Source organism: Arvicanthis niloticus, chromosome 23 (genome assembly GCF_011762505.2).
Source record: "Arvicanthis niloticus isolate mArvNil1 chromosome 23, mArvNil1.pat.X, whole genome shotgun sequence".
In the NCBI taxonomy this organism is placed as follows: domain Eukaryota; kingdom Metazoa; phylum Chordata; class Mammalia; order Rodentia; family Muridae; genus Arvicanthis; species Arvicanthis niloticus.
The window spans coordinates 14,155,713-14,299,891 of record NC_133430.1 but is presented as its reverse complement, the minus strand read 5'-3'; the positions used below and the strand labels follow the sequence as shown (position 1 = coordinate 14,299,891).

At 45.8% G+C, this 144,179-nt stretch overlaps 1 protein-coding gene across 3 annotated transcripts; it reads right to left on the bottom strand.

The window, feature by feature from the left end:
* Nucleotides 1-82,381: 82,381 nt before the first annotated feature.
* Nucleotides 82,382-141,833, bottom strand: Dicer1 (dicer 1, ribonuclease III). Of its 3 annotated transcripts, XM_076921280.1 has the most exons (29): nt 141,692-141,830; nt 129,397-129,462; nt 128,321-128,418; nt 122,831-123,018; nt 122,043-122,205; nt 121,138-121,268; nt 120,140-120,274; nt 119,364-119,524; nt 115,255-115,423; nt 113,364-113,836; nt 106,208-106,340; nt 104,491-104,733; nt 103,660-103,814; nt 102,105-102,237; nt 101,259-101,334; nt 100,280-100,419; nt 98,809-98,988; nt 98,493-98,706; nt 98,152-98,305; nt 97,070-97,252; nt 96,705-96,810; nt 96,050-96,225; nt 94,370-95,150; nt 91,112-91,267; nt 87,137-88,007; nt 85,342-85,610; nt 83,196-83,358; nt 83,017-83,092; nt 82,382-82,710 (listed from the first exon to the last, which is right to left on the bottom strand). In XM_076921280.1, the coding sequence occupies exons 4-29, from the start codon at nt 122,972-122,974 to the stop codon at nt 82,545-82,547; spliced, it is 5,751 nt and encodes a 1,916-aa protein (XP_076777395.1). In that variant the 5' UTR covers nt 122,975-123,018; nt 128,321-128,418; nt 129,397-129,462; nt 141,692-141,830; the 3' UTR covers nt 82,382-82,544. The 3 variants fall into 3 exon arrangements, with proteins under 3 accessions (XP_076777395.1, XP_076777394.1, XP_076777393.1); XM_076921279.1 differs by lacking the exons at nt 128,321-128,418; nt 129,397-129,462 and having other exon boundaries at nt 141,692-141,833; XM_076921278.1 differs by lacking the exons at nt 128,321-128,418; nt 129,397-129,462; nt 141,692-141,830 and having other exon boundaries at nt 122,831-122,959.
* Nucleotides 141,834-144,179: the final 2,346 nt, after the last annotated feature.

Here is a 144,179-nt window from a genome sequence, read left to right as displayed (position 1 = left end):
ATATGTATGTATGTGTATATGTGTGTATGTATGTGTATGTATGTGTGTATGTATGTGTGTATGTATGTGTGTATGTATATATGTATGTATGTTTGTATTGTGTGTATGTATATGCATATGTATGTATGTATGCATGTATGTATGCGTGTATGTATGTATGCGTGTATGTATGTATGTGTGTATATATGTATGTATGTGTGTGTATGTATGTGCATATGTATATATGTGTGTATGTATGTGTGTGTGTATGTATGTATGTATGTGCATATGTATGTATGACATGAAGGGGGTGGAAAGGTCAGATCTGGGAGGAGTTAGGAGTAAGAGTAGGAAGGCAAATATGATCAAAGTATGTTGTATTCAATTATGAAATTCTCAAAGAATTAATTACAATATTACTTTAAAAAATGAACCATCACACCACATACTTCCACAAGGTGTCAAATTGCTACTACGTGTGAATTAAACAGATTATGTTAGACATGGTGGTGTGGGCCTGTTGTCTCAGTGCTCAGAAGGCTGAGGCAGGGGGAGCACAAGTTCAAGGCCAGAGTGGGCTACATTGCAAGATTCAGATGAGGCTGCGCTTCAGAGAGGACATGAATGCTTGCCGAGCAGAAGAAGCAAGGGCAAGTTCTATCCCCAGTACTTAAAGGAAGAAAAAGAGAGAGAATAAGATTTAAAAAGATTAACCATTAAATTAACTCCAGTACAAAAAAATTAAAAAAAAAAAAAAAAACAAAAACAAAAACTCAGCGACCACAAGAAAATGACCAGGAAAGCTGGGATAAACTAAGCAGTTGACTACAAAGTAATAATTTAAAATACTAAGACAGGAACCCACAGCAGCAGCCACTCACAGAACAGAGCACAAGCGCATGCATGCGCATACACGCACTGACGCAAACCAAGATTGGTCGTCATGGGAAAGGCCCTCTGGGGAGCAAGGCTGGATTGAAGGATCAGATTAACTCCAGGTTTGACAGTGACGCAGTCACTTTTACAGCGGCAGCACCTAGTAGAGAATGCCATTGTGCGCTATTTGCATAATTAATAACATTTAAAAATTAACCACTGTGAACATAACTGGGAATCCAAGCAACTTCATTCCGAGAGCCTGAACCACAACCAGAAACCAAAGCCTGTAGGAGAGATGAAGCCAGCCCACGCCCACAAAGGAGGGAGTGCGGTGGGGGGGCGGGGGGGGGGCGCTGCGCGCTCACTGAGTGGGGGAGGTTGTGCTCAATTTGGTGGAGTTTCACCAACAGTTTGCTTGTACTTTCAATGACTCCCTGAAGCCCATGCGCTGAAATCTTCATCTCCAATTTAATAGGTTATGAGGTGGGATCCTGCAGGGACAAGAGGGCCATGAGGGCTTTGCCCTTAAGAAGGGACTGGTGGCATTAGCATGGGTTAATTCCCATCGGAGTGGGCTGTTGATAAAAGAATAGATTTCCTCCTCCTCTCCTTTCTTTCCTGTCTCCTTCCTTCTCTTTCCCGTGATGCCTTCTGCCACACTGCCGTGGCACGCATATTAGTATGCTATGAGGAGCTCGCACCCTCTCCACGCTGGACTTCCCACATCCCAGCACCTTGAGCCACATAAGGGTCTGCTTACTATCGGTGGCCAAAAAGTGCTATTCTGTGACGACATCTCAAAAGAGACTAAGCCAATGTTCCTACCACAGCACACGGCTTCCTTCAGCCGTGGCCACTGAGCTATTTTCTCAGCCACGGAGTTTGCGCCATAGTATACCCCTTGAGTCTTCCTGGTTGTGGCAGCCTCGGGAGCTAAGGCAAGCCCGGAGCTGGACAGGATCCACATAGGACTGCTCTCTTGGTGTCCAGGGGGTCTTGGGAGAGTGGAGCTCCATGTTCTGTGGCTATATGCTGTGAACTTTGCCTTCAGCTAAGTCTGTAAACAGCGTAGCCTCCGCATGACCCCCACGCTTCCCTCCTGTTAATGATTAGGAAAACCCCCACGTGCTCACATGGGCAAACGCATGCTGTGACCAAGTCCCCCCCCACCACCACCACCACCTTTCTTTGCTTTATGTGAACTATTTGGACCTAATTCTTTAGTTTCTTTTTCTCTCAAAAAGAATGGCTAATATTTCATGGGAAAAGATAAGATCTTGGTTTAATATAGTTAACTTCAATTGACCTTGAACCGAATCTACAAATTTCTTCGGGGTGACCTCTTCTTCGACGCTTGATACACATTCACAAATCAATGAACTGAGAAGATTCCCATTTAGATAACTGGTCCAATTGAGGCTCCAAAATAGAGGCAGATGGCCGGGGCTGGGGAGCAGAGTGGCCAAACGGGGGCTTCGTGAAGTAACACGGAGTTCGAGGATAACAGGATGGCAAGCCCTTGGAACTGTAGGATGCAGAGCTGGAGGTGACCCCATGGATGAAGTGTGACAAATGACAGAACTTGGAGATCGTTGAGGAAGGGGCTTTGAATCAGTCACTTCCAGCATCAAGATGGCACACAGTAGGGCGCTGTAAATATTTCTTAGGTGAACAAAGGGATGAGGAAGCAGAAAGGAGGCGGAGGGACTGAAGACGGCTGTCAACGTTCTTGAACAAGGACCCAAGTTCAATCCCCAAACCCACATAAAAATAAATAAATAGCTGGGCATAGTGATATGAGCTTGTAATCCCAGCACTAGGGAAATGGAGGCAGGTGGACCCCAGCAGCTTGCTGCCCAACCAAGCTCCAGGCCAGTGAGGTACCCTGTCTCAAAATTAAAAACAAAACAAAACAAACATAACAAACAAACATGGTGTTCAGCATCTGAGAATGACAGCTCAGATTGTTTTCTGATCTCCACATGTATGACCATGAGTGCACTTCACAGAGATGCACACACTCACACACATACATATACACACACAAACACACACATACACTACACAGACTCACATACACTACATACACATGCACACACTCATACTACACAGACATACACATAACACTACACACATACACACACATACACTACACACATATACACACTCTCATATATACTACACACACATGCACATACTCACATACACTACACACATGCACATGCACACACTCACACTACACAGACATACACATAACACTATACACATACACACATATACACACACTCATATACACTACATGCACATGCATGCACACACTCACATACACTACACACACATGCACACACATATGCTACACACACATGCACACACTCATACTACACAGACATACATATAACACTACAGACATACACACACATACACTACACACATATACACACACTCATATATACTACACACACATGCACATACATACACTACACACATGCACACACTCACATACACTACATGCACACACTCACACTACACAGACATACACATAACACTATACACATACACACATATACACACACTCATATACACTACATGCACATGCACACACTCACATACACTACACACACATGCACACACATATGCTACACACACATGCACACACTCATACTACACAGACATACATATAACACTACACACACACACATGCACTACACACATACATGTACACACATACACACATTCACATACACTACACACACATGTACACACTCACATACACTACACACGCATGCACACACTCATACTACACAGACATACACATAACACTCCACACATACACATACATATACATAGACACACATACACTACACATGCATACACACACACTCACACACATACACTACACTATACTACACATACACATAAACACACACACGCACAGAGGTAACAGGAGGATTGATTCATTCACTCATTCACTTGTTGGTTTTCTCTTCAATGCTCCAGTGCATCCTTCCTGTATGTCAGACTCCATGTCACACATAGATACGTAAACTATATCCCACCCTAAGAGGCCTAAACTTAGATGGTTACTGGGCACTCAGGAGGGTCTTGGGAGGAGGTCCTGTCTTCTCTCTCCTTGACTCACCTAGGCTACCCCCTTTAGGGAACTCTGTCTCCAGGACCTAGAAGCCTGGGTTGCAGAGGGGTGGCATTGGGTAAAGAGTTAGCTTGTTGCTGAGTCTACAAACCCACAATAAGAAAGGGGAAAAATAGCACTCAACGCTCAGTCATCTGTGCTCTCTTTCTATAGATGGATCTCAGTTAAGACTGTACTCTGTTCTATATGTAACAGTGGTTCTAATGGACACTGAGATGTAAAGGAATAGCAGTGTAAGTATCCAATCATTCCCCCTGAAGGTGGTAAGCGAGGACCCTTGACTGTCAACCCTGTCTCCTGCCTGCCCTCCTAGAAGAGTTTCTGTGGTAGCTGAAAAGATGGCCCACAGAGTGATGACCTTTACTGCCAAATACGTTTAGAGAACAGTCGTTTAAAAGCTACCTCAATAGTTGGCTTTATTGCGGGCCTTCTCAGAGCGTGATTACAGCAAAACTGAGGGCACACCGCCATGGGAGCCAAGTTGGATGGAGATCTTAACAGAGTTAACTGTAGACTCCTTCTGGATAAACCCTGACCCAGCCTAAAGCCAGCAGGGTACAGATGAGGTCAATGGGAAGACACCTAGCACCACAGACTGACCCTCAGACTGGTGACACTCCAAGGACCTGGCTTGCCTGTGCTCCGGTCTTCACATTTTTTTTTTTTTTTTTTTTTTTTTTTTTTTTTTTTTTTTTTTTGGTTTTTCGAGACAGGGTTTCTTTGTATAGCCTTGGCTGTCCTGGAACTCACTAGGTAGACCAGGCTGGCCTCGAACTCAGAAATCCGCCTGCCTCTGCCTCCCAAGTGCTGGGATTAAAGGCGTGTGCCACCACTGCCCGGCTTTCACTTCACATTTTTATCACATGGAGCTGTCCTTGGCCACATCTTCCAGTCATCACTCTTTCCCTATCCCTTTGTCCTCCCTCTGGGCACAGAGCCGGGGTAAACTCACTCCTGACCCCACGGCAGGAACAGAGCAGACATGGCAGAGGGAGTAGAGCGCGCTCTTGTTTGGAAATGTCCCCCAGCCAGCAAGGCTGAGGCTCAGTAGAGGGTTGGAGCTTTTCAGGGAATGTGGACAAACTAGGGGGACTGGGATGTCACTGTATCTGAAAGCAATGCTCGGATCACACAGTTCCTTCTGTCCCTTTCTGAGTCTCTGCTCCACAGACACACCTCTTCCAGTCTGAAAATTCACCTGCTTGCCTCCCCAGTCTTCACTCTGACACTCTTGACTCGTCTTTACCAAGGGTTCTTTTCATTACCTCATACTCTGTCCCGTTGGCAGGTGGTCCCCAGGGCCAGGCCCTTGGCTTTGCTCTCTTCCGTGTCCCCAGCATGCCGGCACTAGTTCTGTGCCACACTGCTTGTGCACAGTGGATACCATAGCCTCACAGAGGGTGATACAGCTGAGAAGCCATGCCACGATATCATTCCCAGAAGCTGTGAGAGAAGCATTATATTTCAAGGTGCATTCAAGATACATCTCTGATAGCACCTCTCTGACAGGGATGGGAAGATTAAAACATCCCAGACTAAGAGACGTGATTCATAGGCAGAAAGAAAGTCCAGCAAGTGCTTTGCTCAATTGTGGGGAAGAAATCTCGCAGGTGGAGGGAAGACAGAGTCCGGCGGCCGGGTCCCATGGCGGTCTGACATCAGGGTCCCGGGCGGGCTTCCCACACCGCCAGCGGAGGGTCCCACATTGGTACAGCCGCCTCGGGCTGGCGGTGGGCGGCTCAGGTTTCCAAAGGCTGGGAACCTGGCGGTGGCAGATCAAGCCACCCGTGGAGTCCAGTTTTCCAAAGCTTTTATTGTTCATGACATGGTAAATGGATGTAGGTGGTATGCGCTTCCCGGCCAAAGGCCAGGGGAGCCTAACTTTATAGGGAGGGAAAAAGGGGGAGGGAATAACTTAATTAGCTACGCCCCTGGCCTTTAGATAACTCATTAATATTTAAATCTCTGGAGGTGGAGACCTCTACCTGTGCTACTTGATTGAAGGTTGCAGGTTAAATGGAGTTACCTCGTCCAAGGCCCAACACTCAATGTATGTGGTTTTATTGTTGTTGTTGTTGACAATGTCTTCAGGCACCAATGATGCGCCACTCACTGTCCCTTTTGTCTCCCATGTGACCCACGACACCAGTCATCAGGTCCCTTAGGAATGTTATTGAGCCAAATTTCTCCTTTACCATTCAAAGACACAGAACCGCTTCACACACACCCCCCCCCCCCCAAAAAAAACAGCACAGAATCCCACGCCAGAACTCCCCAATTAAAGCACCAAATGTCTGGACTGGATCCTGGGCTCCCAGACAGCCAACTAGATGGTTGCTCCCATCTCGATGAGGTCATCCACCAAGACAGGAGCAAGCCACGTGATTGCTTTTGGTCAAGGTGACTCTGTCTCCCTTGAGTCCCTTTACATCTCACAGATTAGTTGTGGAGCTTTACAACCTTTCCCCATCAAAACCAAACAAACACATAACCTTATATTTTACATGCACCTAAACATTTTTTTCCTCAAACACACTTACTGTTTCTATCTTCCTAAGCAAGAGTAGATTCCAAGTCACAGACATGGCATGCTGTAGTAAATTAAGGTTACCTGAATGTAGACTTTTAACTATAAACCCCCTTTCTGTTATAATTCTCTAAGACCTTGAATGGGTGAACATTTTTTTATATAAACCAAGAAGGGAGGGGGAGGTATTCAAAGAGCTAGATAGACATCTGTCATCGTGGTTTGAATAAAAATGGCCCAAATATGCTCATAGAAAGTGGTACAATTAGGAGGTGTGGCTTTGTTGGAGTAGGTGTGGCTTTGTTGGAGGAGGCGTGGCCTTCTTGAAGTGGGTGTAGCTTTGCTGGAGGAGGTGTGGCCTTCTTGTAGTGGGTGTGGCTTTGTTGGAGGAGGTGTGGCCTTCTTGAAGTGGGTATGGCTTTGTTGGAGGAGGTGTGGCCTTCTTGAAGTGGGTGTGGCTTTGTTGGAAGAGGTTGGGTTTTAAGCTCTCAGAAGCTCAAACTAAGCCCAGTGGCTTATTCTTTCTTCTGGCTGCCTGCAGATCTACATGTAGAACTCTCAGCTCCTTCTCCCACAGTCTGCCTGCCTGCCCCCATGCTTCCTGCCATGATGACAATAGACTGAACCTCTATAACTGTAAACCAGCCCCAGTGGATTGTTTTCCTTATTAAAAGTTACTGTGGTCATGGTGTCTCTTCACAGCAATAGAAACCCAAACTGAGACATCTGTAATTACATTCTGCTATTTTAATTTTTGTATATAAATACCTCTTGATTTAAAAAAAAATTAAGTACTATGGGATTACCTCTTTAGTAACCTCTATTGGAAATAGTTCACTCTTTGCTGCTCTCAAACACACTGTCTTTTTCCTGGGACATTTTGTTCCTCTCCTGTTCCTTGTCACAGAGTCAGGACAGAGGTTTTGGAGGAAACTTTTAGACAAACATGCTGAAGAGGGTAGCCCAAATTAGGTACCACGAGTTTTCTTGTTCAGATGCTGTGATGGTTTGTAAATGCTTGGCCCAGAGAGTGGCACTATTAGGAGGTGTGGCCTTGTTGGAGTAGGTGTGTCACTGTGAGTGTGGGCTAAAGACCCTCATCCTAGCTGCCTGGAAGTCAGTATTCTTCTAGCAGCCTTCAGATGAAGATACAGAACTCACAGCTCCTCCTGCACCATGCCTGCCTGGATAATAATGGACTGAACCTCTGAACCTGTAAGCCAGCCCCAATTAAATGTTGTCTTTTATAAGACTTGCCTTGGTCATGGTGTCTGTTCACTGCAGTAAAACCCTGACTAAGACATGACGCTGTGGCTGTGTTAGATTCGCAGTCTAGGTGAATGGAGAGTTGGAATCTGGAGGTCATGCTGTGCTGAGCCAGACAAAAGTGAGTAGAGAGAAGGGTAGAGAAGAAGAAGATGGCTGCCAGAGAGAGGCGGGTGGGCCCTGCCAAGCCTACTTGGGGGCCAGACCACCAAGCAGATGAGAGCAAAGGTGATTTATCCATGAAAGGGTTTGGGCTGCCAGTAAAGCCCACCGCACAGAGCTCATGAGATGCAAAACCAAATACCTACCAGGTTACGTCCTAGAAAAGCTAGGTATGACGCTGAGGTGCCCATGGTGCCAGCCTTGCCTCAGCTTGCAGGTAGCCTTCACCACCTGTATGTAGTAACACAAACCCATGGCTGCCATTCACCAGCGGTGCTTCCACAACAGGAAGCAAAGTAAAATGTTTTCATCTAAGAGATGCAAGTCTTTTTTTGTTGTTGTTGTTGTTTTTTTTTTGTTTTGTTTTTTGTTTTTTCTATCTTTAAAAAAAAATAACTATTTAATTATTTTTCTTATTCACTTTACATCCTGCTCACTACCATCTTCTTGGTCACCCCTTCTCACAATGCTTCCCCCATCCCCCTTCTTCTCTGAGCAGGTAGGAGCCCTCCTGGGTATCCCCTCCCCCCCAGAACTTCAAGTTTCTTAGTGGCTAGGCTCCTTAAGGGATATAGTCTTAAGGCTCATCAAAGTCTCCTAGCCAGCAGCCTGTGATTCATGCATTTATTGAGCACCTCCTGGATACTAGCCCATCCATCAGCTAGGTCTGGCTGAGATGTTAAAGTTAACTAAGATACTGCATCTCACAGCTTATGGTTGGTCTAAAGGGGACTAGAGCACTCTTAACTCATTTTAAAACCCTGCCATCTGAATCTATACCATAAACACAGCAGGCATCTACTTATTGCTTGTTACACACACACACACACACACACACACACACACACACACACATCGGTTATGATCACCAACCTGGCTCAAAACCAGAGCCCTGTAGATATGAGAGACAAGAAAATTCCAGAATTGTGTCAGAGTACAGGGGAAGAATCTAAAAGGCTGCTGTATGGGGGGAGGGGGGGAGCCTGCAAGGGGGGGTCTGATGGAGTGATGGAGGGGAAAGGTCTCACTCCCTCGCTTCGGTGTCAGGCCCCAACAGGAATGGAGAGACCCACTGGTTGGTTCCATCTCTCTCCAAGAACATTCCTGATGTTGTTTCCAGGGCAACCAAGGGATCAGGGGTCTCCTGGATTCACAGAGGAGATAGAGATCAGTTGCCCTCTTGGGTGTGGGGGGGGGGTATCTCTTTAGTCAGCATCTCTCACTAGCTGGAAGGAAATTGTAGTCTCCCCAGTGTCCCCTCCCTCTTGGATAGAAGAGGAAAGCAGCTGTGTGGAGGGCCAGGGCCCTCGGTATGGTGCCTGGGGAGGCTTCAGGTGGCTGAAGAGGGGGAAGACCCAGTCACACCCCTTCATTAACAGCAAGGGCCAAATTGGAAACAGCTGTAAATAATTAGACAATTTAAGTACTGTGAAAGAGGAATAATTCCCAGCCATCGTAATAAATCTTAGGCTGTCTTGCTCCCTACACTGGACCTAAACTTTTTCCCTTTTTTTTTTTTTTTTTTCCTTCCTTTTTGCCAGGGCGACTTAACACATTACTCATAAAAGAAACAGTGTCCCTTTTGTTTGGGCAGGGTCTGCTTAATAACAAAAGAGCCGGAGGCAATTACAGGGGCAGCTAGGTGACAGGGAGTGCCCTACCTCTGACTGGCCCAGGGGCTCCAGACCTGACGGCAGCCCCTTGACCCAAGGGCCTGTCCAGAGTGCCCTGAGGTCTGCTCAAGGCGATCTGTGCTTTCAATTGGCTCCAGATTTAGAAGATTGTGACAGAAAAGAGTCAAATGTGTCCCCATCAGCAAGCAGGACCCGGAGCACACTCAGGGCTGAGTCACTGCAGAGGCCCAGCTTCTGTCTGTTTTATGCCAGTGATCTGGGCAAAGGAAAGCAATCAAGGGATCCAGGGTAAGCCTCTAAGTAGAGAGGAGACACCAGAGAGGACCGGGTGTGGGTAACAATCTGTTGAGTCTGGCGGAGTCGAGCTGGTGAGCACTTGAAAGCTTGGAGGCAGAGCAGGTTACAGCTGATTAAATAACCAAAATCACTGTGGGCTCCCGGCACAGTAGCAATAGCAGCTGGAAGAGCATCCTGGAGGGATTAAGTGTCAATTTAGAAGTCAATCTTGGCTTCTATTACAGGCACTTTTGCTCCCTAACAGTGGTCCTGAGTGATCCGTTTCCCCCTCTAGAGGCCTCCATGTACTCGTCTGAGAAATGGGTAGAGAACAGCTTCTAAAGTATGTATGTGTCCATGAGTTACACATACATACTTGGCCCCAGACTCAGCCTCTGACAGTGACCCTGCATCCTATGTTCTATAGGGGGCGGGGGGGGGGGGGACACGGTTGTCATTGTTTCTCTGTGATGTAACTTCTAAATCTGTTCACAAAATCAGAAGAACTTCGTGCGTTTTCCAAAATTAATACATACATGGCCTTCAAAAGAGGGACAGCCACGTCCACCCCCCGAGTTAGTGCCGCTATGTAAATTAAGCCCGTGTTCATACATACTAATGAGCTGAGCAATGAATTATGGGGAGACTCAACATGAAAGCCATCAACATCACAGTATGAATAAAGTCGCAGTTAACCAAGGCATCTGAAGGGCCACCTCCCACAAACCCATTCACAGCAAGTACTTTGGAAGATGCGGAGGCTTCCATCCTCACCAGAGACAGAACCAGCTCCCCTCAACAGCTGGTCAGTGAAAGAAGCTTAAGACCATTTTTACACAGCTGTGATCATGGCTAACCCTCCCGTACCTTGGGGATCACAGGGTCTACATGCCACCCTCACCTCATTGTCATCTTGTCACTAGCCTTAAAAGCATCCCATATGAGGTATCTCTGCCGGTACCTGACCTCCATAGTGACTCTGCAAGGCTCTTCTGAAGCAGCTCTCTCTGCCTTTTCAAAACCAGGCCAAGAGCTTCAAGGTCCTCTGGCTGAACAATGACTCTTTAGGCCTGATCCCAATCTACTCTGACACTAGAAGTCACTGGGCCCTGGGGGACACAGCTGGTGGGGTTAGCAGGCATCTTCTGCTACCAAGAACCAGGGAACAAAGGGGAGGGGCTCAGAAGATGCTCCCCTCACCCACTACTGACCAGCCTCTGAAGGGAGATCCACACCACAACCAAGGTGGACAGACATGGGGTAAGGTAGAGGTTCCTGAGAGTGGGGAACCCATTAAAACTTTAGCTGCTTGTGTTATCTTTGCAATAGCCTGGGTTTAATGGCGTTTAAAGCAATAAAACTATAGGGAGAGATGAAAAGGAGAAGCCATGGGGGTGGTGTTCCCTGAGACATTGGTCCTTAGATTGGAAAGGCAACAAAACCCCACAAAGACCTCATTCAAGCAGCCTCTAGGCCCTGCCCAGAATATCTAACCCAAGATGCCTGCATGAGATCTGAGGATATATCATGGCTGCCATATCCCCTGGTGGCATCCAGGGACCATGCTTTGAAAGTCCCTTTAAGCCAATGTACATTCAAAGTGTTGGGGGAGGCTTTAAAGAAAAGCTACCCATCATCACTGAAAAATGTCTCCCCAGGAGACTTCTATGTATGCCTAAGTGCTGGGGACTTTCTGTGTAAAAATCACCCAGATGCCTCCTGAAGTCCCCAGTCCAAAGACAGTGGCCTTACAGCCCCTGTCCTCTCCATGCACAACAGCGTTTGCGTGGGTGGCAGGTTCTCCCCAAGATCCCTAGCATCCAAGGAAGTTCTGGTTTCTTTGAAATTATACTAGTGCCTCCGTAATTCTCTGATGATAGGGTTGCCCAGGGTGAAAGCTGGAATTGACTGTGTGTGGGGAAAGAAGGGGTGGGGGCAGGAGGCTCTGAGTCCAAGGACACCCACACAGTGCAGCAGGGCTGGGCTGGGGGCGCTACCACAACCTCACCCATGAGAAGGACTAGGAAGGCCTCATCTGGTGGTGACGCCCTTTGCAGAGGGGCCTTGGCAGGAGATTTGGGGGTAGCAGATGCCAAGCTGGGATCTGTAACTTTAGGTTCATTTCTCGTGGTTGCACAACATAAGCTCAAACTTGGCATCTTAGAGTAGCAGGCAGTGATGCTGGAAATCAAGGTATAGGCAAACCACGGTTCCCTGAGGGGGTCAAGCTGCTCTGCCTGACCTTGTTCAGCTTCTGACGACTCCAGGTGGTCACTGGCTGGCGGTGACATGGCTCCAAGCTCTGCCTCTATGATCACATGTCCTTCTCCGTGTGTACCTTCCTCGGATATCTTATAAGGACATTAGTCATTAGATTCAGGGGACACCACTCCTCTAGATAATGTAGGATGATAGTATCTCATTGTTACTCACTTCAGCAAAGACCTTTTTCCCAAAGAAGGTCAATTTGCAGGGGTCTGTGGTTAAGAGACGGACACCTGTGTCTCTGAGGTCTTCTAGACTCCAGAGTCAAGGACTTAGGAGTGGAAGAAAATAAAGAGACAGAAAGAGAAAACTGGCTACAAACTCATAGAAACTGATCAACTCTCTATTTGATGACCACTGAGTCGAGGAAGAAATAAAGAAAGAAATTAAAGAATTTCTAGAATTAAACGAAAAGGAAGGCACAAGATACCCAGACTTATGGGATCCAGTGACAGCAGGGCTAACAGGAAAGTTCACAGCACTAAGTGACTTCATGAAGAAATTAGTGAGCTCTCATACTAGTGACTTTAACAGCACACCTGAAAGCTCTAGAACAAAAAAGAAGTAAACACACCCAAGAGGAGTAGACAGCAGGAAATAATCAAACTCAGGGCTGAAACCAATCAACTAGAAACAAAGAGAACAATCCAAAGAATCAATAAACAAAGAATTGGTTCTTTGAGGAAATAAGATAGACAAACCCCTAGCCAAATGAACTAAAAGTCAGAGAGAGAATATCCAAATTACCAGAACCAGAAGTGAAAATGGAGACCACAACAGATATGCCAATAACTTCAAATCTTTGAAGAAAGAAATTAAAGAATGTATCAGAAGATAGAAAGATAGAAGATAGATCTCCCATCTTCATGAATCAGTAGGATTAACAATAAAAATGACTGCCTTACCAAAAGCAGTCTACAGATTCAGCACAATTCCCATCAAAATTCCAACCCAATTCTTTACAGAGATTGGAAGAACAATACTTAACTTCATATAGAAAAAATAAAAACTCAGAATAGATAAAACAATCCTGAACAATAAAAGAAGGTATCACTATTTCAGGCTGTACTACAGAACAATAGTATTAAGAACCTCATGGTATTGGTATAGAAACAGACAGGTTGATCAGTGGAATTGAATGGAGGACCCAGAAATAAATCCACACACCTACGGACACTTTATTTTTGACAAAAATGTCACACTGTACCACAGGGGGTAAAAAAAAAAATCATCTTCAACAAATGCTACTAGACTAGCTGATGTCTCCATGTAGAAGAATGTGAATACATTCATATCTATCACCCTGCACAAAACTCAAGTCCAAGTTGATCAAAGACCTTAACATAAAACCAGATACATTAACTCTGATAGAAGAGAAAGTGGGGAATAGTCTTGAATGCATTTGCACAGGAGACAGCTCCCTGAACAGAACACCAACAACTCAGGCACTAAGACCAATAATTAATAAATGGGAACTTGTGAAACTGAAAAACTTTGGTAAGGCAAAAGACACTATCAGAATGACAACATGGCAGCCCACAGAATGGGAAAAGATCTTCGCCAACTCCACACCTAACAGAGGACCGACATCCAGTATATATAAAGAACTCAAGAAACTAGACAGCAATAAACCAAATAACCCAATTAAAAATGGGGTACATATCTAAACAGAGAATTCTCAACAGAGGAATCTCTAATGGTCAAGAAGCACTTAAAGAAATGTTCAACATCCTTAGCCATCAGGGAAATGCAAATCAAAACAACCCTGAGGTTCCATCTTACACCAGTCAGAATGACCAAGATCAAAAATTCATGTAACAGCTCATGATGGTGAGGGTGTGGAGCAAGGAGAAATTTCTGGTGGAATGCTAATTTGTACAACCACTTTGGAAATTAATTTGGCAGTTTCCTAGAAAACTGAGACTAGTTCTACCTCAAGACCCAACTAAACCACTCCTGGGCATATACCCAATAGAAGCCTCATCATACCACAAGGACATTTGCTTAACTATATTCATAGCAACTTTATTTGTAATAGCCGGACACTGGAAACAACCAAATGTCCCTAAACAGAAGAATGAATAGAGACAATGTGGCACATTTACACAATGGAGTATTACTCGGCTATTAAAAACAATGACATCGTAAAAATTCCAGGTAAATGGATGGAACTAAAAACTAACATCCTAAATGAGGTAACCCAGACCCAGAAAGACAAAGATGGTACACACTCACTTATAAGCAGATATTAATAATAAATACAGGATAGCCATGCTACAAACCACAGACCCAAAGAAGCTAAGTAAGGAGGGCCCAAGAGCAGATATTAATAATAAATACAGGATAGCCATGCTACAAACCACAGGCCCAAAGAAGCTAAGTAAGGAGGGCCCAAGGCGGGGAAACTTGAATGTCACTGAGAAGGGGAAATAGATTAGACATCAGGGGTGGATGAAAGGAGGGGACTGAGTGGGGAGGGGGAGGGGAACAAGAGGGATGGGGGGAGATGGAGGGAGAGAGTACTGGAAGAGACAACTGGATTGGGGTTGTTGTATCTCTGGGTGGAGCTAGAAACCTAGGACAATGGAAACTCCCAGGAACCTATGAGGGTGACCCTAGCTATGACTCCGAGCAATGGGGGATGCGGAACCTGAACTGGCCACGTCCTGTAACCAGGCAAGACTTCCAGTGGAGGGATTGAGACACCCACCCAGCCATAAAACCTTCGGCCCACAATTTGTCCTGCCTGTAAGATGTGCAGGAATAAAAAGATGGAGTAGAATTTGAGGGAAGGGCCAACCAATGACTAGCCCAGCTTGAGACCCATGCCATGAGAAGGAGCCCACCCCTGACACTATTAATGATATTCTGCTCAACTTGCAGACAGGAGCCTAACATAACTGTCATCAGCGAGGCTTCACCCAGCCATCGATGGAAACAGATGCAGAGGGGAATTCTACTGAAGAGGGTGCAGAAGGATTGAAGGCTCCAGACTGTTAAGGACATAAGAAAATCTACAGAATCAACTAACCTGGGCCCACAGAGGCTCATAGAGACTGAACCAACAACCAGAGAGCATGCATGGGATGGACCCAAGCCTTCTGCACATATGTAACTGCTGTACAGCTGGGGCTTCTTGTGGGACTCCTAAAGTGGGAACAGGGGCTGTTTCAGACTACATTGCCTGCCTCGGCTGGCCTCAATAGAAGATTCACCTAGTGTTATGATAACTTGATATGCCAAAGCTGGCTGCTATCTATAGGAGACTTTCCCTTTTCTGAGAAGTGGAGAAGGAATGTATGGTGGGAAGATGAGGGGGGGTTGGGAGGAGTGGAGGGATGAGGAGCTTCAGTTGGGGGTGTAAATTAAATAGTTGATGAGAGAGAGAGAGAGAGAGAGAGAGAGAGAGAGAGAGAGAGAGAGAGAGAGAGAGAGATTAAATGTGGGTCTTGCTAATTCAAATAATTTAATTAAAAAAAATATTTGCAGGTTTACCCAGCTGCTTAAGCTTTAGTTAATTTCAGCCGTAGTCACCTTGGCATCAAGAATAGCCATCATAGCCCATAAAAGTAAAAAAGCAAAAAAGTAGTTAAAAAAAAAATCAACTTACATACTTTCAGTATATAACAAAGTAAGCATCCCCATTTCAAAAGGAAGAAGAAGAAAACCCCAAGAAAATAATAGAGCAATGCAAGACTAAAACATAACAGGAAACAAATCCAAACCCTCTAACTCCATGGCTGGCATCTGAGACTCTTAGGTGCATCGTCCAGATTCCAATAGACCTCGGAGGTTCTGCCTTTCCGGCTTTGCCACGGGCAATGTAAGTAGTCTCTCTCCTGGGCCAGTGCCAGTCAGTGTCTGCAGCTCTCCTCAGCTCTCCTCAGCTCTCCTCTCTTCAGTGCTCCTCAGCAGACATCACACCTACCCAAATCTACATTTGGAGTTTCCACTGTAACTTGGCCTTCACCCTCACAGCTCCGTGATCAACCTGCAGAGCCTTCCCTTCTACACACTGGTTGTACCTATCAGCTCTCCTCTGAACCTCCATGTGGTCCAGAGAGCTAATCACTTTGTATGGCCAATGATCTAATCACTGTCGTATCCTGAAGGTCTGTGAAAAACGACCCACACAGATGATGCCAAGACCTGCTAGTTTAAGGCGTAGTCTAACCCTCTTGGATCACAGTTAATGTCCTAGTTGGGGTTTCTATTGCTGTGTTGAGACACCATGACAAAAAGCAACTTAGGGAGGAAAGGGTTTATGTGGCTCACACTTCCACAAGAGTTTGTCTGCCTCACACTTTCACATCACTACTCATTGAGGGAATCAGGGCGGGAACTCAAACAGGGGAGGAACCTGGAGGCAGGAGCTGATGCAGAGGCCGTGAAGGAGTGTTGCTTACTGGCTTGTTCCTCATGGCTCACCCAAGAATAGTCTCACTCACAGTAGACTTTCTCTCTCTCTCTCTCTCTCTCTCTCTCTCTCTCTCTCTCTCTCTCTCTCACACACACACACACACACACACACACACACACACACACACCAATCACTACAGACTTGCCTGCAGCCCAATCTTATGGAGACATTTTCTCAATTGAGGCTCCCTCCCAATCTTATGGAGACATTTTCTCAATTGAGGCTCCCTCCTCTCCGATGACGACAGCTTGTGTCAAGCTGACATAGACAGGCGAGCACAGCTACAATGGATTCCAAGCGCCTAAGAGGCTAAACCAGAGAGAGTCTTTCCTACTCTGGGAATAAAACTTGGCTTAACACAGTGAGCAGCAACGGTGCCACTGTCTGATTCTTATGTTTTCCTGCAACTTATTTTCTCCACTAAAAGTTATTTTCTCCTCCTGTTCCTCCTCCTTCCCCTTCTCCTCCTCCTCTTCCTCTTCTTCCTTTCTTCCTCTTCTTCTTTTCATTTTTATTCAACCGCACTCAAATTTTAGAATGTGAGCTGAATGTGGCCCAATTCTTTGTCGGAATGTTACAAAACAATGTCCCTGTAGAGTTCATCTCCCCCTCTGAAGCTTCATTAGAACCATCTCTCAACTACATCTCCGTCGGTGTTCTAGTCTTCCATTTGTGCACCAGAATGCCCATAAGTTCTGAGCCTCACATTCTAGCTCCCAGCTCTAAACTCTTCCACATCCCTCCTGCAAACCCGTTCTAAATACCTGTGGTCAGGTTCTTCACGGCAATGGCACCACCTCTGGCATCAGTTTTCTGTATCAATTACTTTTGCCACTGCTGTTGACAATATGAATACCCAACAGACAGAATGTAAACAAATAAGGGATTTAGTTGCCTCACAGTTTAAGGGAAACAGTCCACCCCACCAGGACAGAGAAATTATGGCAACTACAACACCAGACAAGGACCAATGCAAGACAGAAACCCAGTAGGACAAACATGAAACCATGCAGCTCCATGTTCAGCATCCAGGGAGCATCGTAACATCACCTGGGCTCCTCTACTAGGAGTTTGTGGTACAGCTTGTCACGCCTCAAGAAACAGAGAGCTCAGGCCAGAAGTGGAACTGGACTGTGTAAGCCTTGGCACCCCCTTCCAACTCCAGACACCCTGTTCTCCCAGCTAGACCCTATTTCTAAAGGTTCCACAGCGGCTCAAAGCAGTTTCATCACTGGAACCAAGGTGTGTTCCAACACATGAACCGGGGATGTTTTCTGTCCAACCTGCAGTGATAGCGCACACATCTCAGCTCGTGAGTTTTTCTGAGCTGGAAGCAACATTTTAGTGATTGCTTCATTGAGTCCACTAAGTCTCTTATTTCATATTTTAAGTGAACTTTTAAAACTGACATTTAACTTTATAAGTTATCCTTAACATTGCTACTTACATAGCTGTCAAAATCTAAGGAGAATATCAGTCCTCTTTGTTAAGTGCATGCGCTTATTCTGAAACATTTATTTTACTCATCTTTGGGTTTTTTTTTTTATTTAACAATGGAAATTATTGAAATTATATATATTTGTGTGCACATGTGTGTGCATGTCCCTGTGAAGAAGATATGTACTCATTTCTTATATTAGTCAGGTTTCTCTAGAGGAACAGAAATGATAGGGTGAATATATATTTAAAGAGAGTTTACCACCGGGCGGTGGTGGCACACGCCTTTAGTCCCAGCACTTGAGAGGCAGAGGCAGGTGGATTTCTGAGTTTGAGGCCAGCCTGGTCTACAGAGTGAGTTCCAGGACAGCCAGGGCTACACAGAGAAACCCTGTCTCGAAAAAAAAAAATTAAAGAGAGTTTACTGATTGGCTTCCAGGACGTGGTCCAGATAGGTAGGGCAACAATGGCTGCCTCATACTGCAGAGGCCAAGAATCCAGTAGTTGTTCAGTCCACAATGCTTCATCCCCTGTTGATGAATCCTGAAGGATTCCTGGAGAGATGTTAGTCTTCAGCCCATGTCAGAAGTCTGAAGAAGTTGATTATAATATTTGTCATGGGATGAGACAGCAACATCATAGATGAATTCGCCAGCAAGAGTTTGGGCAAGCAGGCAAAGTTGTCTTCTTCCATATCGTTTAGATCTGGGCTGCCAGCATTTAGAGTAGATCTTTCTCCTTTAAATAATCTGATCAAGAAAATCCCTCACTGAAGTGCCCAGTAGCTTGTGATTTAGTTGATTCTTGATCTGGCCAAGTGACAACCAAGATTAGCTATTATACTTCCCAAGACCCAGAATCTGTAAATATGACCCTACAGGGAAGCAACTTTAACAATGTGGCCCTGGATGGTCCAGATGTATCCTATCTCTTGTTCTTGTATCTTCCAGGACCATAGAATGGTCCCCAAAATTGTCCTCTGATTTTCACAACCATACATGGCACGTGTATATGGGTGCATACACATAGGTATACACACACACACATTCGCACATACATACATACATGTGCACACACAAATAATAAATAAAAATAAAATTATTTAAAATTTTAAAATAAAAAAAGGACATATGGAGCCAAGCATGGTGCACATGCCCTTAATTCCAGCAGTCAAGAGGCAGAGGCAGGCAGATTTCTAAGTCTGAAGCCAGCCTGGGTCTATATGGCAAGTTCCAGGGGACACCAAGGCTACAAAGTATGGATGTTTTGCCTGCGTGCATGTCCATTCACATTGTGCATGCAGTGACTGTACAGGAGGCCAGAAGAGGATGTCAGAGCCCCTGGGACTGGAGTTACAAATCTCTGTTAGCTGCTACATGGGTTCTGGGAATTGAATCCAGGTTTCCTGGCCAAGTACCAGTGCTTTCAACCACTGAGCCATCTTTCCAGTTGCCAATTTAACTATTCTTACAGAACAGGGGGGAGTAAACAGTTTGTCCCATCTGTCCTCTGCCACCGGTGTGAGTCTCATCTTAGACGTGTGTCTTCTTCCCGCACCGTGATGACTCAAGACAGATACAGTGTAAGCAACAGAAGCGCATCAACATCAGATCTTTGTGGGGACCTGGGGAGCAGAAGAAGCTAGGGTAAGAATATATATGCCCCCTTGTGGGCTGGGGGAGGGGGGGGGACATAGTGAAAGTCATTCCAGGAGAGAGCTGAAAATTCTGAATCCAGAAATAGATCAAACTAGTTCTGTGCCAGGCCTCCAAGGAGGCCAGTGGTTGGGCAATGGAACCCAAAGTCCTCTCTGCTGGGAGAGTGGGATAGTCTAGGGCCCTACCCAGCTCTGGTGCTGTGGTTCACTGTGGTGTTCTGGAAACACGGCTCTGGGACAAGGCCACCGAGGTTTCCTGTTTCGCTTTCCACTGTGGTCACTCACTGCCACTCAAGGTTTCCAGCGTCACTCCCCTGCCAGTGAACTGATGCAGACTCCAACAGGCTGGCCGACAAGGAGGAAAGTAATGGACGGCTGGGATCAGATCAAAGGTGGGGGTCAACAGGCACCTGACTGGTTCCCAGCAGAAGGAGCCTGTGTTACAAAAGGGAATCTATGGGGCTGGGTGAGCAGCAGAGAGAGGTCCAGGGATTGCTGGGTCCATAGTGTATCCCAGGGGGTTGTCAGGGTTTAACCAGTATGTACTGACCCATCTCCTGTTCCATCCCCATCAGCATCTCTCCCTTCATCTCACCAGGTAGCTCACCCTCCATCTCCTCCTTGCTAGTTTGGGGACTGGAGTAGCCATGTAAAAAGGAAAACAATTTACCACACGCCCTACAACTAGGCATCTTCCAGCAGGAGGCAGTCAGAAAATAGACCCAACTGCTGGTGAAGATTTTTCTTTCACATTTCCTTTTCCCTTCTTTTTTTCCTTTTTCTTCTTCTTCTTTTTTTTTTTTTTAATTTTAAATCTGGCGTTTATAATTCCAATTGGTGTAAAATTTCCTGATGGTTAACACATCACATTACCGACACTTCTGCATGCGTGCCTCGTCGTTGCTAAGTAATTGACTAGCTTTGTAATTTGGGAAGTAAAATCACATTTATGAGTCCCAGGAGGAGAGAGACTATATTGTGATGCATAAAAAGTAGATAAATCATAAAAGCAAAATCTGCAAACATTCCCATTAGCCGGGATCCCTGGCGCGAAGGTGGGGCCTCTTAAAAGTGCACAGCTGTGCGAGATCTGCGGCGTGCTTTAAAATCAAGCCCCGTTTTATCTTGATGGTGAAATTACATACCGGGGGCTGTAACCCTGTCTGTGTCCAATGAGCCAGCCACACTTGTATCCTTCATCCCACCCTCACTTCTCATCCCAGCTCAGAGCATCCAGGCCACATCGAATCTGTAGTGGCCAAATGGGAAGGCATATCAAGAAGAGGCACTCCCCAGTTAAGCCAGATTCCATTACAAGCAGGGTCCCCAAGTAATAAATAGGTGTGGTGGCGATTTAGGGTTCAGCAAAGCCACAGAATGATCCTAACAAGACACGACAGGGTTTCTTTGTTTGGGGTTTTTTGGTGGTTTTTTTTTGTTTTGTTTTGTTTTGTTTTGTTTTGTTTTTGGGTTTTGGTTTTTTTTTGCAGGGGGGGGGTGTTAGTGGTTGGGAGTCAACTATTAATTCTGTTCTAACTACATGCATGCGTGCGTTTTTTAAAGCGTATCTATTTTTAAGGGCAGACAGTCCGCACACAATCCAAAGGGCGGGCGCAAGCCTGGGCTGTTTTGTGTGAGACCCTAATTGTATTTTTATGTGCCGTGATCTGAAATCTAGAAGTCTTGGGATTTTAAGCCTCGGGTCCTTTTCCCACTTTTCCAGAGTGTTGTAAATTAGTTTAGTATGCTTGAAAGAAGGGCCTAATTGTAACTGCTCTTGTTGACATATCAACTTGAGGCCGCCCAGAGCTGGCTTTGGGACCGGTGCCCTTGGTTTTGTAGTTACAGTGGGCTTCAAGGGCCTGACAGGTCCGGTGCTAAGATGTTCTGAATTAGATTTGAATTACAACCGCTAAATGCCCTTGTCAAAGACTGTTAGTCCTGACACTAGCCATATACCTTGAGCTGACTATTCTGATGCAAGGCCCATGGCTTAAACAAAGACATGCTCCCAAGTTTCATTCCGAATTGTCAAAACGTAATTGAGTTAAAAGGAGCAACTACAGTCTAAGCATCGCAATCTTCGCTGCTCCTTCTTTGCTTTGAAATAAATCCAGCGAACAATTTACCCGGCGATGTAGGCACACAGAACGAGAAGAGAGTTTCCACCATGAGGTTCACAAGAAAATCAAAACAAAACAAATCCAGGACCAGACCCTGCGGTTCAGGATCAGAATAGCCTAAGCCCCTTTCACGTGGCATTCGGTTTAGGATTCCATGCTTTCCGAGCAAAAGAAATAAAAATATCTAGCTAGACCACTGACCCCAGAGGAGTGTCTGCTACATGACAGTCACTTAGCAAATCGCAGTCACAGACTACAGCAAGGAACTGTTAAGGCAGGCCGATGTGATGTTGGAGCCAAGTGACCTCCGTTGAATCCTCTTCCTGAAGCCACACATGAGGCCAGATAGGACTAGATGCTTAATTTTCCGGAATCTCATTTGCAAAATTGGGGATAGCCCCGCCCCCTTCCCAGGGTGCCCCTGTTAAAACCAGCCTAGCGCTTTGCATTCCTGGACACTTCTTCAACCAAGGGCTTGCCTAGGACCCGGTTTTGTAAAACTGCACTATCAGTTTTGCCCCAGAAGTTGGTAGAGGAGCAAGGACTGAACAGTGTGCCTAACCGAAGGAAGATAGGGGTGCATTATCCAAATAGACAGTTCCCAGAGTCATCCCAGGGATCACCGCAGCTACGAAGCACTTGCTCCATCTTAAAAAAAAAAAAAAAAAAATTCAAATTTCAAACACATCATCCAAAACAAACTTTGCCGCCGCTGGATCCAGCCAGAGCCACCATCTGCACCTAGAGGATTTACACCTTGGTGCCTTTTAAGGGAAGGCAGCTGGAACCTTGGAAGTTGGGCTGTCAGGTAAAATACAGGACACCCAGTTAAGTTTGACGTTCAGACAAATCATTTTTAGTGTATGTATATGCTCCAAATATATCTTGAACATACTTGAAATCACTCATCATAGATCTGAATTTCAATTTAGCTAAGTGTCTCTTCCATCCCACCCCCCATTAATCTGTCATTCCTCAGAGGTCCCCCCCCCCCCGACCACCCCCCCGGCAGCCCTGGGTGCTGCTGCAGTCAATGGTAACATCAGCCTAGGTGAGCAACATACTCTCTGTTTCCAGGTGCTGTGACATGCCCTTTGGATAGTCACTGGGGCTTTTATTCCAGAACCTTCAATGTCACAAGAATACCAAAAAGTGGAAGATGGCTTCCTTACCCTGGTGAAATACCCCTCCCTCCTCACTAAGGAAAGTATGTGATTTCTCCACGGCCCAAGTGCACAGAGGATAGAAATAGCAGGTGATCAAATTGCAGCCATTGGATTCCTGGACTTGAACCACAGAGCACAAATCCAAGTGGCTTAACATGAAGAAGGGAGGAAAAATCACTCCAGAGAAGACGTTCTGGTGGCTTGTTTAGGGGGATCCCCATCCAGGGCCAAGGGGGGATACAATAAGACTCTGGCCAACATCTGGAAAGGCCATTTTGAGCCCATTTGAGTCACGTGTGCTCTGGGAGATCGCTCAAGCAGGGAGAAAGGGCAGGGAGCAGAAGGACCCTGCAACAAGTCACCAAAGCCGAAGGTTTCCTGAGACCTGGGCTACAGGCAACGACCCACCCTTCTAGTCTACACAAAATCTCTTCTGTGCTTTTAAATAAATGGAAGAGAGGGAAAAAAAATAATTTTTGTGGGCCATGCATAAAGCCAAAGGCAAAAAGTCTAAAAAAAAAAAAAAAAAAAAAAAGCCGAAATGATGAAGTAGGTGTCTGAAATTACCTACCGGTGTGCCCTTCAGACAAGCAGCTTTGTGAAGGTCAAGTTCTTACCTAGAAGACTCAAGACACTTGTCCCAGGCCCATCACCTCCAGTACGCAAAGCACAGGTTGGGGGTGGGTGGGAATTAGCTCAGCCTGACACCCCTTCAGCCCCCTCACCCCCTTCCTAGAGTTAATTTCCGATTCCATTAAGCAGCCCGGGTTCCCCGCAGCCCCTCCTCCGGGTCCCTAGGCTGATTTCAGATGCGAGGCATAGCCTTGGCGTTGAAGCTGCCGCTGTGTAAGGAAGCCCACTTTGACACAGTAATTACAGGGCTTGAACGATGCTTTACATTAGAGTATAAAACACTCATTAAATTAAAATTCTTCCATGAAATCATGAAAATAAACAGTCTGTCCAAACTGGCATCAACAAATTCGCAGGGCGCCTCTGCGTTTTCTCAGACCCCGGCCAGCTCCAGGCCGCGTTTAACCACGAAGTGTGAACGGCTCACACGCCTTTGAAGGGCAGCATTCTGCTTCTCTTTAACGTTATTGCCTTAATTGTTTTTACAACTTGTAAGATTTTAAAGCTATTAAGCTTCAAAGTTGGGGGGGAGTGGGAAAACTTGAAATGAGGACCCTTGTACCCTGCCCAGGTTAGGGGTGGGGGAGGTTAGCATTCCCCAGCCGGGAGACCCTTCTGGGACAATGAAAGTACAGGGGACAAGAGGGGATGGGCAATTTCTCCACGATCCCTTGGGAGACAGAAAATAAACCTCACATTTCAAAGGTTCAGGCAGAGACAGAGGCAGCCTGGTTTCCTTGACAAAAGCAGAAAGTTCAGACCAAGCTACCCTGAGGTGAACTCAGTTCCATATCGGCACAAGGAGAAAGGTCAGTTCGGTGCTGTCACCTTATCTCCGAGTGTGACACTCCATCAGGTGACCACAGACATCAAATTAGCAAATATTCAATCAGCATTCCTTGGAGAAACGGAAGCCTGCAGCGAATTGTGTTTTCTGCATGGTCTGTTTGGAACACACGGCCACAGCACTGACTGCTCATGCCTGAATAAAGCCAATCTAATCGATGGATTTACAGCACTGACTGCTCACGCCTGAACGAAGCCGATCTAATCGATGGATTTTCTTCTCACTCGAGCCAGTATGTCTTTGTGCTCAGAGGCATTTTTAAGATGCTGAGGTCACCTATAAAACGAATAAGGACACTACATAGACCCTTGTGTGCTATTGGACTTGCATGTGCTACTTATTGAGTGTTGCTTTGTCCACCCACAACTGGGAGCCTGGCAGTGACACACTTTTGTGATCCTGAACATGCTCCTGTGTTCCCCAGCGGCTACAAGAGTGCTGCAGGGACTGCATTTAAATTTCTGTCAAAGAGGCCTATTCCTAAACACAGAACCAAGAGCAGTTAGGGCCAACTGGACTTTAGAGGCATGAGGAGGGGAGGTTGGGGGAGGGGTGGCATAAGTCTCGTTTTGCTCTCCAAATAGAGGGTCAGAGAAAAGAGCTAGGAGGGAGAAAGGACATCTAATAACTCCTACAGAGAAGAGTAAACTGGATTCTGCTGCTACCTGTAGAGACAGAAGGGAGAGCATTCACGACAAAGAGACATACATGCAAGAGAGCACACATTCGTGTGCGCGCCTGCGTGCACACATACCATGACAAGTTCGATAAAGCTGAAGAAAAGCAAATTTTAAGATTCCATCTCACATAACTAGTCTCCACCAGTATTTTTTTTTTTTTTAGCACACCATGATGGGGAGAAAGTTCTAGAAAAAGTAAAGATAATCGAAGTTTCTAGGGTTCTGAAAAAAAGCTATGAGGAGCAATAGAAAGGGCAGACTCAGAGAGGTACTGCCAAACCAAGGCCCTCTCCACAAATGTTACTGGAGTGATTCATTCTCATTGTCAACTTGGCTGGACTTGGAATCACCTAGGAGACACACCTCTGGGCATGGCTGGAAGACAACTTCAGAGAGGTTTAGCTAAGGAGAACAGAGTGGGGAGCAGGAAGCCACCTCAGCTCCAGCATTCACCTGCCCCTGCTTCCTGATTGGAGGTGTAACGTGACCAACTGCTTCCTGCTCCAGTCTCATAATTCTCCACTCTGATGGGCTGTATGGTCAAACTCTGAGCCAAAAGAAACTAAAAAAAAAAAAAAGCAGGGGCTGGAGAGATGGCTCAGAGGTTAAGAGTACTGACTGCTCTTCCCAGCATCCACATGATGGCTCACAACCATCTGTAGTGGGATCCGATGCTCTCTTCTGGTGTGTCTGAAGGCAGCTACAGTCTACTCACAAATATAAAATAAATAAATCTCATTTAAAAAATAGCAACAAGAAGAAAGAAAAAAAAAACTAATACAGATAAATTGGTACCAAGAAGTGTCACCGTGGTTCGTAGCCTTTGGACATGATATCATGAAAAGATATAAAAGTTTGGAGCTGTGGGCTTGAGAAACTCTAAAACTGTTCTAAGTAGAGCTTGTTGAGGCTTTTTGAGGGAACCTAGGAGACCAGAAGGAGGACAGAAATGTGGGGGAGTGGAGGCCCAGTTCATGAGGTTTCCGAGGAGAATAAGGACTTTCTTGGGTTGAGAGCATTTGTGTTAAATTCTGGAATAAATCTGTTAAGTGTGTTAAAAATCTGTGTTAAAACCTGACTACATGTGCCCGTGTCTTGTACCTGAGTGAGGCAATATTCAAAAGCAACAGACTAACTCAGTGGAGGGGACGTTAAGTACATTCAGACTGTGGCATGGTTACTGCTCACTGCTCTTGCTCAGGTTCACAGTGAAACAGAGCAGAAAAGCAGGGGAGAAAAACTAGTTTGGCAAGAAAAACAGTTTGAGAGAGACAAAGCCGAGTGGGGAGGCAGCAGCTGTATTGTTTAGAAAGATCAGCTCTGTTAGAGATGAGTCTTGTTCTCTGTACTGGGACAATAAGTAAGATCTGCAGGAGTCCTAGGTAGACAGTTCCTGCTTGTAACAAGGTAAGTTTACTTGTAAGAAAAGAGCCTTCTTTGAGATTGCTGTGGAAAGAGTCCCCTGCCCCTGAGGTCAGGCCATATATGGCCAGGCTGAAGTCTTGGCAAGAAGGCCTTGAAAAGCCATTGTATGGAAATCTAACTTGCAGTAAAGATTCCAAGATTGTGATGTGCCAGAACTATGAGACACTTCCCAGAGACTTCAAAGAGAGCCCATTCGAGATGGAGTGATACAGGTGTTTCATGCAGCAGAACTGGAGACTGGAATGGAGGGGCATTCCTTTGGAACCCAGGTGACTCCATCCTGAGTCCTAGATGCCAGACATGAATCTACAGGGTTTGGTGTTTGCTCCACTTGATTTTGCTCTTGCCTTGGTTCAATATTTCCTTGCTATGCCTCCAATCTTTCCTTTTGAGGTAAGAAAGTTTAGCCTGTGCCATTATACTTCGGAGGTATGCAACTTGCCTTTTGATTTTACAGGTGTCGACAGTTAGAGGTTGCCTTGACAACCAGGCATGGTGGCGTGCTGCCACCGGACGATTAAGTTTCAACATGCAAATCTGGAAAGCACACACATTCAGCTGTGCGATATTCAGCTAAGGACTCTATTGTGTATTTGATGCCTGGAATACATCCAACAGCTGTTTAGTGTTAGAATGGTTCCCTACCTTAGGTGTCACTCATCTTCCTCTACGTCTAGGAAATATAAGGGATTCCACGTGGTATTCTACAGTAGCTTGGAGGGTGAGTAACTAAACTAGAAGTGACGGTGCACACCCATAAATCTAGCACTCAAGTGGCGAGAAAGAAGGAAAGAAGTTTAAGTTTGAGCATAACTGGGAGTATTAGTCAGGGTTCCCTACAGGAACAGAACTGATAGAACACACACACACACATACACACACACACACACACACACACACACACACACACACACACACATATATATATATATATATATATATATATATATATCCATGTATATTTCCATATGTATATTCCCAGACACACACACATAAATAAATAAATAAATAAATATCCATGTATATTCCCAGACACACACATATATACATATATATATATATCCATGTATATTTCCATATGTATATTCCCAGACACACACATAAATAAATAAATATCCATGTATATTCCCATATGTATATTCCCAGACACACACACACACATATATATATATATCCATGTATATTTCCATATGTATATTCCCACACACACATATATATACATATATATATCCGTGTATATTTCCATATGTATATTCCCAGACACATATATATATCCATGTATATTTCCATATGTATATTCCCAGACACACACACACATTTATATATGTATGTATATATATATATGTATATATATATCCATGTATATTTCCATATGTATATTCCCAGACACACACACATATATGTATGTGTGTACATATATATATATCCATGTATATTTCCATATGTATATTCCCAGACACACACACACATATATATATGTATGTATGTACATATATATATATCCATGTATATTTCTATATGTATATTCCCAGACACACACACACACATATAGGATTTATTAAAATGGTTTACAGGCTGTGGTCCAGCTAGTTCAACAATGGCTGTCTACCAATGGAAGGCCCAAGAATCCAGTAGTTGTTCAGTCTACAAAGCTGGAGTCTCAGCTGGTCTTCAGTATGTGCTGTAATCTGGAAGAAGCAGGCTCTAATGCCAGTGAAGGAATGGACTTTCCAGGGACAGTAAGGACAAGCAGGAGAGCAAGCTTCCTTCTTCCGTGTCCTTTACATAGGCTGCCAGCCGAAGCTGTGGCCCAGATTGAGGGTGGATCTCCCCACCTCAAAAGATCAATATTAAAAGTGGGTCTTCCCATTTCAAATGATTTAATTAAGAAAAGAAATCCCTCACAGGTGTACCCAACCACTTGGGTTTTAGTTAATTCCAGATGTAGTCAAGATGACAACCAAGAATAGTCCATCACACAGGGCTACATAGGGAAACCCTGTCTCCCAAAAAGAAAAACTAATCAGAACTATTCCAGGAGTCCAGAGGTCTAGGGCAGCCATCCCAGCCCATGATGTCATCGATGGCCGTGATCCTCTCTGTCTACTTTCCCAGCGCTGGATGGCTTCCAGCCTCCTGGCTTCGAAAATCATTCCTTTGTAGAACAGAAAGCAATATTCCCAGACTTAGAGTTGTGGGTTACCATTTGCTCCTCACTGAGCCAAAGAGCGATGCCAAGCACAAGGAATAGTAATTTTATACCGAGGATACTACTACCCTGAACAGAATCTGGGTTCTCTTCACACAAGGATGGAGGGGGAAATTGGGCTGAATGAGAAACTGAGTCTGTCAGCTGAGAGTTGGAAGCTGTCAGCTGGAACGTCGCGCTGTTAGAGAGAAACAGTCCAAAAAAATTTTTTATTCATAAACATTTTTACTGCTGAATTAGTTATAAGTAAAAGTTTGAAAACAACTTTAGGATCCAAAAATAGAGATGGGAACTTAATTAAGTTATAAGGCACAAGATACATTCATTCATTCCATGAAATATTATGCAAGCATTAAAATGACTCTTAAGAAGTCAGGAAGGCAGCATGGAACGATACTTACGCTCTTGTGGTAAGTGGAAAAGCAGACGGGGGAGTTATTTTTGCTTATGAATAAAATATTGGGAAGGGTGTGTGCATATTAAAAAATACTGGAAGAGGTTCACAGAAATATAAGCTCGAAGGGCTAGAGAGATAGTTCAGCAGGTAAAAGTGCTTGCTGTAAACATAGAGACCCGAGTTCAGATCCTCAGCGCACTCGTGTCTTTAAAACATCAGGTATGGCTTGTATGTGCCTGTAATCCCGGCAATGAAGGTGGGCGGAGATGAAAAAAAATGCTGGGGCTTGTTAGCCAGCTGGCCTGGCAGAGAGGGAGAAAGCTCCAGGTTCAACAAGAGATTCTTTCTCTAGGCCATAAAACAGAGAGCAATTGATCAGGATACCCAGTGTCCTCTACATATGCACTCATAGACGCTCATAGACACTCATACCCACCTCCATACACACACACACACACACACACACACACACACACACACACACACGGTAGCTCTGGAGAGGAGCGCTGAGGTGTTTGTGAACCATTTTTGTTTCGATTTTTTTTTTCTGTAGTTTTGTTAGACCATTTTCTTCCTGTAGAAGAGCTATGCGTTAAAAAGAAAAAATTTCAAATCACCCTCATAGCCCCAGCAAAAATTAGAAGCAAACATTTGTCAGAGTCCTAGAGGAGTGATTGCTTTCTAAGCTTTGAAGCCAAAGAGAGCATTTCAGAAGAAAGACATACAGTTTGGAGGAAACTGAATATAAACTCTCAGCCAAATGCAATCCACTTTACTTTGCGGAAGAAGCTGAACAGCAGATAAACGCCTGGCAATGTTATGTTGTAGCCCAGAGCAGTGAGCGCGGGAAGAATCCGAGTGACTTTGGAGGAAAACAGCTTGGCAAATGTATCAAGGGCTGTGGCTATAATCCCAGGCTTGGGGTTGATGCTGCCACCCTGGAGACAGCATGCTGGGGACAGACTGCAGTGGAAGGCAAAGTTGTGTGCACTGAGCTGTTCCTTGCAGCAAGTCGTTCTTGTAAGGTCCATCGGGTGCTCGGAAGTGCATGTGGGGCACTGTGGAGTGCCAGCAGCCTTCGGGAAAGCTCACCCTGAAGGCTACGCTGGGAACAGAAATGCGTTTTGACAAATAATGGATGCTCAAGGCGTGCAATCAAGAGCAGATTGGAGAAGCTGGCTGGACACGGTGGTACAAGCTCTGAACCAGCATTTGGACACTGAGGCAGGAGGATCATGAATTCATCAAGGCCAGTCTGGACTGCAGAGTAGGACTCTGTACTCAGTTAAGCAAGCAAGCAATCAACAGGGCAAAAGAAAGGACTGAAAACTTTGACTTTGTCAAAATTTTACCTCAAGTTTATTAAAGCTGTTTTCATGGTGTGAGGTAGGGGCCTACTTCTTTTATCCCATTGTAGGCTGTCAGTTGTTCTAGCCCCTCCCATTGTAGGCTGTCAGTTGTTCTACCCCTCCCATTGTAGGCTGTCAGTTGTTCTACCCCTCCCATTGTAGGCTGTCAGTTGTTCTAGCCCCTCCCATTGTAGGCTGTCAGTTGTTCTAGCCCCTCCCATTGTAGGCTGTCAGTTGTTCTAGCCCCTCCCATTGCAAGCTGTCAGTTGTTATATCTCCTCCCATTGTAAGCTGTCAGTTGTTTTAGCTCCTTCCATTGCAAGCTGTCACTTGTTTTAGCTCCTCCCATTGTATGGCCTCAGTTGTTCTAGCTTCTTTCATTGGTCTATTCAGTCTTCGCTTCCCTCAAGATGTTACTCAGCTTGTCACATGTAGATCTGCAGTGTCTTCCTGTGTCCCTGGATATCTTTTCTGCTCCTTTGGGCTGCGTGTCTGTCTTTGACTGTGTACGACTTCATCTTCGTAGCCTACTGGTGATTTCATGTTCTTGATACCAACCAGAGGGCGTTACCTCATTATTGCTTCTTTTTCAGGGGAACCTTTACTGCATTGGGGTTTTAGTGCCAATGTTACTAGTAGCTGTTGAACTCTTCCTAGAGGGGAAAAAAAAAAAAAAAAAAAAAAAAAAGACATCTCGGAGTTCAGTGGGCATGGCCTGAATCCACCAATCAATTTGGAAGGCATTGATGACTGTGAACTGCTTCCTCTTGCTGTCCACACTGATGAGTGTTTGACCCACGCTTCATATTCCAAATGCCCCTCAGGGTGTTCTCATCTCATCACTCCCCGACCGGTCTTGAACTCTTATGCTTACTCCACTTCCAGGCACCTTAATCTTGGTCCCTGCTGCCAGTGGCTTCTTTCTACCCATTGCTGGTGTACGGAGACACAGGCATTTGCATATGCAGCCACAGGCTGGGTGGCTGACACAACAGGCATTATTGGCTCATGGTTCTAGAGGCCAGAAGTCCAAGCCTGAGGTGCCTCTGAGGCTGGTTTCCAGTAGGCCTTCCTCCCTTGCATCACAAGTGGCTGGAAATCCTCTGTTTTCCCACATGGAAAGACACAGACAGCCCTAGTGTCTCTCTTCTAATTAAATGATCCCCCTTGCTAATGGGTTAAGGCTCTGATTCTTCATATAGCTTCATTTAACTGCCATAGCCTCCTTTAAACTTTTGTCTCTGAACATGGTTATTTGGAAGCTGGGGGCTCAACACATGAACTTGAAAGGGACACAATTGAATTCAAACATCGGGCTAAATTGCCCAACTGCCTTGTGGATTCTAATAAAGGAGCCCACGGTTCTTTTCTGTTTTCCGCATTCCAGTGATCATTTCAGTGATCCATTGATTGGGATATTTGGTGTAGGACTGACAGGTACCCTTTATCAATTAAAGGATGCGCTCACGGTGGTAAAGGGGTCTCGACTTGGATTCAGTCTATAAAGACAGTAAGTGGTTCATCCTAAACCATTTGAGACATTCTGAGACCCTGGTGGATGTCTGAAATTAAATCGTACTAAATCATACAAATGTTGTTCTTCCTCTGCACACACACCCATGAGGAAGTTTAATTAACAGACTCCCTCTCACTGCTGGGCAGTGGTGGCGCATGCCTTTAATCCCAGCACTTGGGAGGCAGAGGCAGGCGGATTTCTGAGTTCGAGGCCAGCCTGGTCTACAGAGTGAGTTCCAGGACAACCAGGGCTATACAGAGAAACCCTGTCTCAAAAAAAAACAAAACAAAACAAAAACCTCCCCCTCTCTCCTTTCCTCCCCTTCCTTCTCCCTCCTACCCCTCCCTCCCTCCTGTATCTCTTAAAATGCCTCCCCTTTATTCTGTGATGCCCATGCCCACGATGATTTAGGTGAGCTGAACTACAGAAGCATTGAGAAGAAACACAAGAGAAACTCCTGCCTGTGGGGACCTTGGATCTTAGTTACCTGCCTGTGGAGACCCTGGATCACAGTCACCTGCCTCTGGGGACCCTGGATCACAGTCACCTGCCTCTGGGGACCCTGGATCACAGTCTCCTGCCTCTGGGGACCCTGGATCACAGTCGCCTGCCTGTGGGGACCCTGGATCACAGTCTCCTGCCTCTGGGGACCCTGGATCACAGTCACCTGCCTCTGGGGACCCTGGATCACAGTCACCTGCCTCTGGGGACCCTGGATCACAGTCTCCTGCCTCTGGGGACCCTGGATCACAGTCACCTGTCTGTAGGGACCCTGGATCACAGTCACCTGTCTGTAGGGACCCTGGATCACAGTCCCCTGCCTCTGGGAACCCTGGATCACAGTCCCCTGCCTATGGGGACCCTGGATCACAGTAACCTACCTGAGGGAATCCTGGATCACAGACCATCTGACTGGAAGTATCCTGGATCATGGATAGCACACCTAGAGGCACCCTGGATCACTATAACCTATGCATTGGGGCCATGATTAGGTACCACAGCATGACTGGACTGAAAGCCACACTACAAGCAGTTGGTCTGATACCTTCCATCCCAACTGCTGCTAACTGATTTGAGAGACATAGGCCCAGTGTGGATTTGCTAGAAGAAAGAATGCTTCCCTTTCTAGGTGAGGTTCCGTTGTCTTCTCCAGGCCTGGTGACTCATCCCTGTAAGGCCAGCAATCAAGAGACTAAGACAGAAGGACCAGCAGATAAAGGCCAGCTTAGGCTGCATAGCGAGTCTCAGGCCAACCTAAGCTATAGAGTGTGATCCTGGTTATTTAAATGCAATTGAAAATGTATGAATTGCCGTTCTAGAATTTACTGTTTAATATTTTGGACCACATCTGACCGCAGGCAGCTGAAACTGTGCAACTCGGACTAAGGGTGGAGCAGGCTACCCCCTTGAGACAGCCTATGGCTTGTCTCCCTTAGGCTGCCAGTAACATAAGTTTCCCATATATGTTTTCTAATATTGATTTTGTCTTGAATATCTGGTATACATCGCATTTAATCATAGCTTATTTTCATCTCTTAATGCTTCCGAATCCAGTTCACTGATACTCAGGATTTTTGCGTTGCAGTTCTTAAGGAATATTGAACCATGATTTCCTTTGGTATATTATTTTTTATTTTACTTTATGTGTGTGGATGTCTTGTCTGCATGTGTGTCAGTGAATCACCTGTGTGCTTGCTACCTGAGGAGGCCAGGGTAAAGGACTGGATCCTCTGGAAATGGAGTTACGGATGATTATAAGCTGCCATGTGGGTGCTGAGAATTGAACATGGATTCCCTGCAAGAGCAGCCATCTTAACTGCTGAACCATCTCTCCAGGCCCGATTTTCTAACATTTAGTAGCTTAAGCTTTATTATCTTATAATTTCAATGTTTACCTTAGGTAGAGGTCTCATCCATTTATAAAGAATAATTTGGAAAATGGCATTCCTCTATGCCTGCCATATCCCACTTGTTAGAAGTGAGGCATCAAATCCAATCTCCACTCAAAGGTCTGCCCCAGGGCATTAGGCCCAAAGGCCAGATAATGGGGGGGGGGGGGCGGAGGGTAGGGGGGCAGGGTTCCATAAGTGAATACTATTAAAAGGTCATGCTGTGAAAAACAGAGGAACTCGTGTGCATGTGTGCATGTATGTGTGCATGTGTACATGCATGTGCACATGGGTGTGTGCATGTGTGTGTGTCTGTCTGTGTGTGTGTATAAAAGATCAAGGACCATAGGGAGCCAGATTCCATGTTAAGTAACAGAGACAATGACCGTGATGGGTCAGGAAAGGACAGTCAACTGCCCTGGGATTGAGGACAGTGAGGAAGCCTAGACCTCAAAACTCCAGAAACCTTGGGGTTCCCCTGCAGCATGGAAGGGAGAGGAAGTACAGTCTCTGTGCCTCTTTAGGGTCATGCAGAGCCAGCTGACAGGGCAGTTTGGGGGTGTCACAATGCTTCCATGTATAAAGAAGGAACTTTCCACATGGCTCACACTTACACCTTAACCCAGTGTTCTCAGTCTGTTCTAAGTCAGTCTGTCATGGAAGAGGGTTCCCCAGAGATGTTCTTGGAGGGACAAAGGGGCCTCAGGTCTCAAGGGAACCAAGTTCTCTCAGCTCCATGGCCTTATTCTAATCTCTTCTCTGCTTTTTCTAGCAGCCCTGCCTCCAGGACAGAGGTGACTTGACTTGACTTGACATAGGTAGAGTAGGCACAGACACCCAAAGGTAGGGGCTCCCAGCAAAGCACCAATCCCCCAACTGTGCTTTGGGGAGCATGGCTCCAGAGTAGGAAGCCCTGTTTTGAGATTCCAGGAGGCTCGATGCAATCAAGGCTGTCGGTCTGATCTGCCTGGAACATTCTTGGATCATCTCTGCTGCTCCATGAGCCCACAATTACAGCAGCCGGCTTGTCTGAAGCCATTCCAGGAGATGGCCCGCCTTGGAAATTGCACTGTTTTTATCTGGAGATGCAGATCTGAGCTTGAGCTCAGATCTGAGCGTGAGCCTTATGGGGTTACAACCAACACGATGCTTTTTCCATTTGCCTAATACAAATCTGAAACATACTCAAAGAGTTTTGACTCCAGCTGGTGAGCAAGAGGGTGTAGCTCTCAGCAACTCCCAGTGCTCTGGCCTTGGACTTCCAGTTTATCTGCCCAGTTGTACCCGTGGAACAGTCTGGAATGGAGGGAGCTGTTTCCTAGTGCTTGTCATTTCCCAGGAAGGTCTTTGAGTCAACGCTTAGCTCCTACCTCTGGAAAAAGGTTGACAGTAAGCATCCATTCATGTACCTGGCAAACGGGTTTTGGTGCCAAGCTCGGCCCTGCATAAGATGCTACAGCTAGGAGCAAGACAAGGCTCGTCCCACATAAATTGGAAAGACAAACACCAATAGCACAGTGAGAAATCCATGACTGGGAGGCTCCTGGCATACAGTGACCATCTAGCCACCCAACACAGGCTGAAGGCTTCTGAAAAAGGGAAAACAGGAAGCGGTGAGGTCCTTCAGGCTCCCACCTGAGGGGATGAGGCTTCCAGAGGTGAGGCAACAAGGATCTCCAAAGGCTCTGGGGAAGACAGATGGGGACCCAGCAGAGTCCAGCGCAGCCCCCTGGGCAGGGCATGAGTCTCAACCCAAAGCCCTCAGATGAAACAGAGAATGCCTAGGACAGGTGGAACCTTCTGGGCCTGGCAAAGATTCAGACTGCCATGGGGCTGGCAAAGTGAGTCCATTGCACAGAGGAGAAAACTGAGACTCAGGAAGGGGACATCGGAGGACACATTTTCCAGGTGTAGTAAGAGAATGAGAGGGGTGTGCACTGCAGAGATGCTCCCATAATGCACTGCACCAGGGTCTACACTGGATGCTCCCCAAACTGCTCATACACATCCACCAACCCTGCCCCCATCCCCAGGGCTGTTAAAAACGACCCTTTCCAACATCTTTCCCCATAGGTACTTGGCATGAATTTTCCAGGCCTTATTCTGGGACTAAGCTTGATGGTCCTTTTCCCATTCCACTTCCTTCCAGCTTAAGAGCAAAGCGTTGGTATTGTCTGTGTCCTCAACTTCTTCCTCCTGGACAGCATTCGGGCAAATTGTCTCTCTACACAGAACCATTGTCTTGTTCCCACTGTCCTGAGATTCCATTTGCCCATCAGCCCTTTACTTCGAGGGTGTGGTCCCACGGTGTCCTGTATGTCCAGCATGGGAGCAATGCAGAGAAGGCACCCCTCCCCATGGCAGCTGTCACCTCCCACCCCTCCTCCCCACACAGCCTCAGACAGACATTCACATGCTTTCTGTCTGTTAATTTGCCTGTTGGGCACTCGTTATGTGTATCTGCCACATGTATGCAGGTTTCTGGGGAGGCCAGGGAAGTCGGAGCTGGTTTATAGGTTGTCATGACCAGGTGACATAGGTGCTGGGATCTGAACTTGGGCCCAAGAGTTTGAATAAGGAGTGTCCCCCATAGCTTTGGTCCCCAGTTCCTGTGGGGGGAGGGTGACACTGCAGCCTTGCTGGAGGAAGTACATCACTGGGGATGGGCTTTAAGATTATATAGCCTTGTCCTGCTTGTGGCTCGCCCTCTCTGCTTTTTGCTTGCTGTTAAAGGTGTGAGTGCTTGGTTTTCAGCTCCTGTCATCCTGCCTCTCTTGCTGCCATGCCTTCTTCCCACAGTGATGGATTCCCATCCCTCCAGAACCATAGCAGCAGAACGGTAACTAATACAGGCCCTCTGTAAGAGCTGCACGTGCTTTTAGCCATGAAGCCGTCTCTCTAGACGCTGGGCATTTCTTACGAATGGAATCACATTGTTGCCCAGGCAAGCCATGTGGTAGCCTGCATCAGTACACCTTTTTATTGCCTAGTAATATTTAATTGTGTGTACATCTTGTTTATCCTGCCGTCAGCCCATCACCCTTGGGTCATGTCCGCTTTCTGGCTGTTAGGAATAGCACTGTTGACAATATTCGCTTTCAGGTTGTTTTTTTTTTTTCTTCTCTTGGGCATGTATGTGGGAGGGGGTTGCTGGGTCACATGGTAGTACAATGGTTAGCCTCTTAGAGCATTGAAGTGGTTGTGTCCCCTAGAGACGCAGCAGGTGATGAGGGTTGTATCTATTAGGTATGACGTGGTTTCAATTGCTTAGAGAATAAGTGTTGAATGCACCTCATGCTTGCTGCTATTTCTCTCTTAAGTCGTGTGTGTGTGTGTGTGTGTGTGTGTGTGTGTGTGTGTGTGTGTGTGTTCATGTGGGATGCACATGTGTGTGGGGGGAGGTGCTGGTGTGCCTGTGTATAGAGGCTAGAGAATAACCTCAGGCTCTGATCACCTCAGTCTCTTGTGCTGTGAGACGGTGTCTCTCACCAGACTGGATGGAACTCAGCCATGTAAGCCAGACTGGCTGATGAAGGAGCCCCAAAGATATGCCTGTCTCTCCCTCCCTGGACCTGGAGTAGCAAGCTCTGGCCTCTACTCCCTGCCTTTTGCTCTGAGTTCTGGAAACCATATTGAACTTACGTCTTCATGCTCTCAAGGCCAACACTGTACCAAGTGTGAGCTGTTTCCCCAGGCCCACACCCTTTGCTTTTTGTCTTTCGTTATTGACTTTATTCTTACAGGAACACACTTCAGTTCACCTATAGATCATTAATGAAGTGCTGGGCGGGGTGGCACATGCCTTTGACTCCCCTTTATCTGAGTATTAGGGAGGCAGAGGCAGAAGGATCTCTGTGAGTCTGGGACCAGCCTGATCTACACAATGGATTCCAGGACAGCCAGGGCTACATAATGAGACCCTATTTCAAACAACTACACTAACAAAATCCCCACCATGTGAATGGCCATAGTACTATATCTTTTAGTTTAAAGACCAGAACAAAGTCAGTCCATGTTCAGTACAGATGTAAAATTCTGAATTCTTCTTGCCTGCAGAAGATTTAGTCAGAGGGAAGAAACCGTAGACAAGGAAAGGCAACACAGATGCAGATCTAGGAACATAGACAGGGTTCTGGGAAATCTGTCAGCTCCAAATGAGATTAGGAGTCAGAGTTGGGGCTTCCTTGAAGGCAGCCACCACCCTAAGCTGCCCTGGCTTGCTTTTCCGTGTCTCCTTTAATATCTCTGACACTGGGAAGACAGGATGTCCCCGAGAGAGGCCTCACCCATAAGTCAGTGAGCACCTCTGGGTCTCCCAGAATTCTTCCCTACAGTGTGGGATAGGGAACAAACCACCTATCTGGGCTCCAGGCCTCCAATCTGTTTCCTTTAAAACCAGCCACGTTTGCAACTCTATGGGAGCCTCTTAGAGACGGTTGGGTTTATCCCATTGAAATTGAGTCTGTAAATGCAAAACATTAAGAAAAACACAACGAATCGGTATTTGATATTCCTATATTTCAATATTCCTTTGATATTCCAATATGAAATTTAAACTTCTGGGGTTTTATGCATTCTTTGTCTTTCCTTTGATTCAGCTCGACTCACTGCTTTGAGTAGGTCTGCTTTAATCACCCGACCATGTACGTGCATCTTGCTGGAGGAGGGGCTGGGCATAGCCATCTGGACCCAGAAAATGACTGCCTGCTGCATCTTTCTACTGGGACAAGTCAGAGGCACCGGTGGGCCCCCAAGGAGGGGCAGACCCCCTGGCCTGGCTCCAAAGCAGCCACTTGAGCCTCTACCTTAAATTTAAAGCTATAACAGAAGAGCACTTGCAGGTTCCAGGGCTGGGAAGGACACGTTCCCAGGACATCTGATGAGCAGACTTGAAGCTGGGCAGAGAGACACCGGAGGGGAGCCTGTCTAGGCCTCCAGAAAAGTAACCATTGCTGTAACTATGGTGACAATGATGTAACAAGTGCGGTGATGACAGCTGCAAAGGCCCACTTAGTGAGCACCTACATGGTGCGGCAGTTCTTCGAGGGACTGTCCTGCTCTAAGCTCATGATCATCACTCTTCCATTTCTCCAAAGTGGGATACTGAGCTCTTGACTTGGCCCAACTGACTGGCCCAAGAGCAAGAGAGGCACTGAGGAGAGACACGGGCAGAGCCTGAAGGGGCTGCCAAGGAGAAGCTAGCTTACAGGCACTGAGGAGAGGCACAGGCACAGTTTAAACGGGGTGCCAAGGGGCAGCTGGCCCCTGCAGGCAGCTGGCTGCTCTTAGGCAGGACCCTCGGGAGTTTTGACTCAGAAGCATCTTCGGAGGTTGATTCGGTTAATTTGCAGACAGTAGGTTCCTCCCAGGGCAGCTCACACCCAGCAACGGAACAAGATGGAGGTGTAAAGGGTCAGCCATTCTGACCTATGCAGCATCTCCCAAAAACCCATCTTGCTCGAGCACCCCATGATGCCAGATGAGATTGACACCACTGGAGATGACAGGTGGAGTTCTCTTCTGCCTGTGACAACAAACTCTGCTTCAGTTTGATCAACAGGTCAAAGCAGCAGGAAAGAAATGGGGGCAGAGGGAGGAAGGGAGGGGGAGGAAGGGATGAAGGAAGGGAGGAGGGAGGGGAGGAAAGAAGAATGGAAGCCAGGCAGGCAGGCAGGCAGGAAGGAAGTGCCAGGAGAGTCTGCAAAGGCTGGTACTCTTCTTGATGCCACTGTCCCTACAGGCCTCAGCCACAGGAGGAGAGGGGATAGTAACTCCCTAGGCATTCCCATTAGGGACAAATCCATGAGGAGTGCAAGTGGAGCTGCTGTCACCCAGGGACGCATGCCTGGGTTGGATGGACTCCATCGGTTACAACTGCAAGAGACCTTGACATATCTGGCTGGATGCCAGTAAGATCTGCTACAATTTGGGTCCATGTACATGTGGAGACCAGAGGTCAATACTGAGTGTCTTCCTTGGTTGTTTTTTACCTTATTGTTTGAGAGACGATCTTTCCAGTTAGACTGCCAGGCCAGTGAGTTTCAGCTAAGCTTCTATGTCTGCTACCCCCAGAACTGGGGTTACAGGCTTGAATCTTTTTCCAGGGGAGCTGGGGATCCGAGCTCCTACCCTCACACTTATATGGTAATCATTTTGCTTTAATGGGCAAATCTGCCTCAGCCTCCTGAATGAGATCACAGGTATGACCCTCCGCACCTGACTTTGAGTACTTTTATTAACCCTTTTTGCTGTAGGGTCAAGGAAGACACAAGATAATGTCAGTCAGGGGACAACCGGAACCTCACTCAACAAATATCTGCTTTCCATGAACAATGTGTCTGCCGTGGTGCCACCCAGGGAGAGGACAGATATAAATAGCTACACAGTCTCTGTCCCCAAGGGATTTATGCCACATGTAAGTTACCACACCCCAGGCCCTGAGTGGTGGCTGTGGCCAAGAAGAAAGCACAGAGGAGAACAGGGATAGGGGCTCCTGACCCAGCCAAGATGGCCGGAGATGCTGCCTCAAACCGGTGGCGTCTGTCTGAGGTGTCATTTGCTGCACATCAATTTATGTAAAAATCAGACTCTGCAATGATAAATCCTTTCCAAATCTCCTTTGGTTGACGGTGCCATAATCCATCAGAGAAACGACTACACATGGTAGCTATGCCCCCATTAACTATACTTCTGAAAGATGCAGGTGTCAGAATCTCTCCTCAGTGCAGGAGCTACAGAGTGGAAAGTTTGCCCACAGATATGCTAACACCCATCTTGCTGTGTGGCCCCGTCACGGCCCAGGTGCCAAGTGGGTTACCAGCAATGTTCCACAAGCCGTATTTTCCCTAAGGAATTGGTCTCAGCAGCAAACTTAAAATATTTAATAAACCATGTTGTAAACAGATGTGCTGTTGACTGGGCTTCGCTATTCTTAGCACAAGCAGAAGGTATTTCATAGAATTCTTAAGGGGCCTGGGATTTGGGGGTGGCAAATGAGCACTGGTGCCAATGGTGAGCATGTGGGAGTGTTACACGGCCAGGTGTGAGCCTAGGGTGTGTGTATGAGCGTGGAGAAGAAGAGTGCCTGTATTTATGCCTACCGAGGAAGTCAGCCTGTCCTGTGAAGCCACTCAGTGGTTGATAGTCCCAACTGGCACCTCCTTCCGATAGAAACATGTTTGATCTACAGTGAAAATCCACTGGTTGGCAGAGCCACTTGGCAATGATCTCAGTATATCCCCTGGATACCTTCTGGAATCTTCCATACCAGCATCCCCTGAGTCACCTGTACGCGCGCTGTCACAGAGACAGCTTCTCCACATGACCCTCATGAACCAAGCTCCATGCGTTTTAAACATCCTTCTGGAACTGCCTCCTCCCTGCTTTCAGAGAAGTGAAGGGAGTAGGGTCTGGCTCCAGCTGGCTGTTGGCTAAAGTCTGATGGTCTATGCAGAGCATTAGCACAAGTACCCAGAATTCCTTGTTTTCCAACACGTGTGTGCTCACCCGAGTAGCAATCCTGTTGCAGGAACTCTCTGTGTACACTCACAGTTTTTCTGTTTGGAGCAAGAGGCCTAGGGTTTGGGGACAAGGCAGGCAGGAGGCTTACTTAACATAGGACTGCCACAAAACTCCATCGGGGACAAGCGCGGTATCTTAAAACAGAGCACAGCAAAGGGAGGCCCACTTGTATGTAGATGTGTGAGGGATTCATCGGGAGCCTTGGCCATGGAACTTCGGAGGCCAAGAACTCCCACCATTTGAGGGCTGTGAGCTGAGAAGGGCTGTGATGTCATTAGGTCCCTGGCCAATGGCGTGGGAGCTGGGCCCAGGTGGGGAATATATGCCCTAGAAAGAGAAGGCCTGCGAATCTGGGATTCTGCTACTTACATCATAAAAAGGCAAAATAAATAAATAAATCTCAGCTCAAAGAGTGGGAGAAAAGGAAGGAAGGAAGGAAGGAAGGAAGGAAGGGAGGGAGGGAGGGAGGGAAAGGAGACAGGAGAAAGGAGAGGGAGGAACAGGAAAGATAGCTTTTCTTCTCCCCTCAGACCTTCTGTCTGGTCTCTCAGTGGATTGTATGGTGCCTGCCCACACTAGTGAGGGTAGATTTTAATTCCTTTACCAATGCACATGACAAACTTCCAAAGACATCCTCCAAAAGGAAGATTTACCCAAAAGGAATGTTGTACTGGATACCTGGGAACCCCTTAACCCAGCCAAGTGGATATGTGACATTAGCTATCACTGATGCCCTCACTCTTCTGAGTAAGGAAAAGAATGTTTGAGAGTGGGTAGAGAAGTGTGTGTGTGTGTTCACTTATGTGTGCATATGGGTGTGTGTTATGTGTGTCTACATATGTGTGTACATGTGTGTATGTGTATATATGAGTGTGTGTGTGTGTGTGTGTATACATGTTTGTGCATATGTGTGTATGTGTGTATTGTGTGTGAATGTATGTGTATGTGTGTATACATGTGTGTATGTGTATGTCTGTGTGTGTCAGTGTTTGTGCATGTGTGTGCGCACACGCACGTGTGTGCACATGTGTTCCTGGGAGTGCAGATGAGAACATGACAATATAGGGCATTGAATGGAGGCTTGGGTACTTATGTGTCTGTGAGCGGCATTATCAGGTGTGAGGCTACTGCGTGTTTGTGGGTATGGAGGAAAAGAGAGGAATCAGGAACTGATTGGGGCTGTGGGCACAAGACTGTTACACACTGGGATCTAACCAGCCAGATGAAGGCTCCAGCAGCAGGTCCCAATTTGTTTGGCCTCCACATTCCCCTAAAGCCTCTAAAAGCTTAGAGGTGTTTTAGTTACTCTCCTATTGCTGTGAAGAGATTTTATGACCAAAGAAACTCTTTTTTTTTTTTTTTTTTTAAAAGACATTTAATTGGGGCCTTGCTTGCAATTTCAGAGAGCTAGTCCATTCATGACTGTCATGGCAGGAATCAGACATGATGCTGGAGCAGTAGCTGAGACCTTTACATCCTGATGTGCAGGCAGCAGGCAGCAGGCAGTGGGCAGCGGGCAGCAGGCAGAGAGTACCAGCAGTTTTATACCCTGGGCCTGACTTGGGCTTTTGAAACCTCAAAGCCCACCCTCAATGACACACTTCCTCTAAGAAAGCCACACCTACTCCAACAAAGCCACACCTACTCCAACAAGGCCACACTTCCTAATCCTTCCTAAACAATCCACCAACCAGTGACTAAGCATTTAAATATTTGAGCCTATGGGAGTCACTTTCATCCAAACTACCATGGAAGTGGAGGGCACCAGGTGGAGTCAACTGTGGGGACTAACATGACATCCTTTAAACAGGCAAGGAAGCTCATGCTGTAGCCAAGGTGGAGGTCCCCAGAGCCAAGGACTCAAGAATGGAGCTGTGGCCTGTTCAGAGAAGCACCCCTCTTCCCACGTTTGCCTCTTTAGAGACAGCAGCTCAGCAGAGGGAATGGATCATCTCTCTTCTGAAGGAGGAACTCTGGGAGCAGAGCCAGGCTTTTCAGGCTGCAGACAAACAGCTTCCACTCTCAGGAACCTAGAGTGAACTTCATTCAGAAGACAGCCTGGCCGAAATCAGCTCAGATGCTAATGTCTCCTCCTGTACTCCTCTGTAGTCAGCAAGGACCTGTGTCTTCAGGCTTCTCAAGTGTTTACAAGGCAGAGGAAAAATAAATCAAACATTCCTGGGAGACAATTTGGCTCAGGCCAGGGCAGGGGTCCAGAGCCCTTGCCTGCAGGGTGGCTTCAAAAGAAAAAATATACATGTGTGGGCATGTCTCGTGGAGTAAGTCATGAGTAAGGACAACAGAAGAATACAGAACTAAAGGGTGGGAAATGCTGGGAACACTAAGGGACCATACCATTCTACTTTCACTTTGACCTGCTTCCAATAGTCTAAGGCCTGTTCCTTCCATAGGACTGTGACACAGAGGAGGACACTTAGTCAACTGTGAGACAATTGATTGACCCTGTCTATCTCAAAACTAGAAAAGACTACAGAACATTAAAAAAAAAAAAAAAAAAAGACATGTATGGATTTGGGGACATCACAGTTGGTAGAATGCCTGCCTAGCAGGCAGTAGCCTGAGTTTGCTCTCCTGCACCTCACAGACTGGGTGTGGTGATACATACCTGGGCAATCCGGGCACCTGGGAGGTAAGAGCAACATGATGCAGAGTTTAAGGTCAGGGCTGGAGAGACGGCTCAGTGGTTAAGGGTGGATGCTGCTCCTACAGAGGACCCAAGTTCAGTCCTCCATACTCATTCATATAAGATAGCTTACAAAGGGATCCAGCTCTGGCCTCTGTAAGGATCTACGCTCACATGCACAAATACCACCCCTGTATAAATAATTGAAAACAAAAACAATTTTCTTTAAGTTCAGGGTCATCCTTGGCTACATAGTGAATTTGAGGCTAGTCTGAGCTACTACCTGAGACCCTGACTCAAAAAATAACACAGAGTGTGTGGTGGTTTGAATATGCTTGGCCCATGGGAAGTGACACTATTAAGAGGTGTGGCCTGTAAGGGCTTTGTGGGCCTATGCTCAATTTCCTCCTAGTGTAGAAGACCCCCTCCACCTGGCTGTCTGCAGAGGACAACCTTTTGCTGCTGCCTTTGGATCAAGATGTAGAACTCTCGGCTCTTCCAGCACCAAGTCTGCCTGGACGTTGCCATGCTTCCCACCATGATGATAATGGACTGAACCTCTGAAGCTGTAAGCCAGCCCCAGTTAAATGTTTTAAGAGTTGCTTTGGTCATGGTGTTTCATCACAGCAACAAAACCCTAACTAAGACAGAGTGTGATGGGAAGATGTTGAGGCCCACACTCTGCCTCAACACTTTGTCGCTAAGGTCTCGGTCGACCGCCCTGTCTGCTGAGAGTTCTGGAACCCCGGGACCTTAATGTCCTGTACCGGGCCACCAAATGTGCCACGCCAACCCTGACCAGCAGGAATTAAGACACGGAACAACCGGTTCCTTCTCACAGCAGTTTACTCAGAATGCTTAGCAGTTGGTAGTCAAGATGGCGAGCCCGCGATCCCTTCCCCGGCGCAGCTTATAAACCCTGCCAGGAGCCCATGAACTCATGCCACTGTTCTACTAAAGTCGGCTCCCAACAGGAAGAGGTACAGACAGAACAAGCTGTCAGGCAGTGGTGTTGCTTTGGTCATGGTATCTCGTCACAGCAGTGAAACCCTAACTAAGACAGATTGCCATGGGAAGAGGTACAGACAGAATAGGCTGTCAGGCACTGCCAGGCTGAGCAGGGCATTCTGATCTTAGGAACAAAAGAGCTGGGATGATCTAAGCACTGTTTCCATTCCACCGAGAGCCATAAAATGGAAAACAGACATAAATGGGCTGCTCTGGGTGGGGGTTGGGGGGAAGCACCCAGGTGTGTCTTCTCACATACTGTGTTAGTTAGGGTTTCTATTGCTGAGATAAAACACCATGACCAGAAAGGTTTGTTTCGTTTTACAGAGTGTAGTCAGTCATCCAGGGAAGTCAGACAATAACTCAAGCAGGAACCTGAAGGCAGGAACCCATACAGACAAAGGCCATTAAGAATCACTGCTTGCGCCGGGTGGTGGTGGCACACGCCTTTAATCCCAGCACTTGGGAGGCAGAGGCAGGTGGATTTCTGATTTTGAGGCTAATCTGGTCTACAGAGTGAGTTCCAGGACAGACAGAGCTACACAGAGAAACCCTGTCTCGGAAAAAAAAAGAAGAAGAAGAAGAAGAAGAAGAAGAAGAGGAAGAGGAAGAGGAAGAGGAAGAGGAAGAGGAAGAGGAATAGGAATCGATGCTTGCTCCCCATGGCTTATTCAGCCTGCTTCCTTATTGCACCCAGGACCCCCAGCCCAGGAGGGGCACTGTCCACAGTGAGCTGGACCCTCCTACATCAAAGGCCCACAGGCTTGCCCATAGGCTAGTCTGGAAGGGGTATCTTCTCAGTTGAGGTTCCCCGATTCCCAAGTGACTCTGGCTTGTGTTAAGGTGACAAACAGCAATCAGCACACATGCACACCCTCTCAGCACTCTTACCTCTGCAGCTGTTTTGAGGCTCCATGCTCTCCATTCTAGAATTTGCTGAACCTCTCTTAAGCCCCCAAGTACTGCAGTCTGGAATCCCCTGGGCTGCACAGTTCAGTCTTCTACCAGCAAGTAGCAAACCCAGCCAGAACTGAACGAGTCCTAAGTTTGCTTGGATGGCAACAGGAGTCCCTGTCCTAGTAAAACACACTTCAATGTAACAAATGCTTTCCCATAGCACCCCCCCACACACACCTGCTTATGGGATTAATTTCCTGACCTGGAAAGTCCCCATAGTGCATGATGCTCAGAACTGGTGTCAACCAATCTCCTCCAGCCTATGGCATGGACCTTGGGGTCACCACATGTCACTGAGTACAGCAAGAGTGACAGCCCATGATTCAAGCCCCACAAGACGCTGCCACCCTACCACTCAGCTGCCACCTCTCAGAAGGGCTGTCCTTGGGGAGAGTAGGGAGTTGTTCAGTGTCCCCAACAAGAGATCTAAGACTGGGAAGGATCCCTGGCAAGCAGATGTCTACACTTTAGAACTTCCACAAGATGGTCATAGTCTCGTGAGATATATTGCACAGCTGATTCAAGCAGAACTCAGGCAAAAAGACCAGAGCAGGAGGCTCCATCCACATTGAACATTAACACTTAGGACCCCCAGGGTCTGCCCCTCTGGCAAATCCCCTACCCTGCACTGTGTGCCAGCAGCCTGCTTTCTGACACACCTAGACCAGTACTACAGGAGCACACCTGACAGTGTTGACCTCACAATGCAGGATCAGGAAAGAGTGGGAGGTTGTGGTCTTTTATGCACCCTGAGCGACAAACATGGAACCTTCTTTGTGTGCCAGGTCTTGCTTTGTCACAGGGGCTCCATCTAATGCGCGGGGGATGCCTCTGAGCTGACTAACATCGCTCCCAAGACCTTGCTGGGGAAGGCATGTGCCAAGAAATAATAGTCTCCATCTAGTTCTGAAGCCTTGGGCAGCCAAGAGAGGCTGCAGGGGACCCAAAAACCTTCAAGACGGGTTCTGTCTGGTGCATTCAGCCTTGTGCGTCCCAGCCAAGAGTTTCGCACAGTCAGATTGATACAAAATATCAGCTGAAAAATTTAATGGTGGTTTCTATAGCAGCGAGGGGGACAAGGAAATACACGGGTGGAGGATGTGTCTTGACTTAAACAGGAAAAGATACAAAGGAAGGAGAAAGACACAGTCACCTGGAAGGAAGGAAATACAAAGGCTTCTGCCGGGCAGAACGGCAGAGCTGTCAGTACTGTGCCCCTTCCCTGGAGACATGCTTAATAAATCTCCAAAGATGAACGTGTAGCATGGCTGCAAGCTCTGAAAGAGAAAGGACAAGTCCCAGCAGGTGTGTGGCCACTGCAGTCTTCTCAGCACGAGCCACCCACCTCTCTGCCTGTGCAGCCCCCTCCTCCCTGGCACCACCCCTCATGACTTCCGCAGAGCTTGCCCACATCCACCCGGCCCCGCCCACATGTTCCTGGGGGAGGAGACTCTTGAGGGAGTTCAAGGAGATGGGAGATATCAACACACCATGTGGAGCACCCACCCCGTGCCTATGGTTTGCTAACCTGCCGCGCTGAGAAGACTACATGAGACCCCACCTCTCCCTTCATTCTGAGAGAAGATGATTGAAGATTATTACCACACACTGCTGTCTCCACATCTGACAAGAGCTGCACGTGTAATGTCCTGCAGGTCCTTGTCAGAGCTCTGTCAGACTATACCCCTGCCCATTCCAATGACAAAGACACAAAGTCCAGGTGACACTAAGTGACTGTCAGAGATAGTCAAAATGAAATCACTCTCCCCAGAACCTGTCCCTACTCTCTGACCTAGGTATGACCCATGGATCATGCAGACACCAGCAGACCCAACAACTGAACCACGAATCATACAGACAGCAGCAGTCCCACGGATCACGCAGATACCAGCAGACACTAACAGACACCTGCAGACAGCAGCAGACCCACAGATCACGCAGACATTAGCTGAGCTATGGATCATGCAGACACCAGCAGACCGTCTACCCATCCTTCCCAGAAACAGCCCAGCCTACCTCTCTATGCCCTCTGCTTATCCCCACTCCACCTCCCACTTGCCCACTCTGCCTACGTTGCTTTATTTCACTTGTAAAGATCTTAAACCAGACCATTGTGGCCATGGTCACAGGAGGCTATCATGACTACTGGACAGTTTGGTCAGTGTGAAGAACAAAGCAGAAAATGCCCTCCTCCCCCCCCCCCCAGCCCCTGTTTAAAATCCTCAGGGGTTTCCACTGGCTTGAAAGTAAAATTGTCCCTCCATCGGTGCTACAACTGACCTACTCCGCTGTTGGGGGCCGACTTTTAGCAGAAAGCGGCTATCAGCTTTGCAGCCATCTTGGGCCATATACCCTGACATGTGACTTGGATTACAATAGCCTACAACAGCTGAGCACACTCCGATAATATTGGTTTAGATACCTTGGGTGCGTGAGATTAAAGGTGTGTGAGATTAAAGGTGTGTGATTTAAGAGTGTAATTTAGAGATAAGATTTAGAGACAAGACCTAAGGGCATGATTAAAGGTGTGACCAAAAGGCATGACTTAGAAGTGAGACATATAAAAGGCAGAGACAAGAACAGAACAGACAAACCAGACACAGCAGAGAGAAGACAGGTAGCAGGCACTTGGAAGAGAACTTGGAAGAAGTAACTTGGAACTTGGAGGGACTAGGAGCTAGGGACTAGGCACTAGGAACTCAAGACTTAGGACTTAGATTGAAGAATAAACGGGATTGAATTACACTCTGTCTGGTCTGCATTCTTCGAGTCCCTCCTCACTCTCGCTCTTGCTGAACCCCGACCCACGGACCGGAGCGGCAGCTTGGGCCGGGATACAGTGGCTGCCCAAACATGGGTCGGCCCGGGCCTCAACATTTTGCTTGGGCTGCGACATTTTTTGGCCGCCCCAATGTGGGGCTAGTGTGGACCCCAACATTCAGCGACACCCAGCCTGCCTGGTCTCACTTTAGACCGTTATCAAGAACTCAAAGCTCTTATCTTCTGTCCATCCCATACCTCTTCCCAGCCACAGAATGCGCGCATGCTCTTAGTCAATTTTCTTTTGCCGTGAAGAGACACCATGACCACAGCAGCTCTTATAAAGGAAACATTTTACGGTGGCTAGCTTACAATTCAGAGGTTCAGTCCATTGTCATCATGGCAGGAAGCATGGTGCTGGAGAGGTAACTGAGGGTCCTACATCCAGATCAGCAAACAACAAGAAGAGAAAGCCACACTGAGCCTGACTTAAGCATCTGAGACCTCCAAGGCCACACCCCCAGTGGACATGCTTCCTCCCACAAGGTCACACCTCCTAATAGGGCCACTCTTTAGGAGTCTGTGGAGCCATCTTCATTCAAACCACCACAGACTTCCTTCCCTTCCACTAGCCAGCCCCCTCATCCTGTTCACTTCCCTGGGCAAGATCGCCACAACTGTCCTACCCAACATTACATCTGTTTCCAGGGCGAGCCCGGATTGTCATTCTTAAACCCTTCACCAAACGTTAGAACTGTGTCTTTTTCTCTGTTTGACTCTCTGAACCCTCGCCCTAGGACATCAGCTCACACTTGGAATTGGCTGGGGTCTTGCTCTGTTCACTGCTGGGTTGCTGAGGTTGCACACAATGTAAATGTATGGATCGATGAATCGGAACAGCCCCAAGTCCTCAGCCTGGGGTTTCCCTTGCTAACAGGACAAGGCTAGTGTCCTTTCTCATCACCGGCTTAGGTGCTCCACGTGGACCATTGTGATGGAATTTGCATTAGTTAAACTATCAAATCCGTATCATGGCTACTTCTATTCATAAATAAAAAGGATCCATGCAAAAGCTTGGATAACCAAAAAGGAATTTCACAAAGTGGAAAATGCCTGGGCCCAGGACTAAGCTATTGTGTGAGTCCATTGATTTAGTGTTCTCAAACCAGTCAAATTACAGGGATACAGCAAAGACCAGCGGTTGCGGGGATTAGACATGGCGGGCGGGTGTGGCTGTGGGGAGGCAGCACAAGGGAGCCCCTTCATCATGGCGGGAGAGTCTGCGTACTGGCAGCGGTTACGGGAATCTATACATGGGATAAAATGTCACAGAACTGTACACAAAGATACACCCAAAAAGAAACCACATGGAGGCATGCGAGAACGTGTGAAATCCAAGACAGGATGCGCTCCAGTTAATTATAGTGTACTGTGCCGGACAATGCCTTGGTTTGAGCGATGGGCCACAGTCACAGGGATGTCACTTTCTGGGAGAGGCTGAACAAAGGATCCACACTACTAGGTGCTATTTTTACACAACTTCTTATAAGTCTATAATCATTTTTAAAAGAAAAGAGGGGACAGTCCACACACTACTCAGGCTCAGAATCTGCCCCCAACCTCTGTCCTCGGGGCACTAGGGTGATTTCTATACCTCCATCTGTCACATCCCCTGAAGTCCCTGCTTCTCATCCAGAACACCTTGAGATGGCCCAGGGCCATGGGCCAGTGTCCACACTCCCATAGGCAGAAGGGTCTGGTCATACAGACACATCCTTTTGCACAGTTGGGTCAGGCACACAAGCGTTAGACACCCACACCCACTACTTCATTTTGCAATGAATTTCAAACGAAGATCTGGTCTGTTTCCAATGTCATACGAGGGAAATTTTTTGAGAAAACCCTTATGGTCAGTTATTTATACCCAGTCCTGGCCCCCCAACTCTGGGTTTTAGAGTCAGTGGGGGGAACGGCCAGATGGGAATCCTACCTTGACTGTAGAGCCTCCCCAACCATGGGGGGGGGGTGGCATTAATGGAACAAGTTTGTCCTCCATGGCTGGGACTTGCATCAGCAGCCCACGCCACTGACAGAAACGGTCCTGGTTTTAGTTATGGGAAGCAGCAGTGCCAGCAATCACCGTATTTCGGCAGAGGATGCTCAGGGAAGCCTGCTTGGCTTTGTGGCTCAGGGATGAGATGGCAAGTCTGGTTTGGGTTGGGTCCAGATTCTGATGGAGGAATCAAAAGAAGAAAATAACTCCCAGCTTGCAGCCACGATGCAAGCAAGCTGCAACCGTGTCTACACTCAAGCACAGCCACTCGGGCACAGTGGTGTCTTAACCCTTAGTGGGACCTTAAGCCTTACTTACCTATGCAAGCAAACGCTGACAGAAGTGACCCGTGTTGAGTTAGGACCTTCGCTTCACTGGGACTGAATATCTGGGATAAACAACTTAGGGGGAGGCAGGGAAGAATTTGTTTCAGCTTATGATTTTGGACGGTTCAGTGCCAAGCTGCTTGGCACCCAGCACTTGAGTGAAAGCCCACGGGTAGAGAAGCATGTCTCACCTTGTGGCAGGTAAGAAACAGGGTCAGGAGATGCTAGAGAAAATACAACCTTAAGCACCCACCCAAAGACACCGATTCACACAGCTAGGTCTTACGTCCTAAAGCTCCTAGAAGTCTTAAATACTGCCGCAAACTGAGGACCAAGCCTTCTACACATGAGCCAGACTGCCATGTGATGTGAACAGTGATGCCAGTAGCTTGGTCTGGTATAGAACACACACTGGGTGAGGAGTCGGTGGGAGCCTTCTGGCTCTGCCATGGCTCACTGTGAGTTCTGAACTAAGACTTTCCCTTCTCCACCTTCAGGCCTGAGAGTCCTCATTTTTTGAGCGCTCTGACCTCTGAGTGTCTCAGCGGGCTGCACCATTTTCCTACCCCAGAGTATCTCAGCCAGAGCGCTGCACACCACACTCAAGTATTTTCCATCTTTAGGTGGTTGTCCTTAGTACCACAGAACATCAAGCATCAGACCTGGCTTCTCATTAGACGCCTTGAGCATTGTTCCTCTGGCCACAGTATATTAAGTAAAAATATCCCTAGACACGTTTTTCCAGATCCAGGACTCAGTCACACACTAACCAAGGAAGAACAAGAAGCCAGCCCCGGCCTGAGGTAGGAGGCTCCCGTACCTCGCCCATCAGACAGCCTTCTGTGTGGGCACCCAGAGTAAGGTCCTTTCCCGTAGAACAGCTGTTCATCTAGAGGACAGTGTACTTCACCATTTGGAATTATCTGAAAGCCCTTTCCCTTCTCCGACTGCACCGAAGGCTGAAGAGAGGAGGGGAGGGCAGAAGGAGGGCAGGGGTGGGGGCAGAAAGAGGACAGAGTGAAGGCGACCCAGCTCTGAGGAAGCACAGCCTCCCACACCTGCCCAGAGGCCCAGGCTGACAACTGCATCTTTGCAGAGTCCTGGAGGGTGAGGTGAAGATGTGCAGCCTCTCTTCTGAGCGCACCTGGCTCTAAGCTCAGTTTCCTCGTGTTGTCTGGCCCTTCATTTGGTAACTTGGGCCCCTGATGGTGGACACTGAAAATGCTTTGTACGTGGTTTGATTCCACAGAGGTCCTCTACCCCATTCCTGAAATCCCCTGATCTACCCGGGATGATGACAGTCTAGAACCATGAAAACACACCCACACACCCACACACACATACACGAACGCACACATGTACACACATGTGCATGCATGCACACACACACATGCACACTCACAAACGCTCACACATGTGCACACATGCACACACATGTTCACACAGGCACACACATATGCACGCACATGCAGAAATAAGGATGAGCCTATACCGTGGGAAATGCTTCCTGTGAGCTAACCACACAGGCCCAGCCTCCCCTCTTCTGTCTCCTCAATGGTACTCGTTGTCCCAGAAGATGCCCAGACCACACTAGCCTATCTCCTTTAGCCTCATGTAAGGGCCTTGCCTTGTTCACAGATGAGAACCCACCCATTCACCAGGATGTCCCAGCACAGTGGGAGGGGCCTGAGTGACATCTTGGAACCAGAAATGACCGCTCACATTGTAGGCGGGGCTTTTTGAGGCCTCCTGCTCCTCCCTTCTCTTCACATCGTTTGGAGGCGGGACTTCCCGTGATCACAGCTGTCTCAAGTGTGTGTGGAATGAAGGCAGACATGGCAGAAGGCCTCAGTGTGGAGACTGGAGTTACAAGAGGCCGTTTTCTAAGGCTTGAAGGTCCCTGTGAGCTAGTATCACGACCACTGAGGCAGAAGACAGCAGAGACTTCAACCGTTGGTGCTGGGGCTTCAGACCATGGCACAGGAGAACCTTGGTGAATGCTAGAACTTGGAGGCTCTTGCTCAGGCAGTCTTCAATCTTCAGTATGCTTCTGCCTTCCTCCTCCCTCTTCTTCCTCCCTCTTCCTCCTCTCTCTTCCCTCCTTTTCCTCTTTATTTCTTTCATGGCTTTGAGAGGGGGGGATGGGAAGGAGAGAGGGGGAGGGAAGGACAGAGGAAGGGAGAGAGGAAAGGAAAGAAGGAGGAAGAGAAAGAGGAGAGAGAGAGAGAGAGAGAGAGAGAGAGAGAGAGAGAGAGACTGAGACTATATGAGAGTTCAGGCATGTAGAGGTCAGAGGACAACCTGAAGTGTGGGATTGCCTGGCCCATGTTCACTTCTCCCTTGGGGTAGTCAGGCCTGGTGCACACTGAGCCAGGCTATAGGAAGGAAAGCTTAACTGGGGAAGGTGGGTGCAGGCAGGATCTTAGTATTCCGTGAGTGCGAGGGCAAAGAACACACACCCAGAGCAGCTTCAGAGAACTGGCTCAGTTTTTGTGGGGAACAAAGGCTATCTAAACTTTTGGGGGGTGAGTAGGGGCTACTGGGATGAGTCTACATCATTGGCCAGGGCCAGGGTTCTGGGGATGCCTCATTTGCATGAGGAGGAATTCCAGATGCTGCTGGTCATGATCTTACAAAGGGAAAGAAAGTTTATCAGAGATGGAGGCACTGGGACATGCAGGTCCAGGGCAGGGAAGAGCTATCCTACCCTGACCATGTCAGGATGAGATTTCTGGAGTTTGGGTACACCTCACTTGCTCCCCGCCTGCTCCTCCTGTCCCATGGCTCCCTGGTCCCACGTGGGTTTCCACCTCTCCACCTTGTTTAAGGTAGGGTCTCTTCACCACCATGTCAACCAGGCTTGCTGGCCCTCATGCTTCTGGAGGTTCTCCTGACTCCATCTCCCATTTCCCATGGTACACTGACATCTCCGACATCTGAGCTTTTCGTGGGCACGGGAGGTCAGAACTCAAGTCAACAGATTTATGTGGCAAATACTCGCTGAGCCATTTTCTCAGCCTGACTGTAGATATGTTTATCAATTCTCATTGTGGTGTGGTCGAATATATTCACCAGTCAGCACATGAACGCAAGCTTGAAGTCTGTTGAGTATGTTCTAATAGGTGGGCATATCATAAGCTAGATGACTTCATTAACAAATTCTTTTCTCACCAAGGCCTTCTCCCAGTGGCTCAGTGCATGGCTGGTTTTCTGCAACTGTTAGGTGATCCTCTGCCAGAGTGGTCCCAAACTAAAGGGAACCCCTTTTTGGTCCCCAGTTTGACATCAGACTCTTCCAGGAGTATGATTCCTGGAGTCATTAAATCACTGGTATCTGTCCCTGTGTTAATGAGTTTGTTCTAGCCACATCATGTCCCTGACCTCGTCCCATTGCTGCCCCTCCACTCCTACCTCTGTCTGTACCTGCCTTTGCCTCTCCTGTCCCCTGTGCCTACACTCTCCCTTTCCATGTTGGCACGATTGTTCCCCTAAATGTTTTAACTTTTCATTCAAACGTTCCCTTGTTCACTGAGCGCTCTATGACCACTGAGACACTAACACCGGTCCCTCTGCCCTAACTGCTGGTCCTAAGCACAGTGCTGAGTTAGTTATCCAGAGACAAAAGCCTAAAGGGACTCCCTAGATTGGTCCAGGCTACCATAGGAGGGCAAGAACTATGTAGCCTACCCGGGAAAATACAATGCAAAGTTTAAAGAGGAGAAGGTGGGAAAACCTTTCCTGGCGGGGCTGATGCATCTCTCAGATATTTCATCTATTCCTCCCAAGAGCCTGCTGAGTAGGGTTCCTTCTTCCAGCATAGAAGAGAAGCCCAAGGTTCCAAGGGGAAGCCCAAGTTCAAGTCCCAGAATAGGTTAGATGCACAACCAGGGTTGACACAGTCTGACCTGCCCTAAAGCCCACATCTAGAGACAACAAAAGCACGAGTCAGAGACCCAAACATTCTGGGAGTCGTGATGCTTCTCCTGAGCCCACTCGGGAATCCCTAAAGTCAGGGTGTGAGGATCACGGGAAGGAGCTAAGCAGCAGAGCTTGGCACCCTGGGATATAGGCAAGGGTTTCCTCTGCCAACAGAAGCCCAAGGCCCTGCCCTACCCCTGTTCCCAACCTTCCAAGCTGTCTGCTCCCATCAGAACAGGGCCTCTGACAAACAAAACCCAGGCCCTGCCTAAGGCTGGTTTCGGGTTTCTTCAGCACAGTAAATCGGCGTGTTTTTATTTCTCCATCTGTAAACATCTTTCCATCTGATACGCTAACTGCCGTTCATACGGGGCTATAAAAACAGAGGTCAGCACACAATACGATTATAGTTTTACTTCAATACATCCCACCCGTAATAAAATAAAATCTTACAAACGATCCCGAGGACCCGTTTAGGGGTTCTTTAAGAATTAGCGTCTGTCATATGTAAGGGTTCTATTTGGGCATAATATTTTCCACAAGCTGTCAAGAGTTATTTAAAAGGCAATATCCTTCTGCTGGCACTCGACTTGGACTCTGTTTATGCCATGGGGAGGGCTGTTAATTCCGTGATGTCTGACTCAGAGGTGTTTGATTACAGGAGGCAACCACCAGCAGGGTGACATATGACATGGCTGGTGTGAGGTTGGGAGCCAGCCCCAGTGGCACACTGAAGGTTGCCTGTAAGGACTGCAATGGGCACCAGGAGGGAGCTGCTCTGGTTCCTAAGCCTGTGGTAGAAGTAGAACTGTGGGCTCAGATGAATGGGATGCGACCCTGACAGGCAGAGTGGTAACAACGAGAATTCGCTCTCCAACTGAAGGTCAGTTTTCCAGTTAGGATGGACAGAACACATCATACATCTTACCAGGCATCACTACCTTCCCCCATGTTGTTTGTATTTTGGTGTATTTTGGGATCTTAACTCCCATATTCTTATACTACAACTGCACCTTACGTTGTCAGAGTAAAGTTGCCAGGGCAGCTGCAATACAGTAAGATTGATATCCTTTGAAGAAGAAGACTAGCAAGCCGGGAGGTACTCACCTGTAATCCCAGACCTCGGGTGGCTGGAGGAGGGAGAACCATGGGTTCAAACGGTAAAGTATCTCTGTCTCACAGAGATAAATAGATAGCAGCCTGGAGAGATGGTTCCCTCAGTGAAGTACACTCTGCTCAAACATAAGGACTGAATTCAGATCCCACCACCTGAATCCAAAAGGTGGGCATGGCTGGGATGGGGAGGGGAGGCCATAACCCCAACACTAGGATTACAGAGACAGGCAGATCCTTGGGGCTTGCTGGCCAGTTAGCCTAGTTCTGAATTCAGTGAGAGGCCCTTTCCCAAAGGATAAAGTAGGAACAATCCAGGAAGACACTCAAAGCTGACCTCTGGTATTCATACAGACAGGTACATATACCACCATCACCACCATCATCACCATCACCACCATCATCACCATCATCATCACCACACACATAAAAACCAAGTAAGTGAGAGACTAAAGCATGGAGACACCAGAGAAGACCTGGGGTGACACAGAGAGAAGGTGGCCAATGAGAGAAGAAATTAACCTTGCCAATCACTTATCCTGGACTTCTAGTCTCAGGAAATGTGATAAAAGCAAGTCAGTTAGAGTGTCACCCAGCCTGTGGCCCTTCACTGTGGCAGCTTAGCATTCTGGGCACAGGTGGTTTCACCACTTGTATGAACCCCTCTGTACCGCAGTTGGCCTGCGGGCGGACATTCCTTCCAAGCCTGTGCTTACACAGCAGGGAGAGTGCTCTGTCGTTAGCTTTAGTATCCCCAAGGCTGGTGCTCTCCCTGCCCTGATCAGCCTGGAGACCTTTCATTGCCCTCAAAGGTGACACCTCTGTCCTTGCTCCCTCCTGTGACAATGAGGAAAATCTTTCATTCTGACCCGACCCCTGAGCTTAAGAACAAACCTTGTTGTGCTGCTTGCTCCCCTATTCCCACAAGGCTCCACCAACCCAAGGGGATCCCAACCCAGCCCCTAGGCCACTCCGCCTCCTAAAAGCCCTCCCCTTGCAATGGGAGCCACAAACTTTGGAGACCTCCTCAGCTGTTCTCCTGTCCCCCGACTCTATTTATTAGCATGCCCCCCACAGCAAGTTCATTAGCATGCCCCTCCCACACCACGTTCATTAGCATGCCCCGCCCATATCCTCCCATATCTGTTCATTAGCATGCCCCTCCCCACTGGCTCCATCCTCTCTGCCCAGAAGGCCGTCTTTCCAGTACCAGGGCATTTCGTCACATAAGGTAAAAAGGCCCTCAGCTGGAATTTGTTTTCTTGGTTATCTGATATTATATATTAAGCACACACTAATGCTTATGAACTTTTTTAAAAGATTTATTTTTTACGTGTATGTACGATGTTTTGCCTATACTTTTATGTATGTACCTCAAATGCACTAGTGCTGATGGAGGCCAGAAAATGCGCTTGATTCCTTTTGGGATGGAATTACAAACAGTTGTAAGCCACCATGTAGGTGCTAGGAACCAAGGTCAGGTCTCCTGCAGGAGCAGCCGCTTATTAACTACTGAGCGCCTGTCTCTCCAGCCTACATTCTAATTCTCTAAGCAGAATAGTCCCTCCACTTTCTACTGAATCCTCTCCATAACCTGATAGAGTTTATTGTCAGCTTGGCAGGCCCTAAGAGAAATACCTGTAAGGGGTTATCTGGGCTGTGTTAGCCTCCGGGCCAAGCTTGCAGAGGATGTCTTGATTATACAGAGAAAGGGAGATTGACCATGGACCATCCCTCCAGGGGATTCTGTACTGATGCTGGACATAGAGAGAGTGAGCAGAGTGTTAGCACATATCCATCCCTCGCTCTCTCGCTGTCTGCCTTCTGTAGGGGTGTGATGTAACCCAGCTGGAGAAGAAACCAAGACAACTGAGAGTGCTTTTACCCACTCGCCACCGTTTCAGGCTTTGCAGCCATGGGCATGCCACTGCCTCCACCTCTACGGTGCACTGGAGTAGAATAGTATGCATTCCAAAAGGAGCCAGTCCAGTCTGTCACCCTGCATCACCCTAGCTAGACCCACAGCCACCACAGAGAGTGAGAGACACACCAGGCAGGACAGCATCCTCCAGGCGATTCCATTCAAGTTCAAGAGCAGACAAAACCTTGAGATGAGAGAATGGAATAGAGGTTGCCCTTGGGTAGGATGGGGCTGGCAGGATATTGGACAGGTTTCATTCCTCGCTGAACTTCCCAACCCTGTACCAGTCTCTTTTCACACTACCCATGCCCTTGTCAGGGTGTTATCTCCATGATCCCTTTACCCACCATTCTTCCTACACTGGCCACCTGGTTAATGGCTACCTTGCCCCTCTTCCAGGAAAGTATCTTTGTGCCACAGAAGAGGCCAGTGCTCTCCATCTTTGATGGTTTGTGTATGCTCGGTCCAGGGAGTGGCACTATTAGAAGGTGTAGCCTTGTTGGGGTAGGTGTGTCATTGTAGGTATGGGCTCTAAGACCCTCATCCTAGCTGCCTGGAAGCCAGTATTCTTTTAGCAGCCTTCAGATGAAGATGTAGAACTCTCAGCTCCTCCTGCACCATGCCTGCCTGGATGCTGCCATGTTCCTGCTTTCATGATAATGGACTGAACCTCTGAGCCTTTCAGCCAACCCCAATTAAATGTTGTCATTGTAAGACTTGCCTTGGTCATGGTGTCTGCTCACAGAAGTAAAACCCTAACTAAGACACCATCCTAACTCCATGTCTGTGTTTGTTAGTCTTGGCGCTGGCCACAGTAGTGACCACAAGTCTGGGCCTGGGTCTGTGAGGCATGTTCTTAGCCCTCTGTCTTATGCCAGAAAGGTAGAGGTCAGTTGTCTTTTCATGGCACTTCCCCTATGTCTGGCACACCTTCTACTGTGCCCTTATGTGAACAAGAAAGAGAAGATGCATTTTTGGTTGGCATTTGTGCCAAAGGTCAGGCACCCCCTCCCTGCTACAAATCAAGGGATGGCCTTGCCTCCTGCAGCCCAGGGGTTCCTACAGTATCTTCAACATGCCTAGCATCCTCTGTAACCTAGCTACCCCCATGTCTGGGGGTACCATGTCGGGAAGCGTCCAGCTGGGAAGACCCAGGAACACAGGTTCTGGGAGACACTCTTCTCACAAGTACAGTTCATGTCTCTGGAGACCCATGCTCCTGACCAAATTTTAGGGACACCAGGTACCAGTCCTTTACTAGCCACCTAATCCAGGGTTCCCTGATTTGAGGACTTGGAAGCCTTGAAATCTGCAAAGCCATCCCAAAGGGGCTCTCGGGTCCTACATCAGTGAAAATGGGCTGGAATCTCCAGAGACTTGTCCAAGGGGGCAGGCCTGGATGCCAGTGGGCCAATGGGACTGGACTGGAAAAGTCCTGGGTGAGTAACAGAAGCAGACACAGCAGAGGCCTAGAAACGGATGGGGACACCTCTGAGGACACCATGACAAAGGGACCTACTATGTGTGGTTTCAAAGAGCAGAACCAGATGCTCAACGCTGCGGCCCTAAAATCTAAAATCAAGGTGCGGTCAGAACCATACTGAGGAGTGCTCAAAGAAGCTGCATTTCCGGTCCTATTTCCAGTGACTGCCCATTGCTTAGTGTCAGGTTGAGCCCAAGCTGTCTCCATGAAGAACGCGGGCTTCACCTCACTCTGCTTTTCCACAGGCTTCAATTTAGGTCACCTTGACCACACAACCTCATCTTAGCACCATTCTGTCCACAAAGGTTCAGTTTCAAAGAAGGTAAGTGTTTGGGGCTCAAACACCAGGATATCTTTTAGGGGCACACAACCCAACACAAGCTGGCAAAAGACAGGAATGTCCAGTGGGGTCCCCAAATCAGGACTTTGGTGTCCCATGCCTGCTGTTCACTTTCAGTTTGTGAACTCTTCCTGCAGAGAAGAGGTCTGCCTTCGCTGTGGCCTCCCGGGACTGTCTCACAGTGGTCTCCTGACTGGAAACAACCACACATGGGCCGTAAACTGTTTGTAAGGTCTTAAATAAACGCAACCAACCTTCTGAAGCCTGTGACTCATCACTTACTCAGCAAACCCATGACCCCAGATCTAAGACACAAGTAGCAGGCAGAGTCAGCCACCCAGAAGGACAGCCATGAGGGTCTCTGTGGTAGCTGCATGGCAAGTCCCTCCCCTGTGGTGACCCTGTCAGAACTGGACCTTGCCTTCAAGATCTATATCTTCTGCAAGCCCAGGGACACTGAGCTGGGCTCAGTACTCGTGATAAGATTGTAAGGTTTCTGTCCCCAAGTCGCCCCTGCTCCTGGAATGAAGGGCACTGGTACTGTCCACAATCTTTGATGCTATTTCCTTCACATCTGCCTGTGGAGGGCAGGGATATGGTCCTCATACCCAAGGTTCACAAGTGGTAGACTGGAGGCCTCTAAAGGGGACCAAAGACTTCTAAAGAGTAGCGGGAAGGGACAAACAGGCTAGACAGCTAAGAGTCCCTGTTACCAATCTTCACAAGAGACCACCTGGATTACAGCCACTTGGTGATTTTCTGATACTGTGCTTCTAGAAGTTTCTGCCACAGTGGTGGCAGCAATGGCCATCTCAGCTCGCCCTGTAACCTGGGGTGAGTCCTTTATGTTCACTGTCTGTTTCTTCATTTGTAAAGCAAGGTGTAACTGTGGCCCCTGCTTCCTCCAGCATCTAAAAGGGTGTAAGGTCAGAAGGACAGAGGGAAGACAACAAAGCGGCATTTGCCTGGTGGTCCCCGCAAGTTCTCCAGGCCTCCTTGAGAGCTGGAACCCAGCCTATACTCCTCACTGTGAGGTCTCTGGGAGTCCCCGAGCTTCTAAGCCAGTCTGTAAACAGCAGCTACTACAGGGGGATGAGAGGATCAGCAGAAGACCATGCATGACAGACGATTCCCACGCAGTTATTTTTATTGTCGGCGTGGCTGTTTTCCGTGTTCCTGCTGTCCTCGTTTAAACCTCCTAGGAGCAGACTCAGTCTTCAGTGTGGGCAGGCAGAATCTAAATTACCAACAGGGGTCTGGGAAGGTGAGACTAGAAGCTGGGAAGGCCACCAGAGCCCCAGACACAGTTCTCAACAATATAGAAAGTACTGCTTAGTCCTGCCAAGACAGCCTGCAGACAGCTCCACCCCTGGACGAGGGAGTTGAGCTACTGATACCCTCTCTCCATGGCTTCCTGGAGGGTATAAGGGTCAGAATTGCAGCCAAAGGAAGGCCCAGGAAAGAAACTGTGACTGTGGCTGCAGCATCCTGACAGCTGACAGGAACTGGAACGCGATGCAATCAGAGTAAGGGGACCTCAGGAAGTACCGAGGGCTCTGCCCACCCAGGCTTGTCTTTTCCACTGGTATAAATACACATGTGGGGCTCTGAGGATATGGATCAGTGGTTCAAGTGCTTGACCTGCAAGTCAAAAGACTGGAGTTCAACTCCTTAGAACCTGTGTGAACGTCAGGTAGGCATGGCAGTCGGAAATTCCAGCCTCAGAACTTAGAGACCAGATCCCTGGAACAAGTTTACGGAGCTCTAGATTTGACTACAAAACCCTGCCTCCAAGATAAGGCGGAAGAGTCACCGAGGAAGATTCCTGACATCAAGTTCAGGCTCATATGTGTGGATGTATACCTCACACACCCACTCACTGCAAGTGCACACATATGCACACACATGCACACAGGCACACATGTGTGCATGAGTGCACAAATGTATGCACACACACACACATGCACTCACATGCACACACACATACACATGTGCATGCACACACATATACACATGTGCATGCACACACACATGTATGTGTGCATGCATACACACGCATGCACACATACATACACGTACACATACACATGCACATACATGTTAGGAAAAAGCAGCAAGGGGCACCTTGGGCAGGCCTGTGCAGAAGTGTGCTGCTAAGAAATCACACAACTCAACATGTTGGATTCAGGGTGGAGGCTGAGAAAACTCACTTCAGCTACAGAAGCTTAAAAATGAAAGCTTCATTTTCTGAGTGCTCAGGGAGGTGGCCAGCTCAGGATCTGAACTGTGTCCCCAGGGAAGATTGTACAGCATCTTTAAAGCAGGGTACACAAAAGGAGAGGAGAGCTTGGGCGAGCTGCGGTGTTAGCCAGTTGTATTTTGACATTACAGGTTAGACAAAGGAGTACCTGTTGGACACAGGGCTGTATTCAGGGCACTTGGCTTCAAGGTCCTTAATTCATTCTCCTAAACATTAGGTCCAGAACTCAGAGTGGTAGGGGACAAATGAGCGGGTCAGCTACATATAGTTAATTAGGTATAACAAGCAATTGGTTATGTATTTTTATAATTTACTCACTTTAGATAACAGCAATTTCTATATTGCTGGTTAACAAACAGTTATGAAAACATTCGGAGGTGTGAGAAAGGTGTTCCTTCTTGGGCCTAGGAAAATAAATTTGTTTAACTTTTGACAGCAAGATGGAGAAGTTGTCCTTGAGATGGCTGGACCCAGACAACTGTATCCTTACAAATTGTCCCTGAGATCTCTTTGGACTCAGACAACTGTTTACAACAGAAGCTGTTCAGCTCTAGGGAAGTCCCCAGCCTCCCCTAGGGCCTGGGACTTTGAATTTAGTTTCTCCCTATGAGCAAATGGAGTCTGAAAACGAAATGGTAGCACTGAGAATACATTTCTCCTGCTTGTTCCCAACAAACAGATCAAGTGTAAGAGGTTTATTGGAGGGGGCAGAGAGCAAAAGTCTGTCTCAGAGTGGGATCATGGGGGAGAGATGGCAGACAGACAGGGAGATGGAGAGAGGGAAAGGGAGGGGGAGCAGGAGAGAGATTTGGGGTGGCCAGGGCACCACACCTGTCTCACCTATGGCAGGCATCTGGTGGCAGCAGGTGATGACATAAAGCTGTCACTAGGTACCTGAGGGGCAGGCCAGTAGAAATGCCTGATTGCTAACATCTGAGACGACCACGATGCCACATGTAAACACAGCACACCGTGCTCTATATGACCTTCATGCCTGGATCTGGTGCATCAGCCAACATACCATAAACACTGCATGGGTGGGGAAACTGAGGCCCGGTGCATTGTGTGACTCATGCTGGAAAAGAAGGAGGTAACACAGGGCAGATGGAGGAACTTCCATAGGAAAAACCACGGAGGCCACCCAGAGACTCCCCTAAGTGCTTTGCTCAGGGAGACAGCTGGGAAGATCAGAACTGTCCTGGAAGGGAGGGCAGATGGCTAAGACTTGCATGTTAGAGAGGACGTCATGGTGGCTGTGTAGTATAGGATTGGTTCACATAAGGCTGAAACGGAGCAACAGAACTGAGGGGCATCTGCTTCAGGTCCCCAGGGGACAGGAGGCTGACTGGGAGGAGGACATAGGCTGAGTCCAGCCTGGAGTTGGACCCAGCCTAGAGCTCAAATGGAGGCAGAACTGGCAAGGACATGGGTTTTGTGGAGAGGGAAGGATAGGACGAGGGGATTGACGAACGTCTTCAAGGCCTCTAGGGACTTCATGGGATGCGGTGGCTTTTACTGTGCAGGGCTGTGACAGTGACTTAGTTTCCAAGGGTCCTCGAAGGGAAGATGTCTAGGGCCAGACAGTTTCATGGCTCTGGTCCTGAGAAGCCTTCCTCTGTGCTGGAGAATTGAGGAGCTTTGGTACTGAAGCTGCAGGAATAGAGGCCACCGGGACAAGAAGAGGAACTGGGCAGAAGGAACAGAGTCAGGGACACAGCTAGAACTACATCACTTCCAGGGCCAAGCAGAGAGGGAGCCTGTGTGAGAGTTGAAGCTGTTGTCCCCAAGGCTAAGAGAACCCCCCCCCACACACACACACAGAGGGCACATGCTAGAGAGGGCAGAACACTTGTTCCCAGGGCCCTTCCTGGACCCGGCTTTCATTGGCTGCTTTGAAAAACATATTTCTTAGGAGGTAGGCAATGGGTCAGTCAGTCAGTGTAAGGACTTGAGTTCATCCCCCGAGATTGTGGATAAGAAGCCAGGAGCAATGGTGTACACTTGTAATCCCAGAGATGTCAGAACTCCCAGCCGAGACAGACAGATCTTCGTGAGATCCCTGAGCAGTTGTAACCTGCTTGCCAAAGTTCCAGGCCTACAGAAAACCCTGCCTCAAACCAAAAATAGAAGGCACATGAGACTTGCCACTCGGGGTTGTCTTCTCACCTCCACGTGCACAAGCACACAGGTGTTACACCCACACGTGCATCCATGCAACACACATACACACACATAAGAGAGACAGAGGACATTCTTGGTCACAGACACATATGGGTATGTTGCATGTTATCGGTGGTTTGTACCTTACAGAGTTCCCATCAGGAGCAACCACGTGACCCTTGCAAAAGTAAAATCAAGTAGATGCAGGGGTGTGGACCCCTCGCTTCTGAAGCCGTAGCAGCTGGGTAGAGAACTGAGTTCATAGATACTGCCCAAGGCAAGATGACAACAATAATTTGAGCCCCTTCCTGGTTCCCCACAGCTCTGCCTGGCTCTGGAGGCCAAACAGGGGTACTAATTGCTACCCTGGGCTTAAGCACTTTCCCTGCTCTGCACCCCTCCCATGGTCTCTCACACCCCTAAACACCAGGCTAGCAGGTTGCTCCAAGAGCACATTTGTGCACAAAACCTGATTGGTTTCTGACAAATCCAGCTTGGCCTCTTTTTAGCACCTACTCCTCCCCAGGGGTTGGAAATCTGATACATGGTGATTTGCTGCAGACCCACTTGGGCCAGGGTAAGGGTTTGTGGAAGGAATTCCTCCTGGGAAGGCCTGCAGATGTGATTAGCAGGTGAGGAGGATTCCAGGGGCTGGGAAGGCAGGTGCTGTCAGCAGCAGAAAAGCCTGAGCTGGTGACCCACTTGCAACAGGGAGACCAGGCAGGGCCCCCAGCAGGAGGCAGGATGGGCTTCCTGTCTAGAGTGGAACTGGCCCTAGGAGAGGCCTCTTGTGACTGGAAAACCCTTTTCTCACTCCCGTGCCTGTCCCTGTGTGGTCATTTCCCGTCTTTCCTGCATCTTCTTGGTCCTTTTTAGACTCTTGAGGATGAAGGTGCAGACATTTTATAGCCTCGTCTACTAAATGAAAAAAAACTGAAACTCAGTGGCTAGGTCGGGCTTTACCTAAGGCCACAGTGAGTCATAACCACTGCCACCACCTCAGTTTTCATCCCCAGGCCTCCACCATCACTGCTGCCAACACCGCCATCTTCACCATTACCACCAGTCTCGATGCTGATGTAATCAGCACATCACCACCATTATAGTTACATCACTAATTACCACCGCCATCATCTTCTTCATCATCATCACCATCATCACCTCCATCATCACATCTCTTTACAATTATCCAACACTATTCCAAAAAGATTCAGGCCATTTTGGTCTCAGGAACCCACCGTGACAAGCTATCCGGTATCCAGACTCATGGAGTCTTCCTTCTATGCCCTGCCTTCCCGCTATACGTCTTCCACCCTCACGCTACCTCCTCTGTCTCCCATTCTCTCACACCCTTCACCACACACACACACACACACACACACACACACACAAGCACACAGCTTTCCCAAGTCCCCTGTGTTGACTCCATCTTGCACAAAGCTCGGTTTTAATCAAAAGATCCTCAGATGAAATTTCAAAGCATGAAGAACCAGGGCGGGAGCTGCTTGCGTAGGGAGTAACGGAGAGGCACGATGCTCTCTGCTCGTCTCTGATACACAGGGCAGCCACTTTCCCTCCTGGCTCCGTGGTCTTCTCAGCTGGAAAGTCCCGTGGGGAGAGGAGTTCATAGGTCACACTGGGGATGATGCTCAAGTTCTACATGGCCCTTTCATCCTGATCCTGGGGTGGGGACAACCTCTGTGGCTTCTGAGACAGGTGAGGGAAACACTCTTTAGAGTCTCCTACTAATGTGCTGGTCTTGAGCTCTAGACTGTGACCCTACATCCCACTGAGGGAAGAAGGCTTTAGCTGCCAGGCCCTTGACAGTCCTTCTGATTGTCTTCCCAGTATCCTCAGAGACAGACATAACACAAGGGCACATGAAAGCGCATGTCGTCTTTTAGTTCTTCCCTCCTAGACCTGCCTCTGGGTACCTTCCCCCCCCCCACCCCCCACCCCCCAACCTTGTGCAGCTGGACGCGTGGAAGTATGGGATCCAACTTCCGGGATGAGTTTAGGAATAGATAGGGACGCTCTGTCTCTGCATATCCTCGGGAGAAGTTTAAAAGCCCTTCCCCTCCCACCGTCCTACGCAAGTTTCCTCCCTGGGTCAAGAGAGGAGGGACAGAGATGACTTCAAGCCACCCACAGGCCCCAGGGAGTCTACAGTGAGCGTCTCAGCCAAAGGCTAAATTATGCCCGGCAGAGCGATTCTGACAGCCTGGCCAGCCGGCCTTCCCCACAGCTGCCTAATGAGACCCTCTGAGTGCCTGCGGCTGCGAGGAGAGTAGCCAAGGTGACGGTGACATCCAGGGGACCAATTTGGTCACAGAATGACTGACCGAGCCATCGAGCCATCGTGCCTCATGGAGCAGTCATGCCCCAGCCTGCCTGGCGGCTTGGGGCAGCTTTGGGGCTCACAGTTCCCCCAGGGCAGGCCCTTTAGAAAAAGCGAATCTAAAGTTGCTCTAAAACGAAAAGAGGCTGCCTCGAAGCAGTCTATAGGACACCATATCGTAGTCTATAACAGACCTGTTCACTTCACATCTGCCCTGCGTAAGACCTGGGCAACGCTGTGACTGAGGTCGCCTCTGTAGTGAGGAGTGTGAAACTCAGACACAGTTCCAAAGTCACCTCGTGACCTGGATGACCAAATTCATATGTGAGCCCGCACCAGCCTGTTCGCTTCCCAAAACTTGTGTTTCGCCTTTATGCCGTGTGCACCCCACCCCATGTCCTCGACCCCACTCCTCAGGGGCACAGGGGTCAGAGGTCAAAGCCAGTGAGCAGAGCTCAGCCCTGATTGGGGAAGACAGGTAGAGGGGATGGGGGGGGGAGGGAGAGAAGGAGGGGTGGGAGTAAGGAGAAGGATGCCACAATGAGACAGTGATGATGGCCAGCCAAGGTCCGAGTGAGGGCGGAGCTTACATTGTAGAGTGAGTGGGCGGGGCTTACATTGTAGAGTGTCTGAAGAGACAGAGCCACAGAGGACAGCCTTGAATGGCACAGAAACTCTGGCAGGTACCCACACTAGGACTGGCAGCCACCACCCCCCCCCCGTCCCCCAGAAGGCTGACAATGTTTGGCAGAGGCCAGGCAGGTAGAAGGGGGCTATTCCCAGAGCAGAGGGCAAAGGTGTGGGTTTGCTCCAGTTTGGGTCTGAAGGCCTCTGCCAACCTGCCTGAAGCCTGTGAGCGAGCAGAGTCAGCAAGTAAGACTGACCAGACTCCACATTGCCAAGTGGACTCACCATCCCAAGGTTACAGGCCTTGGCAGCATTTCTGCCCCCCTCTCCCCCAGTTGGCATCAGTGATCAGTGGACTTCCTGAGTCTGGGCTCCATGTGGGACATCCTATCCCGCCACAGCCCAAGGTCAAGCTTCCTTTTAGGGTAAGCCCAACTCTGCCTCTCCGAGGTTTTCCCTTCTACCCTCCACTAGAACTCGTCACTCCTTCCTCTCAAATTCTTGAGGATGATGGGACCGTCCTGTGGAGTGTAAACTGTGTTCTGGCTGGTTCCTGTGGACACCTAAGTACTTCTTTACCCCTTTGGGGTAGTGATGAAAGTGTAGGCTCTGGAATCACACTGCCTGAAAGAAAATCAAGGAAAGGACACTTCCTGGAAGAGGTGACCAAACTGGGTCTTGAAGGACAGGATGAATAGGAGTTTGTAAGAAGCAAGAAATAGTAGGCAGCGATTAAGGAAGAGAAAGTGAAGGTGTGTAGGGAAGGGTGTGAGAAGACTCCTGTGTCTGGGTTAGAGGGCGAGAAGCAGTGAGGTGGAGATGTCAGGGGAGAAGAGAAGATGGGCAACCAATGTGTCCAGAGTCCCCAGGTTTGAGGTTAAGGAAGAATTTCCTCCTATGCTCTAACTAAGAGGAAACAGCAGGTTCCCAGCGAACGACAGCTACCCACCACCTGGATGATGCCACACTTGCAGCCTGCATGGTCCTCCAAAGACAAGGGCCTTGGCTAGAGTTCCCTAATAGATCCTGAGAGGGAGGTGCTCCCTGGCTGGCCCAGCTTAGCCCTCCTCCATCCCAGGGCTCCAGCATGTGGTCCTATCTGCCGTCATCTTTTTCTCCTTCCTACGCTCACTGATCGTTATCCTCAGACCCTTCCAACGCTTCAGACAGGCCGTCCATTTAATTTCGTAAAACCAAACAGCACGCCAGTTCTCTCAGGATGCACGGTGAGCGTGATACGGTCTGTGGAATGTTTCTCAGAGCAGTGAAAAATTTAATTTTTCCCCCCAGCATCAAGATGTGTCAAACATAATTTATGCCTGGACATAATTCATCCCCAAAGATAAATATTGAAACCCAAGAGAGGAGAAGCAGCTGCAGAATTTGCTGGGGCAAGGGGGCTGCAGAGCAAGTCCCCTCCTGTCCTGCCACTGACGGGGTGGGGGGGTGGGGGGGAGCATGTGGAAAACCAAAGCAAAGTAGCTAGCCCTTGGGCTGGCCTTAGTCTCCTGCAAATGCTGAGGGCCTTTCTTCTTTCTTTCTTTCTTTCTTTCTTTCTTCCTTTCTTTTTTTTGCAAGCCTCTTTTGTGTCTGTCGGACTGTTGCTCTGTCTTGCATAAAATCGCTCGCAATAGAAGTCTTCAATTAAAGTCACCTGCTGGTCTTTGTCAGTTGAACTTGATGCTGTCAAATCACGCAGAGTTCCTTAAGCCAATACAAGTCATTACAGAGGGAGTGAATAAGAGCCATGGCAGGCAGGAGTTCTCTGTGATCAATTGATATCTTCCTTTGCTTGGGAGGGGGTGGGGGTCCTGGAGTCCCGCTCCCTGCTACGCACCCCTGGATCCAATTAGACCACAGCTCGGCGGGTCTGAGGGTGCGCTGAAAGGCCATCGGTAGGCGAGCCCATTAATAACTCTCCGGTGCCCTGCGTATTGTAATTGTCAGTCTGCAATTTACAGTAATCCTCCCATGAAAAAAAAAAAAAAAAAAACCCAAGTCACTGCAGCTGATTGGAAATTCATACGCCTGTTTGAAAGAGAAAAACACAGCCCGCATGGGTTAAAAGGCCAGAGCACGCAAGCGTGCGTGTTGAGTGACAGACATTTTAGTACTAGCCTGGGACCATATTTTAAAAGGTCACTGAAAACTCTTGGCTTGGGCTCTCTGACAAACAATGAACGTCCCGGGTATTTATTTGCCATCTCTTGTTTTTACAGCATGCAGAATAAATGACTTAAATGACGTTGTGCGGGTCTGCATATTGTCATCACGGGTTACAAGTCACTATTAAACTCCGTCAAATCAAACCAAACCCGGTCAAGGCAACGAGACTAAGAGTTATTTGCATTCCTTCTGTCATAAAAAATCATATCCCCTTACTCAAGACTTTCAATTCGTTATTAAATACAGCCACAAGAGTACTTCAGGTCTGGCAATATAAGCCCAGGGAAACCTTCTCGGTATAACTCAGTGTAACAGCTCAGACCCGACCCCACTAAAAAGTCCCAGTTGAGCGTATCTGGGCGTTCAATCAAGACATACATATTACTTTTAAATAAGATTAGCCTCTATATTTTGCTGCTTAAGTTAAAACTTTTCATGTCTTTTTCTGCTTTTATATAAACTCCGGCATAATTCTGTTTTAGCGAAATACTTCAAACAAATTAAAAACCTCAACTTGAATGTGTCCTTAACAAAAACACTCTTAATGGCATTGCAACGTGTTTGCTGACGTTAAAAACACTTTCCCATAAGATGGATTTTTCTGCCCCCCACCCCTTCACTCCTTACCTTTGTAATTGCAGCGTCCCCTATGGCTGCTACGGCATAGGCTTTGCCCAGTCACTCCCCGCCTCAGCCACAGTATCCATTAAAAAAAAAAAAAAAAAAGTCCTGTCCTATCTGCCTGCAAGTGGGCTCTGGGTCAATTGTGAAAGTGATCAGTAGGGTATTTGGGAAAATATAAGGGGAGATTCAGAGTAGATGTGGGGGGCACTGTCCCCACAAAGGACACCAGTGTGGGACACTTGTCTTGCTTTAGTTTCTGTTGATGTGCTAAAATACCATGACAAAAGCAATTTGGGGGTGGGGGAGTGGAGGAAGGTTTCTTTTAGCTTATAGTTCCTGGCTACTGTTCATCACTGAGAAGTCACAGTAGTGGGAACTAGAAGCAGCCAGTCTACTGCATCTGTAGGCAAGAAACAGAACAATGACTTAACGCACTGGCTCAGCTGACTTCGTCCAATCTTATAGGCTGAGATTCCACGCCTAGGGAATGGTGCCACCCAGAGTGGGTGAGTCTTCCCTCATTGATTAATGTAATTAAGATAATCCCTCAAAAAAGCATTCTCAGAAGTCCTTCTCCTGGGTGACTCTAAATTGTGTCAAGTTGACAAAACTAATGATCACACATAGGGACCATGGGCTATATATAGTGGCTTCCTGATCTTGGAAGAGTGGAGTGTGAGAGCTCTGTCCATTCCTAATCCAAAAGTGATGGTGATGCATGCTATGAGGTGTGAAGACCAGGACAGACAGACAGCTGCTGTGAACTGTGATCTCAGCCTTTCCAGCGGGCACTTGGATCCAAAGAAAGCAAGCTGGGCACTGGCTGTGGCACCTGTGCTGGTTCACTGTATTCAGTCATCTTGAGGTGACACAGAACTTCCATACTGCACTCTCTCATCCTGGCATCTCCTGCCTGCCCAGGGTGTGCATTCGAACCCTAAAATTTCTCTGGGACTGGTGTTGACTGTCTCCTGAAATAGTTAGCAACCAGGGTCCCTTCAGAAGTGAAGTTCACAGAGATCAGCTTCACCCCATGGTACAGCAGGCAGAAGGCCTACTTAATACCCTGCTGTGAGTGTGGGTGGGGCCTATGAGTGTGGGTGGGGCCTGTGAGTATGGGTGGGGCCTGTGAATGAGGGTGGGGCCTGTGGGTATGAGTAGGGTCTGTGAGTGAGGGTGGGACCTGTGAATGTGGGTGGGGCTTGTGAGTGTGGGTGGGGCCTGGGAAGGTGATGGCTGCCAGTGCTACAGCAGGGCTACCTTCTAGGGCAAAGATGGAAGGGTTTGCATTAGTAATGAGGGTTTCCCCTCAATGAACTGAGTTCACGGAGACAGAGAGGTCCTAGGTAGGCTGATGGGACAGACCCTTTAGGAGCCAATCCAGACTTTCCTGAGATGCTGCTTGCAGCCAGGTACCTGCATCTACAAGATAGTGAAAGAAGCCAGCAGCTATGGGGCACGAGAAAAACCAGAGGCTGGGTTTCTTTCTGGAGTCCTTCACTACAGGGAACCTTGATTACAGCTTTGGAGACTCTAGAAAGACCCCACCTAGGCTGTCCTGGGACGCCAGAACAGGGAGAATGTGAGCTAATATGCATGTACTCTCAGCCACCAAGTATGGTGGCTTATGTGGCAACAGAAAATGAACACTCAAGGCTTAATGGAGTCCCAGCTACCTGACCAGCGAGTACACTAAAGCTGTTTCTCAGACTCACATATAGACTCCCTCCTCATATGGCAATCTAAACATCACATTGTTTTAAGGCCTCTAGTTCTTAGAGACATTTATATAAATAATCTACTTCTTTCTTAATTTAGCTGTCACTGTGTTCTCTAAAACAAATACCTTTCCCTTTTTAAAAGCCCCAAACAGGCAGCAAGCTTGACATCAGTATAAAATTCTCTTGTTAAGCCCACAAAAATTAACACCTTATGAGAAAAGCTGTACAAAAAAAAAAAAAAAAAAAAAAAAAAAAAAAAAAAAAAAAAAAAAAAAAAAAAACACCTGACCAAATATTTCATAAAAGAAACACACAGCAAATTCTTAAGATGGATTCTCTGGATTTACAACCATCAAACTATATTAAACTTAACAATATCAAGATTTATTCCTTATTAAGTGGAGCCTCGTTTTGGTAATAGCTCACATTTGGCCCCAGAGGGTCTCAAATACTTTCTGCCCTTCACTGGGTACTCTGTCATAACTCACAGTGAGGAGTTTCAAACCCTCATTACGAGGCCGTAAGTGCTGCTACATCGGGGCATGACATACTTACCTGGGAAAGTGGGTGTGTACGGCATCTGGGGACGAAACGCAGAAATGGTCCCTGAGCCATGGAGGAGACACAGAACACCAAGGGGCAGCCTCACTGGCTCCTATCCCAGGGCACTGAAGGGCAACCAACCCCCACAAGTTCATGCCCCAGTAATGTCAAATGTTAGTGTCTGGCTGGGTTCTGTCTCAAAAACAATACGATTGGAAAAGCTCAGGACAGACAGAAGTGGGACACCGTGGAAAAAGGACAGCAACACACCTTCTCTCAGGTTAGTATCTGCTCATAGCCGTCCCCAGTTGGCAATACTGTGGGGAGATGCTGAGGCTAACCCAGAGATGCCAACTGTGTTGCGAATCACTGGCCTGGTGGCACCCATCTTACATCTGGGGAACCCAGAATTGCAAGAGGGAGAGAGATTTTCCTAAGAAAACCTGGCTTTCAACTGTGCTCTAGAAAGACCAGGAAGGCCATCCTTGGAGTTGGAGAAATGTGCAACTAATTGCTCACGCTGAAACCGCAACTTTGGGTTGAAATGTGGAACTTAATTTTAAGATTAAAATTAAGATTTTTAGTGATTAAGGACTTTAAAGTTACTCTTAAAATATATAGAGTTTAGGGCTGGTATTGTGGCTCAGTAACAGAGCTCCTGCCTAGCATATGTAAGGCCCAGCCCTGCCTGGGAAAACACAAAAACGTCAGGTCTTTAATCTACCAGAGCTGGCATCTTCAGAATGTATACAGCCTTTCATCTAAAAAATAAGTGTCTTGATCTCTGTTCGCTTGATAAAAATACTTAGAGAAAAGTAGCTCACAAGCCAAGGGTTCATCCTGGCTCACAGTTCAACTGTAACAGTCTGTCATGTCAGGAAGGAGCCTGAAGCAGCTGGCCACATGGCACCCAGAGTCAGAAGACAAATGAATGAACTTAGTGCCCAGCCCATTTCCCACATTGTATTAGGTTGAACCCTATGAGCAAGGAATGGTCCCACTTTCAAATGGGTCTTCCCATACCAGTTAACTGAACCCACTGCAGGTATTCCCTCAGGCCCACCTCCCAGGAGATTCTACCATCTGTCAAGATGACAACTAACAGTGAGCATAGTGAACAGCCTGTGAGGAGATGCTCATTATTGTGCCATTAACTATGTGCGAGGTCCTCTGAAGAGCTACTTATCCCTCAAAACGTAGCACGTCTCACTCCTTGTGTGGTGAGCTGAATAGGAATGGCCCCCACAGCTCAGGGCTCATGGATTTGAAAGCTTGGTCATTAGGGAGTGGCGCTACTTGAGAGGGATTAGAAGGTGTGGCCTTGTTGGAGTGGGTGTGGCCTTGTTGGGGTAGGTGTGGCTTTGTTAGAGGAAGTGTGTCATTGAGGGTGGGCTTTGGGGTTTCAAATGCTCAAGCCAGGCCCACTGTCTATCTCTTCAAACTGCCTTAGTATCCAGAGGCAGAACTTTCAGCTTCTCTCGAGAATGTGTCTGCCTGCATGCCACCATGCTTCCTGGCATGAGTGATAATAGACTGAACCTCTGAACTGTAAGCCAGTCTATTAAGTGTTTTCTCCTTCATAAGATTTGTGGTGGTCATGTGTCTCTTCACAGTGATGGAACCCTGATTAAGACACCTTGTGCTCTTAGGCTCTAGTCTTCTGGTACTGTATCCTACTTAGTCCTTCCTGATTTTAAGTACGCCTCCTGGGCCAACCCTACTGTACAGAAAAGGAGCCAGAACCGTAAGAGGTCCAGGACCTGGCTGAAGAGTACCAGAGCATGGACCCCTAGGCATGACCCCCATGCTCCCCACTGACTTCCTCTGTCTGGATCCCTAGAGGGATAAAGTTAGGGCATCCTGGGATGTGTGTAGTCCTCAGATATTCTAGCTACCCAGAGATTCTGGCAGGTTGTGAGCACCTCCCCTTTGTCAACAATAGTGGTCTCTGAGAGCTTCCGTTCTGGAAAGACTCCATCATCTATAAAGGAGACCACAAAGTGGCATTCTGGCTCACTGGACAGACTGACTCAGCTCTTCATACAGGAATAGGTGAATCTAATTTAAAAACTAACCACCAAGGGCTTCGGAGGAGGCTCTATCAGTAAAGGGCTTGGCAAGCAACTTAAGGAGCTGAGTTGAATCCCCAGCACCGATGTAATATGCTGAAGACCCCAGGGAGGTGGCGGCAAGGACTGGCTGACTACACTACTTAGTGAACTCCAGGCCTATGAGAGACCCTGTCTCAAAACAGGAAGACAGTGCCTGAAGAATGACACCTAAGCTTTCCCTCGGGCCTCTACACACACGCTCATGCACATGAACATATCCTACAAACACTCAGCCACCAAACAAAATCCAAAGTGACCTTACAGCTCTCAAACAAAACAAAACCGGGGTGGGGGTGGGGACTAACACAAACAATAACCACCAGAAAGTTCAAACTCGTTTCCTTGAAGCCACTTGTCTCTACTGCTTGAGGCAGAAGACAAAGCTGAGAGCACAGAAGCAGAGACCCAGGCCTGCTGTCCCGCGCCGTGCACAGAGCAGCACAGGCCCCTGCAGAGACAGACCAGCAGTAGCTGGTTCGAAGCCGAGCTAGAAGGATGCAGTCTGCCTGAGGACTGCTCTATTCACCGGGCCAGCCAGCTCCTGTCCAGCTCAGCAGCTGATGCATTTGAGACCAACAGAAGCCTTGGTGCTTGCCTGCTGCCCAGACCCATTCCCCAGAGAACCCACAGCAACAGCACAACAGCCCCGACGCTGCTCCAGGACAGGGTGGAAGCAGAAATGGGTACAAGAGGAAAACGAGAAGCTGCTGCCCAGAGAACTGCTTGGTTACCAGGTGGCAATATCTACTGATTTGGGTATAGCTTGTTTCCCCCCACAGGATGTAACCGCCTATGACAAGGTCAGGAGTGTTGTGTTATCTATTACTGTTGGTCCAGAGCTTTGAATCGGTGAACTGCTTAGCAGCCAAAATTTAAAAAAACATCAGCTGCAAGATGGAGGAGTGTTCATCCAGACTTTTGAGACAGTTCACCACCGGCTCCTCTCAATTCTGTCTTACTGTGTCCCGAGGCCCTGCTCTCCCTGTAAGCCCACAAAGCACTGATACTCAGAAAGGCCCCCGCTTTCACTTTCCTTGGCAAAGAAACATTGTTTAAGAAAAACACAAAAACAAACAAATCTAGCAAATGGGATCGCCCCGCCATTCACTCTGCTGTCCTGGTTCTCCTATGATGCATCTCCTCAGGAACTATTCTCACAGAGGCAATGGAGAACACAGCTGCACTTCAGCTGTACACAGCTGGAAGCTGCAACAGCCCCAGCAGAGGAGGGGTGGAGCACAGGAGCATCTAGAGCTGCAGCAGGGGACTGCATTGGTGGTGGTGGTGGAGGAATGGCAGGGGTGGGAAGTTTCAGTTACACATAACAATACATAGATGGGGTTCTTGGAAGCTGCAGAGGGGGACCTGATGGGAAGACACCACCCCTCATTCTGAGCTGGGTCAGGTGCAGTTCCTGAGGGAGACAACGTTCAGGGATCATAGTTACATTCTTCTGAGACTATTGAGGCCAATATGTAGAAGCAGAGAGACTCATAGCCAATCCTGGCTATTTACCTTGAGAGAAAAAATTTGAGTGGATGGTTTTCAGCTGACATTCATTCTAAAGCCAAGGAAAAAGCCAGGTTCAGAACTAAGTGTTTTAGTTAGGAGAGATGACAGAGGTTCTGGTTAGTCAACAAAATGATGGACTGGGTATTAGTACTATCTTGTACCTCACTGGTACAAATTGGCATAATTATGCTCTAATTGTATTTTGAGAGAAAAGTTTTAACAGGAAGGGTGATATGTAGGAGGAGCTAAGGTGGGAGGAGTATCGAGAGGAAGAGGAATAAGGAGAGGAGAAGGAGAGAAGCTAGGTGATGAGAGAGAGAGAAATAGAGAGAAGGGGTCGGGGGATGTGGAGGCAGATGTTCACGTGTCTCCACCAAAGATAGTTGATATATCTAGGTTGGGTATTGGGTTACACTTCTGATTGAGCATTACCAAACTTATAAAGCGTTTGATTAACATTTTTAAAAAGTGTATAAAAGCAAAAAGGAAAAGGGGGCATGGGATAGGGGTTTTCGGGGGGCGGAATAGGGATGGCATCTGAAATGTAAATAAAATATCCAATTAAAAAAAAAAGAAGCAGAGAGACTGGTTTTCATATAAAACATATTCTGTAGACCTGCTTCATGGTGGCTCACTGTGCCAGAACTGGGTCCCCCTTCGAGTCCAATGGCAGGGTAGCTGAGCACTTACTGGTGTGACAGTATCAGGCTGGGGTCCCAAATGCCATCAGAGCTGTTTGATCTTGCCTAGGCATATCCTGAGGACATTGCTGGGGATGTCACCAAGAGTGCGACCTAGAAGGTGTCTATGACCAAAGGAGTTAAGAGAGATGCAGCCCTCACTCAGGCAAAAATAAACCCGAAAAGCTCTGCAAAGAACACCCTAATTTCACTCATGACTGCCCAACCATCTTTAACACAGCAGCATATTTTAAATTTATGTTGCCATATTACATCTGTTGATCTCCCCAGGATCCACCCATCTCCATTCCACAGGGCAGATTTACTTCCACACCAGAAGTGAGGATGAAGGCAAGCCCATGCAGCTCACTGAAATTAGCTTCTCAGAAATGCCAGAGAACATTGGGAGATGTGAGTGACCCTCACTTCACCAGCTAGTGACTTTCTAGCTAGACTCTGCTGTTCATATGCTAACCACCACCACCCCAACTTCTGCCAAGAGAAGCTGAGTTCACAAGCCAGAAAACATGCTGATCACTCTATAAGGTGAGAACAACATCGTGGGCCATGCTTTGGCTGTGAGGTGCACATAACATGACGGTGTGTGTGGAGATGCCTGTAGTCTGCACTTTGGACCTGAAGCCAGTGTAGCTCTCTAATGGAGAGAACCACTCTGCTCACTCCTCTCCCATCTGTCAACCAGCCTGTGGTCTTTCTGTTTGCATTAGTTCTTTGTCAGAATCTTGAGTTACTTTGTTCAGACCCAGGGGATTCAGTCAGACACAGTCGACACCGCCATCTCAAGCTCACTGCTTCTTTCCTGTGCTTCATCAGTCCGTGTGTGTGTGTGTGTGTGTGTGTGTGCGTGCGTGCGTGCGCGCGCGTGCGCATGCCTATACTAATAACTGGCATCTGGGAGGGACTTACAGACCCATCAAGCTCAATCAACCTTTCACAGGGCCCCTTCTTTACCCCAAAGCCAGGTAAACTAGCAGGCCACCCAGTCCAGCAGCCAAGCCATCTGAACTACCCCAGCCTGCTCGCACCATCTCCTTGCAGTGGCCTTTCTCACAAGTCAGGGAACAGAGCCTAAGTGTGGACTTTGGCATTGGCCTGCTGCCTAGACCTTCCCTCTACCTCTTCCTCACCACAAGCCCACAACCCCTTAGCTGAAGTCCTTGAGGCCAGCTCAGGCTCCACTGCAGGACTGATAAAGTCAGCGACTCAGGCCATTTCCCGTGTACCACAGAGCACCCATCCCCGGCCCCTCAGCAGATGAAGAGGCTTACAGATGCAGAGTGGGCAGAAGATACTCAGCTCCTCAGGCTTTGTACCAATTCTACAAATTGACTCTCAGTGCTTTCTAGACTTGAGGATTCATACAGGAGGGAGGGAGGGAGGGAGGGAGGGAGGGAGGGAGGGAGGGGAGGGGAGGGAGATGGGGGCAGGAACTTGGTGTATACATTAGTGATTGCTGCTTGACTGGAAGTACCATGTGAGTGCATACTCAGAATGCTGCCATGTGAAAGTTGTAAGTAAGGGCATGCTCAGTGCTGGAAAAACGCAGCAAGAAACAACAGAAGAAAGTACATTCTACCCACTTACCATCTCTCACAGCCCGGTGACCTCTCTTCATGTTACTGACTTTTAGAAATGTTAAAAGCTTAAATTAATAAAATCTTCACTTAAGCACCAATGCTGGAAACGTGCTCTAAGGATCTGTCCACTTTGTTTCAAACTAACCCAATCCAGTAAGGAGCGCATCAAGTAAGACACAGACAATCCAAGGGTTGGCACGCATCGACCAGCATGGTGGGATTTCAGCAAAGCACAGCACCACTACACAGGCCGTAAGAGGACAACTGTTACTGTGTCCTACCACTTCTCAGGAGAACACGAACACAGTCTTACTAATATACGCAACCCATGGGCTTTTCTTTGGAATGAAACCTTTGGAGACCACTTTCCGCTACCACAGCCGGACTGTTTACACTGCATTAAGTAAAAACATTAAAACAAAAACAAAAAAGAAAGACACAGAGTGTACAGACAATAATTTTATTGGCTACAATTATTAAAAAAACGAAACGAAACAGAAAAACTAAAGGTAACTGTGGTCCGTAGGTGCTTACACAGCGCTGCAGTGATAGCTGTGTGCACAAATACATGTTTCTTTAAAAGGCTGCAGCCTGTGACGGACTGAGTTTATTGTCAGCTGAACACTCAGCCTGACATCGTCAGTCCTTTCCCTTTATTTACAACAGAAAAGGCAAATATGTTCCTCCCAGTCACCTCTGTGCTTCTGCTATGGAACCAGCAGCCGAGCAAATTCTGGGGCCGTCTGTGACATTTAAACTGCGGTTGTTTATCAAAGAAAAACAGACAAGAAAATAATGAATAAAATAATATCTGCAACTTAGTTTGAGGTGATCATTTTTCCTGCCAGTGGACATGACAGCACACGGTCTCCATGGCAGACACACCCCCTTTACAGTCAGTTTAACTATCCTTGGTCTTAAATATATATCTTTAAAATGTCTCATGTACAATATATAAAATACAGATTTTATTGAGAAATAATTAAATTCCAGAGAAGCAATCAGCAGGTGGGAAGCTATGGGTTCTTGGGCGTTGTTAAGCACAGAGGAGACACAGAGCCCGAGTTGGCTAAGGATGCAGCTGTAAGCTCAGCTCAGGGTCTGTGAGATAAAGGTGCAAGGCCTCAGTGTGCCAGCGTTGTTTGTGCAGGAGGACTAGGTGACTTCACCAAGCCAGGAGTAGTTTTAAATCAACAGCCCTACAAGCAAACCGGGTGGTTGTGGGTTTCTGACTGTTCTCCACGCTCTCAGCCACTGTCTGGTGGCTGCCGGTGAGCGACTGTACCCAGGAACTGAACAACAAGAACCGAAGCAGCCTCAAGTCCCTGCTAATTACACAGCGTGTCTGCATCTGAGGATGAACTACTGTCAAGAAAATAAAAACATCAGTATTTTAAACGATAAGTATAGGAGTGTTAGAGGTTATTCTAAATTTAATCATTTCACATAATATAAACAAAAAAAGAAAGGTAACCGAAACATTTAAAAAGCATAATTAAGTGTTTAGTCAACAAATTTCTGCCATGCTTTCACTTTACAGATAGAAGAAAATGCCACGGACAAAATAATAATAGCTAAAGTGTGCAAGTGTGTGACAAGCTGCAGGCATCCCAAGGATGTTCTCAAGGCAGAACCACATCGAGGCCCAAGCATGGCCTCCCCTCTGGGTTAAGCACGAGTGCCTGGTAGCCAGACAGAGCATCCGGAGTCCTGCCCAGCCTGTGCCACATAGACACAAGCCAACAGAGGACAGGGCCTCACTTACTCTGCCTGACTTGGACTGCAAAGGGGCCATAGCGATCAACACTGCAGCCCCGACAAGCAAGCACGCAGCACAGGATCTGTGCAGCTGCTTTGTCCTCACGGGCGCTGGCTGGCTTACCCTCCTCCTGCTACACTGGCAGAGGAGGTACACAAAGTCATCAAGGGAGGAATAGAACAATTTTTTTCTCTAAAATGCAAAGTCTTTCAACCAGTGAGCCTGGGGACAACTCCCCAACACAAACGCATTCCTGATCATCAGGGTCTAACTCATACTTTTTGATTTTTCCAACTTGGTCTCTGGGTAAATCACAGTATGATTCAAACTGAGAGTCAAATTAATTATTAGGTACTTTTATCCAACAGCAACCAAAAAAAAGAAGAAGAAGAAAAAAGAAAAACAGCCCAAGTTTGCTATTGATACAACATTCTGAATAGTGGCAAAATATTGAGCCCTGAGAATGGATGATCTAAACATATCCAATTCTGAACTTTTTAGTATTAACAAAAAATACTCTCCTTACTGTTACAAAATATATTGAGGCATTTTCTTCCACCAGAAATTGAACTGTGAAACAATCTGATTTTGGTGCCAGGATGCCAGAGCATCCCAGGACATAAATGCACCAATCACAATGCAGAGAATCAGGTAGTTTATAAATTACCAAGGACTGTGATAGGACAACGGACTCCACCTCCCACAATCCCACCCTACCTCACTATCTGACTGTACAAATTATAGCTACAACATTCAGAAGATCACCTGGTTCGCACGTGCTAGGATGTCTTGCGTTAAGGTCTGTGTGTGCACGGGGAGAGGGATGCTCTAAATCAAACAGACAACTACAATCTCATGTTAGAAGTAAATATTTAAGATGAGTCAGCCAAATTAATTTTACCAAACAATATTCAGATCCCGATTGATCTTCAGATGGGCGATAACACATAATCCTTGGAGAAGCTCACTCTCCCCTTCACATGGGGTTCCTGACAGCCCGAGTGCTCGCAAGCACACAAGCACACAGGCACACAGCATCTCTCTGGGGCTGGTGACTTGAACCTAAGTGCAGCATTACATGAAGCATCAGCCTCAGGAGCTGTGTGGGAAGTGCGAGCCACCCTGGCTCAGCCTGCTGAAACTTCAAGCGTAATAGGGCGAATCGCAGCAAAGCTCTCCTGTGTGTCGGTGAGAGGGCACGAGCAACCCATAGCGCATTTTTAAAATGTAAAGTAAGAGGTATTATAGTCACAGTGCAAAAAATTAAACTTCAAGCATGATACATAAACATAGCACCAACGGGAAAATGCAGGCAAAGGGAGGGGACTGAGGTGTGTAAGTGAAGAGGGCCCACAAGCCCAGTCAGAACGCTTCAGCAAATGCCTAAACAGCTATAGTTTCTCTGATTCTGAGATGAACTAATGACCTAGTTTATCTAAACTAGCGACTTCCACCCCAGATGGGTCAGGCCTGGCAGTTGGCCTCAGTGCTGACCCCATGGGACTGACGGCACAGCTTTGGTGACTCCGGCAGTACTGCCAGCAGTCAGGATGTGCTCCAGCACACACCTGCAACACATCTAGGTGTACTGCAACATCTCAGGCTCGTTTTGTCAGAACCACGGCCGACTGGGCAAGCATTTCCTCCACTGGGACCACCTGGCAGGAAGTTCTGAGGAAAACTGGGCATCCAGCCCCATCTCCTGTCTATAATGACACTTTAAAACTCCACACACTCACTCTGGGCTTTAGAGTGCCTTCAGTCCACGCAACAGAAACCTACCTGCAATAGCTCCATTGCAGGTGCCCTAGTGAGCTGCCACCCATCTCATCTAATGCCTAAGATAAAGGGAAAGGCGCACTAAGACAGCAAACTATCAAGTCCTTACTTTTAAGGCAAGAACCCTCTATGCAGCACTGTGTGGCATCTGAAAACATGGCCTCGACTCATCAACGGCCAACACTGACTCAATCTGTCCCTTACAAACCGTGCAACAGCAACCGGGGTCTGCCCTGCCCCCTCCTCCACTGCCCACGGGAGCTTCCTTTGCACACTGTTTGTTTTGTTGGGCTTGACAACTGCAGCAGGACAGGTACTAGTGTGGAGGGACCGCAAGGTCAGGACTCCCTAGTTCTGGGACTGTTAAAGGGTTAGGCTCTGTGGCCTCTAACATCAAGCAAAGTCAACAGAAATTAACTGTAAAAACAAACAAACAAACAAACAAACCTGTCAAAATGATTTCACAACTTGCTAATAAATACCAGCATTAAAGCACTCCTGTGACTAAACAAAGCAGGGGTGGGTAAAGAAGACAAGATTGTGTCTGCGCAAAAAACTAAAGCTACAATTAGTTCCAAAGAGTTTATACACATATTGAAGGTTTTATTCTGTTATCTATCTCATTATCAAACTTTAAATTCTGCCTTCAATTTTTCACTGTGTCAGCTTGACTCATCCTTTGTGACATGTTGCTGTGGTCTGGTTCGCTGCCTTGCCGCCGTGAGTCTGGAGGCTTCAGCTGTTAGGAACCTGAGGCTGGTTAGCTTTGAGGCTGCGGAGGGCTCTGCGTGCTGCAGCAGACTTTGCGATCCTGTAGCTCCGGCCGACACCTTTAAATTTCCCCTTCCCCACCACTTCCACGGTGACTCTGACCTTCCCGTCGTAAGTTCTCTCTGCTGGGCTGCAAAACCCCAGACAGTTTGAGTTAGGAATCAGACGTATTTGCTATTACTGTCAGTCGGCACCTCTAGCCCTCCTGGGCCGCGTCCCACCTATGAGCTGACCGGGCACCAGGCCTTACCACACACAGGCGCTCTCCCCTCCCGCCCTCCCTCTTCTTTATGAAAACCAAAAGGGAAAGAGCAGTTGGTCAGACCAATGTGGAAGCCGAGAGGATGCAGGCCGTGTAGATGCTCAGTCAGTAGCTAGTTTCCTGAGAACCCTTGTGTGTAGTTACGTTAGTTCTTCATGCACATGCTCTGCTTACCTAAACTTGGCAGTTTCTGGTTCCATCTCGAGCAATTCTCTCACTGGAGAACGAGGCACATTTGCAGAAAACTTTTCTGTAATCAAAATAAAAGATTATATAAGGTGGCTAAGGCCCTAGAAGCATTTTAAATAGTGTTCTTGTATATACCAGGGGGAAAGAGCCCGCCCACACTGTACCTATTAGAGGCCGCATCATCGGATAGTACACCTGCCAGACCACCTCCAGAGACATCCCACTGTCCATATAAATGGCACCAGCGAGAGACTCAAAAATGTCCCCCATGGCCTTGGGGACTTCGATATCCTCTTCTTTCTCCTCATCCTCCTCGGATCTCCTAAGCTATTGAAGAAAAGTGACTTGTCAAATAGGGCACCTTCAAAGGCTACCTATCTCTAAACTGGCTTCTCTTAGCTGTCTTACTATTTAACAAGAGCAACCAACACCCATGTGTGCCTGCTTCACAGTAGTGTGTGTTCCAAAACCACCTTCCCAAGAACCAAAGTGACAAGTAACTGATGCCCAGTGAAGGAAAAACACTTGTAAATTAGAACAGAACTTAAGTGTAATCCAGAATTACAAGTTAAATATTGCCACAATCACCTGTACCCAAGTAACTGCCTTTCTCAGAAAAGGCACTCCTCAGCACCTAACAAGAGCAGTAGTGTGGGGACAAGGTTAGAAACTGCCACTCTTTGGACAGAGAAATCCTTTCTGAAATCCTTTCCCTCCAGGCTCCCTGTTACTGAAACATGAACTGCACACACTATAACAGCGCAGCTGACACGGTGCATACTCAGATCCACAGGCTCCAACAGTACCTGTGTAAAGCCCACATCTCGTCAGTGCAGCAGTCCTATCTCTGGCAATAGCTAACTGCATATGCAAGCTTCCATCGCACGCATACTCACTAAGCATCCTAACGAAAGCTATGCAACCCCTGAGAAGGATCATTTAGGGAATGTGCCATCTCAAGATGATGATGGTGGTGGGCAGTTCTCAGCTGCAAGCACAGCATGGGAGGGAGCAGCTGCCTCTGTAGACATTAAGTCTGCACTCCTTAGCAACAGTCTATCACCAACCGCTAATGCTGCCAACATGAGGACTGCAAGACTAGATAGCTCCAGTTCTCTTTGTTTGTTTACTTGTGTTTTCTAAGAACAACAAAGTACAAATTATTGTAAAAGAAAATGGGAAATCTTAATCTGTACATAAGTTAGTCAATATATTAAATGGTGATGTTTGCCACCCATATCCCACGGCTCTGGGATAAAAGAAAATGTCAAACCGGGCAGGTCTAGTTCCCTCTTCTTACAGCTAAGGAAGCTGAGACCCAGAAAGACAGACTTCTTTAAGGCAAAATAGCTCAGTCAGAACAGCCAGATATTTGCAGCTAGTATACAGACAGAGGGCAGTGAAAGAATGAAGGCTAGCAGAGCTGACAAGCCCCTTGCTGGCATCCAAAGAGAACTTGCAGTGAATTTTCGTGAACTCAAACTTATGCTTAACCGTTTGTAAAGCTGAACCAGCGATCCACGCAGGCCGGGCCCTCATTACTTGGATGCTGGCTGTGGCTGCTGACACGCAGAGCTGGAGCGTGGGCCCTGCCGTTTGGCTGCCAGCATTTCTACCCCAGGCTTACTATTCTCCAACAGTTCGCAGCCATTGTAAAAGAGATGGCAAAAATTAAAATCAGAACAGTGATCTGAGAATGAATCCCTCTCCTGGAATGGAAGCCCCTTGGGTACTGGGTGTAGGACGCTGAGCTATCTATCCTGCCTGCAGAGGCAGAGCACTACAGCAGCGGCACACACTGGAGCCCAGCAGCACCGCCCAGCAGCAGATGCCTCCCAGAATCCAAAGCTTACAGACTTCAGTTTGTTTTTCAGTAAGAGTTCCCACTTCAACAATGCAAGTGCACATTTGTGAGGCTCACCTGAGATGCTACCAAATATTTCTGACCCACTTAGAAAAGACAGGAACACATCACCCTGTGGTGTCAGGCAAAGGGCACTTTGGGGCATGGGAGGAGGCATACTTCTACAACTTTCTATGCCTGCTGTAGGAGCCTCACTGAGGGAACTGAAAACCCAGGCTCCTTGCCTGAATGACCACTTGGTCCATGGAGCGGACAGCCAAATCTCAAAGGCCTACCTGAGCAAGGCAAGTCATTCTCAGTTCTGATTGGAGCTCAGGAAGCATGTGGACGCCCTGGTCTGGCCTGCAACTATCCCTCTGGACAGCCATGAGTCAGGCCTCAAACTGGCCAAACTCGCAGTCAGCTGCTCCCCTCAGCACCGAGTGCACAGTTCAAACAGCACTAACCTCCGAGTCCATTCCTTGCATCTCGTTCTTCTCAAGCTGAAACTGCACAAAGTCATCAATGACATGAAAGAGCTCAGGAGAGACAGCTTTAAAGTACTTGTGGTAGTCGTACTTCACAGCCAAGGATGCAAAGATGGTGTTGTTGACGAGGGCAGAACGCAGGTCAGTCAGGACCCCTGGAGAATGCTGCCGAGGGTCTTCATAAAGGTGCTTGGTTATGAGGTAGTCCAAAATCGCATCTCCCAGGAATTCTAAGCGCTGGTAACAATCTGCGCAGAGATCCAAAGTGCAGTGATGAGCCTGCATGAGCACATGCACTTCTGCACACTGTGTCTGCATGGGAGCTGAGGGAAAAGCTGCAGTCTCAGGCTCCTTTTGAGCCTTCTACTGAGGAACATTTTCATTTACTTTCCTTAGTGAAATTATTGGGCATATACTCACTAATGCACCTGGAAGTTTTAATAGTAATTGAAAGCATATTTATTATACATAAACTGGGTCATATAATCTTCCAGTGCCCACATAATATGCTTATTTTGGAGGGGAAAAGCCACTTCCCAGATGCAATCCGAATCATAGCTCCCCTTTCTTTGGGCACTACACTAGCCAGGTGGCACGGGGCACCCTCCTGAGTCTCTGTCGCCGTACTGGCATCTCAGGAAAGCCACACGTGGCACACTGCCATCAAGCCAGTGTGACAGCTACACCCTGCAATGTGTGCTAAGTGGAATACTTCAATACTTCCATGTTATATGCTACATGGGATAGCAGCAGGGAAAGCATGACTCTTCAACTCAAACTAGACACAATGAATGGACTTGACAAACCAAGGGACTGAGAAAGAACTGTGTACTCCGGTAAAACACCCAGACAAAAAGGGACTTCTTGTCAGAATGACAAAAAGGTGCCGGTCAGTGCTGAGCAGCGCCTTCATCTCCTCAGAGCCATTCACTAATAAGAATCCACTGAGCTAAGAACATGGGGCTGGGACAGAAGTGACCCATTCCAGAGTATCCGGTGGGTGAAGAGGAAAAAAGAGACAAGCCAGGCTAGAACCCAGGCCTCATAGTTTCTAGCACAGGATGGAGACTACACCATTTTCTGTCCACAAAGAAAAGCAGGCTTTACTTTGGACCATCACTGTCAGGGTTAATATTTTGTAAATGGCCTTAACCTACATGGCAAACTACAAGCTTTTTATTTTGCTTTGATATGCTTAATATTCTTGTACAGAAAGGAAGATACAAGCTTTATCTGGGTTCCCAAGCTGAAGCTGACTAGTTCTAGGGACTCTCTTAGGTATCAGGAGACTGTTAAATCAAGGAGAAAAGCATTGCACAGAGAGAAGTAATGAGCCCTTCCCTAAAACGCTTGTTTAATTTTCTCATCTTTAGATTTAAAAAAGATAGAAGAGAGGTGCCCTCTGTTTACAACAATATAAAGATGCAGAAACTCATCCTGATATGTGAGCAAAACAAGAAGGTAAAGCAGTGAGATCCTAAGAAAGGTATTTAGGGAGCAAAGCAGCCGAGCTTGGGTTTCTCCACACACAGCACACACGTCAGATGCCACGCGTGAGAGGACACAGGAGCCACAGCCAGCATTCACGTCACCACTCAGTCTCATTCATTACAGACAGGGGCATTACGAGTGAGTTCTTCTTTCTTTTACTTCCTCCCCCTGCCAGGTGTACTGAGCACCAAGACTGTGCATGCACAGACCTTATTTGTGCAAAGCCAAAACAAGACACAAACAAGACACTTTGGGACAGGAGAGTGGCCCCAGGACTCCTTACCAGTGATAGTATTGTAGTGGTAGGAGGCATGTGTAAAAGCCTGCAGAAGGTAAGCCTTATTCTTGAATCTGTAGTTGATTTTCTTCTCAAAATTTTCAAACCCAGATATCAGGTGGCTCAGCGTTCTCTCTGCATCTGGATGGTCAAACATACACCTTGGTGGGATCTTCAAGCAGCCGTACTCCAAGTCTCTCCCTGCAGAGGAGCGCGGGCCAACTGCAGCAGCACAGCTCCCTGCAAGGATCTTTTGTTGGCTGCTGCCGCTCTCCTGAGCGGGGTGTGAGGCCTTCTCCCAGCTGGTCCTTTTAATGACTGGGAGCACCTTCAGCCCCAGCGAACAGAGGAAGAGCTGAGCAGCCCTCTCCCCGCAGCTGGTTAAGTAGCAGCCCAGCAGGGCCTCCACACAGTCCGCTATGCTCTTGTCGGCAATGCACTGCTCCGTGTGCAAGTCGTAAGAGATGGACTGCTTCCCCGTGTCAACGCCACAGTTTTCTTCTGACGGATTCCAGAAGCCTACCACAAAGTCATCCTCTTCAACGGCTTTGCTAGGATCCAGATAGCACATTGCATCCCAAGAGCTGTAATCGAAATCCTCGAGGTCTGAGGAAAACGGCAGACTGCCCAAGGAGGACTTTTTGGGCATTTTCCATTCATATGCAGAATCAGAGGTTGAAAAGGGAGAAAGAGAAATTTTCTTCACGAAGGCTCCTGATCCCATTAGCATGCTGTCTATGAACTGGATGTGCTCCTGGTCGTACTCCAGGAAGTCGTCCTCATACTCAGCCTCCTCCTTGGGAGCCCTCCACGGCAGCTCCTCCTCCTCCTCACAGTCCTCACCCAGGGTGCCATTAGCCAGCAAGCAGTCTTTTGTCTGAAACGGGGACGGGAAGGAGGAAAGACAGAGCTGGTGCTTTTAAAAGGGTTTGAAACTCAATAAAAGCAAGGGTTATGGATAATTTCAAACGACAACCACAAACACTGAAAGGCAACTTTTAAAAATCATGGCCATTTGTTTTCAATTAACATAAAATAAGTTATTTAATCATATAAACAAAGTCAAACATGCTCTTTGAATGTTCATTTTCTAAGTTATAAAATGACCTTTATCCAGTATAAATCTGTAAGTGAAGAATTCTGAACAAGGATAAAGTTAAACTCGATGTCCACCATGCAGAACGCCAAGTGAGCAGCCCGACTCTGCAGGGCAGACGAGCCGTGGTGCCGGGCAGAGCCTTCCACTAGTGATCAGCATTTGAAAATGTGGCCGCCTGACTTTCAAACCAACAAAGTGAAATTCCAGATGCAGAAAGAGCATTATCTTTTAAATTAAGAACATAATATAAAAGCAGACAAAATTATTTCTAAAAACCTTTACTACTAGGGTTTTATAATAGTTTCTCTATTTCCACTTCAAATCAAAAAATATTTGCTACAATGTAAAACTAAAGTGCTCTGCTTAAAAAATAAAAAATAAACGTAACCACTAAAAGAGGGTATGAATTTGGGAAATTATTCTTTCGCCCTCTGTTCTGAGTTGTGGTACTCAGGCCAACAGATCACAGCAGGCTGACAAAACAGAAGAAAATTTAGACTAACGTGAAACATAACAATCCTATTTCTGTCAAAAATCTTTGCTAATTCCAATTTCTTTGGCAAGAGCTTGTTTGTGAGTGGCAACTTTAATAACGGGCTAGGATTCAGCAGTGACATCATCTTCTGCGATGCTAAGATGCCGCCCAATCTCTGCCACGCCACAGACAAACTCACAAGCACAGCACCACCACTCTACTTGGGGGCAAATGCAGGCCAGAAACATCAAATTCGACTGGACCAACTTTCCAGAGTACTGTGACAAAACACTTTCAAACTATTTTAAAATGTGATTTAAAAATAGGCATACAGTTTAAACCAGACGCAAAAAAGATAGAAACTCTGTTATTTGCCTAAAAAAAAAAAAACAAAAAAAAATACCTTTGAGTCTAGCCGTGTAATCAGATGCAATCACTAAAAAATACACCAAAAACCCCATTTGAAAAACAAAAAACACCAAACATCAACAGGGACTCAAGGGATGGCTCAGAGATTAAGAATACCGACTGTTCTTGCCAGACAATCTGGTTCAGTTCCCAGCACCAACACGGCAGTTTATAACCACCTGTAACACGGCCTCTTCTGACCTCTGCAGGTATCGGCACCTACAAGGTACACAGACACAAGCAGGCAAAGCACCCAGCTAGAGGCAAATCTCAGGAAACCATATCCTGGCAAAACTTTTCTGTTTTTCCAAGATAACATGAGGGACTTTGACTATTGTACTGTTTCTGTTTATTTCGTTTGAGAAAGGATCTAACTATGTAGCTGTGGGTAGCCTGGAACTCACTATGTAGACCAGGCTGGCCTTAAACTCAGAGATCCACCGGCCTCTATATTCCAAATGATAGGAAAATAGCATGTGCCACCACATCAGCTTTATTATTTAAGTCTTCAGACAAAATGGGCCAAATTTAAATTCTTTAGCCTGAGGTTTTAAACTGCCAAGTTTCTGCATAAATCATGTTTCTGTAACATGGTGCTGCCACCCAGTGACCCTGGGCTGTCTTTTGCATCCCTGGCACTGTGCAGATTCTTCGTTTTCACAATGAGAAGTCATACTTTGAAAATGTTCTCCAAAACACAAGAAGCATTTGAAGAGTATCTATCCCTTGACAGTACTGTCTGCCTGAGCTGCACCACCCCCCTCTCTCTTCTAGGAGGCATTCAGAGACTGAGGTGTGACACTGGGGCAGAAGTAACTGGAAGAACACAATCCACAACTATTCTGACTCCCCAGGAATTGAGTATGTGTGAGGCATCAGACGAAAGCCTGCGCAGTCTATTAGTGCCTGCTAGGAACCGAAGTGCTGAGTCAGCAGAGAAGGCCAGAAACATAAGTCCACACTATAACGTGTAACTCAGGAATGCCCTGGTGTGTCACTACTACCTAAAAGATCAAATACATAGACAGAAGAGAAAGCCCACCAGACTGTTTTTTGTGGACATGAAGTACTTTTTCTAAGGTTCAAATTCTACACTTTTCTAAGGTATGTGCATATATGCAAGTGTATGTATGTATATTATAAATTAATAACAAATGTCACCTTCAGACTTAATTTGCATTAAAATAGTATTTACTGTTTCCAGCTAAGTTGCATTTCTGTGGTAAGTCAATCCTGAGTTACAAATAAACTCGTTAAGCAGGCCTACACCAGAGCAGTCTCAGAGACCCTCCCACCTATGGACACTTAGGACTCACTGAGACAGAAACAAAGAAACCTGTAAACGAAACAGTGTTATCATTATCAGCCTGAAGGAAAAATGAAATAATGCGAGCCCATGTATATCAATACAAAATAAATCTGGCAAGTGGAGATGTCTGAACAGATGGGAACGTCAAAGAAGTACAAGACAACTCTCTCCCAGACACAAGCCAAGGGAGCACCGGCCTCCCAGCTGCCCCCTGGTGGCTTCAGGACCAGACAAAGGAAACCATAGCTACTAAAGAGAAGAGTCTCTAAAGTCTTTAAGTACACTGCAACTTTCCCCTGTGGCGAGCTGCTGTCCAGTTGGTAAGAGCAAATAGTCCCAAGCTAGTCTGTGCTGAACTGAATTCTTCCAGACACAGCCTGGAGATCACAGGTCACTGCAAAGTCACTACAACAAATGGCTGAGGATACACTGTAACATGAGAGTGAAGGAATCTGAGAGGGTTCTGATTTTATTTTTAAGTGGAAACATAACAGGAGTTTATGCCTCTGGAATGGGATGGGGGAATAACAGAAATCACACTGCACCAAAACCAGCACTATTTCTGAAGTCACAGATGGGCTGCCAACACGTGAAATATCTACTACATGGTAAATGTACAGCAGAAAGAAAACAACAAAAACAAAATTCTTCAGTCAACAGAAACACAAAAGCTCCATGCTGAGAGCTTACCACTTCATCCTTTTCCCATTTCTCAGGGTTACTTTTGTCTTGGTTTACCACATAACCAGGAGGAAGCCAATTCACAGGAGGATCAAATATCGACACCACCATGCGGCTGGGCAGTCCCTTCTTCTTGCCAAGGCGATACAGGTTACAGTTGCTGACCTTCGGCAGAAAAGAGTCACAAACACTTACCCATAAATGGTCATGGCTGGAAAATACAGCATGCCAATACATTTTTGCCAATGCTTTTGTATTGCACAAATGGTCACCAATTCTAAGGACTAGACAGTTAAAACAACTCTAAATTTCCTAGTATTGGATATCCTTTGTGTCAAATAATTATTTAATCCAAAATGGAATCCACAAAAACCCAATGTATATAAACTCCTCTCCTTATGAATGGGTCAAAGAAAGAGTGCGATTTCAAAGTTTTAAATCACACACTGATGAAATTCAAGGTGACAAGTGGAACTGGGAGCAGAAGATGTCGAGACCCTGGAACTCAAGATGTCATGATTTTCTTAATGAGTAAAGGGACGAATATGCTTTAAGGTGAGAACAATTTTGTATCTCTGGAAGCTAAGCACCAATAGGACGCCAATCCTAACATTCTCAAATACTGCTCTTCTTCATTCAAAGCACTGGAATAGAAGGCGCTGAAGAGCATCTGTTGCACAGTGCACCACTGATGTGGCTTTACCTTCTTCTTCTAGTCCTTTTGCTTTTTTAATGGCTCTACCATGTCCCTAATTTACTTAAAACATGACATTTCTGTCTAGTTCTCACTTGGAGACTAGGATCTATCACCATCAATCTTATTTCCAGTTTCCACAAACTTACTGGAATACTTCAGGAGCCCTTTCTATGTAACTCAGATACTACTTAGCCAGCAGCATCTGGTCCCCACAATCAGCACTGGCCACAGTCTGGTAGAAACCATGCAGAGACAGAGAAATGGTCCTTGCAATGTGGCAGGCAGCTCTGCTTGGGACCACCATGAGCCAACTGTGTACATGAACCAATGTACAGAAACGCCGGTTTCCTTTTCCATGCTATGTGAGAGCATCCCAAGAGGAAAACAATCCAAGTCAAGAGAGAGAAATGCTCAGTGGAACAGAAAAGATACAACCAAGGACTTGGTATGGGGCAAAATTCAAGCAGCAGGTGGCAATGAAGACGATCACAGGGAGGGCTAGCTTGAGCAAAGACACAGGCTGTACAGGGAGCATGAAGCTTGTGTTAAGACTGGCAGGCTGAAGACAGGTCAGCGTCTGTCTGGAAAAGGATGCTGAACCTACCTTGATACCATGCAGAGGAAACAATTACTATTTCTGCAGGAAATCAAGTCCAAAGGCTCTGACAGATGAATGGATGAAGCTTTGAAATGTTAAAGCAGTATCCTTCTTGTTTAAGGGGTCTGGTAGTCCTACTTCTTACTTCAGTGTCTTTACTGACTGATCTTCCTCCTCTAAGAAGCCCTAAGAGCTTCCTGGATGTCTTCCTCTAAACGCCTGCCGCTGCACACCACGTCCACACTGTCACAGCCTCACACCAGTGGCCTGTCTTAAGAACACTGGGAAGGAAGCCAGTAGGTGTGGCCGCTAGTCTCAGAGATACTCGCCTAAATAACAAGGACTAGTGAATAACCCAGCACAAGCTAATCCCACTGTCTGGGCATCAGTTTCTTCATCTGTAAAATGGTGGCATATCTAACTACAAGAAGGCTGCAAAGAATAGTGTTGTTTGTAAAATGTTCACAAGTCTGGTATTCAGAAACAAGCCGCCATGGCTGTGACAGGCAAGAGGCCCACAGCTACCCTGTCTGCTACCCACAGCAATGTGTTACCCTCTCCTGCCTCACTGTCCTTGCCAATTAAGTGGAGATATAAAAAACATGCACCTCTTGAGGGTCTAAGAAAGTTAAATTAGCCCATGTATTTCTCTCTATACTGTAACATACATGTTCTATTTAAAGGGACTAGAGGAGAGTCTAGTAGAATAAGCAGTTAGATGAAGTAAAAGGGCCGTCTCTTCAGAAATCCCCACTCACTGCAGTCCCCTTCTGCTCTCCTTTGGGCTTGGCTGTGCTCTTCAGCCTATACTACAGCCGGCACCATGCTCTATTAACAGTGTTGTTTCCTAGCTCACACTTCAGGGATCTATAGCATGTATAGCGTGCATGACTCCCTCTGCACACGGCTTGGCCTCTTCTCTCCCATCCTCCCTCAGCCGGTTCCTCAGTCCCCACTGTCACAGCCTTTGTCTACCGAATGCTACCCCACTCTGCAGATCATTAGCTTTGGTTTGCACTAGAAGGTTTACCATGAGTATCTTCTTTGAATCCCAAGTAACATTCCATCCTTCCAATGTTAGGTCATTAACAGCTTTGTAAATTGTCCATTTAAATATTTTACCTTATTACTGTTCTTCTACACTAAGCTTATGAACTAAGGTTGCAAATAGATTTTGGTGATAAAGTACTTGCTCTGCAAACATCAACGCCTAAGTCTGGATCTCTGAAACCAAAATAAAAACCAGGCACAGTGGTATTATCTGTAAGCCCGGTGCTGGTGGGGGGCAACCACACAAGACAGGCAGGATCCCAGAGGCTTGCTGACTAGTTTACCTCAATCAGTGAACTCCAAACTCTGAGAGAAGCCCTGCCTCAAAAACTAAGGTAGAAACTGATAGAAGACACCTAAGATAGACCTGCAGCTTGAACACACAGGTGAGCATACTTGCATATGCATGCACATATGCACACACATAAGCACACACACGTGTACATGTAGGAAAAAAAAAAAAAAAAAACTACTCTTCCTTGGGGCTGCAGAGCAACTGCTCAGAACTATGGGAGCAGCACTGTGGATATTGGGGAAAGCCTGATGCCCTTCCCTTTCCCTGCCAGGCTTTAAGTGCAACAACACCTTACGCACATGCACATACCTGTTCACAGCACTCTCCTAACTAAAGGCCCCTTTCAATTTCCACTCCCTCAGGGTCTAAGAGTTCCCCATTTGCACAAAGTGATTTATTTTAAACTGAACTTTTCCCAGTAGAGAAGGTCAACCCCACAGCCTGGCTGTACCATTGGCATACAGCCCTCATGTCACTACTGGGCAATGCCTCCATGGGCTTCGCTGGCCCTAAAGGACTAGAATGAGTAGTAGCTTCACTGAATCACGTAGAATTCTCCATGGGTAATTTGCCCCATTTTCAGGCACACTGAAGAAGCAACAGCTCAGAATGAGAATCACGCCTTACCTTTTTGCTTCTCATATATGAAAGGCGGCCCTCGTGAGCATCAGGGTACGTGCAAAACAGATACGTGGTGATAGCATGCTTTAAAAAGGAGTCGCCAAGCATCTCAAGCCGCTCCAGGTTAAACCCATCACTAGCGTTTGACAGTGTCAAAGCCTGAAGAATCAGTCCCGGATTGGGGCCAAGAGTCCTTGAGGAGTACCCAACAGAAGGGCTCTGCTCAGAGTCCATCCTGTCCTTGAGTGCTTTAACAGCATTCATCATGGCAGGCATCGTGGACACCGCGGGGCTTCCGTCTGAGGTAGATGTGTTAGCGTTCCCATCAAGGTACTTATTACTCAGTAGAGGACATTCATTGCTGGGCTTGGGCTGGTTCTCATAATTGTATAAATTCTGAATGGGATATGAGGTAGTTGGTTGTACAGGTATTTCCTGCTTGAAGTAATTCAGCTGATTTCCTTGGCAAAAGTCTCTGTTAACTAAATCATAACTGCCATTGGCAAGGTTTTTATTGTAAGAAAGACCATTAATTGCTGTAAGATCTGTTGAAACCTCACTTTGGAGCTTAGCAGGTGACTGGGCGGGCAGCCTCTTGCAGTTCACAGACATTTGGTCGTGGTTCTCTAAGGAGGGTCTAGTAGCACCGTGATGTGCAGCATTCCCAGGGACTACAGTTGTGCTGTGCTTACAGTAACTCTCACTCTCAGCCAACGAGGAGTTACAGGTTGAGATGAAAGACTTGCTATCAATAGACTTTTTCCACCCAAAGTCTAAGTTAGGGTATCTGCAAAGACATTTTTATAACTTTCTGTCAATCCTCCAAAGGGTAAGCTCAGAAATCCAACAGTTTGAGTTAAAAACAAACAAAGCAAGCAACTCCAAAAGTCATCCTAAGAAGAAACACACCATTTCCATGCTTAACTGACCATGACTGGGACTCGCCACATTCAGTTCGAATGCAGAATGGCTTACTGCTTTGACTTCTGCTTATGGTGCCAAAGCAGAGCTGACTGAGAAGACCCGAGATGGAGGTCCTGCAGGACCTGGAGCCAGACTTAGTGGCTAACCTCCAGATTTCTACTGAACCAAGTGAGCAGCTTCAAGCAACTTACAAACTTTCTCTGTGCCTCAATTTCTGCTCTTGGAAATGAGTCAACATATCTTATCTCAGCGTGGGCCACAGAGTAAGTTGTTTAAACTTGTGCTGCAGCTGAATCAAGTACTCAGGTATTGTAACTGTGGGCATTTTACTATGTTAAAATGCTTTCAACCCCACAACTATCTATATAGCCAAACTTAATTTCAATAATTACGGCAAAAAATTTTTTGGAATACAGAACTTCACTAACAGGAATAAGGTGACCTGGGTAAGAATGAGGGGAGGCTGCTGCTTACTAACATGAGGCTTGTTCTGAGAAGAACAGTAACTGTTCTCACCCTCATGTCAGCATCACAGCTAAAGGAGCACTGATTCTATCTCTGGGGCTTGCTGCTCTCTAACTTGACAAGAACAAAGGGCTCAGGGGCCTAGTCTGCTACTTAAAGGATAAACAGTACAGTTTCTTTTCCTGTGTTAAATGTCCACATTTTCTTTTCCGTCTTTTAGACATGTGTGAAAAATACAATTTTAACTTAATTCCATTTTGTTGCAAATCAAATTTCTGGCCAGCAACACAGGCATACCTAAAATCCGCAGGAAGCGACCTGACTCCCACGCCAGCATCGCTGGCTGTCTGAGCTCTTAGTTCCTCTGCAGTCAGAAGGCAGTGAAGGCGATACAGTATGCTGGGGAGACAAACTGCTTTTCTCCACAGTGATGCTGGGATTGGATGTATAGCACAGAGTTCTGGAACCAGTATCTTTGAATAAGAAAAGCACAGACTGATAATTATAAAGCAAATAGAATAATAATAAAAAGACCAACTTCACTAAGGGATAATGATGAAAATCATAAATGCTAGTAATACTTAACTTTTAAAATTAATCCTTTACACCTAAATGGGATTTATGTGGGTGATTCCACAATGCACCAGTGGTCAGCAAAACTCAATTTTTACCAGTAAAGATGTTCAAAATTCAATACCCATGGTGACCTCCCAAAATTCACAAACCACTGCTATATTGATAATGTTACTGACGCTTCAAAGAAAATTAGGTCATGCTTGAGCAGGCTGTACTTAGGTATATACATATATGGAAAACGGGGCCATGAACTTGAGAGAGTAAGGAGGGTCCATGGGAGGAGAGAGAAGAGGGAGATGATGTAATTATATTATACCCTCAAAAAGTAAAAGAGCCAATTGAAAAATATTAGGTCATGTTAGTAGCAGCTCATTACCTGTTTGTTCTGCAGACTTTCCCATTTGGCTTTCCTCTTTTCAGCACTGCTTAGAGGAAGTGCTTTCCCCTTCTGATTCAAATGCCGAGGTGTCAAAAGGTTCAGTCTATAAAAATTTCAGAACAATTTTATCACAAAAGCAAACTAAAGTACACCCCACAGTGCTGGAACTCCAACTTTGGTGCCTACAAGTTGCCTAAGGAGCTCCTTCAGCAAGTCCTCTACAACACGGGCAAGTCTGTGCACAGGGTCTCCTGATCTCAGAGCCCGTGAGTAGGCAGAGCTACAGTGACCTTTACATGTGGCCCTGACCCCTAGAAAGCAAGTCTCCTGTGCAACGTAAATGCCATTTCTACAGCTCTTACCTGGAAGATGTGTGGTCAACATCCAGCAGTGGCTGGTTGAGATTGGTCAGGTCAAGGTTATACTTTGTTTTATAATATTCTGCAAAAGTTTCATATTCGGGGGAAGGGAATTTACTGAGTGGGGTAAGATCAGTATATACATCAGCTACATAAAATCGATGAGGCTGATCAAAATTGCGGTATCTAAAAATAAAGAAAATCAAGTTGCCTTTTGTATAAATCAACCATCTTCAAAGTACAACTATTTTAATATGGAAACACACATCATTAAGAATTCAAATAATTAAATGTAAATAACATTAATGAATATTTAAATTCCAAAAAATACTTCAAGAGTTTGAGAATAAAAACTCTATTTCTGTTAAGTAAAACAAGCTCCCCATTTCCCCCTTATTCTTCTCTAAATGTCTTTCCTTTGACAAAATGAAAAGCTACATAGTTCCTTCACATATGCTGCATCGATCAAAATAGAAAACAATCAAAATAGAAAACTTAACAACATCCAACAGAGTAAATCCTTTGCAAATTACTGTTAAATAAGTGGTATCTGATACAAAAGATGTCTCCCATTACTTATGATAGCAACGGTCTAGTGAAACCTGTAAAATGTGACTCTGGGTAGAGGGTAGAAAGTGAAGGAAGGCAAAGGGAAGGAATATGCAGGAATATGAATCAGAGTCAATCAGCCAGCCCTCTAACTCTTTGTAAAGTATTCTGACTTAATGTACTGCCTCAAGATTTCACTCCCTAACTTTCTGTAAAGTGGTACCTTTCCCATCCTCTACAGGATGAAGAACAATAATTGTCTTAAAAAGCTTAAGGCACAAACATTCCTCCCAATGAAATTCTCCAGTAAGACTTTAGAACTAAGGGAATGGAGACTTTTTAAAAGGCTCTCAACATTATTTATATAAGAAATACTACTTCTAACGAAGTAACTCCTTTCACCTGCAGTGTTCTTCGGGGTTGTTGCTTTCCCTGCTGTACTCTCCATGCTGGGGACATGGCGTACATCACAGCCACAGTAACAAGCACACCTGTGCAAGTACCACTGCCATTTTCCTTCCCACTGAAACACCTACCTTGGAATGATAACTGCGTCTTGGTAATCTTCTAACTTAAAAACAAACGGTGTTTCTTTTGAATACTTAGTACTGGGAATGCCTATGCGAGCTTCAGACTTCTCAATATCCTCCATGAATTTAAAGTCAATGTCCAAAGTGCTAGAGTCATTAACTTCGGGAAGAAAAAAAAACTTTAGCATGTTAAATATAACATAGGTGACATTTCTATTTAAGGTATACTAAATGTAACTCTACAGCTATCGAAGTAACGAGGATTCACAGGATACACATTAAGCGAGTCACCAGCAAATCGCTCACTGTGCAGCTAAAGCAACCCTGGCAAGCAAGCCCCTTCTTACCAACATTAAGAGGTAGAACACAGTATGCTGACTCAGCGCCTGTAGGTTTAAACTCCAGGGCAGGCTTCTCAAGCCGAAGAATATGTGAGAATATGTACTGGTGCAGTCTTGTAATCAGCTCAAGCATTTGTTGAGATAACGTGAAACCAGACTTCTTCAGCTCGATGGATATGGTGACCTCTCCAGAGCGTGTATACACAGGAAAGTGAGGAATCTTAGCAAAACCAAGAGTGAGCACTTTCAGTCAACAATGGCATTAGTTTACTCAATCTCTATGTCCTAAGAGAAACTCTCAACAGACACAGTGAAGGTTTACCTGAGGTATGGGTTTGGCTGTCAGGATCCCAAAGCATCTTGTGGTGTCCTCGGGTGGGTAGAGCTTCCGCCGCCTGAAGTTGAGCTCGTCAGGGAGGGGGGTAGTTAAGACCATTCCTATCACATATAGGTAACATGGCTGGTCAGGTTTGGGGTAGCTCTCCCTCAAACACTCTGGAATCTAGAGTTGGAAAGAAGAATTACGCATTATGCTCAAATACAATCAGCCTTTGTTCTAGATGCTGGCAAGAAATTTATTTCTGATTATAGGATTAAACAAAGCAGCAGCAGCTCAGAAGACATTCAGGAGTAAGACTTGTCAGTGCTTCATACTGGCCTAAGTTTACCTATGCTACTAGACACTGCTTATTAGAGTTTTAAGAAATACCAAAAGTATTTAAAATGCGCTTTTTAAAAAATTAAATCATTTGATCTATTTCTTTTGACTGAAAAGCACTTTTATTCCATGGGTTTTCAAACTATTTACTCAGCACACAGTATAAGAAAACAAAAGTAGACCTGATTTTAATAATCTGTATAACCCTATCACTTGAGATAACATTCTGATATGCTGCATTATTCCTAAAACTATTTATTTGAATTTTCTCAGACTCATAGGTTGGGGTCTGCACTGGTAACTCAGTTACACTGTTACCCACAGGCTAAGAGGCAGAACTGAAGACAAGATGGGTGGGTCAAAGAGGCAGTGAGGCAGACCACGTATCTCAGGAGACATCATGGCATTTATAGAACTCAAATAAGTATGAGGGTAAAAGCTTCACACAAAAGTGGGTAAGATTCAGGATTAGGGGGAAAAAATCATGATTTTTAAACCTGGAAAAATGCTTAGCTGGGGTACAGATATGTAAAGTAAAAACTGCAAAACAAAATAACCACATATTTAGGTGAAGACAAAACACAAAGAAAGCTTGCTTCTGTCTGGGCACCTTCTGAGTTAAAACTACCAGTGTGGTAAGGGTCAACCTCTGTCAAGCACGAGGTGCTGAGAGCTGAGCTCTGCTGGGCAGCAGAGGTCTGGCAGATGCTGCTCTGAAGTGAGCTCCGCCTACTCCTAGCACAGCCTCCTCCACCTTCTGAGAGACCTGGCCATCACCTGCCTCACTGTGTGGGTCATGGTCTGAACAGCAAGCACCACTAAAAGCTAGAGTTGCACCACTAAAATAAATAAGTAAAAGAATGTCTTTTTAAATGAAGGAAGCTCCTCTGATAATTTGATAAATGCCTCAGGAATCCTTTGGAAAAGCATGGCAAACCAAACAACAGAATCCAGCAATAGTTACGCTCAAATAAAAAGGTGGCTCTGGAGACACTGGGAATCAGAGGAACAAGCAGGACCCACAGTTGGACCAATTACAAGGATCTGGGAAACATGAGCAGAGGAACATCGGATGTGATTTAGCAGGAAATAAGATGCGGACGGCTGACTTTCTTCAGCTCTGAGCGACACTGACCGCTTTGGGGTAGCACTGCCGTCGCTTTGTGGAGCCTGGTCTCCCGGGAACGCTGGTCTCCTCCTCGTCGTGTAGGTCCAGTTCCTCTTCGTACTTCACGGTCTCTTTCCCAACCGGCATCAGGTGCTCATCCAGTTCCCCTACAGTGTTTAAAGGAGCTTACGTCAGCACACTACACTGTTCCTAAAGAGGAAATGGTCTAAGACAGCACCAGACTGAGGGAACAACTCAGAGAGTACACCAATCAAAGCCCCCCTTGCCTTTCAAACGTAAGAGACGGCTCAGCAGTGAAGAGCACTGGCTGCTCGTGGAATGGACCCAGGTTCAGTTCCCAGCACCCACATGGTGACTCATAACCATATGTCATTACAGTTCCAGGGGATCCGATACCTTCATCTGTCCTCCAGATAGCAAGCATGCACAGAGTGCTAACACACACGTGCAGGCCAACGTGGATACACATAAGATCAATAACCTCAGAAACAATGCACAATGACAGCAGGTGACACTTTAGGGCTCTGTCCTGACTCTCGGATGTTCAGCATGAGCAGACCTACATATCTAAGATCCAGAACCCCAATATCAACAGGCCAGGCCCACACAGCTCTTTAAACCCAAGCCTTTTGCTTTTTAAAGGGTTATCTTCTTCACCAACATAGACTAACCTGACGCACTAAACATACACGTGGCTGGCTCAGGGTCCAATAGGTAGAGCATTCTTATGGATTTAAAAAGGGCCAATTACAGAAGCAAAAAGTGGCAGCTGTTTATAGTCAAACTGTACAAGTCAACAGCCCTGCCCAGCTCTGTAGGGTCTCTGAGGTACAGAAAATGCATATTGAACCTACCGAGGTATAGTACAAGCAGCACTTCTAGGCCCTGACAAGCTCCAGAAACCTGCAGAGGCCTCCATGTGCTTCTGACGTACAGTTTTGCCACCTTTTTCACTGATATATGTTTTCCAAGTATGTTTACATACCAATTTTGTGCAGTTTTTCACAGCAAATGAGAGCTACCACTCTTTCAGCCAACCGTACACAGCCCATTGGTGGACCCTGAAAACAACAAGAGAGCATTTCCCAGCAACAGTTTACCAACTGTACCCTCGGAACAGACTCGGAACCTCTGTCCTAGTACCACTGACGCCCAAGCTGCCACAATCAAATCCCTTAGTTTGAAAATACCAACAAGTTTTCAAGCCTTCTAGTTGTTTCATGTTGCTTTCAACTTTGGTAGTACTGGGGTAGAACCCAGGGTCTTACACATACGAGGTAAGGGTTTGAACACAGCTATATCCTAGCTCTGAAAGACCCTTCTTTTAAAACCACATCTAGTCAAAATGAATTTATAACTAAGATATTGCAGTAAATGTGCATTATTTTCATTAGCCAACAAATACACAGCAAAAGAGTAGACATTAGAACTAGTATAATATATATCACTATGCAACAGCTTTTCTGTGGACTTCAAATTACTCATTTTGGGACATCTGCAAATTAGTACTGGAAACAAGGAAAGGGCAGTAGTTACAGAAGGCAGACTTCAGCTAGAACAGCTCAACCTTCTGTGCCACTGTGTGCAAAGCCACACCTAATCGATTTCTCAAAACGATTCCAATTAGTAACAGTCTGAAGGGAACTTGCAGAGGTCATCTGGTCAAATTCCAACAGTTTTTAGGGTGTAGTCTATAAGAACCTGAGCAAAGAGCTGAATATGCAAGTTACAAATGATTTTTCAGAGTGCAGACTGAAAAACACATGTCTAATTCCTATGTCCTAGAGAGGTTAGACAAGGGCAGCACGGTCATGTCTGTTTCTTAACTTACAACAATGGAGGCTCGAAGAGGTGAGTTAATCGGAAGATAAAGAGTTGAATAAAATGTACCATCAGGCAATTCTCGGGTTCTACATTTGGGAGCTAGATGCGTAAACGGATCACTTGGTAATCGAGCACAGTATCTGTGGAGAAAAGAATTTTGAAGTTGAACAGATAAATAAAAGATTGACAGAAAACTGTCTCAACATTCACAAGGGCTCCTGTTTGGCTGCCATTTGCATGAGGAATGTTCTTTGTTGCTCCTGATTGTGAATGCGACAGAACTGGGCACTAGAAATGGATGTGTGTAACTAGGAAATGGCATTATTTAATATTAGTTTAGTTAAAACTGAAGCTTGCATTTCAAAATTCATGATGTGGGAGTGCATTAGCAGTGTAGGTATCTTAAGTATCTTAGACTTGCCAACAGCCATGGCGCATGTAAGGAAGGTATCCACACAGCCTAAGATTGAACCAAGAAGGCACCAAAACCAGAAACTCCATCATTGTATCATAGTATGGTAACAGAGTGGAAAGCAGGTCCAAGGAAGGAGGATGTTGAGAGGGCCAGCAAACTGGAAGGGAAACACCTGTGCAGCTAGGGTGCTCCAAAGACAAGAGGGGCCAACAGACAGGCCGGCTGAGCATGCATCACACCCAAGCACAGGGGATCAGACTTCTCATCACAAGAAGAGGGAAATGCAAGGAAAACAGGAAATCTAGAATGACCTAGAGCCAAAGTAAAAATGGGGAGCAGCAGAAGCAGGGAATGAGACAGCAATGCAGTTGTAAATGTGTGCACGAGACGGACATATGCGAGCAGATGCTTGGCTCTGCCTACAAAGAGGCCTGGGCGGTAGGACAGCCCAGTGGCTGCTCACCCAAGGTATAACTCACACCCACAAGTCCATTTCTGAACACCATTACCAGTCACTCTCCGCTAACAGCAAACAGAACCCCACAGCAAACAGGCACAAGTAAAACAGGCACAGAACATGTTCCACTTTCAATTTTTGTATTGTGTGGTGGTGAATTTTTCTTTAGCAATCAAGTATGATTATTATGAGTTAATTTGGACTTGGGCATAATTAATTTTTTTTTCCTGAGCTGATAACATTACAAAGAACTAAGAAAATCAGTTACAGGCCTAGTTTATATATCAGGATAAATCTCATTTAAGGGTAAAAAAAGGAGCAAATGTTTCACAAAAACAGTCTTTGTAGTAAGTAAAAGCATGCAGTGCAGGCAGGATCAAAAGTCACACAGCTATCACATCTTCCTTTGTTTGAGCTTTCCTTGATCTCAGTGATCTTGCTTTGCAACCCTTGAAAACTGCAGGCCTATCCCTTGAAGCCGGCCTCTCAACTAGTTTCCATGAGATTTTTCTCATGATTAAACCCACCTTGTACAATTTTGGTACTATATCCTGAAGTGATATCATGTTCAAGCTATCTATCTCACTGTGGTTTTTGTCCCTTCTTGGAGGCGGCCTTCAATCACTGGGAACAGTCACCTGTGGAGACAGACTTCAGTCTGTGACACTGACAAGCCACGTTCTCCCTCACCTGTTGATGTGTCCAATGGCAGTGTTGATCGTGACTCGAGGACCCCCATCATCGGGCCTCAGTACATATGGCGGAAAGACATCATCATCATCCACTACGGCATGGACGTCAGCCTCAGCACCATCCACCGACTTTGAACACTTGTTTCTTAAGATCTGAGCAGTCATAAACAGGACATGGGGTGAGAACAACAATCTTCTTTGCCAGATGTTAGTTTTCTGCCTCTGTATCTACATAGAAACTCTCTACCCAGACATGACAGCACCTGCCTATAACCCCAACACTCAAGAGGCTGAAGCACAATGATTATGGGTTCTAGACCAGCCTGGGCTACACAATATCTCAAAAATAAGTAAACAAACCAACAAGCTTACTAACTTTTGATGTATGTTGTGTGACACAACTATCTCCCCATACTTTAAAACTCCAAAGCTATTTGCTGCAGTGACTCTCTCCACAGACTCCTCCCAACTCCCACCATATGGAAACCCACTGAGCAAAGATTATCTGACACTGTGCATGCACACACAGAGGACACTATTGGTCTCTTGTTGGTAAACAAATGTCTCTTCACTCTCCCGCCACAACTCAGACCAATCATTGGCCACTATGCTGTCCACACTCACAGTGCTCTTCCACAGACACCCTTCTCAAATGGCTCACAGGACCTTCCCTCTACGACTTTACTTTATAAAATACTTCCAGCTCTCTGGGATCAGTCTCAGCTTCCTTATATGATCACACCACCGAAACTGAACTCTGTAGATCAAACTTCTTCTCTCTCTCCATGCACACAAATAAAAAGGAAGATTACTAACTTTCTGATCTCACCTTTTCTATAGCTTTGTAGGTCTTGAGGTCTTCTTCAAAGCTCTTTATCTTGTCTGTATCTGCTAACATTACGTAATTAGAGATCGGCGCTCGGGCCCGCCCTTTAGACTGAACATATGATCGATACTCTGTGGGCAAATCAAAGCGAACCACCAAATTGCACTTGGGAATATCCACACCCTCTTCTACAACACTTGTTGCAATGAGCAGGTTGGTCTCATGCGCTCGAAATTTCCTAAGTACCTGAAAAAATTCATAAAAAAAAAAAAGCAATTCTAAGAAATTTCCCAAAGAAAACATTACAAAGTCATTAATTATGGTCATTTATGACCTATTTCCTAGGTGAACTATATCCTAAGGTCAGCCTAGGGAAGATAACAGTGTTATCTGCCAGAGAGGGCGCAGTCACATGCCCATAAGCCTTGATGTAATGACAGGCGTTTTCACTGGATGCCTTCAGACTGGTTTCTCTTTGCTGACCACAAACGCATCTAAGCAAGTCACACAGTAAGCCCCTCCTGGGGACCTGTGCTACTGTGGCCTGCCACACTGAGGACAACCACCGACCCTGAGAATGTGCTATGCAAGCCTCTGCCAAGAATCCAAAGCACCATCACTAAACTCTCCAGTGCACTTGGGATTAAACTAAAAGCAGAGCTTTGCTTATTCTCAGTACCTGAGAAACTTTCAATGAAAAGAAAACAGAATGGATTAAAACAAAGGACAAGAGTTTTCACACAAAATTTAAATAAAATCACACTACCTCCTGTGATGGTAAATCCTGATTGGTCAACTGATGAGATTTAGATCAGATCACCTAGGAGACAAACCTTGGGACCTCTGTACAAATGTTTCTCAACAAGTTTAAGTGAGGTAGTAAGAGCAGCCTTAACGTAGGCACTATTCCATGTGCTGGAGCGCAGGTTGCAACCAAAAGCAGACTGCAAGCTAAGCCCAAGATTTGGTTCTTTGCTTTCGGACTACAAATGCAACATGTCTGGCTGCCTCACACTGCTGTCATCAGATACTGCCCACCACAATAACGCACACTCTCAAATCAAGAAGCAAAACAAACCATCCCTTCCTTAAGTTGCTTCTGTGGGGGATTTTGCCATAGTTACAAGTAGTACTAATCTATTCCCACATGGCTAAGTTAAATAGCACATGCCGTTCTTCAGATGGAGATGTCAAACTGGCTCTTGAACTTCCCAGACCTGGAATCCTCTCAAAATGTTAAAACCAAATGCCTGTAACAGAAATCACTCTACTAATTTTAAGTAACAAATAAAGGATCCTGTCTGCCAGCCAGAACACGTGATGTCAGTCTCTTTATAATGCTGTTTCCTAGATAAGAGTTTTCAGAGCAGGAACAATTTTAAGCTACATTTACAAAGTACAGTGGTTTTATGTATATCACAAAGGCAGGCCTTTAAAGGCATAAATGGTACCCTGAAGACTCTAGGCTCACTGCACAGCAGGCCTTCACTATCCTATGAGGTGTAGATATCCCTTAGTAGGTCCATAAAGGAAAATGACCTGCTTAATGACAATAAGAAGCTACTCTAGTTCTGAATGTATCAGTGACCCTCAGTCACCTCATGAAAACAGTAGATATCTTTATAAACAACTATTATTAAAAAGCAAGGAGAGAGGAAGAGGGAGGGGGAGGAAATGACATTAATTGCTGGGGGCTATGAACCCTTGCTGTCACTCTTACCTCCTCCTGCTTTCTGAACTCTGCCTCCATCTGTTTGCTGCGAGGCTGGTTCTTTCCAATGCCATGTCCAGTTATAAAGTTGCTGCTGATATAAGCCAGCTCTGGGTCTTGTTTGCCAGCTTCCTTTATCAATCTAAGGATATAAGACACACAAGGAGTTAAACACTTCCAAGGGAAACATATTTTAACTTTTGGGTTCTCTTATTTTTCATTTGTCGTGTGTGTGCGTGTGTGTGTGTGTGTGTGTGTGTGTGTGTGTGTGTGTGTGTTTACCTGCTTGTCTGTGCACCACATGTATAGAGTGCCCAGAGGAGGGCCAAGAGAGGGCATTCTAACTCCTGGAACTAGAGTCACAGACTATTGTTAGCCACCAAATACAGGAACCAAACACTAGTCCTCTAGAAAAGGAGTATGTACTGAATCACTGAGCCATCTCTCCAGATGGTTTAAAATCTAGTCTCCAGTCTTCTGTAAGACAGGAATGCACATCCAGCGTTCACACTTGTTCTTATGTTAGGTCAACATTCCTAACAAAACAGTTGCTCTAGTCTCACTTTTGTTGCTTTCATAGAAGACTCTGAGCAAACAGTGTTGGGGGAATGGGGCTATTTCAGCTCACAATTCCAGGTCAGAGTCTACCATTGAGAGAAGCTGAGGCCAGTGCTCACTCAGGCAGGAACTTGATGGTAGTCCCACCGGCTCTTCCACCCAGCACAGCTCTGACCACAGAACTTATTTCACAACCAAAGGAGTACAGCAGGGACCACAGAGAACAATGCTTGATAGTGCTCACAGGACAGCTTATGGCCCAGTTCCCCCTGCCTCCTAAGGAGGGTACTGCCCACACTGCACTGGGCCTCCCTACCTCGATCAACAGGACAATCCCTCCCATCCCCCAGACCAGTTTGATCTGGACAATCCCTCAATTGAGGTTCTCCTCTTAGATGACTCTAGGCTGTGTCTAGTTGACAATTCAGGCTTAACCAGGACAACAATCTTTTCTTCCTACAAGATTTTAGGAAAAACCAGCACCTCTTTGACCACACAGATCTGCAGGCTGAGCACTTGCTACGACAAACACAAGGCTGGCTCAGAGTGACAAGTAAAAGGGTCGCTTTCCTTCTAACTTTCAATTTATTGATGATAACAGAATGATGTCCGGGGATGGGATGGAGCTAGTCAGAGAACCACTAGACAGCTCCACACTTCTGGCACACCTGGCTTCAACAGCTGCCACACACAAACCTCAACTCTCTGGAGGTACACACGCAGCAGTGAGTGCAGACTCTAAACCTCTCACGCTCCTCCACAGGTGTGACGGGGCCCGCCACTGTTCATTTTACCCAATACCATGATCACTAGAAGGAGAATTCTTGGGAAAGAAGGCCCTGTTACCTCTGTTCGAGTCCTCTTTTGGCCCCCAGGCCAAGAGTTAAAGAGTTCATACTGTAGTCCTGAGGGAAAATGTCCACAGCAATGCTGAGGGCATCCCACTGCAATGTCATGAGAGAACCCCCAAGCTCCAGCCCCTTCCCCACTTGCTCCTTGGCATTAACCTATAGTACCAGAAACCCAGAGGGGCCTTTGACTAAAACATGGAAAAAAGCCACAGGACGGATCGTGTTACACAGAACCAAGGTTAACCGTCGCTGCTGCCATTACAGCTATTTGAAAATACCCACATTCAAAGACTCAGCAGAGGATAAACGGTTCCACACCTGACCTAAGTGACTCCACATGGTCCCTCTGAAATCATGCTACATAGTATAGATTCCTAATGGAAAATTGCATTTTTAAGTAAAACCATTCTTTTTACTAGACACATGAAACGGGCTAATATCAAAGCCCTGGCAAACTGAATGGGCACGTGGAGTGTCTTGTGCTCCCAGAACCTGTCCTAGCCAGGTTATCCAGTTTGTTCTAGGCTTCAATGACTCAAATGTTCAGAATCAGAAGCTTCCTGATCTTCCATTCCAAGGTCTGCTTCATTATTGTGATGAATATACTATGTCAGCGACAAAGAACAGAGTCAAGGGAAAACAAACAGCATGTCTCAAAGCTGAAACAAATTACCTTAGAAATACCTTGTACTGTTAGTCTGAGTTTCCATTAATAAGTGTCAATTTGAATGTAATGGGAGGTTTTAAAGTGCAATTCACATTACTCCTAATTAAAAAGATACTTTGCCCAAATTATCAAGCTGGCAGGTCTCAATTAGCCGAGACATGGAAATACTAACAGAAATGTATTTCTCCTCAATGATGCTCACATCAAACTGAAGAGCTGAGGAGACAACATGCACATTGATTAAAAAAAAGTATCTTGTAAGCAATAATTGTTATGTATGTGCGTTGTTAACATAAAACAGAAAATTATTCCTCTACTAGACTAATGTATAGAATGCCTAACCACACCCCAAACCTAAGCCATAGGCTTCAAGGACAGTAAGTGTCCCACTGTCTTCAGGAACTAACAAGTGATTGACACAAAGTGCTTATGATTTCTTGGCACGACTAAGCAGTGAGCAGGCCTCATTCCTGTGGCCACTGCAAGGGAGCTGACAGCTGTGTGCAGAGCTCCACTGTTCTCCCTGGGTCTACGTCAAGAGCCAGGGTTTTCAAAAACCTTCCCAATTCCTCAACAATTTGCATTTTGTAAAATTCCATAAAACAAAACACAAAACAACAACAACCACAAAACTACTAAGAAAATGAAACTTAAAGGCATTAAAATTCAATTGTATTATATTTAGGAAGCATAAATTTCTTATCAAGTTGCTTCTCAGAGTATCCACACATGGCCTTTCAATCTCTCTATGGAACTCAGAGCAGAGGGAAGACCACACCACATGCTACATGCTGCTTCCCAGATAGACTGGAATGGCATGACCAAACACAGAGAAGATACACAGAACTAGATTACTAAAACTGTTTTATGAACACACATGCTACATTCTACAGACACAGCAGAATATGCTTACACACAAACATCTGAAATGTCTACCATGCACTTGAAATACATTATACTTTCCTAGTAGTGTCCCTTAGTCTTTACGCTGTCTTGTCAATGTAAGCAAAGCAAACATTACTCTTTCATGACTCTGCCCACCCCCAGTTCGGAGCCCCTGAATAATTAATTATTAATTATCAGTGCACCACTAACAAGACATTTCTGTGTACACTGACATATACTCACAGTAAGAGTGAGGGCAGGTGTTATTACTATTTTATGGATGCAGATGCATAGGCTTTAAAATTAGCTAAGTTTACAAAATATGTGCCTATAAACTGGGTATAAAAAGACTAGGCGGTTCTTTGCAAAAATGGCTGATTATGGCTGTGGCAACAGAAAGTACAAGAGTCTTGCAAGTATATGTAAAAAAAAAAAAAAAAAAAAAAAAAAGAACCACCAAAAGTAACCTATGAAAGTGAGGGCCATGATGAAGTATCTGTCAGCCATATAAAGCAGAGCTCACAGAGAGGAATGCCGACTCAGGTCCAGACATGGTCCACACATGAGATAAGGCAGCAAACAGAGTACGAGCGGAGGACAGCTGCACACAACAGGCACACACACCCCACCTGGCCAATCATTCCCTCCTCTTGCAGACCTTCTCCATGTGGGGATTTGCTTCCAGAGCATTCATAAGAAACAGGAAAGAATTTACAGGAGGGAAGGTTGGCAGACACTAAGTGGAAGCTGAACATCACCAATGATGGTTCTGTTATAGCAGCCCCGAATATGATGTGACCAGAAAGGACTGCCAACTCTACAGTAGTCTTTGGGATTCCCTACCCCTAGCTTAGCCCTGAGAACACCATCAGCAAGCCCAAATGGAGGGGCAATATATGGAATGCCTGACCAATATTCCTGACCCCCAAGGTCATCAGAAACAAGAAAAATAGCCGAGAAGACTGAGGGGACAACGGCAATGCTCCATGACCCATGGAATGGGAAGGAGGACAGGAAGCTGTAGTGGAGACACACCTGTAATGCACCAGTCAGAAGGGAAGGCAACTGCAGAGTGAGCTTGAGGCCAACCTGGGTTAAGTCAGACCACGACCCCTAAAACAAACAAAAGGAAGGAATAGGGCCAAGCGTGCAACCCTAGCAATGGCTGAGACTGAAGGAGCACTAGTCTGAGGGAGTGGAAAACTGGCAAATCTGAGACAAGGCCAGAAGGGCAGGCCTACTACCGCACTAATGCTGGTTCCCTGGTTGAGACACAGGACCTTAATCATGGGGAAACTGGGGAGAGAATGCAGGGCTCTACTTATCCAAATATTCTGTAAACCTAAAATTAGTTCAAAATAAAAAGTATTAGGGAGGGAGAAGTTAGAGACAAACAAGATGAAAACTCAGGTCTGTCCAATGCCTGTGCCTCAGGATCCTAGTAAACCAGAGTGAGAACACTGCACTTAAGAACCAGAGTGACACTTGTAACTGTGACATGGTGCAAACATCTACCTTTCTCCCACAGGGAGTGCTGTGAGCACAGCTTTGAGGGGACACAGGAGGAAACTGCAAATGTGAGACTAAGCGTGCCTGCAGCACATAGCAGCAGCATGGCCTGTGAAGGAAGAGCTTCTACTACCTCCTCAGGGAGGAGTTTCCTGTTAAACAGATGGGAGGAAAGACTCCAGATTGCACTGGTTTTCTAAGCTTATTTAAAAGCTTATTAGAACAAAACTTCTACTGTACATCTAATTAGACACCATAAAGTCAGCCTCAGACTGCTCCTCATTCATCCAAGAATGCCGACTCCAGCCACATTTCATGAAAGCTGATCACAATGAACTTGATCCTTAAGTCAACACAAAGCAAGTGATTGATTTTAAATCAACTTTTTCTGGCCAATAGTTCTAGAATGGAAACTGACACATCTCTGCATAGCACACAAGCAGTTCCCAGCATGAGTTCTTTGAAGGGGAAGAAAAGGATAAACTCCCATTCTCCCCAAGCCATGGCACCCAGGGCAAGCAGCTATGCACAAGCAAGACTGTGCCAGTGTTCAACTTTATGACCCCCAAAAAGCCTTTTCCTAGTCTAAGAAATACCACCACACCTCACCTCCACCCTGCCTCCAGCTGTATGCTTCCTGGTGCCCTGGCTTGACTCCTGATGTGAGGACTAGGTTCTGCTGCTCAAGGACACCCAGGAAGCCGAGAGAGAGCCAGGGTATTAGGATGCTAGAATTGTCTCTGCTGCTGCCTAACAATTTAACTTGGAGCAAAGCACTGTTCCTCCTGTAGCATTTCTTATAGAACTGAGTGGTTAGATTAGATGCCCAGTAGGGTTCCCTTCCAATCTTAATGTCCTGTTTAATTCAGTACCTCAAGTTATTTCACTCCATATCCATCAGGAGGCCCAGGCTCAATGACCAGAAAATCACCAGACTGAAAACTGCCAGATGACTGCTCTCTAGTCCAATTTCCCTTTACTCAAAAAAAATTAAAACACCTAAATATTCAAATAGTTAAGGAAAAAAAAATAATTACCTCAGGAAACAAAACTTAATATGTCTACAGAGAGGACTACTTTCAGAAAAGGCTCTGAGGGACAGAACTCTGGCCAATTAATGGATCTCCCAGAAAAGTACAGCCTCAAGTACAAAAAAAAAATAAAGACCCTCTTTAAAATGATAAAGCATCTACCAAAAAAAACCCACCAAACCACCATACATTAAATGAGCACCTGTCGTGCAGTTTATCTATAAAGCACAGTTCCATGTCCAGGAAAACCCAATACTGATTTAAAAATATAAATAGGAACTAACCGTTATCTTTGCTAATATCCTCAGAATATTGCAACATTCCCTTCTGACCCAGATTTTAACATGCAGTCTAATAAACCAACCTAAACTGAAAATCTACCTCCAAATTTCCCCGTGTGGCCTTGAAGACAGAACAATGGTCTTCCTGCCTAGGTTTTCAACCACAGAAGTCAATACAGAAGCTACACAGGATTTTTCCCAGCAAGCAATCAGTTCTGTGGTGGCAGACACACTGCTGCTGGTATCCTGTAACTTATCAACCTTGAGACATGATTAGATGCCAAAGCCTGGAGAGTTCAGTTGCCCAGAGATGCTCCTGCTTTTCAGATGTCAGTCACAAGCCCCAGGCAGAGTCCTCTGCAAAGCAGCCAGAGGGCCCCGGCCACTGTTTACTGGCTTATTATACAGATTAATATAAAGGATAGAGATGAATGGATGCTCACGGCAAGACCTGTGGAAAGGGCAGCTGACGTCCACCCTTTCTAGGTACACACCATCCAGGGTGTACCTAGCAATCAATCTCTGGAAGAGAGCTTCTTCCTTCATGTCCCGAGCTTTATAAAAAGTGCTCTTTTAGGGTATGGACTGGTTAAGCCAGTAGCCACTAGTCATCAACCCAGCCTTCAGTCCTTTCTTCCCTCTCAAGCACTGGGGAAGGACTAGCTTTCCAGACCAACCTCAAGCAAAGCAATTCCTCAAGTATATAAATGACAATTTTTATTCTCAAGGTTCTAAGGACTTAGGACCTGCCTGCCCTGAAACCAGAATATTTCACACTATCATATTTAAGGAGAAAAAATTTAATACTTTTTAAAAAAATCACCCTCAGGACTCAGATAAAATGTCTCCTAGGACATGTGAAGAAACAGCTGTGTGAGAGACGCTCCCACAAAAGCCCATGTCAGTTAAAGGAGGACTGACACCTGAACTGACTCCAGCAACTGCATACAAAACAAGGAATGCTTGAGTTCAACTCATTTTTTGTATGTTCTCTATTTTGGATTAATTAGAATGAATTAACATCCTTTAAGACAAAAACCTTAGCCATGTCAAAATTAGCCTTTAGAGAGTGACTATTTGGTGGCGCACGCCTTTAATCCCAGCACTTGGGAGGCAGAGGCAGGCAGATTTCTGAGTTCGAGGCCAGCCTGGTCTACAGAGTGAGTTCCAGGACAGCCAGGACTACACAGAGAAACCCTGTCTCGAAAAACAAAACAACAAAACAAACAAAGTGACTATTCATAGGTAGCAGCTGTGGTCCTTCAGGATGGCATGACACACAGACTCTGGATGAGACCTTGTAAGACAGACTGACCTGTGCGAGGGCTCTACACTCTCCAGCACCGCTCCCTACAGGGAACAGACACTGACTCCAACAGTTACCTGTTTAGGACAACTGCTGTGTATCTTCTTTCCACAAAAATAATTCCACATAAAATATTGGTAAACGGAGAAGGAAAATTTGTCTCTGGCTTTTCTTTTTCTTCAATTTCTTCGTCATCGTCGTCGCCCTCCGAATCACTCCAGGACACATAATTGTCCTGATTCCTGTTGTTGTACCACTCAACACTCTCAAACTGCTGCCGCTCGTAGGGCTTGTATTTGCGCAGGATCTCCAGCAGCTGCGTGACTTTGGGAGTGACGTACTTCAGGTCAAGTGAGGCAGGGGAGAAGTGCTCTTCACACAGTGCATGGATTTTCCTTAGCAACGTGTCTGTAAACAGTAGGAACTTCCTGTGCAGCTCCTCTTGCTCGTGTTTGATGTACTTCTGAAGCTCTCTCACCATCATCCCAGCGACTTTATCTGCACACCAGGGCCCCAGAACAACCAACACTGCACGGCAGTCTGAGAGGATCTACAAGAAAAGTGAAAAACCCGAAAGCCGATGAGCATCCCATCCCTTCAGACGCTCACCTGGAGCTTCCACACTTCTAAAGTCTCTTACCCCGCAAGAGTGCGGAGATTAATACCCTAACATTAGAGGGCAGCTCAGCGGGCTTCCCGACCTCTGTCTCACAGATCTATGAATCATCCCCGTTTCTCCTAGCAAAAATAATAAATAGCAGCTAAACTATGTACTGTATGAGATTTAAAAACTGCACTCTGGATGCAGGAGTCATCAGCACTACAACTGCACGATCTGGTTGGGCCCTGCCAGTGCAGCTCAGGCCAGTCTTCCTCTTTAGCAAAGACCAAAGCAACTTCCCTACATATTCCCAGGTCACTCAGACATGTATTTTTTTTCTACTATAACGAGTATGAAAATGAAATGGTAAGACACATGGGTGAATTCTGGCCAGGCCAGCAGCAGCACGTCCCTCTATAGAGGCTGGACAATCTATATACCACTGTGCTGGCTCTCATCTTAGAGCTGACTTGAAGAGAAATATGGGGCAATTACCAGTTTTATATGCAGCAAAGATAGTGGATTAAATATGGACTTCACAAGATTCGTAAGGTTAAAAAACCCAAACAAGGTAAGGCATGGTGACATACCTTTAATTCTGGCACTCAGAGACAGAGGCAGGTGGACCTCTGTGAGTTAGAGGCCAGACTAGTGTATATCATGAGTTCCAGAACAAGCAGATATATATAGTGAGACTCTCTCTCTCAAAAACAAAACAAAAAACCAACCTAGACATTGTTGTTAAAAAAAAATTAAATCACCACAAGAGAAATTCTGGGCCCCATTTAAGAGGGTATTGATATTAAAACTGGCATCAAGGTCCTAGGATGATTATTGGTTGTCAGCATCAGTGCCAAGGTGGAGGGCCCTGTCAGACCAAGTCCATTCTTCGGAACCCCTTCACTGACTCAGCAGGCCAGAAATGGGTGCCCTAATTTTCCCTACCAATAAGCTGACGTGGCAGAATCTTGTGGCCGCTGTTGAACATGTGGACCCAACTTCAGATGGCTCTAGTCCTGTTACAGACACCTGGACAGTGGAGAACTCAGAGTGAAAGCTCCAGCAGGAACTATCTCATCTGACCAAAAGCAAAGCAAAACAAATCAAATTGGGCTCACTTCCTAAGCAGGCATGATCAGAACCCTTAGTCCTTCAGGGACTCTAGCACACAAATACAAGTGCCTGCCACGAAAACCCAGCCTTGACTCTGATAGGATCTTATGTTCAGTGAGAAATGTCCACGAAGCTAGTGAATATGGCTTTACACTGAAATGTGTAAAACATAGCCTCAATGGAAAGACCCCTCATTCCAAGGCTCACAGTGGAGATAGGCACTTTATCACTCACAAGGCTCTGCACATACTCACTTGTTTGGAAATCAAAGTAGAATCTCTTTCCTTTGAATGTACAGATATATTACAGTCATTGATAAAATTAAGTGCTTCTTCTAACTCCATCAGCAATCTTTCATAGAGCCCACTTCTGTCAGTAAATGGTCCACAATCTACCACAATCTCACAAGGTTGAGAAGTGTATCTTTAAAAATCAGAAACAAGTTGTCAGTATCATCAGCGAAAATGCAAAGCTGCTTCTAAAAGACAAGGAGAAGAGGACACTAAGAAAATGTTCCAAAATGTTAGCAGTGTAGTAGGATTTTAGGTATTTATCTTATACTTTTCATATTTCTGAATTTTCCCACAGCAAATATGCACTCCTTTTTGTTTTTAATAATTTATTTTTATTCTATGTGTTTGGTGTTTGTCTGTATGTATGACTGTGTAAGGGTGTCCAGATCCCCTGGAACTAGAGTTAAGATAGTTGTGAGCCTCCATGTGGGTGCTGGGAGTTGAACCCAGGTCCTCTAGAAGAGCAGCCAGTGCTCTTAACAGCCATTTCTCCAGCCCCCCCTTTTTTGTTTTTAATAATATATTATTGACAAGAGGGTTTTTCCTTTAAAAAAAAAAAAAAAAGAATGCAAAGTTGGGTGTTTACTACATCTCAACTCAGGTATGCTGAGAACTCCACTCCAGTTTAATGTACGGAGGACTGCAGAAGAGACACGTGTGGACGCCATCAGGGAACTCCACCAGAACAAGGCCATGCCCCTTCCTTCAAGAAGGCTCTTTCAGCTACAGTCCTTTGCCTTCCCCACATGCCCTTTGCTTCATCTTTTAAAAATTCATGTACCTTCTCTATTTAGGTTAGGCCTCTACTAAAGCAACAAGGCAGACTCATTGCATGCCTCCTAGTGACACTTGGCTTCTTTGAATTAGCTGCAAACAATCATTACGGTTCAAAGAACTTTGTGAAAAGATTTCACTGGAGTCCCCAAATTGGGTTTTGTTTTGTAGGTAGACTGTATCTTTTGTCCATTTAGGCAGAATGGAGAACAAAAAAAATATTCAAAATACCCAGGAATTATTTTTTTGGAAACAGAACTGATCAGTAGAGGTCACCAGGGAATGTTTTATCACTAAATGTACAGCTTAACATACTACCTAAACTTTTCTACTTTTAGTTACTTTTAATGTACTATACTTTTTATGTATAGATGTATGTATCTGTAGCTGGCCAAGGTGGTGGCTTAATACGGGTACTGGGAAGCCACCTTAGGTCCTTAGGAAGGGCAGCATCAACTCTCAACCGCAGATCCACCTCTCCAACCCCTAATGTAAATTCCTTTAACTTCTGCACATGTCAAGTTTTAAAGTTTTATTTATTTGTTGTGGGGTCTGTATGATGGGGCAGGAATGTGCAGACCACAGCACATGAGCAGACCAGAGAGCAACGCTGAAGTCAGCTCCCTCTCTCCACCTTTGTGTGGGTGAAGTGGCGGTGCCATGTCATCCACCCTGAAGGAGGGACATATGTATTTAACTAGGGTTAGGCTGTATCTGCTGAGCCACTCCACTGGTCCTGTTAACTAGAAATCTGTTTTTTTGTTTTTTTTTTTTTTTTGGTAGGGTAAGCTGCCTATTGCCCACTTTTATTCAGTTTTTATGTCATTCCTTGGGTCCACTGTGCCTTCCACAAATCTCAACAACCAGAACAGTCCACACTGCCCCAAAAGCAATGGTTTTAGTGAGTGAAATACAATAAAAACACTTACTACAGTTTTCAGTTTCCTTAAGCCAAATGTCTTACATTTCTTTTCTTGTTGTGAGATAAAATACCTTCAAACAGGGAGAATCTGAGCTCACAAGTCAAAGAGCATCCATTATGTTGGGATCTCATGAAGGCATCAGGAGCTCAAAGCAGCTATGTACTTTACCACAGTAAGAGGAAAAAGAAGCAAAGACAGCAAATGGGAACTTACACACTTACAGCTGTCTGGAGAACCAAGGAACATGTGAGCTAAAAGATTACACAGTGTTATCACTAGACAGTTCTATGATGTTCTACTTCTCCCCAAAGCCTCCCTTAAAACAAGCCAAGTAAATAAACTTAATCCAGATAAATGAAATGTGACATGACTTTCAAAGCACACGTTGTGTATGCACAGACATCACAGCTGTATTGGCCAAGGGTCATAAGGAACAGCCTATCCCAAAGGAAGATACACTAGAGGTTTGCTAGTAAGGACATTAGACTATTCGGATGGGAACTGATGGTTATCTTTACTTACAAACACACTCCCATACTCACACTGTTTGTTCCCAATGGTAACCCGTTTCCCTACTATCAATACAAGGCCTCCTGACTTAGTGTCGGTGAAGCTGCTGTTATAAAACACCCGGGCAAAACAAGCTCAGTGGGGAAGTGTGTTCCAGCTCACAGTTTAGCAACACTGTTCATAATGAGCAGCAGGAAATGGAAGCAACTCTTCACATCCACAGTCAGGAAACAGCAATGGATGCCTGTCTTAAACTCTCTTTCTCCTTTTTATTCAGTCTAAGATTCCAAACCCAGGGAATGGTGCCACCTGCTTTTAGACTGGGTCTTCCCACCTTAACTCGATTAAGGTAATTTGCCAGAGGCTTCTCTCTCCCAGGTAACTCTTGATTCTGCCAAAATGGCAGTTTTCACTAACCACCACAGCTCCTTTCTATAAAGGTAAAGATTATCAGTCAGGATGTGTACATGTGTCTGTTTCCATGCCAATTAAATATCAGAAGCTCAAAAATGTTAACTCCTCAAAGAGACAACCCACAAATCACAAACAGCACTTTTCTCAGAAACCTGCAACCAATTTTCAAAACAAGGGTTTTTCTCAAGTATTTTAAAGTATACTACTGAATTCTCTTAAGAATCCTTCAATGCACCCTGAGAGACGTCTAGGTCAGAATAACAAAGCACAAGCTGGTGGTGTGTCCTTTACACTGAAGGTAAATATTCTAACTAAGCCCCCAGTCTAAGCAACACCAGGAAACAGAAGAGCTGTCTTAGGGTGACTATTGCTGCAAAGAAACATCAGGACCAAAGCAACTTGGGGGAAAAAGATTTATTTTGCTTACACTTCTGTATCACACTTCATTGTCGAAGGAAGTCAACCTGGAGGCAGAGTTGATGCAGAGGTCATGGATGGGTGCTGCTTACTGGCTTGCTCCTCATGGCTTGCTCAGCCTGCTTTCTTATAGAACCCAGGACCGCTAACCCAGGGATGGCCCCAACCACAATGGGTTGGGCCCTCCCTCACTGATCACTAAGGAAATGCCCTACAGGTGTGTCTGTTTATCAGTCAATCCTCTGTTTTGAAGCACTTTCTATTGAGGTTCCCTTCCCTCAGATGATGAGAGCTGTGTCAGGCTGACGAAACGAGTCAGGACAGTGACCCTGAGCAACACCCTCGCTGAAGGTGGCAGTACCCGATTTGAGGCTATCTACAGAAACAAGGAGATGCTCTTGTCCTTGTGGGGAACTGTACTTAAAACAGACTTCTCAGTCTCGCTCACTCCTCTCAGCAGCCATTTGTTCACTAAAACAGGGACCAAATACTAAAAGGATACCAAGGACTCCCCACTGGTCATAGCTGGAGCTGGGTTTTGCTACCTTGTGGGTTGTTCTTTTCCCCACCCCACCCCATCCCCATTTACCCCCCTAACACTAGATAGGAAAGAAACAAGAATAGAGAAGAAGAGATCCCTGAATTGAATTTCTTTCCTTTTGTTTCTTCTTTGACCACGACTACTAACAAACTGTAACAATCCCTTCAAGTCCAGCAACCCCACCCCTACTCGCCTCTCGGGGCCCTCACATTGATGTACTCTCTGAAAAGTTCCTGGAATTCCAAAGTCACAAAATCACAGAAACTATCTGCAGCTGGCAAAACCATGCTCCTGCTAGAGCACGAGGCAAATCATGGTCAGCTGCTGTGGACAGTCTGAAGAAGCCCTGCATCTCTACACCTGGGATTAAAGCGAAAACACATTCTTCTAATAGTTCTGTGTTTTTTAAAGAAATTAAAATTCTGGCATTCTCAGACATGCAGGTGCACACGAGCAGCTTCCCTAAGCTGGCCGCTCTCTCAGGAGCCTACCTGTCCAGGACCACCAGGTCAGTTGCTGTCTCAGCGTCACTCTTGAGAATCTTCTCCAGTTTCTGAATCTTTTCTTCCAATTCCTCTGGATCACATTTCCCATTTAAAATGGAAGCAGTTAGTCCCAAAATTCGAGGGCATGATGGACAACTTTCACAGAGCTAACATAATGAGAGATACAGGCAGTAAGGACGTCGTTATGCAGTGCTACAGGAAGGACACTGCCACATCCAAATACAGGAAACCACTAAGACCCACTTCTCTGGAACAGTAGCCCAATACTATAAATTACTGTAGTTTGCACTTCAAGATCTATTTCTCAAAAGGGCACATTTGGATACTCTAAAAATTATGTCAATTAATATTATGTTAGAAACTTATTAGATTATATAGATTAAATGAACATTAAGATTCATTCACTTGTGTACTAGAATCAAGTTCCCAATACTGGTAACTATCACCATTGCTCTTGGAATCTCTTTTTTTAATTTGTTGTTGTTGTTTTAAATACTATACGTAGGAGCTGGCTCAGCACTTGAGAGCCCTGGCCACTCTTCTCAAGGACCCATGTTTGATTCCCAATGCCCATACACTGGCTCACAGCCATCTGGAATTCCAGTTCCAGAAGGACCTGACACCCTCTCTGGCCTCTGGCACAGACATACATGGGACAAACTCCTATACATGTAAAACTTAGAAAATTTAAAACTGTATTGTACTCAATAATTTACTAATTTGACCATGAGTTATTGGAGTTGATAAAGTCTAAAACCTACCTTCATAATTTCACGATAGGGGTGGTCCAGAATCGCAAGATGACACTCATCAAACACCAACAGGTTAATGTCTGACAGTGATAAGTAACCATTTTTCAAAACATTCAGGGCGACATAGCAAGTCATAATGAGAACCTAAAATAAAACTGACATCAGTACACAATCGCCATCAACCTGCCTGGCTATACCTCTAGGAGAGATCACACAAGTCAGTGTATGGAAGAAGGCTTAGGAAATTCATGGGTCAAAATTCAAGCCAAAAAATTCTCATGTGCATCATACATACAAACACTGGAACCAAAATATAAATGATGGAAGTTCTGGAAAAGATTGAGAGGAAGTCTTTAGAAAGGCAGACTGTGTCCTTATAATAAGTTACTAAATTGACTTAAGGTTTCCTCAGCCATGCCTTGGCAGATGAGACCTGTCAACCTTGTCAAATCACAAAAAAAGTCAGTTTTTCATTTGTTCCCCACTGAGCTGACAGGGTTTTCTGAAAGATTAACACTTTGTATAGTCTTAGCTGTGGACAGGCTCTCTTTATGTGGGCTCATTCCAACATGTAGGTCACTAAAGGTCAGTTACAGTGCAGCCCTCAACCACTCTGGGTCTCCTAGCACCACACACAAGAAGCCCTTAGCACATGCTAGCTACATGGAAATATGAAGGCAGAGAGAGCCTCCTTCACAAACCAGAGGCTTCAACCAGGAACCTTTGCCAACTTTCAACAGATGTAACTCAAAAGTACATTTTCTTCAAGTTTAGAATAAGCCACAGGTATTTGTACTTTTCTAGCAGGGAAATAATGGCGGCTCTCTTTTCTACCCACTGGATAACACACCTTAATAATTTACCTGATCTCAGATGAACCTTCAGAAACAGAGAGTGCAAAGGGATGGGAAGGTAAGGGTCTTAAACTTCCTCAGCTAAGGCTGAGGGTTATAAGCAAATCAAGGACTTACAGTATCTGCACAGGGAAACGTCTCTGCAGGTCTCACCTGGTGCTTAGTAAACTCTTGGCTCCATCTCTCTTTTGTCCAAGATGCATTTACTTCTAGGTTTGAGTACTCCCCAACCTTGAGATCTGAATGAGTTCTGACAGCTGACACTTGTTGAGCAACCTGGTTTGCTGATCACAAAAGATAATATGTGAATATGAACATCATGGCAAATCGGCTTCTGAACAGTTAAAAAAATTATCAGTTGTTGTTATACCTACCCAATTTTTTAAATAGCTAATTTAAAAATCATAGTTCCAAGATTATCTTTCAATAGTCACTTGATGAGTCCAGCCCCGGCTTCTTCCATCACTTCCCGGACAACCTCATACACTTCACAGCTGACTTCCAACCTAAGCTAAGTCCTTGGCAGGCTGGACTGGCAGCAAGTCTACTACCCCTGTCCCTCCTGCTCTTCTCAAGAAAAGCAAGCCAACCCACCACCAAGTACTGTTCAAATCCCAGCATGCTGAGACTGTCTTTAACAACGGGGGGGGGGGGGGGGGGGTCAGCAGAGTTCACAGGCTCTTTCACTCTGCAGTCCCAAACATCAACCCAACAGCCTTAAAGAAGCACAGAACGTCCTAAAACCACCTCAGCAAAAATCACCACCTCTGGTCAGCCTTCAGCCTGCTTTACAAAGCTAAAATATCAAGAATGAAAAGAATTTTAACAACTTAGCCATTTCCCTAGAGAAGTCCTCATCTAAGAGAAACACAGAGTCTGAACAATTGAGATGAATTCTACAGAGAAATAAAATGGTATTTTGGCTAGCTCGGCTTCAGTAAGCACACTATTTATCAAACTCGTTTTACTTTCAATAATTTAATACCCACAGAGATAATCTGCTTAAATATAAAGTCTCATCCAATTTTCTCCTCACGTGGGAAATTATGTTTGATTACCAGAGTTGACGAGGAACACAGTCCTTTTTGCGTGCGGATTGAGGTCGCCCCTGATCTGATGCGCCAGCTCTTTGGTGAGCAGGACCGCGATGAACGTCTTCCCTGAGCCAGTGTTCAAGCACACAATGGTGTTATGGTCCAGAGCTGCCTCCAGCAGCTCAACCTGAAACATGGGAAAAGATCACAGACTTCTTAACCAGACACCACACTTAAGAACTGGCTTGCTTTAGAGAAAATTCCCCATTTTCTAAAATCTTCTGCAGGCAACTTTGCAAAAAGAAAACCACTATCTTCACATTTATTTACTCAAGAGTAATGGGGGAGTAAAATGGCTGCCACACACAGCGGTGCTGCTGTACACAGACATTAAACCAGCACCAGCAATGCCATTTAAGAATTATTTCTGCACAGGCTACTTCTCTAGAATGACATGTATGACTGAACCCTACACGAGGTATGCTTCTACCTGCTGAGAACTGAACATCTGACCAATCTCCATCCCAACCCAGCTTATTAGGACTGGTACAGCCAAATGGATATAAAAGAACAGTGTGGATTTCAAGGAGGGTGGGATAAGGAACTAAGAAACAGAACCAACACGACAAACTGATTACCCAGCAGATGTTAGAACATAGAAAAACAATTAAGAATACAAGTGTTTTGAATAAGAAAATTAATCAGAAGAGGCAGGCTTGAAAGGGTAAATGAGTTTCATAAGCTGTGTCAACTCTATACTAATTTTTCCATTTTAGTCAAAAATGCTCCAGTATTAGTGGTCTCATTAGTACCTGGTATTTTCTTGGCGTATAAATGTTATCATGAATTGCTTCTTGTTGCCATGGCAGTCCAAAGAAAGGACCCATTGGTGAGGAAGCAGGGGTCATGAGCTGCAGGCCTGCCATGCTGAGGGGCTGCAAAGCAGGGCTTTTCATTCATCCAGTGTTTCTTTCATTGCATTTTGTTCTAGCACAGCTTACTACAAAAGGGAAAAAGAATACCATTACACAACCATGCAGGGTTAAAACAAAAGGAAGCAGAGGAACAAGAGAGACATCACACTACCACTCCCGCAAGCCTTTTCAAATTCTTCCTATGGTTGGTTTGGTTTCTCTTGAGATCTAAGAGGATGATTTTAAAAGTCAAGCAGTCTATAGCAATCCTGGCAATCCTATAGCTAGAAGCTCGTCTAAAGAATGAACCAGACAACTGTACAAATACATAAACACATTAATTTATATTGCTACATGAAAAAAATATATATATATACACACACATACATACACACACACTTTTTAAGTTCTCTAATGTTATGGTGACAAAATAATGAGCCAAAGTACAGGAAGGCACTAAAGATGCAAACACTTGAGCTAGTTATATATCACTTTATTAAAAGGCCGAGAACAAGAATGACAACCTATGACAGCACGTTAAGACATGTATATTTACAACCACACCTACCCCAATCAACTAAACCCATGACATTCTTTACATGGAAAACTGTCCATGTATCTAAGCACCCTCCCATTTTCAGATATTCTTTCCAGAAGTAAATTTCACTATGTAAGTTGGAAAAATAAAAACTGATCTTTTATGTGTATGTGCATATATGTGTAGGCCAGTGTGTGCAAGGGTGGAGGCTACAGGTCAACACTGGATGCCATCGTCCAGCTCACTCATTTCTTGAGACAGGAAGTCTCACTGAAACTAGAACTCAGCATCAGTAACTGGGGCTGCACAGCACTGCCCTCTGAGTTCTCACCAGAACTGCTGGGACTACTTGCAGGACACCCTGAGGCAAGTCCTACTCACAGAAGGAGCAGGTGAGGGTCAGGGATACTTACCTGAAGTCTCAGCCGCTCCCTCTTCCACCTCCCGCCCTCTGCAGAGTCCTGCTCTAATTCCACACGGCCTCGAAGCCTCAGGAGCTCTGGAGTCGAAGGTTAACAGAGCAGGGATTCCATCTACAGCTACAGGAAGCTGCCATCCATTCAGAGGCAAGAATTTTCAATGGCATGGCTCTTTGTGGTCACCCACTCTCCTGTGAGTGGCCTCTCACTGGTGCTCTGTAAGTGAGCCCAATAAACTCACTGGCTTCCCTCAAGATGGACTTTAGTGGAGTTGTCATTTGGTTTGTCATTGGAACACCGAAATGAAGAGACAGGAATTTCAAAACACTTGACACAGTCTGCAAGATCATTAATAACTGGCCAGCCACCAAGACCTCAGGATCTGTTCATCTCTACCAGCAGGCACCACATACACACAACACATCCAATCCCCAGTGCTGGGAGTACAGATAATCACCACAGTGCCTGGCTTTTACAAAGATGCTTGGGCTGAAGAAACCAGGTCCTCGTGGTCCCACTGAGCACTACACGGCTATTGATCCCAGCCCAATCTTTCTAAAATCTCAACCAGAAAAGGTTAGGATGTCAAGACTCTATGTGAAAACCTATCAGTAGCTCCCCTCAATAAGCAGAATTCACCAATCCTACACTTGGAATTGTCACCTTTACTCTGCTTTGTGGCGTTCACTGCCATTACTCTATGACACTGGAAGAGAATTCATTCTAGAGTTTCCTGAAAATCAAACATTTTACTTTCCAGTCTTTTTCATACCGAGGTACAGCACTGCACTCCTGTTTCAGAAATCAAGATGGCATAATTCAGTTCTGAATGCCTTGCATGCCTCCTTCCTTTGGAAAAGGCAGTAAGAATGACAATAAAGGCTAATTCACAGCTCATTCAAGGTACTGCTGTAAGGAAGCGGCATAGGGCACCGAGGACCTCAGCAAGGCAGCTTGTCCACACACCAACCAGCATTCTCAGTCTTACTACCTTTCTCAAAGGAAGGAGGCATGTGAGGGGTCACAGCACCTTTGGAGAACTATCAGGCATTTTTGCTACTGCTGCTGCTACTGGCCGCCTTTTACACAGGTGCTTGGGATCAAAGAAACCATATTCTCCCTGGGAAATAACCAACACACTTTTTATTGAAAAGTCTAAAGCTGTACCCTTCACCCCATACCTGACACCCACAGTTCCAAATTCCTCAGCACACAGAACAAGCATTTCACAGAAGAATCCAGTTCATCTAGCTTCTAACGATCAAGAGGACACCCTGAAGGTCCACCATCCAAGGCAACCGTTTCCTGCGCTTCCTGGCTTTCCACCACTCTGTGCTGCTGTAACTTCACATCCACAGATGCTCTGTCTAGGAACCCTTGACCTTAAGCCTGGCCCTCACTTTTCACACAGCACACATGCTCATCTCGAGTCATCAGGGCATCCTGGGAGGTTTCAACAAGGCTAAATCCTAGGGATGGGAATCTAAAAGGGAGCAGAAAAGTCAGCATCACTGAGACCAGCCACCACGCTCTTCTCCTTCCAAACACTATGCACACAACCTTATCTCTAACCCTCCTGCTGCTTTTCTTCTCAAACAACCTTAGTAATAAGGATTAATCTAGAAAAATGATCTACAAAGGAAATTAAGTTTGCTCCAATTTTTAAAAGAGAAGGAAATTATTCTTCACAACTCAGTACTGTAAAATACAAAAGAAACTATGAAAATGAGCTACAGCAAAAAAAAGACTGTAAGAGGCCTGACAACAAAACACAGTCTCTGATAGACCTCAGACGGACATTTTTTCACAATAAAACCGGCTATACTAAGGAGTGTGATGTGAGGCATACACGATGAACTGGCTGTTACAGCTCAGCTCATCAGCACGTCCACTGGTACACAGCTCCCGAGATCAAGTGTGATGGGAATGTTAACAAGCCGCACTTAGCAGATTCAATTACAACCTAACCAGCATTACCAACTGTAGCCAGTGGCTATTCCATCTCTAGGATGTATTCCCCATAACTGAATCTTATAGCAGTCAGCCAGCTTCCCTCACTTTGCCCACTCACACTTGTCACCTGTGCCCTTGTGTTGTCAGAAGTGGTGTTGACCAGGTCCCGCGTATACATAAGACTGTGGAGTATTCGTGCTTCTAAGTCTGCCTTATTGCATTCATCGTGATAGCCTATATGGATAGGCAGGTTATCACAATCTCAGCACTGCCTTCTTTATTGCAGTCAAATATGTGTGTGTGTGTGTGTGTGTTCCCCCATCTACTGATGCTTTGGTGTTGTGACTGTTGTAAACAATGATAAAATGAACATTCAAGTAAAGTTAAAGTTTTATCATTTGAAGATCAGATTTCATTCACAAAGAATAGTACTGGGTCCTTTTTAAAATGTATATTGTAATATAATATAAATAAGTACTTTGTTTCTTTTAGGAACAACGGGTAACTCTGTGACTATCACTCGGTATCCACTCTGCACTCTTTCCCAAATAAGAGCACTGCCTAACCTCTTGTGTTCTTCAACAGAGTAAATATGCTCACCAAAGTTGCCAAAACTCTTCTTCAGACTTCTACTATATGCCAGTCACCTAGCCCTCAACCCATGGCACACGCCTCTCTTTGGGCAAGGAACTGATTCATGCTAATCCAATGACAAAAGGTTGGGGCCTTTCAGTCACTGGCTGAAAAGCAACTCTTCCCCTATGAACATGCTTCGAGAAATCCCAGCCCCATCTGCTGCTGAAATCATCTGACAGCCATGAAAAAGATGTACTTCCAACAGTAACAATAAAGAGACTTGGTCCCTGGTAACATCACTGAGCAGCTCAATCAATCAAGCTCAGAGCTCAGCCTAACACCCTCGCCAAAGACAGGAGCCAACAAATTCCCTTACCGCCCAAGTCAACGTGAGTTGAATTTTATGCAACTCTGAACAAATGACACTGTAAATCACCGTTTTTGCTTCCATAAAAGATCTAGATAGGAGTTGGGGGAGGCTGTGGAGAAGAACAGAAATAAAAGGAGGAAGGGAAGAAAGAAAAAGGGAAAGTCGGGGACAGACCTGAAAGAAAGCCCTCAGCCAGGCAGATCACAAGCTAAGACTTTGTTTCCAGCACAGCATTCAGCAGTCCAACACAGCTCAAGCAAGAGACAGGGATGACCTCTATCTAGAAGCTTCTGTGACTTCTGAAGGCTAGACATTCTCTCCTTATTTGTCCTTATATTTTTAAAACTTTTAGTAAATCTTCTTGAAGTTACTAATATTCATAAACTAAAGTATTCTTCAAGAACTTTAAAACATTTTAGCTTTGAAATACCCCCCCTTGCTTTAAAACGGTCAATTAGATTGTATGACCTTGAGTGCAGAAACTGTATGTTTCTCTTTATCCTATCAACCACTGTACTTAACTACAGCTGAGACTCAACAAACAAACTATGCAGGTGTGCAGAAAGCCAAGTCAGCTGAGTGGCACAAGCAGCTTCCCTCTGGCTCTTATAACATAACCACTGTACGCTTATGCACAGACACAGACGCTCCCTCTCTCTCTGTTCTTCCTAGAACACAGGCTCCCTCAGAACAAGATAAGGGCTTCATTTTTTCTGTATATATCTAATCTGCTGCTCCCATGGGTGTGGGTGTGTGTGTGTGTGTGTGTGTGTGTGTGTGTGTGAGTGAAATTGAGTCAGGAATTCATGAATAGCCACACAATTATGTACAGAACACAATCAGGGGCAAGTCAATATAGTTTTATTTGGTTTGGAAATGAATGTTGCCTTCTCTTATGGTAGAAGGTAAGATTTTACGAGGTGGAAGACAGCAATTAAACCCTTCCAATTATATTTTTCATAAGATCATAATATTTAAATTAATTTTTATTCATTTTATATATGGTGGATGGCCCTTGTAAAAACACTTTCTATTTAAGGAAAGCCAGCCCAATATAAAACATCAATAGGTAACCTAATCATGTAATAACAGAAAAACCTATAAAAATTCTGCCAATTTTTACTTTCTTTGGCATGTGTCAGTTGATTTCATTTTAAACTTAGGCATAGGTGAAAGGCACAGAACCTCTGATGATATATAAGAGTTTGAGTCTTGGAGACGAACCATCATTAACTTCTTCGACAGAGCCAAAGGATTAACCCCCAAGCGACTTTTTTTAATTCTGGGTTTTAATTTTTTATCAAATACTACACTGATAAAACTGGCAAAGCTGTTTTGCAGCTTCTGTAGGTTCTTCACTTAGCAATATTCACCAAGACTGGGGTGTAGCACACAACACTTACCTAATGCAAAGCAAGACCTTGACTCAGTACCCACCACCACAAAAACAGCAGCCAAACAGACAAAAAGAGTATGTGATAAAACACAAAAGTGAGCCCTCATCCTCTCCACCGATGACAACCCAGATTTACCGTTTTAATGTCTGCGAGCGCTGTGTTGTTGCTGTCTGAACTGCATTCTGACATTGTGATACCTTATTGGAAACTCACAGCATGCCCAAGCTTCAGCTCTAAAATAAATGCACAAACAGTCAAGTATAAGATTCCTGTCAAGGGAATGCACACACCAGAGTCCTACTCAGACGAGGAGCTGAATAACAAGCCAGTATTTTGTATCAACTTTTAAACAAAAAAACATTTTAGGATTTGGGGATATTTTAGGATGCCAAGTCTTCTTCTAAAACAAAGAACAGAGAACGAGAGGCAACACAGGCAAGCCTGACCTACAGAAAGAAAAGGCTGCAGCCAAGCTCAAGGAAAGACTTCTAAAGAATACATACATGTGACTCAAACATTAAAGATCACACCTTACAGATTACAGAGAAGCAAAGAAGGAATGATACATTACTTCCTACATTCACATGTACAAAAGCAAATGAAATCACCGGAAGAGGTACTTGGCCAAGAAACCCAAATAAAACCAGAGTTAAGTCTTTAGTGTGTGCATGAAATCCAACAGTAATTTCAATGTAACAAATGAAATTAAATACAAACTCCAAGAGCTGTTAAACCTGTTCTATCCACTCTTTCATCAAACTGGTTTATAAGACAGTTCAAGACTAGAATTAATGCTAGTGTTGGGGAAAATAATTAAATATGGGTTGCCTTTCCCAAATGATTATTACAATTCAAAAACGAGAGAGAAAGAGAGAGAGAGAGAGGCAGAGAGAGAGAGAGGCAGAGAGAGAGAGAGAGAGAGAGAGAGAGAGAGAGAGAGAGAGAGAGAGAGAAGCTGATAGGAAAAGCTTACTGTGCTCAACCCTGATCTTATTAGCTCTAATGCAGGCTGGGCTTGGGGGTCAGCTCATTGCACCTATACTGCTGTCACAGAGCAAGGACAGGCCAGTGAGCAGCTGGCTCTTGTCACTCATTTACACCCAAGCCTTTCAAACACTCATGGGCAGGTAAACTCATTTTGTACACTGTAGCTGACTGTTAATAAATCAGACTAGGACAACTTAACACTACTTTAACAGGTACATATTTACCTCGAAATGCTGACTCTAAGTTCTTTCAGAGTTTCCAAGTCTGTATTTATGCATACCCTAGGTAACCTAAAAGCAATCAGAAAGAGTATTTTAGAAGACACAACTCATTTTTTTAAAAAACCAATGTTAAAAAATTGACTTCACAAATTAACTACTTAATTATCTTTTTATATTTAACATCAGAATAAAATCTTTCATAAAATTATCTACTAAAAGACAAGAAAATGGTCCATGACTGAAAGGGCTACCTGTTAAAATTACTATTCTACTCTAATACAACTGTGAAAAAGCAGCAAGTTCAGTCAGATGTGAGGGAAACCTCTTGGAAGAGCAGGACAGATTCCCCTCGTCACCTGCCAGTAAGCCTACCGAGCACCACGACACTCTACGGCACCATATGCTTCTGACCCCCAGCCTGGCTGGCTGGCTCCTAAGGCGACCTCATCCTTCACATTTTTTTTTCCAAGATAAGGTTTCTCTGTGTAGCCCTTGCTGCCCAGTAACTTGCTATGTACACTACGGTGGTCTCTGCCTCCTGAGTGCTGGAATGAAAGGCGTGCACTATCACGACCCAGCTATCCACTAGATTTTCATCACATTTTATATGCCACCCAGTAAAATGCAAAGACCATGCACACCAACATGAGTGGTAGGAACACATACCATGAACAAAGCTGTGTGAAGAAATTTCTGAGACCTTGTGAGAAAACTGCATGTAAACAAGACAAGTCTTATAATCTGTTATTCTATAACATGGGTTGTTCTTAAAATGTGTTTTCATGGCCCTCTCATGTGTAGGAGATAGGAGTGAGTTCACTTTAGATTATTACAACTGGCTATTGTTATTTGTTTACATGCCTTTATGGTGGGGGGGGGAAACATGTCTTTGCCATGTGTGGCTTGTCCTTATGATTGAACACCTTATTTATATGACTGACTCTTCTTAACGCTCAGAGGATAAATTGTCTGATGCTCTGAATAAAGTTGGCTATTGCATGAAACTTGGTCGACCTCCTTTATCAGCTCCACTCTCCCAGGTACTACTGCCCCTAGAGCAGTAAACAACGAATGATGGGTCAGCTCTAGTGTGTTTATACCAATGTTCTTACCACAGTCAAGTCAACCAGCATAGGATTATCTAGTTACATTACTAGACAATCTGTATACAGGTAGAAAGTCCATTTGGCAAGTATAGGATAGTGACTTATGTAGGTAATAAAATGTTAATAAGTCCTTATCCAATTTTAATTGATAAGACATTACAAATCTACAAAATTCTGTCTCAGATCCCTTTAAGATAAGCTGCAAATGATACTAGGTTTTAAGACAAACAAGAAGCTCCCATTAGCACCCAGCTAAAGCAGTAAGGCAGTATCCTCTGGGATGCAGAGATACAGACAGCCCTTGCAGTCCAAAGCTTGCAGCGACAACAACTTCCTGGTATGCCCTTTAAAGCACCGTAACAGAATCTCAGAGACTCTGCCAGAGTCTCTTTACAGATGTACTTCCTACTTATTCTGCTCCTGAGTTCTAAGGTACAACTTCCATAATGCCCCAGGAAGCAAGAAGGGAGACTCAGTATGAACACTAGAGCATGAACAGGCAGTCAACTGTGTTAAGCACTGAAAAGTTCCCATGAGAGAGGTGCTATGGGAGATCGGAACACTGAGAGCAAGCAAACCCAGCCAACCTGGCCAGGGCATCCAAGTGACAGCTTGAGATCATCACTTGGCACAGGGTAAAAACAATTACAGGTTTTGTAAATTATCTGTTGAAATGAGAAGAAGCCCCCTTTCCTTTGTTTTTCATAATTCTCTTCTCCTGTTGCAGCGTGTGGAAACTTGAGCCTCCAGTGCACTAACTACAGAAGGTTTCCTCCAGAGCACAAGCTCTACCTCTGAACTACTGCTCGGAAGGGAACAACTAGCTTCCAGGAGGAGATAGGCCTAATATGTCACCTGATTCCCATTTATAAACCTGTCCTGTAGGCATCAAGCCAGAACACTAGAAAGTTTACTTTGAGGACAGAGATGGGATGGACTACAAACCACTATGAGAACTGAAGAAAAAGCAAAAGCTTTCAAAATAAAGCTGACAACTGCTGAGGAAAGTCTTACACTGTGGCTAGCCATGGGCACTTAGGTTCCCTGTTGACTGTGGGACTGAGGACAGATAATCATCTACGGTGTACCATAGATGTACAGCAAGAGGCCAGAGTCCTGTTTACGACAGCATGGTCAGTATATACACTCTTTTCTTCCTGTCTATTGGTCACATAGGTCCTGTTTAATAGCACCCATTTTCAACTCCAGCACAAGTTTCCCCACAAAAGACTCTGTAGTTTCCCAACTGCTCAGTTATAAATGGTTTGCTCCATACGGTTGCCACTGTCCCTGACCTGCTCACACTCAGAGCTATCTCACATCAACTCTTAGGACCTTCTTGCTTCCACTTTCTGGATTTGGATTCATAGACATCACTTAAGTGTGTAAGGATTATATTCCTGCTATCTTCAGAGTAGTCCTGATGCATATCAGCCTAATTTAATGTTATTCAAAAATGAAACTGTTTTTCTTCTACCCCTATGCTGAGAATTTCTGTGCTGGAAGACTTAGGTTATGTTTCTCCAACATGGCTTTAAAATGTTTTAAACACAGCCCAATCCTCAAGCAATACTGATGCCAAATAGCAAATTCCATTTCTTGGAACTTAAGTACTTGAGAAACCCTAAAACATGTTCCCCAACTGCAGAGGGAAGAAGTTTAAAAATAAAGATGGAACAAAGTAGGCCAACATTAAAAAGGAACCCACTCATCCCATGGTCAGCATTGGCTAAAACCCCTTCCAAATCCCTTCCTCTCTAAATCAGTCAAGACAATGTCTCAGCTGGCCTTAACAATGCCAAGTTAAGCTGAGGCTCTGGCCTTTTCCTAGCAGGCACTCTGAATGTGACTGATGTAAAAGAGCAGTCTTTCCTTTCTCTATGACATCTCTGTTGTGCAAGGCTGGACACATCAGATAGGTTAAGGTGCATGCAGATCAAGCATCCCCTACCCCTCTAAAACTGCTTCCTGGCCTAAAAAAGAGGCAGGAACCTGTGTTAGGATGAAATGAGATTTTTAAAAATATTTACCTATTTATTTCATTATATGAGTACACAGTAGCTGTTTTCAGACACACTAGAAAAGGGCACTGGATCCCATTACAAATGGTTATAAGCTATCACATGGTTGCTGGGAACTGAACTCAGGACCTCTGGAAGAGCAGTCAGTGCTCTTAACCACTAAGCCATCTCTCCAGACCAAAAATGAGATCTTAAGCTTGGTAAAGCAAACATAGAAACTATACTAACTTAAATGTTAAAGAATTCTTTTAAAACATTTAAAATGCAATTGAAGATTCAACACAGGAAATACAACCTTGTGTGTAACATAAAGTATCCAAGATTTTACATAGTATTTTCAGCCAGATTAACCTTAAAAAAAAAAGAACACACACACAAATTCATAAAGAAGAACAAAACACACATACTACCTTTAAACATGCCACTGTGGCCCAGTGACTATTTTGAGTTCAAGGCATCAAGGATCAACAGATTCAGGAAACGGTTTCCACCTTCCCCTTTCTACCAAGAACTAAAGGATAAATCCCTCCGGCCTGCTCCAGAGGGAAGAGACCCAGCCCTAGGCTAGCAGGCAGAAATGGCCACTTGATTAGTCCGGGTGAACAAGCTTTACTAAGCAGCCCTTGGCTCCAACTAGCTCCCAACCCCAAGCCCAGGTCTTCTTTCCTGCTATTCCACACTGTCACACTTTACTATGACTGTAATAAACACCCATATACGTGAAATAAGACTAAAGGAGAAAAAAACTTAAGTAATAAATAAAAACCTCAGTGGGGCTGGAGAGATGGATCCTGGGTAAGAACACTTGATGAGTCTGCATGAGGACTAGAGTTCTGGTCCCCAGAAACCATGTAAAGGCTGATTTGGGCTGAGCCTGTAAGTAACCTCCAGGCTAAAAGGGGCAGAGACAGATGCCTCACTAGAGCTCACTGGTCATCCAGCAGGTCAAGAAAAGGTGTGCTCCCAAGCTCCTGATTTACAAAGGGACAAGGCAGAGAGTGACCAAGCAGGAAACTGGACATCATCTTTTGGCTTCTGCACTTGCACACCAATGCGCACGTACACACACATATACACACACATACACAAAGAAATAATGTCCACCAAATGGTAAGTTTTGAAAATTTAAAATATAAAAGATAAGGCATACCCCAAATAACCACGGTATATAAGATAATTATACATAAAGGACCTATCAACTATTTTTAGTGATTATGTTATAGTAAGACTAACCTCAAACTAAAAACCAAACTAAAGGGGAAAGAAATGGAATGAAGAGTGCTGGGATCCAAACACCACTCCTTTGATTGCTAATGCTGACATCTCTACTTCTATTTGTTGTAGCTGTCATTAAAAACCCTGGAGCCTTATATAGCCTAAGTGTTACCATAAAAAGTCAGAGCAGCCACTACACCACTGCTATCCCCACAGCCCTCCCCACAGCTACATGTCTAAGCACAAGAGTGGATGGGGGAATAGTTTAGCAAACTAGGGTTTGGTTTCAAGATGCAACTCAGTACAGCCATTGAGAAGGATAACAGATTAGACAAAAATGTGTATGTCATAACATCAAATTAAAAAAGGAATCTTTACTTAGATTATAATTAATAATGCTTGGGTGTTAGTAAAAACCTAGAGGAAGGAAAGGGATAAAGAGGGGGATTGCCTTTTACGTTTGTCTACATTTCAAATTCTTCTACAATTTGAGCAGGTATTATTTCAGATATGGAGAACAAACTTTCAAGTTATGAATGATCTGTAACAATATAATAGTTAAAGAGCTGCAGGATCTATTTCCAAAGGACTTTAAACAACTTGAATTATTGAAACAGACTAAATCTTCATCCTGGGCACTCCAAGGCCCAAAGAACTGCCAGAGCTACAGAGGTGTCAATCTGTACGGCAGTTCGTGTGACATCATCCAACTGCAGCCATGCTAGGTTGTCTCATGGAACTGCTAACCACTCAAAATTCTATGTCAATAAAAGGTGATCTAGGTCCATCCTTGAAGACAGTGGGACAACACGTATCTCATGAATTTTCCCTGCCCAAAGTACAAGGCCTGAATCAAGCCATCAGGAAACCAAACCAAATCTGATATTCATTTTCCAAGACTTTTTCCAAGGTTTGTAGTCTTCAAGACCGAGCATCAGAAAAAAAGCTGAGAATCTTACAGAAAGAAGAAAACGGCAGCTAAGTGAAATCCTGAAATGAATCTATACAACACCTTATTTCTCAAGTGAAATGAGAAAGTTATGTTTTAAAAGAAATTATTAACATAAACTAAGTAAACGTATACCCTGGAACCCACAAGTCAGAGTCAGAATTCTTCATGTGATGTAGTCAGTGAGGGTAAGCATCTTATGGGTGCACAAGATGGTACCAAGTGTATAGATTTCTCTTTATATTTATATAATTTATACTTTCTTATATGTTCATACATTTACAATACATTCTATAAAAAACAGTATGTTTGCAATACAGCAGTTGAAAATTCTATTATAAACATCCCAAAAAACTAGTTTAGCAAAGCTTCCAGGCGCCTGGCCAGAGAAGAAGCTGGAAGCTGAAGTCTATCTTAATAAAAAATGATCCTTCAGATACAAAGTGTTGGGAAATGGCTCCCCTAGACTCTAGACTCGTGTGTTTGAATGCTTGTCCATACGGAGTGGAACTGTTAGGAGGTGTGGCTTTGTTGGAGGAAGTGTGTCACTGTGGAGGAAGTGTCACTTTGAAGTCTCATATATCTCAAGCTATACCCACTGTGGCACACGGTCTCCTGCTGCCCGAGATCAAGATGTAGAACTCTCAGCTCCTTCTCCTGCACCATGTCTGACTACATACTGCTATGTTTCCTGTCATGACGATGATGGACTAAACCTCTGAACTGTAAGCCAGCCTCAATTAAATGTTGTCCTTTTTAAGAGTTGCCTTGGTCACTCTTGCTCTCTTGCTTTCTCTTGCTCTTGCTTTCCCTTCTACCTCTCTTTCCCCATTCACTTCCCCCCTCTCTTCACGTGCTCATGGCTGGCCCCCCACCCCCAAATGCCACCGCCTTTCTCTTCCTCTACTACCTTCTTGACTCCCCTCCCCATGTCCTAAATAAACTCTGTTCTATACTGGGGGGAAAAAAAGAGTTGGTCATGGTGTCTGTTCACAGCAACAGAAACCCTAAGACATCTGATATGTTAGTTTTTGTTTTATCTTATTATATTTTATTATTATCCCTTAGAAACCTATTTGTTTTCTAATGAGATACAGAAAAGGAGTGTATCTGGATGGGAGGAGGAGTGGGGAAGAGCTGGGAATAGAGGGAGGGAAAACCCTAATCAGAATACATTATGTGAGATCAAAAAAAAAAAAATATTTTCAATAAAAGGGGAAAAAAGAAAATATGCAAAAAATGATGTATTGCTTGTCATTCCTTGTCTCCCTCCAGTCCCCACATACCCTGTTCCTACTCAGACTGAGAGCCTTCTTCTTTAATATTATTGTTACTTATATATACAAATAAATACATAAATACCAAAAAAAGACAACTCATCTATGAAAATGTTCACAAGCCCTCTTTTTTTGTACCAGCTTCCATTATAAAATTGGGTATGTATTTAACTATTAGTAACATGGAAAGTCATGACATAGTCTAGTTACAAGAACACAGCAAAATATTCTCAAAAGTACATATCTGAAGAAAAACAGTATCATCTAAATTTTATCAAAAATAAAGAATAGGCCAGAACCAGGAAGCAAACTGTTTTGGTCCAACTTCAAGGGACCAAAAGCTTACCGAGAAGGACACAGAAACACAGAGGCCAGCAGCTGCCCAGTGTCTCACTGATGAACTAGAAGAGTTCGTATTACACCCTGGTCCTCCCAAACATTAGCTCCTACAGTGTTATCAAAAAGTAATAGTCTAGTTTTAAGTAGATGAAGCCTACGGTTATCACTAAGATGCCACAGGCAGTGAAGGCTGCAAACAAGATGTGGGAAAGGAAGGCAGTCACAGGCTTGTCCATGTTCACCTTACCCTGTCTTAGCCTTGCTGTTCCCAAGTAGAAGACAGAAATTCTGACTTCAAAGTATCGCCAAGTGTCAGATAAGTCTATTGTCTTCCTTTTTATTTGGTAGGTACACACCTCCTTTAATCCCAGCACTTAGAAGTCAAACGCAGGGGGATCTCTGCGAGTTCAAGGCCAGCCTGGTCTACATCATCATGGCTGCATAGTGAGACCCTGTTTCAAAATAAATGAATGACAGATAGCTACAGAGTTAGCTCTTAAGCACATAACCTTCTTCTATCATCTCAAAGGTTAATTTCCAGTCATGCTAGGAACTGAAGCCAGAGCCTCATGTATACCAGGCTCCACCATTGAGCGTTCAGCCTCAACCAAAGATAACATGTTTAAACTGTCGTTCTGCTCTCATTATTTGGATTAAGTATATTTTTTAAACATCCTGAATTGATTGTCCTGTTTTATAACCCCCAAGAGAATTTTTCCAATGTTTTTAAAATCTTTACCACATACACTAATCTGTCACTTAAAAAAAATAAGTCGAGATTAGTCGTTTCAACAATTAAATTATCTATAGTACCAATAAAACTCTAGTACCAGAGACACTCTCTTCATGATTCCAGATACTGCTCTCAGTCTATAATGCTTCCATAAACAGTCATGCATAGATCATAAGCAGAGAAGTGGCCAAAGGTACTCTCTGTCCATTATCAGAGGGGTTAAGGTCTTTTTCAAAGCCTCAAGATGCTAGCAGTCCCCACAAGTTAGTTTCTAAAACCTTCAAAAAGTTTTATAAAGATAAACTAATTTACTCGGCAAAACCAAGTGCCCCTTCACACAGAGCTGTGTGTGCCAGCTGTGTGTGCCACATGCACGCTGGATCCCTGATTCCAAGAACCTGAGCACAGCTACAAACATGTCATGTCACCATGTGGCTTCCATGTCTCAGAAACAAGACTTAGCAAGCAGTCAGAAGTCCCACACCTAAAGGCTACATGGGCCATCCTTGATGACCTACATGTCACCTTGGTCATTGAGTAGTAGCATACAACTGATTATCAGATCAGGAGTACCAGTTAATCTGCCATTTTAAAGAAATGGGAAAGTCACCATGGACCTGCAACTCAACAAAGGCTTTCCTACATGGCAGAATCTCCCATTCTTCTAGCCACAATTCAAACACACACTTTCTCTCCGCATCCTTTTATTTATCGGGTCCATACTACCACACAAGCACCCACCCAGCACACACTCCTGCAAAGTCCTGACTGCCTCTACACCTCAACCAACTGCTATCTGCCCTCAGCCAAGGACTGCACACTACAAGGGACACTTCAACTCCAGTGGAGATGACACCACCTGAACCACACATGCCTGGCTTACTCTTGCTCTCTGCCTCATGTTTCTGACAGGGATTCTTCATAAAGGAATGGGAGATATGTTCATCATGTGTAAGGGTCGACACTGTCTCTATTCATGAACATCATCATTTTGTTGAAGAATCCAAAAAAATTAACCACTGCTGATGAAAGGGAAAAGTCTTTCTCCTGGCTAATGGGTACACCTCTCTGATTAATCAATGGAACTGAAATTACCCAGAGTTCCTCTTGCACTTAAACAAAACAAAACAAACAAGTGAATGCACCTGAAGCTGTGACTTATCCTGCTGAAGCTCTTCACCTATTCCTCATCCGTGGACTGTCCAATCCCTGCACTGCTACTCGCAGCCCTTAAAAACACCTTCTTATCAGTGTGAGAATGCTTTTCATCCCTTCTCAAGGGACACAGAGCTATTACACAAATGCTCATCTATGAATATAACTGTTTAAAAACTAAAGTCCCTTTAGAAGAAATATTGGTAAGCATCAAAGAATCAGGAAACAGGACTAAAAAGACCAAGCAGCACAGACTGTAGAGGTAGAACACTACCAAAGTTGTGTTGCCTCCAAAGAGTGTAGCCTACTTTGAAGAAATTCTAAAGAAACCTGTAAGTAAAAGCCAGCACAACACACACACACACACACACACACCCTGTTGGCTTTCAGGATGAGCTAAACTCTTGGGTGCTCAAACAGCAAAGCTTAAGATAAACAAAATAATCACCTGGCTTCAGCTTTCTATTTGCACATAGTACACAGAAACCTTAGCAGCCCCTTCCTCTGCCTCCACTAGCAGGTAACAGCCTGCTGATCCACTGAACAAATTCAGTGATAAGAAACCCTGTTTGCCATACTGTGATAAGAACCAAGATTCTAAAAATCAGTAACTCCTCGACTTGGAGAAGATTCTATTCTAGTCTTTTATTGACACAGAGGAACCATTTGTAGGAAATTAAGAATCGGGAAGGAACCTGAGCCTAGTGTTTTTGATGATCAACAAGCAACCTGAGCACTTTGGGGTATATGCCAGAAGGAGGGACGGAGACAGTGGGGCACAAACGGTCCCATGCGTACCTATCCTCATAGCAGCTTCTCAAAAGTCACAAATGGAGACTGCAGCAGCCATCCACAGACAGTCGGAAAAGCAGAACAAGGCATACATAGGTGCTCCTCCACCATCAGTGGCCTAGACACCCACTTCTAAGTTGAAAATACAGAACTGAGGAACATGTGTAGTTAGCATGTCAAACTTTCTGGTGTAAGGCATCACTGGCTACACCTCATGATCACATGGCTGACTAGGACAGGAAGGAGAGTCAAAACTTCAAAATTAAAAGAAGTGTCTACTATAACTGTACTTTTTACACATCTTAGGGCTTAAAAAATGCCATCAAACTATTATAAGCTAGGGACCATCTGTACATACAAGAGTTTCAGCCTTTCAAAGTGAGGAGATAGATGCACACTTGACATAAAGCCCGAAGGCGCTCTGCTAGGTACTAGTACACCAGCCCACAGGACAAACCTCAATGACTATACATGAGGTTCCTAGTATAGCCAAACTCAAAGACAAGGGAACCAGAGATCACTTAGGAATGAAGGATGGGATACGGATCAGTGTTTAGGAGGTGAGAGTGTCCCAGTGAGTGAGGGAAAGTCTGGAGGAGGACAGTGCTGATCCCTGCAAACCTGAATGCAGCTGCACTGTACACTTAATGGCTAAAGCTGCAATCATGAGTATTTTGTCACATTTTAAAACAACTGCAAACATTTAGACAAGCAGAGGTCACCTGACTCTCTCAGTGGGCCAGAGCTTCACTCACTCCACTGTATTAGCTGAGGATGGATCCCACTTTGTGCAGTCTGCCTAAATCCACTTGCACAGTACACTTTGAGGAACAGGCATGCAGGCATTCTGAAACCAAATCATGATCCAGTCAAGGCTCAGGCAGACTCACAATCCGAAGAAATCGTCAGAGTCACACTTCCCTCGTGTGTAGAACCAGGAAGGAGGACACTGCATGAACACACTGAGAATTCAGTGAGATTCTGTGAAAAGAGCCTGGCACGTCTTGGCACAGACTGATGAGATTTACCAAATGTCCTCCTTCCCTGCCACAGATAAGCATGTGTAGGCTTCAGAGAGGAAATCCTTAAAGAGCACACCCACCTTCTCAAATGACATCACCATCTCACAGCATCAAAGAATAAGATGCGGCAATGCTGTGACACAATGCTATAAACGTCATCCTCCCTAGAGAGCAGAGCTACACCTAGACATATCATACCATCACAAAACCACTCTCCAATAAGAACCAAGAGTGAGGCCTGGTGGTGCATGCCTGTAATCCCAGCACCCCAGAGGCTCAGAGAGAAACTTCCTAAAAGTTGAGTTCAAGAAAGACAGAAATGAACTACACCAAAATCAACCTAGCTATACAACTCCTAACCAGAAACACTGCCATAATGCAGTGCTCAGTGTGGGACATAAAGACAACTACATTATTAATGTAGTTGCAAGGTCTTTTATTACCCAGTTAAAGTCAACCAGGTCATCTTTTGGAGCCACCAGTAAATTCACAATTTTAGGCTACTATACTGATCCTTAAACGCAGCCCTTGGTGCTGACAGTTCTATAAAATACACTCCATTCCTGAGCATGCGTGCTGTTTATATTACACACTGCATGTCTCACAGGTAGCCTGAAAAGCGAAACAGATTTATTCCAGAACTCAGTCTCCAAAGAGATCAAAAAGATACTTCCAAAAACCGTCCAAACTACTGTTTGCAACAAGCCTCACCCAGAATTCATCTTTTAGTAAAATTCTGGGCCCTTGGTTCCAATGAAAAATTTTACCTAGAGAACTTAATGTTTATACCAATGAATCTCCAACTCAGTGATCCTATTTTACAGCAGGTTTGAAAAACATTTCCCAAGTTGCTTAACTCATGAGTTGCATCCTTTTCTAGTGACTTACAGTGCAGCTCCTCAGAAAACTGACAGTCAAGACTGCAAAGATTCAGAAACTCAGGCAGGAGCAAACTCCCAAGTAAGTCACTTTCATCAGATGACGTCTTTCAACACTTGATCATCATAATACTTAGGACATCATATATCGGTAACTAACCCTTTAACCACAACTCTGCTCATAAAAGTAAGGACTTTAGATCATAGACTCCCAGTCATCCATTTGGGCAAGTCTTCAGGACACTGGCGCTGTCCTGCAGGCAAAGTCACAAGGGCAGCTCAGCTCTGCTAGGCAACCCAAACCAATGTGGTGTGCTAACTTGAAACGCACATGGATCTGGCCAAAGGAAAGCCCCTTCTTCGCAAGGTCCAGGCACAGCGACCTGAAAGGGGAGGGGCAAAAAACAAGGCCGGGGCCACCCACCCCCCTAGGGCCAGCCTTGATCACCTGCCAATAAACACACAACAAGCCTTCCCAGGGCTCCAGCCCGCACCTCGCCGAGGCCTTGTCCCTCTCCTGATCCTCTGAAGTATCCAGAGGTCCCGCGCCATTTGGCAGGCCCGGGTCGCTCCCGGGACGCCGGCCCGCGTGGGTACCTCCTGTCTTCTCCCGGGTTTCGAACGCGGAAACCTGTCAAAGCCCGCTCCTCCCAGGGCGGGGACGCGCAGAGGCCCGCGTGAACCGTCATCCGCCCCGGCTCAGCGTCGCGGCCTGCTCCCGGAGCCCGCGCGGGCCTCGCGCAAGAGGCGGGCCGGGCATTGCCGTCTCCTGGGCCCGGACACAAAGCGGCCCAGCGGGAGCCCGCCTCACCTGCAGCACTGGGCGCCGCGGGCCTTCCAGAACCATCGGACCCCGCTCCGGCGCGCGCGTCACAGCCCAGGCCTCCCGGTGCCGCCCGGCGCCGCCGCCGCCGCCGCCATTTCCTGCCGCTCGCCGTCGCCTCGTTCCCGCTGTCAGGTTACTCCATTCACCTGGGCCCGGAGCCGCCCGCGCCGCACCGCGCCGCGCCCCGACCCCTCCCGCCCGCGCCTGCGGAGACTGCGCAGCGCCCTGCTCGCCCGCAGCCCGCGCTCGGCCCGCGGCGACGGCGCACAGCGGCTTGGAGAATCCCACCGGCGTCGCGCCGCCGCTCCGCGCCCCCTCGCTTGTTCGCCCCGCGGCCGCATGAAAGCCGTCCTGTGATTGGACGGAGCTCGGAGGTGAAAGGTTAATCCCGGGCCCCCAGCCACTCAGGAGCTGGGAGACAGCGGACTCAGGCCGAGACGGCGTCTGCGGCCCAATGCGAAGACCGAGAGCTCTGTAACGCAGTCAGCCAGCCAGCCGGCCGGCTGGAGTCCTGTGCCCGCCGCCGGGGCCACGCAGTCCGGGCTTGGTATAGAGCAGCCTCCGGGCTCTGGCGACTCTCCCTCCTCGATGATGATACCCTCGCGGACCCATCGCCCTCATCCGCAAAGCCCCGCTGCACCTCTCTTTGGGTCCTCAAAACTGGGCCCTTTGGCCAGTCCTCAAAACTAACAACCAGAAAATGCCCTCGGCGTGCAAACTTGATTTTATAAGGCTGAGCTTTCGGCTGCTCCTGCCTGCTGAGTCCAGAGGAGTAAAGAGACCGACTTAAAGAAAACCATCTTAGTGTAGGGCCCTCCCCCACATCCATGTAGGCATCTTGGCAAAGACTCCCGGATAGATTGTTGTACTCCAGGTGAGGGATGGACGGTTCTAGCCCCGGGTTTCTCTCCGCCCCTGGAAGCACTTTAGCTGTTCATCTGAACTGTGTCCAACAGGATGGCCACCAGTCCCACCAAGTGGTTGTTACCTCTCCGGATTAAGGCTAATTTTTAATAAGTTGAAGTGATTTGTTTATTAGAATAAATACTAGTGTCGTTTGTTTTATTTTTTTTTTTATTACTGTTATTTCTAAAGCAGGACTCACTATGTAGACCAGGCTGGACTCAAACTCAGATCCATCTGCCTCTGCCTCCCAATTGTATACCCTACTTTCTATAAAAATTAAGATATGTTCATTGATTTATTTGTGTGTCTGTGAGGTACGTGGCATGGGGTTAGGATCCTCATGATTTCACGACAGGAGGCCACTAACCTCTGAGCCAGCTCTCCAGCCCCATTTATTCCTCAAAATGGTGTGGGTTCTCAACATTTCTAATACTGTGATCCTTAATGCAGTTCCTTAAGTTTTGGTGACACCCTAACCATAAAATTATTTCCGTTCTGTTCACAACTAATTTTGCTACTGTCATGAATTGTAATGTGAATGCATTTTCCAGTGGTCTTAGGTGACCCCTAAGAAAGGGTCTTTTGAACCCTCCCCTCAAAAGGATGGGTTTGAGAACCATTGTGAGCACTCGAAATTTTTAAGCTCCACTGACTAGTGTTGAATTTAAAGTTCCTAGGCCTGTGCACCTTATACACGTCCCATTTTAAAGAAGAAGAAACTGGATTAAACTCCAATAACTGGGCAGCTAGTATGTGAACATCTGAGACTTGAATCTTATGCTGCCTTTCTGAGCTGGTGTGTTCATTTAGTCCTGTGCTCAAAGCGTGGTCATGTATTGATCATGACCTTCAACCATGGGTAAATTAGGAAATAAAACGGTCTTGGCTGATCACATTGACAAAACGATGCTTTGTAATGTGCTAAAGTACTGAGGGCAATAGCTCTCCCCAGTGAAGACATAAAGGGTTTTTGAAAGTGGTCCTTTATAAATAAAGCAAAATGGAATCTGGTAAAAGTTTAGGGCAGTGATGAGGGGTACTGGCAGAAGAATTGTGGGTAAATAAAACTGATGATTCCTCCTGTTATCCTTCTACAGACATTTGGGACCAGCTCAAAGCCAGCAAGATAGTTCAGTGGGTAAAGGAGCATGGGCTGCAAGCCTAAAACCCCGAGTTCAAATCCTGGGACCCACATAAAGGTAGACACAAAACTGACTCTTCAAATTATCCTCTTAGCCACCCCCCCACCCCCAACACAAAGGTCACAAAAATAAAGATATTTTTAAAAGACCAGCTGGGCTTGTCCATTAGCCCATGTTTCTGATATATTTATCTTTATCTTTAGGAGGCAACATTTGTCTTTTTTGTTTTGGTTTGTTTTTCGAGACAATGTTTCTCTGTGTAGCCCTGGCTGTCCTGGAACTAGTTCTGTACAGCAAGCTGGCCTTGAACTCATAAAGATCCAACTGTCTCTGTCTCCCAAGCGCTGGGATTAAAGGCGTGGACCACCACTACTCTGTCTGTCAAAAAAAAAAAAAAAAAAAAAAGGGGGTTTGGATCATCTCAG

Coding starts and splice junctions, on each gene's coding strand:
- Dicer1 (XM_076921279.1), bottom strand. CDS start 122,974: ATGAAAAGCCCTGCTTTGCAGCCCCTCAGCATGGCAGGCCTGCAGCTC. Junction 98,306..98,492: donor TGTTCTACCTCTTAATGTTG/GTAAGAAGGGGC, acceptor TTCTTCCCGAAG/TTAATGACTCTAGCACTTTG. Junction 85,611..87,136: donor CCACTACAATACTATCACTG/GTAAGGAGTCCT, acceptor ATCTCTGCGCAG/ATTGTTACCAGCGCTTAGAA.